We start from the raw sequence: 144,179 nt of genomic DNA, 5'->3' as shown, positions 1-144,179 counted from the left end.
CTGTAATTCAAATTTCATTGGGTATCCTATAAGTTTATTTTCTAAACCTGACAACCCTAATTATAGGCATTAATATCTTAGTCTGTTGGGCCGTAATAACAAAATACCCCAGACCGTGTGGCTTATAAATAATAGTTTTATTTCTCATAATTCTGGAGGGTAGGAGGCTCAAGATCAAGGTGCCAGTGGATTCTGTGTCTTGCTGTGTCTTCCTGGTTCTTGCTGTGGTGAAAGGGGCAAGGAAGCTCTGTGTGTCTCTTTTATATGGGCACTAATTCCATTCATTAAAGCTCTACCCTCCTGACCTAATCATCCCCCCAAAGGCCACATCTCCTAATACATGCATAGGGGTTAGGTTTTCAATAGTCAGATTTGGGGGGAGGGACATTTATTCTGGAGAAGTTATCTTCATAATGCGACAATCCCAAGAGGTTCATTTTATAAATGGCAGCACTGAGGTATGAGAGGCCGTGTAACTTGTTCAAGGTCAAACAGCTAGTAAGTGGTGCACCAAGATTTAAATTCAGTAGAGGGGCCTTTCATCACAGTGCTATCTCTCAACACTCCTGGAGGCAGGTATAATCATCCCTATTTTATACATCCAATATCACAGTTAGTGAAGTCAGGAAAGTGGTACCATGTTATGAAGCTAATAAGAGAGGCAGAGCTGTGACTCAAACTCAGGGATGCCTGTCTCCAGAGTTAATACTTTTAATCTCTATCTTAAAGGTAAAAGCATATAACTGGACTTTCTCAAGGTAAGGGACCAATGAGGTTTTTGAGTTGTAAATATTTTCTTCCAGGGTACTATGAGACATAGGATAATGAAAAAGAAATAACCAGGAGGGCCAGTTAGTGTCAATAAATTATAAACAGTTGTCACCAAGATTCCTTTTAGAGAAAGGATTTATTTCACTATTTCTAATAGCTTAAGTGTTGGCATTAGAATATTTCTGTAGCTAGAGGGTCTGAACTGTAGAGAAGCTGATTCATCTTTTAGCATCTTACCTTATGCCCGTGCTAGTTCAGAGGATTTATTAAACACCCACAGCATAGAGACCTTCAACATGATTGTAGTGGAAGTATTTCCTAAATATTGCCCTATCTACTTCATTGATCCTCAGAATTAGCAGTGACATGTTTCAATCCTAAAGAAATATGCAAGACAGTTCTTTGAATTTACTCATTCTCACTGTATCTAGCCTGATTCTATTCCAACACAGTAAGTAGCTCAGGGCAACTCTATGACACAATGCAAATATGGGCTTACCAGTGAAGATAATTTCTTAAATAAGCAAATCAGACCATTTTAACTTTTTAAAAATGTGTTCATTTGAATCAAACAAAAATAAGTCAAATGGATACATTTCCAATGACAGGCATAGAAATTATGGTCTCAGAATTAAATTTGCCCTCTCTCCCTGTTATTTGAGACAATTGACCATTTGTGTGAAAATCAAGTCATTATGTGCATCATGCTTTTTGAAAGAAAGGATGCAAAGAAAGGGGAAGACCCAAGTGTGGGCCACCTATAGATAAGAACATAACTTGACTGATCTTTGAAATGAGCTACAAATGTTACTATTACACACCTCCTGGGTGACTGGGTGATTTCTTTGGGTTCTGTATTCTAAGCTTGAGAATTATTCTCTTCTAGAGATGGAAAATGCTGGGTTAAGTGCTTGTGAAGGGTCACCACATAAGACCTTTGTTAGGAGGCTCATGATTTATTGCTAAACTTCCCTGCCAGGGCCAGATGTGCCTGCTGTGGGAACCAGTAAAATGCTAACTAAACATCCACCAGCACACTTATCACTGTACATTAGAATTACCTGTTTACTTGCCTTTTTCCTTCAGAAGACTGAAAACTCCCTAGTACCAAGCAGAGTGTATGGCACATAGAAGGCAATTAATAAATTGCTTATTGAATGGTGAATGGTGAAGCCCAAGTAGAAATATCCAGCAAACTGTCAAAAATGTGAGCAGTAAGGATAATTATTTTTCCTTTTCCTTCTGAGTGTATAGCAGATAAAAATATAGACCCTTGCATTTGAAAATTTGGTCATCAGTGTCAATTTATCTGCTTCCTTGACTTGAAACTAGGCCTATGATTTTGGCAGCCTTTCTGAAAAGATTTTGTGCTTAATCAAAGCCCATTTGAACAATTCTCTGATGGAGGGCATTTTAATTCTTATCTATTCCTTTCTACCTCCAGGAATCAATGGAGCAGCAAGACAACAGATCTTCTTGCTCCCTCATTGTTCCTTTAGGTACACACCAATTTTCTACCTTTAGCATATCCTAGCAAATAATTGTTTGCTTCTGAAATAAAACTCTGACTGCGATAGTGATAGGATACCAGGAGGGCGATAAAAATGAAGTCTCAATGCCTCTGACGTGAGTGTGCCAGGCTGGCAGGATGCCGGAGGTGGTGAATGGAGCCTGGGCAGAACTGCCTGAAGGTCCAAGTGCCATCATAAACGATTTCCACAAGTGGTGTCACAGAGTCTTTGCTGTCGTGTGTGCTGCACTGAAAAAAGGGGAAAGAGTCTGCTATTCCTGGCATGAAACGGACTTCTTTTTATGTTGCTAACAAAGAGGAGCCCACTGGCAATGCACACAGTGGCATTTGGGTTTTAAAAACACGCAGCTCTGCCTGGTTGGAAAAATTGAAATTCTATGTGGCAACTGCCTGTGACTCATGTAGGGCAAGTTATCCTAGCTCATTAATGATGTGACTAAGAGAAAAAGAAGATCATCTCGCCCCCATCTCGGCAAAACAATATGTGGGCCAAGCAGCAATGTCATAAAAGGAATAAATGGAATGGGAAGCAGGAGGCTGAGTTACAATAGATTATGGTCTCTAGAGATAGACCAGGATTGTGACATTCTGTGTGCTGGTTTCCTTCCTTTACAACGGGGACAGTACAGCTCTCTCCATGGCATCATGAGGATTAAGCCAGGAAATATGCCCAGCAAAAACAGGGCACATTTCTTAATATTTATTGGGGTTCTTGTCCCAGCACCTAGAAGGGTTCAGGAAATCTGGAGAAGGCTGTGTGTAGATTAATAAAGAGTCCGGAGACGAAGCATAAATTTGAAAGGCATTTGGGGGTCAGAGGAGCTTAGTTTAAAGGAAACTAAGTTCTAAGATCTAAGGTCTTAAGGTTTAAGGTTTAAGGTCTAAGGTCTCAGGTCTAAGGTCTAAGGTCTAAGCAGTGGTTCTCAACCTTCCTAATGCCGCGACCCTTTAATACAGTTCCTCATGTTGTGGTGACTCCCAACCATAAAATTATTTTCGTTGCTACTTCATAACTGTAATTTTGCTACTGTTATGAATCGTAATGTAAATATCTGATATGCTATATGTGTTTTCCGAGGGTCGTGACCCACAGGTTGAGAATCGCTGGAAGGTCTCTAGGTCCCCTCATCCCAGGAGCCCATGCTTTTTATTAACACAATTTGTCCTGAGGCGAGGCAGAGATATACACTTCAAAGGGTATACACAAGCATTGTCAGAATGGGGGGAATTAGCCTACGGCTGTTCGGGTATTTGACCAGTAGGAGGCAATAACATGTAGATTAAGATGCCCTTTAGCTGTCTGGCAGCCAAGAAATCAATTTAATGTATCCTATTCCGGTTTGGAGAAATGCCTTCAGCCATTCCAAGATTCAACTGAAAGGGGATGGGAGGTGATGCTTTGAAAATCTGGAGACCCCATCAACCCAAGAGTGACGAGAAGTCAGTAAATTTATCTATTATTGTGTCTAGGTCTCTTTTCTTTAGATTTCAGGGAAGCCGTGGAAAGAAGTGAAATCATACAGAATCTGACAGTCACAAGGAATACTGACCACTTGCTAGGTGGTTTTATGGGTAGCTGTACTTTGAAGTTCACTTTTAGATTTTAGGTCAAATTGATTTGACTAGTTGATTGGAATTATGGGTCAATTTAATCAGGAAAAAAAGAAAATAAAAAGGAAATAGCCATATTTGTTGAGTATATAAGTCCACACTTAGTGTTAAGGAGTGAAAGCAGTAAGGTGTCTCTGAAAATTACCTGGGACCGGGTGTCTCTGAGAATCCTTTCGGGCCTTGTACAAATGACTCAGATATGGCTGGGCGATCCAGGCAGCAGGTGGTATCTAACTACTATACAAAGCACTAGAATCTGGAAATGGCAAATGACAGCCTGGGGAGGGAAACAAGAGAAAAAGACATTGAGATATTAAGACCAAAAATTCATCTTGGAGGACCCATAGGATGCACGTGGAATCTGCCCGCAGTGCAAAGAGTGACGAAGAGAGGCCCTTGTAGGAATCAATGCGGGGAATCCTGGAGAGAAGAAATGCTGAGAAGAAGGAGAGGAGAGGCCTCTTGGCAGTGGAAGGTATCAGTATTTAAGAGACAGACCGACCTCAGTCCAAATGCAATGCCCCCCCTTTGGACTGAGAACCCATCGATCCTATTTGAGGCTTATTTTCCTCATATACAAAATGGCAAATATTAGCATTGACTTTGCAAAGCTTTGGGAAGATAAAATAAATACCAAAAAAGGCAAAACCATGTCCTAGAAATTATGGCACATCCTAGGGCTTAGATGTGAGCCATTGTTATTATAGTTTCCCAATGAAAAATAATTTTAAATCCTGGCATAAAGTTGGTGGGCCCCTTGTATTTAATTCTCACTTGAATTTGGCGGAGCACTCCCCAGAGGAGCGCCTTTGAACTGACGGGGTTAAAATTTCATAGCGTCTTCTCTGCGCAGAGGCTGCACGGAGGCAGGGAGGCAGGAAGGCAGGGCGGTGCTCCTCTGAAGCAGCCTTCTGTTCTTTGAGATGAAAGAGGCATTGAATTCAGATAACGGGGTCGGACATGTCTGGTTTTGATTGTTGATAAATATTTCATTTTACATTTTAAATTTATATGGGCCACAAAATCATTGAAGATGAAAAAGAATTCAATACTAGGCCATCCCTTTGCAGGGCTGCTTCTTAAAACACTCTTGTTCCCGTTTTGTTCAATTGAGAGTGAAGCACCTTGGCAGCCGGCCACTGACAGCTACTTCACAGCTGTAGAGAGCAGCACTCCGTGGGGATGAGTTTCCTTCTCCCCGGCCGGCGAGTCTAAAATATCCCCTTCCAGGATGAGCTAAAAGCAGTCATTACTGGCCTAGCTATAGGCTTGATTTTTGTATTATCTCAAAAATACCATCTTGGGGTTACCAATGCCCCATGTCTACGTGTCTTGCATTAGAACATAGAGATGTGTAGCTATTTTGTTATTTTTTAGATTTAATGGCAAAAGAAGGGAAGCATCTTGGAACTAATTACAGGGTGAGGTTTTAATAGATACATGAAAATGGCATTCGATGAGGACAATTCTGAGAACAACTGAAAATGGCTAAGAGCACAGATATTTACATGATTGTATTACTGTCCTGATGCAGTCAGTTTCTGGGGGTGGGACTGAGCCTTCCTCTCTCTAAATTTCAATTATATTATTAGCAGTGGGCCATCTTCACAGTAATTGGTACACTCACTTTACTTAATGGAGTATTTTTCATCTAATTGACTGCAAATTTATCATGTAAATGTCAGAGCCAAATTTCCCTATAATAACCCATTTTCTCTGCAGTTCTGGCTCAGTGCACCCACAAGAAATGGCATAATAATTGTCTTTGGCAGAGTGAAGGACAGCAACTTAATTTCCCTACCTGTGATGTGCTTGACAGCTTACTTCTCAGAAAAGAAGACTTTTAATATGTTTTCTTAACTTTGCCACATTTCTCAATCACAAGATATGACTTCATCCTGCTCTACACACAGGAATGGATATTATTGTTGAAAGAGAGCATTACCGAGGCAGGAAGGTAGATGCAAAAGAACAGGGCCAGGAAGAGGAGGTCTGAATGCCACTTTCAAATTGGATGACTTGGGGCAAATAACTTCATCTCCCTGGTTCTTGTATATCAAATGAGAAGGCCATCCTAGAGTAGTTGTTTCACAAACTTTGGTTATTTATGTACCCCCACTTCAAGACCTTTATCTGTTTGCATACCAACTATCCACTTTTGTACCTCAACGAACCATTTTTTTAAAAAATATGTGTTTATTGATTTCAGAAAGAGAAAGGGAGAGGGAGAGAGAGATGGAAACATCAATGATGAGAGAGAATCATTGATTGGCTGCCTCCTGCCTCTGTCCTGGGGATTGAGCCCACAACCAGGGCATGTGCCCTGACTGTGAACCGAACCATAGCCTACTGGTGGGTAGGTCGACCCTCAACCACGGAGCCATACTGACTGGGCACAATTGACTATTTTTAATTATCTCAACTAACTTGTAAAAAATATATTTGAAAAGGAAATTTAAAATACGTAACAAACAGAAAAGCACCACCATTTGCAATAAATGTAGCCCTAAAAATGAATTAATGAATATCTATGTAAAAGCAATGTTCTTGTGGACCACCAGCAAAAACTGCACCAGGAACTGTTTCCATGATCAGGCAGTTTCCAGAATTTATGCAGTTTGCAGTTTGTACCACTAACAGAATGTACATCTTAGTTTGAGAAACATGGGGCTACAGGATTTTTGGGGTATTTTCCTGCTCTACAAGTCCATGATGAAGTTACTTAAGAAAAGGCTTTTCTGGTGTACATTTCAGAAGAGCCGCTCTGTCTCAGAAATCCTCTGGGTTATTCCAATCAAGAAATAGGATATTTCTGGTCAAAGGATGAGATGTGACATACTCTCTCGTTCTCAGAGGAACCAGCATAAACATGGAGACTCATGGGAATGTCAGAGTGAGAGATCAAGTAGAAAAAAATCTATTTTTCCTTAGGGAACATTAAATTCATGAAACTTAATGTGACCTTAATTAAGACAAAAATGTAAGGTATTATTTAGGATATGCTTTTAAAATTGGCAATGCTTCTTTCCATCTCATGTTTTTGTGTACAAATCATGTAGCTATGCACATATACAGAACACACTTTTGTGTATAGTCTAAGAGTTTAGATGTCAACATTTTCCTAGTCTAAGAAAAGATGAGAACCTGGAATAGGGCCATGATTATTTTTGGCTTCTTTGAGCTGAGTATCTTTTTAGTCTAACCCAGTGATGGCGAACCTTTTGAGCTGGGCATGTCAGAATTTTGAAAAACCCTAACTTAACTCTGGTGCCGTGTCACATATAGAAATTTTTTGATATTTGCAACCATAGTAAAACAAAGATTTATATTTTTGATATTTATTTTATATATTTAAATGCCATTTAACAAAGAAAAATCAACCAACAAAATGAGTTCGCGTGTCACCTCTGACACGCGTGTCATAGGTTCACCATCACTGGTCTAACCCCAGAAGTGCCTCTTCTTTGAAACAGAAATTTATAAAGATGTTTATCGTTGTGATTTTTGTAATAGTGAAAGAAACATAAATAATAAACATCCAATTTATCCTTAAACACATCAGAACATAACACTTTGATGAAATATATATTCATTAAAATAATATTTATGAAGAATTTTAATGAAGTGGGGTTATGCATATGATATGATGTAATATTAGGGAAAGTCCTATGGTCAGAATCATCCAAATATCTTAGCATGCTCTACAAATTCACTCAAGCTCTAACCTCTGCCTACCTCTCTTGTCCTATGCCTCTAACACTTCAGCTGTACTGAGGTGCTGATTACTCTCTAAACATAGCAAGTTCTCTCATAGTTCCAATTATCTTTAATATGTATGCCATAAACATGCTAGATTTTCTTTAAAAAAACAAAAATTCTTTCTTAAAAAAGAGATTGAGATGAATATTGAGTTAGAAAAAGGGGTAAAGAGAGTTGGTAGAGAGAGGAAAACCAAATTTCTTGCTAGAGTTGGGAAATTAGAACCTCTTATTTCAAAATTGCTGGGTGATATAATTCCTTTATCATTATCATTTCTACCCCTTGTCAATTTAGTTGTAAGTAGAATCACAGTGCAACTAGTACTTTGATCAGGTCCCCAGCTTCTGGCTAATACTCTAACATTGTTTATGAGATAGATAGAGAGAAAGAGGGAGAGAGGGAGAGGGGAGAGAGAGAGAGAGAGAGAGAGACCCAGTAAAACCTATTTGTCTCTACCTACCACTGCAACTAAAGAAACTTGTCATGAAGAAAAGAACAGAAAGTGTCTTCAGGGCCAAATGAGGAATTTTGCCTTTCCTGTTACCCTGCCTTCAACTGCAACCCAGTGACCCCTTCCTACCCTTCCTACTCAAACCCTTTGAATATAGAAATTATTTGATATGTACTACACTTAAAGAAAGGAAACATTTTCCTACTATAATCAGTGATTTTCAAACAATATCTTGAAGATACATTCCTTTAGGCCTGATAATGTTCCTAAAGATCAAAACAGCTATTGTAAAAGGAATTCTGGTAGGAATTTGCAACTGGCCATTAAGACTTTAAATAGAATGGACCTCTTGGGTTCATTACAGAGAAGAAAAGAAATGGAAAGGATTTGACATATCTAAAAAATATGTAATATTTTGAAAGAATTGAAGAAAAATTTGAGTATGTTCACTTTAGTAATTTGTGGCACTTATTAGTGAAGTTACATTCTTTGACATATAAATACATATTGCATTACTCTCTTAGTGTTTCATGCATGTTTCTGTTTATATCACAATATTTAAAGTTCCTTGGAGGTAGATTGGACTTGTAATAAGAGTGCATTGTAAATTCCTGCTTTGAATTTTCTCTCTGCTCCAAACATAAGCAATAATAGATAAAAATTTAAAAATAACTTAAAAGACTAACATAAACTAAATCTCTCAGCATGGTTCAGGTATGACTGCAGTAGAAAACAACACCAAAACCTTAGTGGCTCAAAAAAGATAAATTTATTTCTTGTTTGTGCTGTTTCCGTTGTGATTTGACTCTAGGCTCTGCTCCATGATGTCTTCACCGTGACATTTAGGTGAATGGCAGAACCAGTGCTTGGGACATTGCTAGTTGCTACTGCACTGTGGACGAGGCATAGTGAGTCATGCACTAGCTCCTTACAGCATCCATCTAGGGCAGTGGTCGGCAAACTCATTAGTCAACAGAGCCAAATATCAACAGTACAACGATTGAAATTTCTTTTGAGAGCCAAATTTTTTAAACTTAAACTATATAGGTAGGTACATTATTATTAACTTAATTAGGGTACTCCTAAGGCTTAGGAAGAGCCACACTCAAGGGGCCAAAGAGCCGCATGTGGCTCTCGAGCCACAGTTTGCTGACCACGGACTAGGGGAGACATATGCCATGTCCACTCACCTTCACTCACCAAATCAAATCACAGGACCATGTCCAGGTAAGAAACAAAATCCTAGTAAGTGTTTGGAAGGAAAAGTGGAAATATTTGGTAAGTGAAACTATTATTACAATAACCATGTTGCAATCAATAGCATCTTGGCCCCAAATTAGAACAGAAATAAAGAGCCACAAAAAAGAAGGAAATATTATAATACCCTCAATAATAAAGATTTAAAAAAAGCATGCAACAGCATGAATGGACCTGGAGAGTATTATACTAAGTGAAGTAAACAGTCAGAGAAATACAAGTACTATATGGTTTCACTTCTATGTGGAATCTAATGAACGAAAAACCCCCTAACAAAACAGAAACAGACTCATAGATACAGAGAACAAACTGTCAGCTGTCAGAGGGGAGCAGTGTTGGGGGGCTGGATGAAAAAGGTGAAGGGATTAAACAAAGAAAGACAACTTCATAGACACAGACAATAGGAGGGTGGGTGGAGATAGAAGAAGGTAAAGGAGGGATAAATAGTGATGGATGGAGGCTTGACTTGGGGTGATGAACACACAATACAATATGCAGTTGATATATTGTAGAATTGTAAACCTGAAACCTATATAACTTTATTAACCAATGTCAACCCATAAATTCAATAAAAATGAAAAAAAAAAAGACTGATGAACAGAGAAGACTCCAGGGCCAGAGGTAGGGAGAATTAGTCAGGTGTTCAGTTCTGTTGGGATAAAAAAATCATAAATGTCTATAAAGTTGTGTGCCTAGGTAGCTAATATTCCTGACATAGACTCGTAACCAGCATTCAAGATAAGCCACCTACTAGCTCAGTGGCCCCATCTGTGATATCCCTCTCATCTTCAGAGGTCAAGAGTCCTATGGGATCTGTTTAAGGACCCCTGGAAGAACTGGTAGAAGTGATAGCAAAACATCTAGTCAGAGATATGCAAGCCTACAGAGAGTAAGAAAGAATACTTAATGTTCATGATAAATCTCCAAGTCAAAACTTTAAATCAATCAAAGAAAACTAATGTTAAGATAGCCAAGACAATTAACAATTAGAAGAATTCATTTCACTTGTAAAACAAATGATAGTATTATTGGAAAAGAATTTAGGTTTATGTAGGAGATCCAAAGGATTAAAGAAAGAATAACACTTAAAAAAAAGAGAAAAATGGGACATTTGTAATACTTTCAATAGTAAAGATAAGAAGGGAAAAAAAAGCAATTATGACACACATTTGGGCAGAAAGGTAAGAAGACCATGCAGATTCAGGAAAGAACCCCTCTGAAATTTTGAAAATAAAGAAAGTTAATTAAAATAAAAAAATCAACATTTAGTATTGAAGATTGGATACAACTGAAAAGATAATCAGCTAATTAGAAGTTGGTACTGAGGAATGCTCCCAGAACATGGAATAGTGTTATAGGAAGAATGAAAAAAATAAAAGAGTAGTTAAGGATATGGAAACATGACTAAGAAGATTCAATAAATATTTAGTAGGTTTTTTAAAATAAGAGAGTAGAGGGATTTTCAGGGAAAAAATGTGAAAAAAACTGAGAATTTTCCAGGATTATAAAAACATTCCTATATTCTCTGATAAAAGGGCATTTCAAGAACTAATAAAGAAAAATAAATAATATCTAGGTGCATCATAATAAAACTGCAGGAGATATACATAAATTAAAATCTTAAAAAGCTGCTGGTGGGAAAAGCAGATTACATCAAAATACAAAAATTGGACGAATAAGCTAAAATAATAGATGACAGAAGCTAATGGAGAAATGTTTTCACATGTCCAAGGGAAACAAATGTGTCATTCTGGGATTCAGTTGCTAACTACCTTATCATTCAAGAGAGAGGGAGAAATAAAGATACTTGCAGACCTATAAAGACTAGGAAGTGCACTCGATACCCTGAGCCATTATTGAAAGAACCAACCATATAAGAAGAAATTACCTCCCCTCGCCCAAACAGAGAGGTTGATGTTTAAAATATGGTAAGGTTGTAGTCAGGAAGATGAGACTATTTAAAAATTGAAGGGTAATAACTAAAAACCCAAACTACAACTTAGAGTTTCTGTATCAGTAGAGAGAAAAGGAAAACATATAGAAGAGCTGGACCTTGTATTATTTTGATGTCTCTTTCTCCCTTCTCCTAAAACATACAAGAACTAAAAATATTCACTAAATTAAATGGAATATGGATTCTGTTGAGATACACGGAAACATTCTTTGGAGTTGGACAATTGGGCTAACTTTTATAGTATATTAGGACCTGTACAATTATTTAAATTCCAAGATAAATGCAGGAAAGATTGAATTATGCGAAACCACTAACTAACCCAAATGACTTTCGCCCTTAACTTTAGGGGAAAGAAGAAAACCACAAGGAAATAATCAGTATATGTTAAAATTATATTTTGTTTCAGGTCAGTATAGATTTCATCTAGTCACATGCAACTTTTACAGTTCCATCTATCTCCCTCTGCTTTGACCACTCAGCTGGAAAATGGCATCTTTTAGGCAGATCTGTCATCAAAGAGAAGTTCGGTTCTTGCTAATGTACTTAATGTGCAAGGATAGACGTCAGATACGTATTTTGAGAAATGTTTTTCTAAATAAGATTTTAAAAGTCTAAAATACCAGGAAAACATTCTGGTGATTAGATTCAATAGAAACTTTATTGACTTTAAGTAACAGAGGCAGGTGTGGCATCCCAAAGAGCATGCCAGAGAGCTCAGAGTTCTGGTTTCAAGTCTTTGCTCCATGGCTAAGCAGCTGTGTGGCTACACATAACATATTTAACCTGTCTGAGCCTCATTATTTTTATGCATAATATAAGGAGTTCAATGAGATGAACTCTAAGGTCCTTTGATGCTCTTTAGGTCTGATTCTAGAATATACCATATCTATTCTGGTTAATCAAGGTTTCAGGCTAAGCAAAAAATCTTTTTAAAAAAATATATTTTTATTGATTTTAGAGAGGAAGGGAGAGGGAGATAGAATCATCAATGATGAAAGAGAATCATTTGTCAGCTGCCTCCTGCACGCTCCACACTGGGGACTGAGCCTGCAATCCAGGCATGTGCCCTTGACCAGAATCAAACCTGGGACCCTTCAGTCCTCAGGCCGTTGCTCTATCCACTGAGCAAAACAGGCTATGGCAAAAAAAATCTCTTTTTGACTAGTGGTGTGAGTCTCCCAGACCCTGCTTTGTCAGATAGCTGTGAGGCAGGGCGATGCAGCATCCTGTCCCATGCCCTCTACAGAGTGAAGGGCTATGGGACGGTGAGCGCTGTGAGGGCTGACAGGTAGAATAGGAGAATGACTCCAAATAGTGAAATACACAGGAAAGACCTATCAGCCAATTCATAATTGGCATATTTATACAAATATTGGACAGAGAGTTTCTAAGTTTGAAAAGGCAGTTTCTATGGTGCCTTTGTCTACAGAAAATGTGAACAATGAGAGGCATGGTTCAAGGAGATGGGCCAGAGCTGCGATAATGACTTTGGCACTGGACCATTTTTTCATCTGTGACATTTATCACGAAGCAATATTCAGGATCTTGATTGGAGGCCCCTGCTGTGAAATACAATGAATGTAATATCTAGAAAACAAGGGAGAACAGATGTAGCTGAGTTGAATAATCCAGCGTGACACTCATTATCCTTATGAAAGGAATAACTATCAAGCCGGAAAGACAGAAAATAGATGCAGCTAAGGTGGTCAGAATTCTGCCTGGTTTTAAAAGATCCCTGTGATTTTCGTACCTGGGAGTTAGTCATTATGAAGCAGGATGTCATTATGCCAGTTCTTACAGCACACAAGCATCCCTTATAATAGGCTGTGTAGCCTGACTATTCTTCTATGGAAATGTTTAATTTTGCTCAAATGATATTTCGTGGTGAACAAAGGAAAGAACAGAGTGAGGTGGTCAGGAAATGGTTTTTCAAAGATACAGACTCTTGTTTTCAATATCTTACTTTAGGATGATTAAAGTACAATATACAAATCCTTACGAGTAGGAGAGAATGGAAGATGTTTGCAAAAGCATGTGTCATTATTTTCAATATGTTTGCACTGTTTAGAAACTTTTTTCTCTTTCTTTGGGGGGAGTGGGATGTTGTTACACTTTGAAAATTGAAATAAGCTGCTGAAATCACATTGACATAATGTTTTGTTCCATTTCTAAGCCCTTATACCCTTTGGTATTTGAGTTTATAAAACCTTTTGCAGTATTTCATATAAAAGAGTAATTTTGTTTCTCTCTGCAGTATGCTTTTATTATGAAAAATGATGAGTGTTTGGGGCTTCCTCTCTTTGCTGTTGCTGCAGGAGTCAGATTACTGAGAGAGATTACAGAGACTGAATGTAGAGAAAGGAGTTCCCGAGTCACACATTTGGTTAAAAACCAAATAATAGAAGAATCTTTAATGCTTTATTCTCTGGAACAAACCAGCAATCTTTTGCAGATACTCAATATCAAAGTTTATTTGTTTTGTTGATAGAATGCTGTGACTCTCCTTCATTACAAATGTTTATCTAAATCTCTTTTCAGATGTATATTTTACATGGTTTATAAGAATGCCCTTATTTTCAATGTACCTATTTGACTCTTTTGTAAAAAATATATTTGACCTCATTTACTGTTACTTTCTATTTTTAAACTAGGTACTCAAATCACTTCTCAAATGAAGTTTTTAGTGTTTTAAAATTCATTTTCTTTTTAAGTATCAGAGGCCCCCTTTTCTGTGGATCCAAAAACAATGCCCAGAAATGTGTGGAATGAAGGGAATCTCAGGATGTACTTCTGCATAGAACATACACAGTGGCTGTTAAGGTTTAAAGGGACACATTCACCAGAAGTCTGGTAGTTGCTGCCCTCGGTTCTTTCTGTGTGCAGACTTAATTAAATGGAAAAGTCACACTTGCAAATATTCTGGGACTGTTTTTTTTCCAAAGAACATCCGATACCAATTCTTTAGTCCTTTTCTGGGCTTCTGTGTTAAACTTCGCTTTACTTTTCCATCTGATGCTGGGTTCAACAGGTACCTCCAAATCCATTTTACTTTTCTCCCAGGAACTCTAGAACCTACCTGGATTGAAAACTCGTGGCTCATGGACAAACTCCAGGTACTTTCACAGTTAAAGAAATAAATATCTAAATACCTTTAGATGGGCATGCGTTATCTGCTTCTCAAATCCCCTCATTTCCTACTATCTGTCAGCAGGCCTGCACTGAGATTCTTGGACCGGCACCTGTAGAGTCTGAATTCATGATGCTCTGCCAGGAACAGTTCTGGGGCCATCCCCCTGCATTCTAAGCCTGGGCTCTTTAATGCACATGGCACCACCTATTCGGAGAAGCTTTCTCTGTCTGTCTCCCTTCCCATCACTTCAATGCCCTCTCACATATACTTTATTAAGAACCTTCTGCCTACCTTGACATAGAAATTGACTTTTCCTGTGTAGTAGTGTTGGTTTGCTATGTGGCTCTCTAGAGTGAAGACAATTCAAACAGAAGGTGGCCACTCCAAATCACACCTTCACACCTTCTCAGGTAACAGGCATCCAAAGAGGTAGGACAAGTAACCTCTAATTAGACTCTTATCCATTACCAAATAATAAGTATAAAAACCTATAATTAAAATTTAAGTTTTTTTTGAGATATATCTTTAGACTTATAGAAAAAGTTGTGAAGCAAAACCTTCTTATATATCCTTCACTGAACTTTCCCTAAGGTTAATATTTTATATGATCACAGTACAATGATCATAATCAGGAACTTAGCATTGGTATTGATATATAGTATTAACTAAACTATAGTTCTTATTTGAATTTTATCAGGTTTCCCTTACTAGAGGTTCTACCCTCTGGTCTCGTTCCTTCTCCAGATAGGGAATGAATTTAGGAACAAGGCTGTGTTGGTCTTTCCATTCTGGCACCATAAGTAATCAGGTCGATACCTTTTGCATTATTTAGCCACTGCAAATAAACAAACAGATACCTCCCCATTTTCCTGGTCTCTGTGAATACTGACCATGACTTCTCATTCTGTTTTCCTACTAGTTCTTTTCTTCCCAAGTATCAACTTTGTGACTCATTTTTCTGCTCACAGCTCCAACTGACCTTTTTGTTGGCTTTTAATTCTGATGCACTTCTGACACCACTCCTCCCATTTATTATGAATTGAACTTCTAATCATCTGCTTTGTAGTGAGAAGTAGACCACCTATATCTACCTGTATAACTGAACTCTTAGGACTAATAACTAAGGGTACTTATGTCTGCAAATGTAACTATTTGTTGCAGGAAATTTTTATTTAAGAAAATAAGACTAAACCAATAAATAAGCCCACTGTTTATTTCAGGAAAGTTCTGAAAATTAATTTATTCAGGCAAATAATTTGCTCATTTGGGTAAACAGCCTTCCTTTTCAGCAATAGACTGCACACTTGAGCAAGCAGCTCGCTTCTCAAGCAACAGCTTACATACCAAGACTTTTTTTTAAGGCATTTGCTTTACTGTGTCCATCAATCAGAAGCTATTATGTCACAGATCTTGCCTAATCCTTATCTATTTTATGCCTGAGAAACCTGCCTTGAAACATTTGAGCCCAGACCCCAAGACTCTTTTCATACCTTCTCTTCCTGATACTGCTCAGACTTTGTCAAGGTGGTGTTACTAACAAACTTAGTATTCTTTGCTCAACAGGTTTCTCATGGTCTTTTGAAGAGTTAATAGGCAATAGTGGCTAAATACTTCATGTGACCAGCCTAGCTGTATTGATGTTACCATTGGGTTAGGTCTTAAGTAGTTGTATTTGACTGACAATAAGGATAGTTCTCCCTTCTGATGTGAGATGCTTAGAAGAGGATAGAATTATTTTTATTTACAATTCACATATAGGCTAGTAGTTTTCAGCTGGTGGTGACAGGATAAGGAGAGGGAGTCAGCATTTGATTCACCTAGTGGGGGTGATTCAGATTACACTCTCATGAAGATTCTAATAATCAGTCCAATATTCCTTCCCTCTCCTTCAAATCAGAAGTGAGAGCCACTAGTCTAGATATTTGCTCTTCCTAACAAAGTGAATGACAGAATGTAGGTCATTGTCTATTAATTAATGAGTAAATACTGAATACTTTTCTTAAAACATGCAAATAATTAAGGCAAAGATTTCCACTTTAGTCATTTTATGTTGCAAAATAGTGCTTTTTCTTGACCTTTTAGAGGCTTATTTTTATAGCGAGGAAACAAAAGCATATTATCTCAAGCCCCAGAGGGACACACAATTATGCCAGAGAAATTGAGTAAGAAAGGATTTGTCCAGATCAGGTCTTGGTTATTTTAGAAATGTTTTCCATTAGAGCATTGGCATGAGAATTTTTTGTTTTTAACATGGGAATTGTTTTTCCCTTATTAAATGCTCACTAAACGTTGTTTAAAATGTTTCTGTTTATTGAGAAAGTCTCATTTTTCCTACTTAATATAAAAATACCATCCTCATATATAAGTCTAGAAAACCTTTCTATAGGAGGTAAGATTTTAGTTTCAACAAGTGGATACCTGGAGAGGGAGGGCTGACAGAGAGTCTTCAGTTGGAGTGGAATGATGAAGAAAAGAAGGTGAAGAAAATCTGTTACTGTATGTCAGTTGCCATTTCACTCTAAGTGATGCTATGCATAGCAAATCTTACCCTCTCTTCTCTCACTGGAATTTTTTGGTGATGACTTATCAACTTAATACACTATCTACATTCTCTTTTATGGTTCCATTACTATAATTGCTTTTTCCTCCAGGTCTTCTTTGCTGTCAAAAGTTTCCATGGTTCCTACATATTGCACTTTTGATGTTAAGTCTTCCCAAGATTCATGCTGAAAATTGTTTCATAAAATTTACAGATATTCACTTTTTTACTTTTATCTTCAGAATATTTAAAGTTTTTAAAAATTTAATAGTTATTTTAATATTTCCCTCAGTAATAAGTCATACTGATATTGGACAGATAGCTCAAATTATATCATGCAAGAACTTTGTCCAGGATATAATGAATTGTTCAGGCAAAAGGTTGACCCTATTCTTTGTATTAAAGAAAAGTGTTGGGAGGAAACTGTGGCACTTAAGACTTTTTTTTGAAAGAGGGCTCTACTGCTATCAGATACTCAGTTCTGTCCTGGCCTCATTTACACTGTTTCCCAAGACCTACTCCTTAAATCCACAGATGAATCTGAAAGAATTACTTTTTAGAGTCAATGTAATAATAACTTAAAAGGTATGGTACTTAAACTTAGTAGATATGAAAAGTTATATGCATCTTAGGTGGTTTTTTAAACAAATTTAACTAGAAGTCATTTTGAAATTTTAGCATGTAATGCAGTCAGACAGAAATATGTTTTTTTTAAAAAAATTCTATGTGATGTAGGGGTATATCCATTCTAGACATTCTTATGTAATGATACATAGAAGGGAGTTCTTAGTGTCTATGCTTCACCATAAAACAACATTAAAATACTCTCTGACCCCTCTCTCACACTTACCAAATGCAATCCATCAGCAAACACTGTTGGCTCTCTTTGAAATGATATCCTCAATCTTTCATCACCTCCACCATTCTCATTGTACTTCACGCTATCTCATCTAGATGATTGCAATAGCTTCCTACCAGCTTGGCCTGCTTCTGCCTTGGACTATTTTCCACAGTAATCATAGTAATTTGCTTAAAATGAAAGTAAGATTATGTCACTTCTCTGATCAAAACTTGCCAATGGCTTTCCTTTGCACAAAGAATAAAATTCAAACTTTTTCTGCCATGATCCGAAAGTCACTGTCATCTCACCCCTGGCTACCTCTCTGATCCTGTTTCTTACAACTTTCTCCTTGCTCACTGTGCTCCAGCCCCACCAGCCCTCTGGCTGCTCCTTGAACACACAAATTCTGCTCCACCCTCTGGGTCTTTGCAATTGTTAATCTGCCTGGAACACACACCTGTATTTTCCCAGATACCTGTATGGCTGCTTCTCTTATGTCCTTCAGATTTCTGCTTCTCTGTCACTTCATCATAGATGTCTTATCTGACCACGGTATCTCAAGCAACATCCCCAACCCCTCTCTATCCTCTTACTCTGCATACAAGTGTGCACTAGTTTATTGTCTACCTCCTCCCGCATATTACAATGTAAGCTCCATGAGAGCAGGGAGGACATCTTTTTTGTACATTGCTCTGCCCTAAGACCTACAGTGATGTGTAGCCTATAGTTAAGTACATAATAAATATTTGATAAATGAATAAAAAACAAATGAATTAACCAAGAATGACCATATGACCACACTCAGGCTCTGTAATGACTAAAAGCTAGAATTTACTATGAACAATGGGCCATCATAGCTGTAGAGTATGTTTTCATATTACTCTCTGATTCCTTCTCACTGGGTGATATCCTTTAATCAGTAGTTTTGTCTAGACTGAGGGAACTTCTTTAGGTCATGTTACAAAATCCTAGACCTTGCTTATGTTTTTGTACTAGGCAGTCTTTACTTGGAACTCTAGGATCATTGACATAATGTCAAATCTTGTTTTGTGTTAGAATTAATATTTCTCCTCTGGTGATGTTGTTCTGTATTTGGAAGATAATTATTTCACCCCTCCATGTTGTGATAATGAATTTTTCTCTTTTTATAAATTATATATTTGATAGGAGTTTTTTTTAAAAGTATATGATATTTTAGAAAATTTGAAAAACTCAGAAATATATTTAAAAATAACTTATCCTTGTGATTTAGTATTTGTCTAGGATTTTTAGCTAGTTCTCCTGGGCTATAGTACACACTTGAAGTTAGTTTTGGCCATTTACTTGCTCTTTCAGTGAAATAGAATGTTAGTGACATGTACCACTTCCAGAGAGAAGTTTTGAGAACTGTGCACATTTCACAACAGTCTTCTTCTGGTCTTAATTATCATGGAAGAATGTGTGGTGATGAAGCCTTCATGAGTCTGAGTCTCTAACTGACTCCATGAGCAGAGCATCCCTGCCTATAGAAATAAATAGGCAAGAAATAAGCTTTTTGTGGGACCATGGGATTGTTTGTTACCACAGTATAATGTCATCTGAGCTGATGAATATAATCTATATATAAAAGCCCAGAGACCAGAACGGCGGAATGACCAGGAAGACCAGCACGACTGGTAGTTATGATGTGCACTGTGGCAGCCAACCAGCCTGATTTGGCCCCTGATCAGCCCCCAACATCCAGATCGGGGGCGGAGGTGGCTGGCCAACTGCCTGAGCTCCCCCCCAGCTGGCCCCACTCCCAATCGGCCCCCAACACCCCGATCAGGGGCAGGGCCAGCCAGGCAACCACCCACGATCCCTTACCCCCGCCGGCCTGGCCTGATGGTCCTCCTTCGGGGCGGGCCGGCCGGACCCCACCCATGCACAAATCCATGCACCAGGCCTCTAGTTAATTATGAAAAAATTAGAAAATACAGAATTATTTAAAAATGAAAAAAACTATTATTCTAGTATCTTAGCAAATATCCTCTAAAATTTTTGAAGTCTATATATGCACTTTTTATTTATAAATTTATATGTGCTTATTTATAAATTTATATATGTGCTATTTTATTTATTTTAGTTTTCTAATAATTTATTAGCTATAATATTTCCTTTTTATTTTTTTAAATATTTAAAATATTTTTATTACATTTTATTGGAGTGACATTGTGTTATTTTAAAGATAGGGCTTATGCTCAATATTTTCTTATGTGATCTTTTTTTCACTCACTAGTAGTAAAATATTTTCAATATCATTTAATATTTTTCAGCCACCTGATTTTTAAATATCTACATAATAGTATATAATTTTCTTTTCCTATGAATCCATTCACTTTGTGTGCTACACATTGAAAAACTCAGAAATATATTTTTAAAAATTAACTATTAACCTTTAGTAGGGAAAGGATTTTCTGACTGGTGACTTTACTACAAAGAAATCATGCATTTGTGCTGCATCTTGACACTTCGCAACCAACTTGATTAAACAATTTCCAGGAGACAGTAGCTCAGAGGTCATCATTTAAACATTTACTACTTAATATTAAACAGGTTACATAATACAATTGAAAATACTCTGCAGTAAATAATTTCTGAAGGCAAGAAATTTTTTTTTGGTAACAATAATCAGTCCCAAATCTTTATAAATAAGTTTTTTATATGTTAGGTTTTATTATAGTGGGTCACATCTGTTGTAACCAATACCATACATTAAAGTTTCTGTAGCTCAGTGCTGTTATTATTAATAAGAATAAAGCTTTGCCATTTAAAGTTGAAAGCAATAAATGGAAAATGCCAACTTGAATGTAAGAGTTACATCTATGTCAGTCCTGGGAAATTCATTTCATTTCAACAGAGTGAAATAATATTGGCCACACAAAATTTATTTCTTGTATTTTTATCTTTAAAAATTTATTTTTTTCTGATATATTGCCTTGGGCAAGGGAAACAAATAAAAAACCCACACAAATGGGAATACATCAAACTAAAAAGGTTTTGCATAGCAAAGGAAACCATCAACAAAATAAACAACCTACTAACTGCGAGAAGATATTTGCCAATGATACATCTGATAAGGGGTTAATTTCCAGAATATATAAAGAACTTATACAACTCAACACCAGGAAGACAAACATTCTAATTAAAAAATGGGCAAGGGACACTTAAATAGACACTTCTCCAACAAGGACATACAGATGGTCAGTAGATATATGACAAAATGGTCAATGTCACTAATTATCATAGAGATGCAAATTAAAACGACAATGTGATATCACCTCACACCTGTCAGAATGGCTTTCATCAATGACCCTGCTATTCCATGCCAGGGAATATATACAAAGGAACCTAAAACACTGATTTGAAAGAATACTAGTATATGCACCCCTATGTGCATTGCAGCATTTTTTACACTAGCCACAATTTGGAAGCAGCCTAAGTACTCAGCAGTAGATGAGTGGATAAAAAGCGGTGGTACATTTACATAGTAGAATATTACTCGGCTGTACAAAAGAAGGAAATCTTACCCTTTGCAGCCCCATGAATGACCTGGGGAGCATAATGCTAAGTGAAATAGGCCAGTCAGAGAAAGGCAAGGAATCTAATGAACAAAATAAACAAACAAAATAAAAACAGACTTATAGATAGAGAATAGACTGACAGCTGTCAGAAGGGAGGGTGGGTGGGGGGCTGAGTGAAAAAGGTGAAGGGATTAAGTAAAAAACCCACAAAAAAATCTCATAGACACAGACAATAATAAGATGATTAATGGGGGGAGCGGGGGTTGGGGGAGGTAGAAGAGGTTATAGGAGGCATAAATGGTGATAGATGGAGACTTGACTTTGGGTGGTGAACACACAATACAATATACAGATGATGCATTATAGAATTGTACACTTGAAAGCTCTGTAATTTTATTAATCAACTAGAGACTCAGTGCACAAAATTTGTGCACTCGGGGGGGGGGGGGTGTCCCTCAGACCGACCTGTACCCTCTTGCAATCCAGGACTGCTGGCTCCTAACTGCTCACCTGCCTGCCTGCCTGATTGCCCCTAACCACTCTGCCTGCCTGCTTTATCACCCCTAACCACTCACCTGCCTTCCTGATCGCCCCTAATCACTCTGGCTGCCTGCCTGATTGCCCCTAGCTGCCTCTGCCTTGGCCACTGCGGCTTCGTCCAGAAGGATGTCCGGAATGACATTCAGAGGTCATTCAGCTGTCCAGTCTACTTAGCATATTACACTTTTATTATTATAGATATCACCCCAATAAATTCAATAAAAATAAAAAAGAATCTATTGTTACTATTACAAAAGGATAATTGTTGACATGTAAGATTTTGGCTTAAATTTTGTGTGGTTCAGTTAGTTGGGCATCATCCATGCACCAAAAAATTGCTGGTTTGGTTCCTGGTCAGGACACATACCCAGGTTGCAGGTTCAATCCCCAGTAGGGGTGCATGCAGGAAATGCTTCTCTCTCTCTCTCTCTCTCTCTCCTCTCTCTTTTCCTCTCTCTAGAGTAAATTAATAAAATAAAAACAAAAAAAGAGGATAGTTTTTTTTGGGGGGGTCACCTCTTAAGCTGCTCATTCTCATTCTAAACCTCTGATCTAGACTGACATGAATGAGCTCCATGGTCTCTATCACTTTCAGTTTCTGACTCACACCAAGGAGATTCCTGTGTGCCTTCAGTTCTAGCTGGAGCCACGGCTTCTCATTGGAGAACAAGTCATCTTCTGGTGGTTTTGTTTAATCATTAATAGTAGTGGTGTTGGCAGAGAGTTTTATGGTCTACCATGTTTTTTTTTCTGGAGCTTACAATGAATGTGCTGAGAATTGGACATAAATCCAAAGCCTATCTTTTCCAGGCTGCATCTATTCTAGACTGTAAAAGTCTGAATTTACCCATGTATTGTTATGCATCTTAATGTGCATTTGTGTGAGTTCAGGTCCTCTAAGGAGTAAACTGTGAGATAGGATTAGACCTGTAAGAGTCTATTGGGTATACACCCGTGAAGCATAAAGGTGCGGGATCAGGAAGAAACTTCAGACTGCAGTGTAGGTCCACCAGTGTAGGACCCCTGCACAGTTCTGAGAAAGTTTCAGCCTCACCAATGGGGCCCCTTGTGCTAAGGGTGCTCATTAAAGGAATCCCATATTGACAGAGAATTGGCCTGGGTTATGTACCACTGTGTTCATTCACTGGCTGGGAGCAGCTGGGCGAAGTATGGTGTGAATCTGCAGTGGGTTCAAAGGTATGGCAGACAGAGGTGGTCAGTCATGTGTTCTCCTTGCTGCAGGTTCTCCTGAAGGGAGAGTAAGCACGTCCATGGCCCCACAGCACTATGACAGACACACTGCAGAGCCCAAGGTAGAGCCTAGACTTAAGGGCACTTTGGTGTGGGATCACTGTTCTAGGTTGAAAATTTGGCTCCATTATAGTTAATTGTGAACAATTAATTAACCTCTAGAGCAGCGGTTCTCAACCTGTGGGTCACGACCCCTTTGGCGGTTGAACGACCCTTTCACAGGGGTCGCCTAAGACCATCCTGCATATCAGATATTTACATTACGATTCATAACAGTAGCAAAATGACAGTTATGAAGTAGCAACGAAAATAATTTTATGGTTGGGGTCACAACATGAGGAACTGTATTTAAAGGGCCAGAAGGTTGAGAACCACTGCCTAGAGCAGGGGTGGGCAACCCCTGGCACGTGTACCAAACATGGCACGTTAGTAACTTTTACTGGCATGCGAAACCCTCTCTTATAATCTTCCATTTAAAATTTTTTTCTTAATATTGATTTTTTTTATTTTTCAGATAAATTCAGTGTAGGTGCATCTTAGATAAATAAATAATTTTACATAACAAGTTATCTTAAAGACCATAGACATGAATTGACGAGAGAGGGGAAGAGCAATTTCTATGCCTCTGCCTTAACTCTCCCTGCCTTCCTAGATCCAACCAGTGTTTTGGTTTCATCCACATACGCTTGTGAATCTTTGTTCTCAGTGATAAATTTTGTTAAGTCTCGTAATAAGAGTAGCCTGACAGATGAAAGTAGTAGCTCGTGCATATCTCTGAAGGTCATGAAATATAAACCTGATGTAAAATCTCTGTCATCAGTGATGCAGCAGCAAAAGTCCCACTGATATCAAACGGAGTCATAAAGTTTTCTGTCGGACTATCAGTGTACATGTATACATTAAAAAATAAATGTATTTTTCATCATCATATACTGTGTTTTTGTCGTTCGAATGAATTTTATTATTTCTTCAAGGTTCTTCACATACATACACCTTAAGACATATCAAGTAGGCGTAACATGTTCTCAAAAAATTAGGGTTGACACGCAGAAGAATTTTGAGTCAGAAATTTTGCTGGTTTTGAAACGCACTCACAAAAAGGTTGCCCACCCCTGGCCTAGAGCATTGCTTTTCTCATCTTGAAAATGATGTTGATAATAGTCACAAAGCAGGCTGCTGTGTTGATGAAATCAGTTTGTGATGTGTAAGTTGCTAGTAGACAATATGTGTTGTTCTGTCATTCTCCCTTTTTTAACTAGAATTTTATTTTTTCAATTATAGTTTAATTTCAATATGATTTTGTAATGGTTTCAGATATACAGCATAGTGGTTAGATAAATACAAAGTGTTCTTCCTGATGTTTCTAGTACCCATCTGGCACCATACATAGTCATCGCAATATTATTGACTATATTTCCTATGTGTACTTTACATCCCCATGACTATTTTGTAACTACCAATTTGTACTTCTTATTCCTCTCCCATTCTTTCAACATTCTTTACTTCTTTCTTGTCAGTCTGTCTCCCTCTTTCCTTTCATCTTTCTCTTCCCTCCCTTCCTCCTACCTTTCCTTCCTTCCTTCCTTCCTTCCTTCCTTCCTTCCTTCCTTCCTTCCTTCCTTTTTATTCCTCCTTTCATCACTTCTTTCCAAGTTGAAAGATGATTTAAGCCAAATAATTTCACATGGGGAAAAATTTAGTAGGTGAGCAGTTTGACAACATATTCTTTATCACTAGAACACCAATCAAAACCTTGTTTCATATTTTTGATATCTCAGTAATGTTTTTTTTCCAAACAAAAGTTTTATACAGCATTATATAAATAGAACACCCTTTTTTAAAAAACAATGTGGTCCCATTTAAAAAAAATCTTTATTATTCAGATTATTACAGATGTCCCTCTTTTTTCCCCCATAGCTCCCCTCCACCCAGTTCCCAGTTCCCACCCCACCCCAGGCCCTCGCCACCCCACTGTCACATCCATAGGTACTGTATACATGCATATAAGATCTTTGTCCAATCTCTTCCCGCACCCCCACACCCCCTTCCCCCTGAGAATTGTCAGTCCGCTCCCTTTCCATGCCCCTGATTCTATTACATTCACCAGTTTATTCTGTTCATCAGATTTTTTTCATTTTATTTTTAGATTCACTTGTTGATAGATATGTATTTGTTGTCATTTTGTTGTTCATAATTTTTATCTTTACCTTTTTCTTCTTCTTCCTCTTTTTAAAGAATACCATTCAGCATTTCATATAATATGGTTTGGTGGTGATGAACTCCTCTAACTTTTTCTTGTCTGTGAAGTTTTTTATCTGACCTTCAATTCTAAATGATAGCTTTGCTGGGTAGAGCAATCTTGGTTATAGGTTCTTGCTATTCATCACTTTGAATATTTCTTGCTTCTCCCTTCTGGCCTGTATAGTTTCTGTTGAGAAATCAGCTGACAGTCTTATGGGTACTCCCTTGTAGGTAACTGTTTTTCTCTTGCTGCTTTTAATATTCTCTCTTTGTCTTTTGCCCTTGGCATTTTAATTATGATGTGTCTTGGTGTGGTCCTTTTTGGATTCCTCTTGTTTGGGGTTCTCTGCATTTCCTGGACTTGTAAGTCTATTTCTTTCACCAGGTGGGGGAAGTTTTCTGTTATTATTTCTTCAAATAGGTTTTCAATATCTTGCTGTCTCTCTTCTTCTGGCATCCCATAATTCAAATGTTGGTATGCTTGAAGTTGTCCCAGAGGCTCCTTACACTATATTCATATTTTGGATTCTTTTTTCTTTTTGCTCTTCTGGTTGGGTGTTTTTTGCTTCCTCATATTTCAAGTCTCTGACTTGATTCTTGGGATTCTCTAGTCTACTGTTGAATCTCTGTATATTGCTATTTATTTTAGTCAGTGTATGCTTAGTTTTCCATTTTTTTTTGGCATTCTCACTAAGATCCTTGACGATCTCACTAAGTTCCTCAGAGGTTTCTAGAAGATTCTTGAGTAACCTTATAACTGTGGTTTTGAACTCTATATCCAGTGTTAGGTTAGGTGGCTCAGGAGGCGGCGCAAGAAATAGAGTCCAGTGAATCAGAAAAGAAAGGAAAGGAAAGTTTATTCTGCGTCCCCGGGAGACCCACGTACCCCCAAAGACAGGGCACGTGGATTCACGCCAACATGGAGGGGGGCGCTTTTTTTATACTGCGGTTGGGTGAGGGGCGGGGACATGAGCTGAGGTATTCAGTTGAGGAGGCTTCAGCTGCAGGGGAGTATGTGGATTCAGGGAGAAGAAGCAGGTATCTGTGTCTGGCATGTTGACCTGTGAGAAATCCCAGATCTGTGAGAAATTCCAGAGGAAGTCCATTGTCTCATCCCATGTCTGTATGTATCTGATCCTGGGCTCTCTCCGACCTAACATCCCGGCCTTTTGGTGATAAGGGACGAAGACTCTTTCTAGCTGCTTCCAGCTGAACATGGACGACGAGGGGGGGTGGTGGTTAAAGGCCAGGGTTAGGCAGAGGCAGGTCGGAGGGGAGCTGAGTGTAGGGATGGAGCAGGAGCTGATTCACAGTCACCCGTGACATCTCCGTGATCCGGGAGCAGATGAACTTGAGGAGGCACGGGGCTAGGAGAAAAAAGACACAGATGAGAATCAGGGGCCCTACCATGGATAGGACCCAGGTAGCTAAGGGACTTTGGAACCAGCCGGAAGGAGAGTTGTCCTGGAAGTGTCCTGCATGTAGTTCTTCACTCAGCTTAGTCAGGGTCTGTACGTTTTGCTCCACTACTCCGGGCTTGATGTAGCTAACAGCATTCTTCCTGAAGGAATATGCAGGTTCCTCCTCTTTCTGCAGTCAGAAGGTCTAAGGCGCGCTGGTTCTGTAGGGCTACTTGGGCTACTGATGTCACTTGCTGCTGTAGGGAGGCTAAAAGAGACAGTAGTAGACTCCAGTGCTAACTGGAGCTTGTCATTAAAGTACTGAGCAGTGACCAGACTGTTCCCGAGGGCCCCCCATGAGGTCTACTGAGGCAGCGATACTCACCCCTAACATGACAGGGAGGAAGGCAGCCCGGTGCGTCTGGGGTCGGGATGGAGGGAGCAGCCAGGCGAGCTCCAACTCTCCATACAAGGTTAGTTGGGGAACTACTGTGACCACGAAGCAAGGCCCGGGGTCAGAGGAGTTCGTGCAGTTGCTTAAGGTGCCATTGCACCAAAAGAAGGTACCTGGTCTGGCCTTGGTGAGGCTGGATGCGGTGTGGTTTCGGGTACAGTTCTAAATGACTTGTCCCGCAGTTACCGGATTACTGGTCTGGTAGCATGTCCCAGACTTGGTGGGACAAAGTCTGTCAGAAAATGGTCCAGAATGTGGCAGATGTCAGTGGAAATCCATGGGGGGACTTCTTGAGAGTAACGCAATAAGGGAGAGAAAGAATATGGCAACAGAGTTAGAGGATAACAGAGAATGAAAGTTCAAAAGGGCAAATAGGGTAGCCTGTGTCGAAGAGCTCCTGCCATCCTTCATTACTGCCTCCGACATGGCACTCATCTCACTGAGTTGGAATGAGCTGTGCACAGTTTTATGTTCTTTATAGAATCATGAGTTCCTTGAGGTCAGGTACAATGTTTTAATAACCTTTTATTCCCAGTACTTGGTAGTGTACCTGGAAATATTTTAGGGACTCAATGTTACATTAGGAAAAATAAACCAAAACATTGATTTTGCTGCTGGGCAATTCTGCCTCAGAACTCTAGTCTTTTTCAGAGGAAACTCTTCAAGATGCTAAGTTACTTGTTTCATGGTAATTAACTATTAAACATTTGATACATGGTTTGTTATTTTAGTTGTGTAAGAAATCAACTCTCACCCTGAAGATATGAGGGTGAAGAGTGGGAGATAAGATCATTGAGAGAGACTGGGGATAGATACACTGGGAGAACAGTACGCTTGCACTTGGTTTACAGGAAATGAAGGGTTACAAGAAGATTTTGACAAGAAAATGAAATACAGGGGTGTAATTTAGGAATATTAGGGTGCCAGAAATTTGGAGGCTGAAATGGAGTCATGGAAGGTGATAAAAATGGCCTAAACTGGCAGAAGAAGTGAGAAATGTAAAGGAAGCTAGAAATGTAGAATGCTATATATAAAATTAAAAATGGTTTTAAAGGAGAAACAAAACAAAGACAAATATTTCAATGTCATATTGGACTGGTGATATTAATAGCAACAGAGAAGTCAGTGATAAGGATATTTAGGGAAAAAAGTTTTCCTGGTAGAGAAAAGAAGCAGAATGGTCTTACAGAAAAATGGTGGCTGTGGATTGGACAACCTGGATTTAAATTCCTGCTTTGACCTTGGTTAAGTCACTTCTCAGAGTCTCAGCTTCTACAATTATTAGAAAAATATGAATTTTGGACCGGAAGAGCTTTAAAGTCACTTCTAGCTCATCACTGTGGAATTTAGGTCCATTTCTTCAGCTGCTTTATTATTTGGGCACTGAAAGGAAGCTGGATAAGATAGATATGCGATAATTCCTAAACTGAGTATAAAGTACTGGTAATGGATGGCTATTTCCAATCACAACAGAAGAGGGTGTAGTACCTTCGTGTTTGGGTTGCCTACTGTAAGAATCGACTTCATAGTAGCTAATCGTTCTGTACCCTGAGACTCTTGCTTTATCAGTAGACTTATTGACTTCTGTTGTTTTTTGCTTGATTCTGGCATTGATCCCCAGTGTGACACCTCATGATGGAAATAGCTGTCCAACTTGGCAATATTGAGAGGGCCCAGAGCCTCTGAAGGAGAGATGGCTGTAGGGAGCCCGTCAAGACATTGCCGTGTATAGTCTGTGCATCCAGATCTCAGAATAAGGAGAACCATGGCAGCCAATGAGAATGAGAATGAGAATGTGCTTTGAGAAGGAAATAGAGAGATAGAAAGCCAAGGGAGGACATAAATGAGTTTCAGGGCAGGTTCTTTCTAGTGGCTGTCTGGGAAGGGAAGATGGAGGGCAGAGCGAGTTGATTGGAGGGCAGGAGAAGGATTGATTTGGAGGCAGGACAGCAAGGCTGGTTTATTGACTGAGGGAGGCTACGAAGAGGCATAGAGCACTGGCAAGGCGGCAGAGATACTGCATCAGGCTGTGGACCTGGAGAGCTGGACATTATCTGGAGTGAAGATCACAGTTGAGGCAATAAATAGAACTCCATCAGTTTCAGTCTGGCACCGACATTAACCTAATTTTCTAGGAAAGTCATATTTTTCAATTTTGTGAAATTATGCTACAAGTGGAGGCTTTGCTCTTACCTTCTCAGGAGAAATGAGTTTCACTGTAATTGCTTTTTATTTTCATCACTGAGTAAAATACTTCAGTGTCCCTAACTTCCTATCAGTGCCCCAGGCTTTCATGTGCTCAACTTGTTTTAATTCTCATCAATAGGAGAATAAGCCCTGAAGAGAATGTTTAAGGGTTTGAACTGATTGCATCCCCAAATCAAGCAAAGCGTTTCCAGATGCTGCAGTGTGCTGCATAAATGCAATGAAAATTGCCATGCACATCAGCATCACTGCTATTCTTATGGACATGAACAAATTCTATCTTTCATTGCCCATTTTGCTATAGTTCTCTGACTTAATGATTCCCCATTTCAGAGAGAGACTCCATTAGCATTTGCAGATGTCAATGTAAATGCAGGAGGAAAATGCTTTAGAACATGACCTAATCAGGCAAGACCCTAGATATCTTGCTGCTTGGAAAAAAAAATCAGAAGGAAAAAACTAGTTTCCATTGAATGAGTATAAAAAATCCCAGAAAAGTAACAATGGCCCAGTCAGCATGGCTCAGTGATTGAGCATCGACCTATGAACCAGGAGGTCACAGTTTAATTCCCAGTCAGGGCACACATGCCTGGGTTGCAGGCTCAATCCCCAGTGTGGGGTGTGCAGGAGGCAGCTGATCAATGATTCTCTTTCATCACTGATGTTTCTATCTCTCCCTCCCACTTCCTTCCTCTCTGAAATCAATAAAAAATACTAAAAAAATAGAAAAAAGAAAAGTAACAATGAAAGCTTTAGTTACTCCTTATGTTTTATTCATTCATTCATTCGCTGCCTCATTCTGCAAAGAATTTGAGGAGGCATATCACAAATGCACATGCAAAGAAATAAAAAGTAGAAGGAGATTAGAAAATTAGGACAGGGAAAATGGAATAATATAATTATGGCAACTATAAGTAGACTTCTTATTTGTTTCTGTGCTTTCTGATAGCAGGAAAAAATGAGGTATATAATCAGTGATAAAGCTCTTGTTATTGAAAAGTTCTAAGCATTTTAGTTTCCTAAGAGGAAATTTTTTTTCTAGCACTGAATTAATTAAAAAAAGAGAAAACCTCATATGGAACTTTGTAAAGGGTCATTGAGTAATGTAATGTGTGATGGCCTTAACATTTTTATACTGATTTCAGTTACAAATATCAGATGTTTGCTTCTGGCAATGACCTTTGATAGAAGCTAAGGGAATATTAATAACTGTAATGTGGCATAAAAGCAGTTCTCAAGGAGCTTAATTTTCTGGAAATGAATGCCAGACTATTGGAAGTCCAGCTTTATTCAGGCAGATAGAACAAGTCTGTTTCTCAAGTTTGAGGAATGTATAAACCTTTGATTTAGGAGTAATTGTTCAGGGTATTCTGGTTCCACGCAAAATGAAGGCAGCACAGCCCATTCTGTATCTCCCAATGAATGCAGCTATAAAACAGGGGCAGGATTCACCGAACAGCTATTTAAAGGCTGAACAAAGTAAATAGCCTTGAGAAAAATGAGGATCAGGAAGAATAGAAAAATTCAAAACACCACTAAACTGGCAGTGAGTTTCCCATTTAGTTTACTTCAGCTTCCCCTGAGTGGAACTCGTTGCAGCTGAAAACCTAGGAGTGGCCATTAGCATGGGCAGAGAGAGTTCTAGGAGAAGCCCTCCAATTCTGGCTTATGAAGCAGTAAAGTGATTTTCTAAAGCTAATAAAGAGTGCAGAAACCTCTGCCACCTTAAAAAATTATTAATTAAGATTCTCTCTCTCTCTCTCTCTCTCTCTCTCTCTCTCTCTCTCTCTCTCTCTCTCTCTTTTTGTTTTGCTTCCTAATCCTCAAGCAATCCTATAGAAGTGGCAATAGCAAAGCCAATAGGAACATGCAGGAGCCAAATTACTAAAGGTACTGTCTTAGTTTGAGCTACTATAACAAATTACCATAGACTGGGTGGCTTAAACAACAAACATTCATTTCGCATAGCGCTGGAGGGTGAGAAGTCTAAGATCCAGATGTCTGCAGATTTGGTGTGTGGTGAGGGCACCTAGTTTGCAGATGGCTGCCTTCTCGTATCCTCTCGTGTCTGAGAAAGAGAGTCCTAGTTTCTATATCTTCTTATAAGGACATAATCCCATCATGGGAGATTTCACCCTCATGATCTCCCCTAAATCTGATTACCTCCCAAAGGCCCCACCTCCTAATAGCATCACATTGGGGGTTAGAATTTCAACATATGAAGTTGGGGGTAGGGAATACAGACATTCAGTCCTTAATAGGTAGGCAAGCACCCTCTCTAATCAGAGGAGCTATGATCATAAAAAAGAGGGATGCACTAACTCCCAGTGGTTCCCCCCTCCCTTTCTGCTGTTCTATAGTTTGATCTGAGATGTAGGCACAGTGTGGGGTAACTAAAACCTCAGTGTTCTGCCAGATGACCAAAAGGGAACAACAGGGAGCCAAAAAGTACCGAGGAGAGCATGGTAGGAGAGGACTTGAGAATGCAACCCATTAAAGTTATAAATGAACTTCTAAGCTCATCTATGAGCTGCACAGTGTGGATCTAATCCTGAAAAACATACGTAGACTTTAAGAACTGAACTATGGGATATATCAGTGCTCAAGATCCAAACTGACTTATGGGATTTCTTAACTAAAGAATGACTAAAGGGATTTCTTGACACAATAGGGAAATGATACAAAAAGAAAACTTGTAATTTCTGGAGTGAAAGAAGAGTACTAGAAATGGTAAATATCTGGGTAAATATAATGAACTATTCACTTAGTGAGTACTTTAAAATGTTTGATAATTTAAAGCAAAAATATTTCTGATAGTGTTTCAATGTACGTACATGTAATATATAACTGCAACATAAATAGGAAAGGGTAAGAGACATATATGGTGGTAAGATTTCTACAGATCACTCAAAGTCATAGAATATTGATTCTATATAATCTGTAAAAATTATGTATATATAACAAATTAGATAACCCAGAAAAAATAAGCTCTTAGAAACCTACAACCTACCAAAACTGAATGATGAAGAATTAGAAAATCTGAACAGACCAATGACAACTAAGAAGATGGAAGCAGTAATAAAAAACTTTCAATAAAGGAAAGCAAATTAAAACCTCAATGAGATTTCATTCCCCACTTATTAGAATGGCTGTCATAAAAAAGACAAGAAATAACTTGTTGAGGATGTAAAAAAAGGGGAACCTTGTACACTGTTGCTAAGAATGTAAATTGGTTCAGTTCCTCTGGAAATCAGAGTGTATAAAGATTCTTCAAAAAACTTAAAAATAGAACTTCATACTATAGACTGGAAGAATATATACAAACCACATGTCTCACAAGGGGTTTATATTCTAACTATATAAAAACTCTCAAAAGTCAATGGTAAGAAAACAAACAACCCAATCAATAAGTGGGAAAAGATTTGAACAAATGTTTAACCAAAGAGAATATCTATCAGGTGTACAACATAATGATTTGATATTTATGTATATTATAAAATGATCACCACAATAAGTCTAGTTAACATGTTGTCATACATAGTGCCCGATATTTTTCTTGTGATGAGAACTTCTAAGATCTACTCTCTTAGCAACTTTCAAATATACAATACGGTATTATTGACTATAGTCACCAAGTATTTTATTACTTTTTATTGCTGAGTAATATTTCACTTAATGATTATAATTTGTTTACCTTTTTAACATTAGTTATTTCCAGTTTTTTTTTTTACTACAGCCATGCACCACTTCATGATGGGGATACCTTCTGAGAAATTCACCTTGTTAGGTGATTTCATTATTGTGGAACTATCATAGAGTGCACTTATACAAACCTAGATGGTATAGCCTACTACACACCTAGGATATATGGTAGCATCTGAGTGATGTGTCATGCTATGACATTATGATGGCTATAACATTACTAGAAGATAGAAAATTTTCAGATCCATTATAATCTTACTAGAGGCCTGGTGCATGGATTCATGCACTGGTGGGGTCTTTTGGCCTGACCTATGGGGATCGGGCTGAAACCCACTCTCTGACATCCCCCGAGGGGTCCCGGATTGCAAGAGGGTGGTTCTTGGGTGATACACCCTGGAATCGGCTCCCTCCTCTCTGGTTCCGGGTGCGTCACCTGAGAACCACTGCTGCCAAGTCACCACAGCTCAGCAGCTCCTGCATTGAGCGTCTGCCCCCTGGTGGTCATTGCATATCATAGCTACCGGTTGGACGGTTGAATGGTTGGATGTCGTTTAGGCTTTCTATATATATAAATGGGACTACTGTTGTATATGAGGACCATCATAGACCAAATGTTATTATGTGGCATATGAGTACTACTATATTATGAATAAAGCTGCTTTGAACATTCCATATATTTATTTGTGTAGATAAATGCCTTTTTTTGAGTAAATAGGAGTGCATTTTCTGTTTTGTATGGAAAATTTATGATTAACTGTATAAGATGTAGCCAGACTGATTTTCAAAATGGAATAGTGTATTTTATGTTTCCATTAGTGATGTTTGAGAGTTCCAGTTGCTCCATATCCCTGCCAAAACTAGATATTATTAGCCTTATTAATTTAGCCAGTGCATATGAAATACCATTAGTATTTCATTTTGGCCTTGATTGTCATTTTTTTTATGAGCAATGATTTATAGAGTGTGTTTGATTCTGACATTTCTTTAAATGGGCAGTTTGTCTTGTGATTATTGAATTGTAAGATATCTTTGTATATTCTGGCTACAAGTCTTTTGTTAGATATATGCATTGTGTATGATTTCTCCAAAACGATGGCTTCCTTTTTTATTTTAAACAGCATCTTTTGAAGAAGTATACTTTTGCATTTTCCTGGAGTTCAGCTTGTGAATGTTTTCTTTTATTATTTGTGCTTTTCATGTGCCAGCTAAAAATGTTTTGCCTACCACAAACTCATGAAGTCTTTTCTTCTATTTTTTTTAAAAAAATGTTGAAGAGTTTTAATTTTTGAATAATACTGATTAGGTATATTGTAGGATGCCCCTCTATTTATTGGAATTTGCCTGATGTGTTCTTCATGATTAGGGGGGTTATGGGTTTCTGGGAAGGAACTCTCTGAGGTGAAGTGCAATTTTATCACATTGTATCAAGGGTACATACACACTACCAACTAGATTTATCACTATTGATGCTGACCTCTTTTTTTGCCTCTTTCCATACTGGACTCTTCAGAAAAAAGTCACTATGCACAGCTTGCACTTAAGGACAGATGACTTATGATCTCCCTCCTTTAAGGTGGAGTATCTACATTATTTATTTAGAATGTTTCTGCATGGGAAATTTGTCTCTCCACTGTCATTTCTTTATAATCAATCTGGACTCATGAATATTTATTTTATATGTTGGGTTATAATTCAATACTACTTTATTTTGATGTTCAAATTGTTCAAGGCTTTGACCATTCTGAGGTCATTCAGTTGGCTTCTGTACCCCTTTGATATATCCCATCAGTGTGTGTGTGTGTGTGTGTGTGTGTGAACACTTCCTTACTTGATTTATGGTACTATGAGAGGCAATGGCTCATCTACTATAACTCCCACTCTCATCATAAAATCAGCCATTGCTCCTGTTTAATGGAGAATGGCATAGGAAACCAGGATCTGGGTGTTATATGTACTTATTACTACTAGAATTTTATTTCTTCTAGGACCTCTCAGATAACAAAGCCAAAAAAATAGTTGTATGTAGACTAACCAGTGAATGTATCTAAATGTATCTAAAAATATTTCTATACGAGAGGCCCAGTGCATGAAATTCGTGCATGGAAAGGGTCCCTAGTGGCTGCCAGCTGCTGGCCAGGGTCTTCCTTCATTCTGCGCTGTGCCCTGGTGGTCAGCACATGTCATTGTGAGCGATCAAACTCCTGGTCAGTCAAACTCCTGAGGGGACACTTTGCATATTAGGCTTTTATATATATAGATCGAATCATCTGTATCCTTTTAAGTTGACCATTCAGTTGGTTTAATACCACATAGATTATTCTAGTCTGTTCCCTTGGTTTGCCTGAAACACCCCTTCAACAGTGAGAACAGTGATGGTTTTAATATTTATTTTTATTAATATGGATCCTGAATGCTCATGTGACATTTCTGGAGCAGAGAAGATTGATTACTATTTACTTTACAACAAATAACAACTATGTGGTTACCCTGTACTCCAATGCTTAGCCCAAGAACAACATGATCAGAGATGGATGGACAAACCTACACACAGAATCCATATTGTAGGCGAGGAATCTTGAAAACATGAATCTGGGTGCTTACCTACATGCTGTTTCTCTCTCCTGAAATGAAGCAGAAAAACCTTTGTTCTTCCAGAAGATTCTGGATTCTTACTCTAATCCCTTGAAATGTAACTACATCGCTTATCTCTAAGCAAAAGATAACTATTGTTTCCATCTTTACAGCCAGGATGTCTTCCTTGTCCCCACTTTCAGCCTTTCTTGAAATGTAAACATGTATCTCTGAGAGAGAAATCTCTCTGGAGTTCTCTCTAGCTAATCCTATATAATAAAAGGCTAATATGCAAATCAACTAAACAGCGGAATGACCAGTCACTATGACTTGCACTGACCACCAGGGGGCAGACTCTCAATGCAGGAGCACCACTGAGCCAGAAGCCGGGCTCACAGCTGGTGAGCACAGCAGCAGTGGCGGGAGCCTCTCCCACCACCCAGCAGCGCTAAGGATGTACGACTGTCGGCTTAGACCTGGGGGGAGCAGGCCTAAGCAATGAGTCAGATATCCCCTGAGGGCTCCCAGACTGTGAAAGGGCACAGGCTGGGCTGAGGGATGCCCCACTCCCGCCGAGTGCACGAATTTTGTGCACCTGACCTCTAGTCAACTATAAATTACCTTCTAATGATTGCTTTGACATCCTGGTTCCAAGTTCAGTAAAATTTGCTCAAACATTCCTAACTCTGCCGAAAAATAAAAACATTTTCTCAACTACCCGACATACAGATGAGGAGAATGAGGCTCAGACAGGTTAAAAACATGCTGAAGTTAGGAGTGTTGAAACTGGGATGAAAAAATATCTGTCATAGCCCATGTTTCTTCAATTAGTAGCTTAGTTCTCATCACCTCGCTAGTACCAGCTGTTCCAAGAACCTACTTAGCTTAGTCCTTTGAGCTTGTTTTGTTCATATTCCTTTCTTGGCCCGACCATCTCATATTTCTTCATTAGTTAGCTCTGCAGAGTTTTATTTTCTATTTAATTCCAATATTTATTTAGTAGCAACTTTGCATTTTTGGTATTTGGATGCATTTCTTATTTTTAAAAATACACTCTGCTTTCTAGAACTCGACAAGGATGAAATGTCTTCTTCAGATCCTAGCGTTCTTAGGAAAGATTAGGTAATACTGGAATGATGCTCTGATAAGCAAAACCATTATGGCTGTCTTTGGAACAGATTTTCTGGTTTAATGTGAATAAATAGCTCATCTTCCATTTTAAACATACCAGCAGTTTTCCACATATCTTTCTTCCTTGATGCTCCAATACATTTCATGCTTAGTCTAACTTCATATTTTGTTATTCATGTTTCCTTGAATGGTTTGTTATTAATGCAACAGCAATGCTCAAGGTCAGGGTGCGAGTCTGTGAACAGTTATTCAGAAGAGTGTAAAAACCCCAATGGTATTTCCAGGTAATGAGGTACAAGACAGACTCTACAGCTGACATTTTTACTAGTGCAGTCTCTTCAATACTGTTGCCACATAGGGAACCCAGGGAAACTCTGCAATGTCTTGAAGTTTGTAACATTGCTTCAGAGGGTTTTGTGCATTTCAATTATGACTTGGATTCTGCACCACCATTTAATCTTGACAATTGCTTGGATTTGACAATTCCTGATTTAGCTGTTATCTATTTTCCTGTGCTTTCAAGAATGGGATGATGATGCAGACTCCTTTCATAAACTACAAAAAGGCTCTGGACAGTTCTTGTAAATGTTCACCTGCATGCTTAATTTCCTGCACTTGCAGCATTAGAATAAAAGCCCAGGAGAAAAGAGATCACTAGTTTAGCACATTCCTGGAGTGTTCTTTGTCAGAGGACGTCAATATGGACCTGTCATGGGCAGAGTTTTCCTTCCTGCAAGTGAGAATGGCTAACGGGCTCCGGTGGAACAGGAAGTCTTTTCAAACAGTATCCCCAGGCTCCCCGAGGTGACAGCCCTCTGTTAGCTGCAGTGGCTTTGGTGCCTGTAGTTAACACAGTTTTGCCCTTTTGGAGCTCAGCCATTTAGAACGCTGCGTGAAGCCTTTACTCCAAGCAATCTTCAGTCACTGAACACTGTGTGGTTGTGTGGCCGCCTTTGCTGCTGTTTCCAGCAGCTGCCATGCTGATGGGCATCTCCCTGGCTTACATTCAGTAGAGTACCACCAGCAGTATTTTGATAGTAAGTGACTTCTTGGTATTCTTTGAGTTTTCTGACTTCTTCTGACTAAGATTCGACTACACTCCATTGTCAACTGAATGCTGACTGCCAAAGATAACTCCTAATTTCAGATACATTTTACCTATTTACCTATAGGCATTTTATTTGAATATCTCACAATTGTTGTTTTTTTAATCTCACAGTTGTTGAAGGCACATGAAGCATGAGTGGTTTTCCCAATTTAAGTCATATAGGGAGGTAGAGTAAATGGTTCTTTTAAAATAAACTAAAAATCATTATAACATTAAATGTATCCTTTGTGTAGAAGAGGGCTTCCTTGGCTGACAAAAATCTACCCTTCTTCCTATGAGTTAAACACATGATAGGAATGAAGATGATTTAGGAATTTAAAAAAATGGCTTACATTGTTCACAAATCAGTAATAACTCAATTTTATTGTAACAGCTTGAAGGAACTCTGCTAGTATAACCTTTTGGCTAGGGAAAAGATAAAACCTTTGTCCTTATTGCTCATTCATTTATTCACCAATCAATAAGTTCTAAAGGGAAATGCACGAGGCAGGAACTGGGCTGGTCTCAGCCTACAAAGAAGATGAAGACATGGTCTTTGCATTTAAGCATACTTCAGTGTTCATGGGACAAATGGCTGGATGAATGCATGAACAAATAGCTCTTTTCTCTCGTTCTTTCTGGTAATTAATATTTTGAATATTGGGAGAAAGGAAATGTTTCATATCCCTTTAGGATAAGCATATCAGAGCTTATACATTGTACAGTAGCAACTTCTACATTATTTCTCTATGAGTTTATATATCTACAGAACCAGAAATAATTTTATTAATAATTGTAATGACAACGGCAGCAAATGTAAGAGGTAGAAACAGTCTAATAAGACCTGTACAAGTAAAAACTTTTTCAGAGCTGCAAACTGATACATTTACAAAGTTTAAGCTGTCACTTTCCCATCTGCTGCATAACTTTGAAATCTTAGGATATATCCAAAGAGTAAAAGCATTGTTCTTGATGTCTTTATGATTTTTATACTATGGTGTTTTTTTCTCTACTGGAACTAGGCATAGGAAATGGAGTTTTTCAGTTGTGCAAGGAGTTTACATTTTTATTAGGCAAGTTGACTATGTATAATCCAATTATTCTCAAATATTTTTGAGGATGTCTTATGTGTGCTCTGCTCTGTGCTCTGGGGGATACAAAAATGGACAACACAACAAGCACAGTTAAGTAGGGAAAATATGAATGTGCACAGGTGCGTGTAATACAAAACAATTCATGCTTTGAATAAGCAAGGCCTGTTGTGATACAGAGGAAAGGATATATATTCCTGGCTTATTAGAGAAGGGTTTATGAAAGAAGAAACACTGATGAAATTGAGACTTTTTAGGGTTTATTTAGTTAGAAATGAAAGTGAAGGCAATTTGAGGTAGGGTAAACTTATCCTTATAGATAATTTATTAATCAAACATTCATTGAGCACCTACAGTGCATAGTTGCAGTCTACAAGTAACTTGCAATCTACTTAAGAAGATAGATACTTACCCTAATAAATAAAATGAAATGTGACAAATTTAATAAAAGTGGTATGTACCGAATATACTGGTAGCACAGAGGAAGAAGCAATTTACTCTGACTAGAGAGGGAAGGAGATTACATTTGACTGGGGCCTTGGGGAATACATAGGAATTTTACGGTCAAATAGAGAGAGAATAGCATTTCAGAGAGAGCAAAGATCATATATATGCAAATGGTCCAAACTAGTGTTTCTCATAATGTGATTCTCAAGCCTCCTTCATCAGAACCAACTGGTGTGCATATACATACAGATTTCTGGTCCCACCCCAGCTCTACTGAATTGCAATATTTTTGAATAACTCCTAAATATATTTCCAGTTTTTGACTCCTAAATATATTTCCAAGCTTGATAAAGGTTGAAAATTGCTGTTCCGAGAATAAAATGATGTGACTACTTTGGAGAATTGAAAGTAGTTTAGCATAGCTCAAGAGGTGTGTGTGTGTGTGTGTGTGTGTGTGTTATGTATTTTCAGTGTAGCAAGAGTTGTAAGAGATAAAACTGGAATAGTGGTTGTGCCAAAACTTGGAGGGACTTAATGCATCAGCTGTGTTCCTCAGATTAATGAGGAGCCACTGACGTTTTCTGAATAGGTGAGTGAGCATATACAATACACATGTGACAATCCAAGAAGTTTCCAAAGTTACCACCATGTTTTTCAAACAATAGACACTTAATGCACAGTTGTTAAGTTGATTGCCTTTTCCGCCCACACAGACACATACATTTTTAGAAAGCATTTTAAAGAAAATCTAAATCCAGTGTCTTTGGGTTTGTCAGTTGTGATTTTGGGTGTTGCCAATAAATAGATATATCATAGATCCTCTTTGCAACATGTATTTAATGATTGAAATTTTGACTATTTGGAGCATGAGCTGTATCAGTCTGTAAATTTGATGAGGTGATTTTCAGTTTCATGTGCCAGGTAGAGCTAGCCGATGGAGCAACTTTGTCTTTAAGTTGATGGAAGGACCCACCTGGCATGACAGTGTGGCTCTGTGAGCTTATGACTCTCCACTCTTTTTGTAGGGGATACATCTCAACCCCATGAGGCTTAATCTATGCACAACCAAACAGTGACAGTCACTCTGCAGAACTCTTAGGTCTGTGAAGGGGGCTGAGAAAGCAACATAAGACTTTCCTAAAGTCTTCAAACTATGCCTTGGTTCACCTTTATAGTTCTTTAAAAATTTCACTTTCCTTAAAAAAAAGAAGTAAAGGGAATAAGTGTCCATTACTTTTTATATAGCAGTCCTGATGGCCAGTGTATGGGCTTTCCTTTGACAAGTTTACATATGTATGTTGGCCTGGCCGCACAATGCCTGTTTACCAAAGCGAAGTGGGTGTCTTTGAGGGTCTGTTGTGACATGAGTCTCTGCTCATCCATTACAGAAATGCTTGCCTGCTGATGAGGGTTGGCTCTAGGAGACACAAAGAGTGTGTTTCCCCTAAGCACACCTAAAGGAGAGAAGGAAAGAGGGAAGAGGATGCCAGGAGACAGGGTGGGTGGATTAAAATTTGCCAGGATAATCCACATGAGTAATTGAGCTTTATCCTTAAGTGCAAAGATTCTGTTCTTCATTATGGTCTTTGATATGGCCATAAGAGGGGCAAGGCCCAACAACAGGCCTCTGTGAAGATGGGGAAGTTGGGCTCTGAATGTGGCCTAGAAACATTTCTGCCAAATCATCTTGAGAAAAAAAACACATGCTCATTTTACAATGCCTGGAATGTGAAGATATCAACTTAAAAGCAAAATACTAGGCATTTGGGCTATATAAGTCTCTAATGACATGGCCCAAACTTTAAGTAAATTTTCTTGCATTTGTAAAACTATTGATGTTAAGAGTGGTTTCTTATAATTTAAACTTTCCAAATGTTGTATATATACAACAAATGTAAACAAATAAGAAAATAGGCAGAGGGATCATTTATTCTTATACCATACTATATCATACTAGAGGTCTGGTGCACAAAATTTGTGCACTTGGCAGGAGGGGGGCATCCCTCAGCCTGGCCTGCGCCCTTTCACAGTCTGGAAGCCCTCAGGGGATATCTGACTCACAGCTTAGGCCCACTCCCCCCAGGTCTAAGCTGGCAGTCGTACATCCTTAGCACTGCTGGGTGGTGGGAAAGGCTCCCACCACCGCCGCTGTGCTCACCAGCCGTGAGCCCGGCTTCTGGCTCAGTGGTGCTCCTGCATTGAGAGTCTGCCCCCTGGTGGTCAGTGCGCATCATAGTGACTGGTCATTCCACTGTTTAGTTGATTTGCATATTAGCCTTTTATTATATAGGATATTATGTACCATATGTAATCATATTTATGTATATAATAAATTTCTAGTTCTTGTGTTAGAGATATGTCTTTTCTCCTTTGTATTTTGAGAAGACATCCCATGCCAATTGTTTTCCTTGGCACCAGGAGCCCTTGTGTGGAGTGACAGAATTTTCTGTTCTCTCAGGGCTATTGTTGATGCAACCCAGGCTCGTTAAGGGGACAGTATGGCTGGGTAATCTTAAGGGGTAAGGAACTGAAGTAAGAATGAAGCAAGAGCCCTAACCGGTTTGGCTTAGTGGATAGAACATCGGCCTGCGGATTGAAGGGTCCCATGTTCGATTCCAGTCAAGGGCATGTACCTTAGTTGTGGGCACATCCTCAGTGGGGGGTGTGCAGGAGGCAGCTGATCGATGTTTCTCTCTCATCGATGTTTCTAACTCTCTAACCCTCTCCCTTCCTCTCTGTAAAAAACCAATAAAATATATTTAAAAAAAAAAAGAATGAAGCAAGAACGAGGAGATCATGTTGAGGGAAGGTATATTCCCAGGGGGTTCTTAGTTGAACTTCTGTGAACAATGGCCACTCTGTGATGGGGTCTTGTTTGTATCTGAATGAAGATGGTGGGAGGGGCCGGCCAGGAGCTGCCTCATGAGCATCTCCTTCCTAAAGTGGAGGCCATGCAGGCCTTGGGGATGGGTCATTGCAGAAGTAACTGGTGTGCAGATAGCACTTATATGAACATTCCAATCTATTTGTGACCCTTGATATCTTTTCAGGGTTCTGGAAGGAGAATGGAAATAAGGGATGGAGCTCCAGTGATGACTGGGAACATCACATTTCCTCTCCATCCCACAGGCTGAAAATGAGAGATTAAATTTGCTTTAGAAACCTGAAGGAAGTGGGGCACTTATTATACTTGGATGTGTGGAATTCACACACACTACAAATGTATATAGGACACAGCAATTTACAAAGAACATTCACAAGTCTGATGCAACAATGACTCACAAAAAGCCCGGAGAGCATTATCCCCATCTTGAGGTTGAGCAAAGAGAAACTCAGAGGAGTCAACTAACTTTGCCAGGGTCCTACAGGTAAATACCGGTCCTACCCAGATTGTCTGACTCTAAATCCAGGGTTTTTCCTACCACATGGGGCTGATGTTAATATAACACATTACGATAAAATACAGCACTTTTCAATGTGAGAAGAAAATAGCCTTTGCATGTTAGTAACTCCCTTGTTTTATCAGAGTCTTTACCCTTCAGGGTACATTTCATATGGTCTCTGAAAGGCAGCTGTGAATCTAAGAATGTTAGATTTGAAAATTGCTACAGGTAGGAATCATCTGCAAGTTTCTCTTATTAGAGATGAGGGAGGTGGAGCCCAGGTAGATGAAGTGACTTGACGAAGGCCAGCAGGCTGGTTAGAGACAGAACCAGCGCTGAAACCTGAACATCTTGTCTCCTAGCTCAGGAGTCTTTCAAGTCACTATGCAGTCTCCCATCACAGAGGAGGCAGCGCAAGACACACTCCACAATCAAGAGGGTCATTGAGCAATATCAACAACAGTAATGACAAGTAACAAAACTGCTGACTGGGTCTGCCAGAAAGTCTGTGGTTCTCTTCATTAAACAAAAAAAATTACAGTAAACATTTTATGCTAGAGGTTCATAATTATTTATAAAATGAGACAATGGCATAGCTACTTGCTTTGCTAATAATGCCTATGCCATTAAGACAGTCTAAGGAGGATGTGTGGTCTCTTCAGATTGGCTGGCCAAGTTGGCCAATTCTTGATTTATTTTACAGTAAGATGCAGTATTGATTTGGGCTCTCTCCTCATACTTGTCACATTAAGACACTTCAAAGAAAAGAGCACTAAATTAGGACACCTGGGGTCAAATCCTGGCTTGTCACTAACTTGTCTGAGTTTAGGCAAGTTGTTTACCTTTTGGAGCCTAGCACCCTCTTATCTGACAAATGGGCATGTTGCCCTCGATGCCCTGCCCACCTTACAGAGGGCATATACTATATTGCCTACTGTAATACAGAGGAACAGGCCTTTTAATTCTAGTTTTAAGAGGAATTATTCAGAAATTCAATAATATTCTTTATTAGGGAAAATGAAAAAGATATTAGGGGAAATGAAAATGACAAAGCTCAAGCCGGCCATCAAGGATCTACTACCGAGCTGTCCTTTAAGTTCAAGGCTCTGTGCTATGTTTTTTTTATGCACATTACATAGAATTCTTTCAATAACCCTGCGAAGTAGGTGTCATTACTTCAGTTTTACAGACAGAATTTGAGAGGAAGGTATGCAGCTGGCCACTAGGCCACCTGGTAAGAAAAAGAGTTGAGATTTGAACCCAATTTATTTTGACTCCTGCTGTTGAGCAGCCTACTGTTCCACCTCTCAGAAGAACCCAGGCGTCGCCTTTGCCATTGGCAGGCCTGTGGCATTAATCTCCTACAGGCAGAAGAGCACATTTGTGAATGGCTGACATGCTAACACAGGCAGAGGTGCTGTTTGCTCCGGCAGTCCCGAGCTCAGTCAGGTCCACGCTGGGGACATTTCCACTTGCCTCTGCAGATTGCACCTATGTTTCTCCGTTGTTTTCTCACAGAGCCTGGTGATAAAAGCCTCTCCTTTATAGCCCCTGTGAAATAAATCGAAGCACAGTGTTTACAAAGACACTCCACTTGATCAGGCTGCTGTGGCAGACAGCACTCTTCCTAATGACCCGAAGGAAAGAACCTCTTAGGAAGATCAAATGAGACATCTGAAATGAAATCTGGATTCTGAGTCCCTTGGGTAAGAAAAGTAGCTTTTACATTTGGGTTTAAATTTTGAGAATTGTTTGCCTCTTCAGGCTCCAGGGAGAAGATAAGATTTATGTTGGAATCCTGCCTGGAGATGAAACTGCATACTGCTAAGGTAACTTCCTGCACTGAGGAGGGTAGGGCTGCCTGGTGAGGTAAACTTTGGAAAGACTTGGATTCCCATCCTGGTCGTGCCACTTGCAAGCTGTGTGATCTGGGAAAAGCGAACTAACCTCCCTGAACCTGTTTTGAACCTGTTTTTTTCACCTACAAAATAGAGATTATAAATCTGTTACAAAGCTCAGGGTTTAGGGAGATTAATCCATTTTCCCAAGGTCACATAACACACACACACACACACACACACACACACACACACATCTTTGCAGGGTATGTTGAGAATTCAAAGCAAACAAACTCTTTAGCTTATAAACTGATTCATAGTAGATTATCCATTCCCCTGGACCTGTATATAGGTGACCATAATTTTGTTCAACAAATTGGTGTGTGACATTGGGAAAATCACCTTATTTCCCAAGGTCTTTGTTTCTTAATTGGAAAGCATGAAGAACTTGGGCCAGAATTTTTCTTAAGTTCCTTCTAGCTCAAGCATCCTATGAATCTAAAACTGATCATTTGTAGCCTGATAACCACAAGAGTTTCAGTGCTTTTGGACTCAACTTCCCAAGCATTACAATGGTTAATGACAGTGAACGGGCTACACTGAACTCACACTCTTCCCATTCAGAATTTCTCAGCAACAACCAAGCCTGAGTCTATATTTTGGGAAGTATTACATAGGTATAATGCTTGTATGACTACCTACCCTTCCTCCTATCCTCCTCTTTTTTGGCTCAAATTCCTTCAATAGCTTCCTCTTTACTACTGTATGAAATTTAACCACCACCTGGATTTCCCAACTCTTTATTTTGTATCATATTGGCTTCAAATGGTATTGCCTGTATCTCTCCAACATACTACATTTTTTTCCCTGTACATATAGTAAGGAAAAACTGTCAAAGATTTGAAAACTATTTGGTTATTTTGAGGTTATCATTCAGTAATTCAGAACTACCTGATATTCTAGGGAGAGCTGGAGAAATCATAGGCATGCAATGTTGTGTTTTGTTTTTGAGAAGAGAGCCACATTCAGGAAGCTTCCAATGAACCACCAGAGACACCAGTTTGAGTGATGCAGATTTAGTATTTTATTGAAACAGACCCTGGTTATTTCTGTGCACTCCCCAAAAGGAGCATAGATGTTATTTAAATGCAGACAGACTTTGTCATTACAAAGGATGGTAAAGTACTTGACAAACTCTTTGTGGTCACCATGCTACAAAGCAACCAATGGGGAGATAAAAGAGTTGCACGGACTATTAGCACTTGAGAAACTGAACAAATGTGTAGAGGAGAAAAATGTTGACTAGTGACACTAAGAGCAACTCTACTTTCGTTAAAAGAAACCCAAGAGATCTAAGATAAAAGAACAGACTAGATTTTGATGTTAAATAATTCCTGTTCTCATTCATGGAACAATTTTTTGAGCATTCACGATGTGCTTGACAGCATTTTAGCACTGTGGGGAACACTGAGATGGATAAGACAGAGTATCTGTTTTTGCAGTTAGAAGAACAAAAAATAATACCCATTCCTTCTCTCTTTATCTTTGTAACCAATGGAAAATAAGAGAAGTCATCTGGCAATCAAAATCGTAGCTTTATTGATGCCCTGCCTGGGTGGCTTGATTGGTTGGCATGTCAAGTGTCATTCTGTGCACCAAAAGGTTTGCAGGTTCAATTCCCAGTCAGGGCACATGCCTAGATTGTGGTTCAATCCCTAGGGATGGCAACTGATGTTTCTCTATCTCTCTCCCTTCCTCTCTGAAATCAATAAAAACGTATTCTTGGGTGAGGAATAAAAAAATAGTAGCTTTATTGCTGATAATGCTGATTGGAGAACATGGACAAATGGACTTGCTGATTCTAGAGCTTTGGATACCCACTCTAAGAAGAGTTTAGGTTGGCAGAGCTGACACATACAGAATTAGTATTGTCTAATTGTTCTTACCTTTGGAGCTCAAATTGTAACTTTTTAATTGATTAGCTCCACATTGTAAGATTCATAGCACCTACTATTCAGATAAAGTAATTCTCTGATCATTGGGAAAAATGAGTAAGGAGCAATATGGAGTGAGACCCAAGTGTTATATCAGTGGAAGTAACCTCCTGGAATTTTTGAGGTAAAGGGAATAAAGGTCAGTTAATATACTCCAGCCTTTATTCCTAACCCATGGTCTTAATCTCTATTATATGGTAAAATGAAAGTGTATTTGTTCCTCTAAGCAGAAGAGATAGTCAGTATAACAGAGAAGCCTAGCACTAGTTACTATTTTATTTTTGGTACCTTCTTGGAACCACTAATGGGAAGTTCAGTTTTGGTCCTTAGATGGCCTTTGAAAAAGGTTAGTACTTTAGACTAACATGTGCTTCTTATTTTATATCTTTTACTAGAGGCCTGGTGCACAAAATTTGTGCAGGGGGGGTCCCTCAACCTGTCCTGCACCCTCTCCAATCCAGGACCCCTCAGGAGATGTCCAACTGCCTCTCGCAATCCAAGACCACTGGCTCCTAAACGCTCACCTGCCTGCCTGCCTGATTGCCCCTAACCCCTCTGCCTGCCTGCCTGATCGCCCCTAACCACCTCTGCCTGCCTGATCACCTTTAACCACCTCTGCCTGCCTGACTGATTGCCCCTAACTGCTCCCCTACCTGCCTGATCAACCCTAACTGCTCCCCTGCTGGCCTGATTGCCCCTAACTGCCTCTGCCTCACCCCACACCCGGGACCCAGGATTCCCTCTGGCTGGTCGGAGGCACCCAGGACCTGGGCTTCCCTCCCTCTGGCCGGCTGCAGGCACCCAGGACCCAGGCCATTTTCACCTGGGCCGGCCACAGCCGCAGGGGACAGTGGGCGGGCGGCTTCACCTGGGCCGCAAGTGCTGATGCCTGGGACCATGGGACGGGTGGCTTGTCCCTCTCCCAGGCCGCAGGTGCTGGTGCCTGGGACCGGCGGGTGGGCAGCTTGTCCCTCTCCTGGGCCACAGGAGCAGCCGCTGGCACCCAGGACCATGGGGCATGCAGCTTGTCCCTCTCCCGGGCTGCAGCCCCAGCTGTTGGCATCCAGGACTGTGGGGTGGGCAGCTTGTCCCTCTCCCAGGCCGCAGCCTGGCTGGTCCCCATTCCTCTCTCCCCAATGTTGAGTGTCTGAGCCATTACAGTGTGAGGGCATGATGACCATTTGCATATTTGCTCTTTAATATATAGGATTAAATTGCCTTCTCTCCTATTGTCCAATATCAAAAGTTATGCAATAAACCCAAATAGCCAAAATCAACATCATGGAAATGTCCTCTATTTGGATATAACTCTGCTCTCACAGCTAAATTCCTAGGGATAACTAAAAGTACAAAAATCGCATTATCTTTCCTCTTAATATAGTTTAAATTCACTGAAGACCACAAATATGCTTAAGGACTTCAGTAGGTAAGATTTGAAAGTTGTGATCATGATGTGAAAAGAGATGACTTCTAGACTTGTACTTGCCTGTAAAGATGTCTTTATATATCACCACTTCATTTCTACCAGATGGTCAATTTGTGACTTTTTTTTTCTAATGAGTGGAGTGGAAGTCAACCTAGCTAACATTTACCGAGTACTTTCTATGTACAAGTTAAAATGGATAATGCAGAGATGACTAAAGACATATCTCTTGTAAACTGGGTAAAATGGAATAGTAGGTTGGCATACAAAGACTTCTCTATCTGGTTCAACCTCAAACACAAATATAATTTCTCTCTCTCTCTCTCTTTTTTTTTAGTTCCAGACACAGTCTTCAAATGTTCTCAACATATTATGCTTAATAACATCCTTGTGTCATTACATCTGTGTTCTCTTTCAGAAATAACCCCCTTTCTGCCTTTTCAGACACACAGCTTTTAAATACCAATTTAATTGTTACTTCTTTGATGAAAACTTTGTTGATTTTCTGAAAGGAGGTATTTAGAACTTCTAGTGAGCTCCCATGCACTTTTTTCTACCTCCATTATAGCACTTACCGCTTGTTATAAAATAAGAGGATCTCTTCTTGTTTGTCCATTCTTCTATGGTGGATTGTTAGCATGGCTTTGATTCTTTACCTTTCTCTATATTGGCATCCTTTACCATGTGACTTGAAGGATCCTTCCACCAGGAGGCAGAGTTCATTTCCTTGTAGTTTGATTCTGAGTTTGACTGTGTGACTTACATTGGCCAAAGGGATGTTAGCAGTCACGGCACAGTCTGAAAAAAGTACTTGGAGTATTTTTGGTTGTGCTCTTATGCTTCCATTCCTTGAGAATATACCCATGCTAGCCCCTTAGAGAATGAAAGACATGTGAAGCCAAATTCTACCAGCAAAAGCCAGCCTGGATCAGCCAATAGGCAGCTGACACTTAAATGTGTGAACAAGCTCAGCCAAATACAGAATAACTGCCTTACATACAGCCCAGACTATATCACTGACCTTCATACTTTTTACTTTATGTCATTGGGTTTTGGGGATTAGATGTCAGATAGCTAGTTTGTGGAAATAATTAACTCATCCCTCTTCTATTTCTTCTATTAGATTGCAAATTTCCTGAGAGTGAAAATTGTTAGATTATCTTTTTTTTTCTTTTCCAATACCTAGCATAAAAAAGATATATTTGTTTGTGGAATGAAAGATGTTATAGAAAAATAAATGAGTATTATACACCCAAATTAGAGCTTCCTCCAAAGTTGATTAGATTTAGCTTTAAAATATAAAACAATCTTTTATCATTGTAGCCCATTTATTTTTCTAATGTTTTCCTTAGGCTAACATTTATGATATCTTTATACCTTATATCAAAATTTGAAGAAGAGTAGGCCTCTAAGAAATAAAGAAACAAGAGAAAACAAGTTGGGAATGAAATAAAATTTCATTATCAACCAGCTGGCTGACCATGTGAAATAAATAATACACTGATCCCAGTTGTCCCCCTTTAATGTAGCTATCAACCATTTTTTATCCTGTCTAAATGTCTCTGGTCTGACACTGAAGTAGTTCAAGTTATTAGTAAGGTAAGTCCACATATTTAATTTCTGCTTGCTTGTATGCATTTTAATGTGCATAGAGTTGCCATTAAGGAAGCAGAATCAAGTAGTTTAGTATTTGTCTGCTGGTCTCCTAGTGATGAGGTAAGTTGCTGAAAGTTGGGTTTTAGGGACAATTTACCAGTTTTTCATAGAAGCTGAGACATAAATAGGTTGTTCATTGGAAAACTGGGAGATCACTAGGAAGAGGAATGAGTTTTGAAGAATGGGTGTAGCCAGTAAACCAGGAGTCCGATATTCCCTGCAATGTGAGCTTCCCTTGGGTCACAGCCCTCCTTCAGCTGTCTGTCACATACTGCACTGGAAGAGTGATATATTCATTCTGAACATGCAGTGCAAACATAGATCCTACAGGTTTTGGGAAGATAATCAACAATGATCAGTTCCTTCAGGCAAACAAACTCCTTTCCATTTGGCAAACACTAAATAAACATGCTAAGTTAAGATACTTCTAATCTAGAGTGTCTTACAAGATAGGGAAAAAGAGAGAAAAGGCATTTTTTAAATAAGGTGTTAAGAAATATGAATTAGGAAATTTAACTAATACGTTTCTTACCTATCTAATGTTGTCATGCTGCCATGAAATGTTCTGGTCTGACAAGTATGAACTTTTCAATATAGATATTGTTCTGAATGTTAACAGAAAAAAGCACTGGGCCCTTAAGGTACACATCTGGTCTTTGTGACTCTCTAGTGGGCAGAACATCATAGTGTGCATTGGCATTTTTTCCGAGTTTGTTTTTTCTTACTCCAGGTCATTTTATAGTGAGATGATGCCCTGTACCTTAACCCACCTGTCAGAATCATAAAGTGAATCCTGTGATTCTCATGGAACAGCTAAATTTACTTCAAGGTTTTGGTGGAGTGCATTGAAAATGCTCATCATTTATTTGTGCTCAGAGTCAGTCAAGACCGTTATTTCTATGTCTTGAGCTGGACAGAGTCAAATATGAAGGCAGCCTTCTGGGAAGAGACCTGGCTTCATCAAAGGAGCATGGGTTTCAGGATAACAGAGCTGCATTCTATCTTCGCTCTGCCACTTACTAGTACGAATGATGTGATCTCGACTGGTTACATAGCTTAGCTGAAGTTCGTTTTTCTTATTTATAAAGTTGGGTTAATATGAATGTTATGGTATAGCACAAATGAGTCATATGTGGCAGGCATTCAAAAACAGTTAGAATTCTTCCATTATCCTATAGTTCTTTTGGTTTCCTCATGTTCAGGTCCTATAAACTGGAGTAATTCAAATAAATCGCTGGTTGTGAATAAAGGAAGGAAAGCCCAGAGCCCAGAATTGGTACAGACTCATTAACTTTGCACTGAGTGGGACCATCTATACACCTTAGTTACAGTTCTGGCTCTGACTACTGAGGTGCTGGGGTCCAGTTGCTGAGAATGAAGCTCAGAGGTGCTAACTCATTAGTAATCTCCTCAGACAGTCAAGCCTTGCACATTGCTGTTTTTGCCTCTTTAGGCTCAAGAGGTTAATGACATTTTTAAAAAAAATGAGTTTTCAAGTGCTTGATGATTTCACGTGAGCTGGGTATATAATCTGCCCAATGAAATATGAAATGCAGAAATGTAGCATAGTGCTTTAACCCCAACTTTCTAAGAGCAACTTTCTAAAACTCTCTCTCTCTCTCTCTCACACACACACACTTACATTTTAGTTACTAGTATTTACATTTGAGGAAACAATTTTATTTTCAATCTGAGATAAGTGCTTTTAAATATAAACTTTATTACCCATTCCATTTCTACTGAACATTGAGCTCCAGAAACAGTGTTCAGGGAAATGGTAAAATCAGTGTGATTTGAAGGAGAAAGTGTGCCCATTGTGGAAAATATGAAAAGGAGTCCTCACAGATAGGAGACAAAGGATTCTTTGACTATCAAATTTTGTAGGATAAGATGCAGATCTAATTTCTACCTATTACAGGTCACGAGACTAAAAACAATAAGAATAAGGGGTGATTTACTTTTTCCTCTCCCAAAGTGTTGGCATGGGGTCTGGGGAGCTATCTCTATGTTGACTGCCATCACCTGCAATCTATGAAGTTCCACAGAGTTCCATGCAGGTAGCTGATCATCTCGCTCTTCCCATCTGTTTGTGGAGTACTATGAGACTTACCAGAGGTATTATGGCCACAGGACCTGAATGAAGACAGAAAAGGTCTCTTTGCAGAGGACTTTGGTCATGGGTGAAATGCATTTAATTCTTGATTTAAATCGTAAGAAAACCAGTAAGGGGTGAGTAAGGAGAGCATGCAGGGAGAATGGTGAAACGTACTGGTAAAGTATGGTTTTCTTCTGCAATAGCACAGGCATGTCAAAGGGAATGAACTTTTCACTCCAGTATAAGCTAATTCTTCCAGCACAAATTTTCCTGATACAAAGCAAGAGAGCCTCAGGAAAAGGATTTAGGACTAAAAAAGAAACCCTCACATGCCATTTTATTCACTCTGTTTTTATAGTAATGTCACATTAACTTTAATGAGGCAAATGTCTATCAAGCTTTAGACATATCTGAGAAATTTTAAGAAGAATCATTATAGATTCAATTCAGAAAAGATACTCTGGATAGTTAAATCTTTTTCTTTTTATGAAAGCTGACTTTTTAAAAAATAGGAGCTTTTTATATTTTAGGTTATGTGACATAACCTAAAGAATACTTAGAAAATCCTGTGATCAAATTTTAAAGTGAAGTGTTTTGAGAGGTAAAAAAGAATATGATGTGAGAAATCTTTTGACAGAAAGATGACAGGCAGGTAGACAGAACTTCTGCATGCTAGTTGAAGAAAAAAAAAAACTACCCCCAAAATGATCCATCACATAACAATGGACTGAAATGAGTCATTTTCTTTTTATTTCTTAGGTAAAATATACTTAATGATTTTAACATTTATCCATTATTTTTTTCTGTTTAAAGTGTATTTCAAAACGTTATATCAATTCCCACCAGGTTAAGACAGGTATTTATTTTAAAATGAAAGAGGCTTACAGATTTGCAGCCATATAAGTCATAATACAGACGAGATGTATAGTTGGAGACTTTCTGGGAAATGTTTTGTGTGCCATTACTCCTCTTGATGAAGGCTTGGAATGATGATAAACCTCTGTTCCTACCAGGGAAGGAGAGCATTTCAGAACAAAGGTACACATTTTCTTTCAGGTAAAAGCAACCAGTTCTGTAATTTAATTCTATTCTAAGCCAATGTCTGGAATTTCAGGGGCGAGGTGAAAAAAAATCCACGGTGTTCAGAAAATTGGTTTCAGAATTTTTCCTAGGGAGGAGGGGTGAAAGGCACTTTCCCTTAAGGGGAAAGAGTTAAATCTAAACCTTTCTTACCACCAACTTGCTTGAGTTTGTGACAGTAGAGAATGACATAGGAAAAATGGTGAGGTGGCGTCAACTGTTCATTGACTGTTATAGTGTCAAGATTGCATATTAGGAAAAATTCTCCATAAAGGAAAAGTGTATTTATCTGTCATGATGTTGTTTATCAAATTATATTACATTATTCAAACATTTATTTTTGCAAAAATACCTAGGCTCTTTCCATGATCGCAGAGGATGTGCAAGTTCAATGGCCATTCAAAATGTTATGCGCTGACAAGGAAATTAGGACTCAGGGACTTTGATTTCACAATATGCACCGGACTATATCACGTTTTTTCTGATTGTAGGATTAGAGCCTTACAATGGATATGAATAACGGAGTTTGTAATTAAAATATGCACAGAGATCTCAATATTAGGCGGATTAAATGTCCCGTTTATTATGTGGTAATAGTTTGGTATCTTGAGAGCTAAAAGTTATTCCAAAACTGCCCGTCCTGCACGCCTCAGTCAGTGGTTGAATATTGACCTATGAACCAGGAGGTCACAGTTGGATTCCCAGTCAGGGCACAAGCACGGGTTTCCGGCTTGATCTCCAGTGTGGGAAATGCAGGAAGCAGCCGATCAATGATTCTCTGTCATCATTGATGTTTCTCTCTCTCTCCCCCTCTTCCTACCTCTCTGAAATCAATAAAGAAAATATAAAAATAAGTAAAAGTTATTCCAAAACTATAAAACTGATCGGCCTCAGTTTCTTTCAGAATGATCACCCTGTTATACCAGTCAGTTACCAATTCTGATAGGCTCCATTTCCTTGTGGTATCTAGAAATGAGAAAACAAAGATTTTTAAGAATTTGCCCAAAATCATGCAGTTGAGTCAGGATTAAACCCAGGTCTAGAGTTTTTCAAAATCTCATGATGTTTCACTACATCACACTGCCTTCTAAAGTCAGAAAGAAACTAATAGTTGTTTAGCTCTTCCCATATAGTACAAATATTAGTAATTAAAGATAATTTTACTGTTTTTGTCATAGTCCAGATTTACATGCCAAGATCTGTATGGCAGCTCCATGGTTTTGGGTACTCATGCTCTTTCTATCAAGTTGCTCTGCCATCCCTAGGGTATGTCCTTGTCCCTGTGATCCAAGAGGACTTATGACCTTGTCTATCTTCAGCTCATGAAAAGGAGGCAGGGGGATGTAGGATGGAAGAGAGGACATGGTGTTTCCCTTTAAGAGCATAATCACTATTACTCATATGTCACTGACTTGAACTTACTCATATGGTCATGCCTAGTTGCAAAGGAAGATGGAATAACCATGAGACTAGATAAAGCTAGGAGGTTCTATTATTATGGAAGAAGGGAAGAACAGTTATTGGAAACAAATTAGGGAGCATCATAGGGACTTTTCATATGTTGGAGTTGACCTGTTTTATCTTAGTGACGATTCTAAGTTCTGGAGAGACTATGTAAATTAACTGAGATTATACACAAATTGGTGACATAACAAGTCTAGAAACCAGTTTTCTTGACCTTCAGACCTGTGCATTTTCTACCACATCAGATTAGCTCTACATCTTTACTGCTGCTGGTTAAAAAAAACAACAACCCTGACCAAATTGGACCATTGGTGTATGAGTTATGTTCATTGATACGTAAAACATTTCCAAAGAATTGAAAGATACTTTTCCTCTTCCATGAGTTAATTTGAAAATACACAAATATTTGTGTATGTTTATATTTCTTTGAAGATTTTTTAAAAAGTTTTTTTTTTGTTGTTGTTGTTGTTGTTGTTAATCCTCACCTGAAGATATTTTTCCATTGATTTTTAGGGAGAGTTGAAAGGAGGGGTGAGATAGAGAGAAACATGGATGTGAGAGAGACACATCAATTGGTTGCCTCCTGCATGTGCACCATCCAGGGATTGAGCCTGCAACCGAGGTACAAACCCTTGACCTAATTGAACCCAAGACCTTCAGTCTGCGGGTGGCTAACGCTCTAACCACTGAGCAATCAGCTAATGCTAAAAAGGTTTTTTATTTTTTGAAAATTCTTTATTCTTTAAAGTATTACATGAGTCTCCTTTCCTCCCCCGCCATTGACCACTCCCCAGCCATTCCCACCCCTCAGCACATGCCCTCACCCCCATACTATCTGTGTCCATGGGTTATGCTTATATGCATGCATGTAAGTTCTTTGGTTGATCTCTTACCCACCTCCCCTCCCCTAATTTTAAAAAGCATTTCTGCATAGCTATAGAAATGTAGTATGAAGAAATTTAGTGCCCTTTCCTAATGGGTAGAGAAAGTGATTAAGTTCTGAAATTTATTATACTGAGCATTCCACTTAGATTGCCTGACAGATCATTGGAATTTAATTTTAATTAAAAAATACGGTACATCATAGTCTAATAATCTATAGCAGCTATTTTCAACCGTTTTCATATCATAAACTAATTACTAAAATTCTGTGGCACACCAAAAAGTATATTTTTTGCTGAACTGACAAAAAAATAGGTATAATTCTGAGTCATTCACAACAGACAGCTTTGTTGTGTTGGCTTTTGTCATTTTCTAATTTGACAATCTAAGGGAAAAGAGGTCAGTGCCCCTGACTAAGTAATCAGGTGTTGCATGTTTTAAAAATTCTTGTGGCATGCTGGTTGAAAATCACTGATCTATAGTCTCACACTGCTGTGCATTTTTTAAAAAAAAGCATTTTGGAAAGCAAAGTTGGAATTATTTTTTAGTATTAAAATAATTATGTGTTCATCCCATAGACCAATTTACAATTTAATTCTGATGCTTTGTGAGCACATTGGTTAAGAAAAAAATTGAATTTATTGTGACATAACAGCAGCTAAGTGCAAAGCTGCCTCCCAACCCTAAAGGAGCGGTTGAATAGAGAACAGATTGTGCAGACATAGTGAGCAAAAACAACAACCGAAGTGGGACAGAGGACTAAGCGTTCCAGCCACTGCAATCAGCTCTCCACTCTCAGATGCTTTTATGCTCTGAAGCATCCCTTGTTTGATCTTGTCTGAATGTCTTGTGTAAAGGTTCATCAATACCAATAGCAATATTTCCTGTGTATACTGTGTTTTATGCTTAAAGTGCTTTCCTTTCTGAGATGGCATTTCATCTAAAAAACAATCCAGTGATATAGATGAAGGCAAAGTAATGTCTCCCATTTATACAGATAAAGAGAAGTCATTATGAGATATGTTGATTGTCGCAAAAGCAACAAAAGGGAGAGTTATGCTTGATTTTGAGTTTAATGTTTGTCTTTGAGACAGGGTGGTTTGTGTATATAAATGTGTTTCTGGGATGGAGGGCAGGTAGCAAAGTTGGAGCCATCCTGTGACTATGTCTTTGGAAATGAAAACAGAATCCATTCTCGTAGTTGAATGTTTCATGTAGCTAGACTTTTGGTTCTGATTGTGAGTTCTATTTTTTAACATATGAGAATTTTTGACAATTTTCATCCTAGGAGGCTGGAGTATCCATGTTACGTTTTACTTTTCTACACTTTCTTTCTGTCAGCATCTTTTACCATGCCCAGAGCTCTTGCTGTCCTGCTGTTTCTTGTTGTAGTACTTTATCTCTGCACTCTTCACCACTGCTCCATTTTCTGTTCAGCTTAAGAACCCTACATTGTCATCCTGTCTGCTCTTTGAAAGATTGCCCGTGATCAGGATATATAGATGTAACTATAGATATAGACAGATGTAGACACAGACAAATATTTGGAGACTTTTCATTGGAAGGTCACAGTCTGTGTGGTAGTGTGTCCAATACAAGATTTTCCCTTTATGATATGGTAAAGAAAGAGGAAATTTTCCATTTTCTTTATACCCATCTTTTTTTGACCTCTCAAGAGGTCAAACTTAACCATATCAATGGCACTGACTAAATTCTATTTCAAACACTCTGAGAATGAATTTGCTAGTACTTTGGCTACTCAGTGACCAGTACTGACCCTATTCTAACTTTTTTGTCCCCAACATTTTTGTAAGCTGAATGCTTACATGGATTATGCCTTCACATTGGATCATCTAAGTCCTCTTTGGCATGATATCTCAAGACTCTCTAAGTTTGGTTTGACACCAGACTCTAAGGCTAAAGAAGTAAGAACTGTTTATTAAATTTTAGTTGTAGCCTTGGACAAAATTACTAGCTTTCTATCCACCATTTTCCCCATGCTCATTGCAGTTCAAAGATTAGAGCACAAAAATCATTGTTTCATCTCTGTGTGCCCAAATCTTCCATGGTACAGTATACACTAGGTCCTACCCTCACTTTGGAGTTGTTTGCTGGCTGGAATTCAGCCTTCATAAGGGTCTTCAGTGTCCTCAGACTCTCAGGATCTAACTGGTCATGCCCCTACTTCCCCAGTCAAGATCTTAGTGCCCTGAAACTACCATTGATTTGCTGGTGATTTTACTCATTAATCTTTGGAGAGAGTGGTCTGTGTTCCGCTCTGCTTTTTGAGAGGAGGTACTTGAGGACCTGAGCTTGGCTCATAAAGGAAGCTTTCCAGGTCACAGCTGAGCTTTGAAATTGGCATTCTGGTAAGACTTTCATGCTGGAAGGATTAAAAGGATTAAAATCCATTGTATAAACACAGAAGAAAGTCTCAGGGTGGTTGAAAACTTTTGCTGTCTTCTTCAAGCTACCCAGTGAGACTGGCATGGACTTAAGTCATAGACTAGGAAAGAGAGTAGTATTTTAGAGTTATACTGTTTATTTTTTGTATGTGTAATAAACTACATCTGGATATTTTTAGACATTTTTTGGGGGGTGAGTATTCAATTTGCTGGTTTTGTTCTGAATCTTCCAGAGAAGGAGCATCTCTGTTACTCCAGTAAAAGTAATTTGTTGATAATCTATAATAATAAAAGCGTAATATGCAAATCGACCCAACAACCAAACAGCAGGAGGACCATCAGGAAGACCTTTCGGAGAACCACACTATCACACGTACTGGCACCGGGCCAGCCAAAGCGGGTGCGATGGGATTGGTTGGGGGCCCGCCATCGCCCCATGATCGCCCTGCAGAGGGAGGCCCAGGCCACCCTGTGCTGCAATCAATCATGGATCCCCGGCCAGGGGGGTGGGGGGTGGGGCCTCCCTCTGCTGGATGATCAATCACGAAGCCTTGCGATCAAAGAGGGAGGCCCAGGCTACCTGGCTGGTGGCACTGCAGTGGGTGGGGGAGCCTCCCTCTGCGTGGCAATCGATGGTGGAGCCCCACGATTGATCGTCTCGCTGAGGGAGGCCCAGGCTAGCCAAGCGATTGCACCCCACGCCTGTCACCCACAGCGGGAGGCGACCGATGGCAGGGGAGGGGGGCAGTGCTGCACAGATGGCAAGCAGTGGCAGCGGCAGGGGCCAGGCCGGCTGCCAGCAGCGGGGGGAAGGAAAGCCCCAATAGGCCCTGATCGCCAGCCAGGCCTAAGGACCCTACCTGAGGGGTCCCAGATTGTGAGAGGGTGCAGGGTTGGCTGCGGCCCCGTCCCCCCCCCCCCCCCCCCAATATTCGTGTACTGGGCCTTTAGTTTGTAAAATAAGAAGAGATTATTATGTGGAAGTTTCTTTTTTCCCATATATTGCATTTCATATATTTATATGAAATATTCAGAGTAAATCCATAAAGACTGACTGAAGATTGGGGGCTGGGGAAAGGGAGAATGGAAGTTTCTTTCTTAATAGTCAATTATTTTAAAGATTTCTTTCTATATTGTGAAAGATTTTAATAAATGTAGAAAGGTAAAAGCTAATGTTTCATCATTAATGGTGAGGCTGAGTAAAAAGTATAACCTGAACAATGGCACACTTTAAGTGGGCTCTTCCTTAAGAATAAAAATAAAAAACCGTAACAAATATGAGCAAGAATTTGTATGCACTGTTATTAGAACAAAAGAAACCCTGAAATAACTTGTGTTGTCTCCATATTGCACCATAAAAATCATAAATCTAGGGCTTTGTAATAAAAGGTGACATATTTCTATCTTTCATTGTCTTAGTAAATTTATGTGTAGAGAGTGAAAACTCTTATAGAATTATTGCACATCTTTTGAAATTTAGTTCAATGATTTTTCCCCTCTTTATTTCTGAGGACGTGTCCTATATGATCAGCTGCTCTATTGCACATCTCTCCAGACACTTTGTAAAGTGCAATCTAACAGTGGCGTGCTATTTACATCTAATGATTCTAATTAAGCTTGACAAAAAGCCAAGATTGAGAACTAGGAAACTTGCCTTCAAATCTGATGATGAGAAATCAATTTATCTCGGCTTTTGTTTCCTCACTTATAAAATCAGGGGCTTGAATATCAATGCAGTAAGCCAATTCTTTCCCTCAAAGTGTGGACAGGGAAAGCGGCATTGGAAATGTGATGCATGCCTTACCACCTGCACGAAAAGGCACAGGGTGTGTAGAGAAACCGTGGCTTTGAGGCCCTGGAACAATAGTTCTGACACTTTAGTGTGCCCATGAATCTATTCTTGGGGAACTTATTAAAAATGACATACTCCTGGCACCCACTACAGAGATTTTGATTTGTGAGGTCTGGAGAGGTTTAGGAATCTACATATTCGGCAAGTATCCAGGTGGGTCTGATACAGAATATCTGGCACTGTCCTTTGGGAGTCACTGACTTAAAGACTATATGGCTATGGCGGGAACAGGTAAGCACTCACAAGCTATCAGTTGATAAGATGCTTTCCCACAAGTTCCGGAGCTCAGCAGATTTTGAGCTTAGTAATTGGTTACATTTCTGCTGGGTGTGCTTTTGGATGAAGTTTAGCTCCTGGTGGAGAATACAGCTCCAGGGGCTATGTTGTATTATCTAGTTCTCCTTAAGGGCAAGTGCTCTTGTGATTTCCTTCGAGGGGAAGGTTGGCTGTCACTTCTTAGGATGTGATTCTTCCCATGAAAATCTTTTTCTTATCTCTAAAATGGGGGTAGTATAATACATTTTCCATAGTGGCATTACGTAAGAACACATAAGAAATGCATAGAAAGCAATGAGCAGCGTGCCTGGAATGTAGTAATGCTGAATAAATATTACTATTGTTGTTAAAGGCAACAGATCACTTTGGCTTAGTAATCAATGTTTAGTACAATTTACCCTTAAATTTGTAATTCATTGTTCAAGTATCTATTACTTATTGATTTGCCATGAACATAGCACTCTGATGCAGTGGGGTTGTGTTATATGTAAAGAGGAGGCAAATAGGAAGGTGACCTCAAAGGGATGTGCAGACTAGCCTTGGTATGCTGACCTCAACTAGGCTAAGGGCCTGGGAATTCTGGGAAGAGGAGGGAGGAATTCAGCTTGGCTTGAATCTCGAAGTGTCTGGCCTCAGTTCCAAACTTACGCTGACGATGAATCTCAGGTCTTAATCAGCCCTAGTCCAGGTTATAAGGAGGGGGTCTCGGGGAGCTTTCAGGAGTTCACTCATAAATTTCCAAGTAGTAATACGTATCATAATGCTATGATTTTCCCTGTCAAACACCGGTGGTTAATCAACAAAATGTTTTTAAAATAAAATAAAATTGAAGAATGATCTTTCTCTTTTCATTTATTCAAGACATTTATTAACCCAATTTTGAATAATCAGTGGGAATAAAGAAGCAAAACACCCCTTCTTCTTCTCCTTCTTCTTCTTCTTCTTCTTCTTCTTCTTCTTCTTCTTCTTCTTCTTCTTCTTCTTCTTCTTCTTCTTCTTCTTCACATTCTTAGCAAGGGTAGGCAGTATTATCTATTTTCCTAACTGGGATTAAGGATTTCTTTGAATTTACTAGTACGATGCTTTCTGAGCTCTTGCTGGCAGGTCTTCCTAATGAGAGAACGCTTCCTCTGACAGACTGCTCGATACCTTTGCAAAACATACAGGAATTACTACCTGGGTTAATGACATAGACTACATAGAAAATTCTTCCTGAAAAAATAATCTTTTCTCTATGTCTTTCAGAAGTCGCTGGTGGAAAGGGAAAGACATTAAAATAAGGTTAACTATATCTGAGTTTTATGATGCCTGCAAAAATCTGCAACCCAGAGATAAGGCATTCACATTTTGTTGTAAAAAGACACAACATTGGCTAAAGAGTAGACACAATTACTTCAGTTAGAAACAGGTGTCCTCAGAGAGAAAGAAAGGGAATCAGAACCGTCACTATTTCCTGGCCACAGCTTAGGCCTGCTTCATTAGCAATGGGCAGCATACCACTTCTAATTAAGAAGTCATTTAAAATAATTTGCAAAGAGCAGGGACATGTCAAGTGTGAAAAGTTCCTCATAGAGGAGCACTTCAGGGCTGCTGCTGCTGAGACTGACAGCAGTTTGGGACTGCGGAATCTTACTCTGGCAGCTTGGAAGGGCACCTAATGAGCACCTGTGGTTCTCTTAAAAGTCAAATAAAGGAACCAATAGATGGTCTTAGACCAGGTAATTATGTGTGGCAAAAAGCCTTCACATGTTCCAGGAATCCTGCCATTCTAAATAAACTAATCAATAACAAGGGCAAGTTCTGTTTACAGAGAAATGAATAACTCAATTGAAATTGCAAAGAGAAATAGCTCCAAAAGCAAAGGAAGTGGCCAGATTTTCGTATAGTCATGTAAGCCAATAGCAGGAATACTCCAAGATCAATGTGGATTTCTCTATTTTGGCTTGCTAAAGAATTTACACTGGTGCATATAACGTACTGTTTATTATGGCTAAGCAAGGTCACAGTGGCCAAGCACTTCAGTGTAGTCTCATTGGAAGGACTTGTGAGTCAGAGTGAACATTTTTAATTTGTCACTCACTAAGTGAATAATATTGACTCTTTTTGAAAACTTATCTAAGCCTCATATCCCTCATCTGTTTGATGAAAATATTAATGCTAATTTCACATAGCTATTGGGAAGATTGGTTATGATATATGGTAGGTACTAAAAATTGTAGCCATTATTATTCATGTTTTCTAACCTTGGGGACTCATTCACTCAACAAATATTTCTTGAGTGCTCATTATGTGCTAGTCTCTGGGTAGGTTCTGGATGGCTTTGTCATAAATATCTGTATTATAGTGCTTTATCCTCTAGGTGAGCGGTTCTCAACCTGAGGGTCGTGACCCCTTTGGGGGTCGAACGACCCTTTCACAGGGGTCGCCTAAGATCATCAGAAAACACATATATAATTACATATAGTTTTTGTGATTAATCACTATGCTTTAATTATGTTCAATTTGTAACAATGAAAATACATCCTGCATATCAGATATTTACATTACGATTCATAACAGTAGCAAAATTACAGTTATGAAGTAGTAACGAAAATAATATTATGGTTGGGGGTCACCACAACATGAGGAACTGTATTAAAGGGTCGTGGCATTAGGAAGGTTGAGAACCACTGCTCTAGGTGATAATCAATGAACAAATGTGTAAATGAGGATGGCTGTTAAGTTTAATAGTCCAAGAAGATATTGTTTTATGGAACCTGTGGAATTGATGAAATGTTTCAAAATATGGCAAATATCACCATATTTGGATGTACCTAGCACTCATGATCCCAAATGAGTCTTGGAAGAGTAGAAAATGATTTTCATCATCAAAGAATAAACCTTTATTAACCCCAAGGATATTGACTTGCATGTGCCATGGAATATGAAGGAGTTCTCCAAAATGAGTTCTCAAATTAGGCCAGCCATGATCCTCTCATTGAAATAAATATAGTCTTCTGCTTGTTATTTTGAGCAAACAGTTTTTATAACCTGTGTTAGGTTTCTATATTCTGCATTTGTTTACTTAAAACTCAGACTCAAAACACACCTCACACTATCAGTGTAATTATGGGCAGAGACTCTACTCTGATTTTTATCTAAGTAGAAGGACTTGAGAAGCAGATGACTGCGTACTAAATACAAACATGATGATTAATAGCTCATTAGGACTTTTGCTAATTTTCCTGGCAAGCAAGACTTGGTTATATTCTGCTTTAATTTCTTCATTGACAATTGGGAAATGATTATCTTGTACATACTAGGATTCCTGTTACCTTTGTTTTAATCGTACAAAAATAATACTCAGCTGTGGTTCTCAAACTTTAGTTGAATGAGAATCCCCCAGAGGACTTATTCACACAGCGATTTGGGGGCCCCACCCTCAAGAGTTTTTGACTCACTAAGTCTGGGTGGGGCCCGAGAATGTGCATTTTAACCAGGCGCTGCTGCTGGTTTGAGACCACACTGTGGGGACCACTGGATAAGAGTAATCTAGTCTAGTTTTGTCGGGTGCTACAATTACACTGGGCCAGCTGGTACTTGGATAATACCTGACAGCAACATGCTTTCCCTCTCATTTTATCCTCCGAGTAACCCTGGGATGAAGGCATTATTAGATCTGATTTATAGATGAGAACTGTACTGTAACCATTTCCTAATAGGCTGTGAGTTCTTTGAGGCCAGATTTCATATCATATTCAGTTTTGTATCCTCAACAGATAGCAGGGGTCTGGCAATAAGTGTTTGTAGAATGAATAGAGTGATTGGCTTTGAGTCCACAGGGAGTTTGTGGTAGAGCCCAGTTTTGAACTTGGACTCCTTAAATTTCAGTCTAGTGCTTTTATACTCTTAGGTATAACAATCAAAAAGCAAATTTGCTCTGATACTTGAGAAAAGGTAGTAGTTTTTCTGTTTTATCCTAAAACCCTGGGCTTAAAAACTAGCTAGCCTAGGTTATTACATCTGTTTTGAACTCAACTGTTAACCACTGAAATACAATAGACTAGTCATGTCTTACACATTTATTCCATTTTCTTTTATCATGACTTCTTTACCAAATACAGGCAGTCCTTACTCTGTACAGTAGTTCAGAACAGCACAAGTATTTATGCAAGCTAAAACCATAAAAGGTGATCTTAATAATCAATGGGGAAAGTTACATGATTTTTTTTGGTTATAATATTAAAGATTCTTTTACTGTTGGTTATAAATGTATAGGAAAATGAAAAAAAAGACTAGTATTCATTGAATACATTGCAACTTAGAACATTAGAAGTATTGATAATTAGTTAATTGAGAATTGTTTTATTTATTTGTAATTGTTTATCAAGCAAAGTTTGAACAATACTTACTTTCTTATCATATAACTTATATGAAATGAGCATCTTTTCTAATGCCTTGGAAAACCATCAGATCATAATTATTTCTCAGTTTGGGTCAGTTTCCAACATTTTATCCTTTGCACTTTCAGCACTGTAAAATATCTCTTAGATTTCTTTTAATGTGAAGTCTTTTGCTAATGTCACTTCCTCTGGGACATTGTCATCCTTTTCATCTCAACTTTCCTCATTTATATTGACACACTAGAGGTCCGGTGCACAAAATTGTGCAAGGGGGCAGGGGGTCCCTCAGCCTGGCCTGCGCCCTCTTGCAATCCAGGACCCCTCGGGGGATGCCTGACTGCCTGTTTAGGCCTGAACCCTGAAGTTGGACATCCCTTTCATAATCCCAGACCCCTTGGGGGATGTCTGACTTCTGGTTTAGGCCCGATCCCTACAGTTGGACATCCCTCTTGCAATCTGGGACCCCTCAGGGGATGTCTGACTCCTGGGCCTAAACCAGCAATTGGACACCCCTCTCACAATCTGGGACGGCTCGCCCCTAACCACTCACTGCCTGCCTGCTTGCCCCTAACCACTCACTTGCCTGCCTGCTCATCCCTAACTGCTCACCTGCCTGCCTGCTTGCTCACCCCTAACTGCTCTGCTCATCCCTAACTGCTCACCTGCCTGCCTGCTCAGTGCATGTCATCGCGACCGGTCATTCTGGTCATTCTGCCATAACAGTCACTTAGGCTTTTATATATATAGATAGATTCTCCTTCATTGAGTTTCTCTGGCTGCATAGCCAGAGTCTCTTGAATGGTGACAGTGTCAACATTTGGAGTCAGCTCTTTATACTATCCCACCTTTGAACCTGGGTGTAAATTTCACAAAGGCATCTTTATTTGAGCTACAGCTTCACCAGATATCTTAACACTAATCAATTCATGCCAACTTATGAAGCAATGAAACCAGTCTTTATTGACAGTTAAAGATTCTTCAGTCTCCTAGTAATTATAGTTTTCATTCAATGTGGCAACTAATTTCATTGCTTTGGTAGTCAAACTGACTGAGATTTGTTTTTTATTACAGTCTTCAAGGAAAAGTAGAAGTAAGCACATCACATCATTTCAAGTATAAGTAGCGTTCTATTCCTAATGCAATTGAACTCTAAGATGTAGGAGTGACTTTACCTTCGTTTTTTATATGTATTGAATTTTTTCAATATGGGTTATACTGAACTTTCTTATAGGCCTAGATCTTGCTCTATCTTTATCAATATTTTCTAATAACATACAATTTTACTTTTCTTTTTTGCTGCACTTTTATCTTTGTCAGCCAATCCCTTCTTTTGATGATCCATTTTTATATCATGTGGGTTTATTACTTGTCAACAAGGAGGCAACAAAACCACATGCTTTACTGACTATTTGTGAGCTGAATAGTGAATGTGATGACAAATAACTGACAGACTCTGAAAGAAGTGATGTAGTCAGTTATTGATTGTGTTGCTCATTGGATTCCATGTAGTGGTCTGTGGATTAAAGAGCCAGCAGAGAAGTTTGTACTTTCTGCTATAACTATACTCAGAGTTAATATTCTGTGTTTAAGATGTAAACGGGAGATTAATATTATTTAACTAAACCATGGTAAACAAATTTTGTGCATTTTGGAACTATGCAATGTGAGAACTGCCTAAGATAAAATATTTTTTCTGTATATTAGATAAAAATATTTGTATAATTTCAGAGCCATTACTGTAAAATAGTTCTACCCCCCAATATTTCTAACTTGTTTAAAGAAACAACTTTCTTTTGTCTCCAGATGGACTGATTAAGAAATGCATGCATATTCTAATATAGTTTAAGTATATCATGTATTTAAGAGGGAGTAAAAAAAAGAGAGATCTATGAACTGTTTTTTGACAATTCAACATAACAATAGAAATTCAATACATCTGTAGAGGAAATTTAACATGTGGATGGAATATAGGAAGACTATGTTAAGATTTGATATTTATGTTTTGTGCTACTCTAACCTTCTTCCCATGATGGTTCTTCCCCATGATTATTTCAGTGGTATGAATAAAATGGACAGAGTTCTCAGCCAGACTAGGTGGGCTAGGCTCTTTGAAGGAGGGGGAATTTGGACTCTAAAAGATCATTTGTCTAAATCACTGAGTTTCCTTTTTTTTTTTCTGTGCAAGGATTTTATTCACTGGGCTGTGCTCTTTTGTGATGGAAGAGCTGGAAAGGATTTTAGGCATTTATTCATTCATTCACTGCCTAGAACAGCAGTTGGCACATAGTTGTCATTCTATAAACACATATTTTAGTGAGCCCATACTGGGCCCTGGGAATGCAAAGGTAATTCAGACATTATCCTTGTGGGCACAGAATAGAGCTCTCTGTACCACGATTTTCTGCTGAATCACCAGTATTGTGTGATGATAATACTAATGGAATTTCTAATTTATGCAATGTCTGCAGTGTACTGGCAACTCTATTAGACCTTTGCTGACATCCTTGCTGTAGTTATCTGAAGCCAAAATTGAAGATGGAGGGTCTACTTTCAAGGTGATTCACTACATGTCTGGCAAGTTTTGCTAACTATTAGATAAGGGCCTCTGTTTCAATCTGTGGGGCGCCTCTCCATGGGGTTACTTGAGTGGCCTTACAATATGGTCACTCAATCATCCCCAGAAAGGGTGATCCAAGAGGTCAAGACAGAAGCTGCAATATTTGTTATGCCTAGCACTAAAAATCATACATTGTCACTCCCTCAGTATCCCATTGGTCACACAGGGCACTACACAAGGGTATCCATACCAGGAGGGATTTATATCTATAATATATAAATTATTATCATCCTACTTTACAGATGGATAAACTGTGACACAACTAGTAAATGGCAGAATGAAGATTTGAATGCAGTTTTTTTTTGTTCCAAAGTTCATATTCTTAACCATCAAGCTGTCTTATAAATTATACTTTTATATTGGCTATCGTTATTAGAGATTGTTCCCATATTTGCTGGGTATTTGAGCTCTTTATTCTCTTTTCTTATTCTATGTTTCATCCCCAATGCAGCAGTACCACATTGTTTTTTTACTATAGCTTTATAACTTTATATCTGGGCTGATTCCTTCACTTTACCCTTCTTTATGAGATCTTTAGCTATTCTGGATCACTGTACTTCTATATACATTTTAGAATAGTCTGGAATATTCCATGAAGAACCGTGTTGGTTCTTTGATTGGAATTGCAGTGAATCTATAGATCAATTTAGGAAGAAATGATGTCTTTAAGATACTTTGTCTTCCTATCCTCAAACACTGGATTCTTTTTTTTTTTCAAATATATTTTATTGATTTTTTTTTTTGACAGAGAGGAAGGGAGAGGGATAGAGAGCCAGAAACATTGATGAGAAACATTGATCAGCTTCTTCCTGCACACGTCCCACTGGGGATGTGCCCGCAACCAAGGTACATGCCCTTGACCGGAATTGAACCCGGGACCTTCCAGTCCTCAGGCCGACGCTCCATCCACTGAGCCAAACTGGTCAGGGCTCAAACACTGGATTCTTGAATATGGTATACTAGTATATGTCCATTGCCTACCCTATCTTTCCACAGATCTGGTGTCTTATTTTCTGTGAATTCCCCCAGGACAGTATGTGGCTAGTTTAGCTTAGTTATTGCAGCAGTCACTTCATCTTGGAAGAAATTGTTGCCACTTTATTCTTTTGCTTGTCCTAGTTTCCCAAGTTAGAAAGAAGTGTTGCTCCATTTGTATTTTGCTTCGTGGTAGCCTGTAGTTCTTGAAAAATTCCCGTCATCCTTACTTTTCTATTTTTTACAGCCCTTTGCATACTGAAAATACTCTGAGATCACTTCAATTTTTTGCTTATTATATCTCCCAAGCCTAAGGCTCCTTCTTACCTTTCCAGATTATTGGGTGTTTTAAATATGTTTTGTCAGATCTGCCTAGAGGTAGAGTGAGTAGAGAGTAGGGGAAGGAAGAGGGATGTTGAGAAGGTTCAGATATGATGAGTGAAGAGGTAACAAAAGCTGTTTGGTTGAAGGGCTTTAATGAGTGACTGTTGCCAGGAAGGTTCATTTGGGTGTACAGCCTGAGTGTCTTTTATCCTTGGAATTCATACTTATCAAGACTCCCCACTCATCTCACATCTTTCCTAGTGTGCATGGAAAAACAAGGACAATGACCACATATGCATTTTGCAATATGTGTTTCGGTTTCACTTTATATAAACGACCTAACATTTTTCCTTAATTTGTTGACAAAATATGATAGGTACAATTTTTGGGGGGGTACAGTTTCTTATGTATTATAAGATTTAATCAATAAGAAACCCAGCTTTGGAGGAGGGGGGCTAAATCCTTAAGTGACATTAATGCTGTAAACTCTTAGGGATCATATTGGTCTCATTAGGGGGTTATTTAGTATACTAGAGGCCCAGTGCACGGAATTTGTACATGGGGTGTATGTCCCTCAGCCCAGCCTGCACCCTCTCCAATCTGGGACCCCTTGAGGGATGTCCGACTGCCCGTTTAGGACATCCCTCTCACAATCCAGGACTGCTGGCTCCTAACTGCTTTCCTGCCAGCCTGATCACCCCCTAACCACTCCCCTGCTAGCCTGATCGATGCCTAACTGCTCCCATGCTGGCCCAATTGCCCCTAACTGCCCTCCCCTGCCTGCCTGGGTCCCCCCCAACTGTCCTCCTCTGCCGGCCCAGTCACCCCCAACTGCCCTCCCTAGCAGGCCTGATCTCCCCCAACTGCCCTCCCTTGCAGGCCTGGTCCCTCCCAACTGCCCTCTCCTGCTGGCTTGATCACCTAAAACTGCCTTCCCCTGTCGGCCATCTTGTGTCCACATATGGGCTGCCACCTTGTGTGTTGGAGTGATGGTTAATTTGCATAGTACCTCTTTATTAGATAGGATAACACCTCAGTGGACTGAAAGAAGCTATTTAGATTCAGCAAAAACTTTCTGAACTCTTAAATCTATCTCATTATTTATCATATATAAGAAGTCCCCAATGAAAGGAGTCTCTATACACACAAGGCTAGGGTATTTTAATCTTAATTTTTCAAGGGCTCTGATATTAACAAGGGTATTTAAAACTACATATTAGTAATGAAATCCAAATAACCTAGGGAGAGGCCTATGGAGTTCTAGCAGCGTAGTCATTGTGGGCAAAACTTCTGGTGAAACTTATACTGGGAAAGGCACTGAACACTGTGTCCACTGAAGTGGAAAGTTCTCACTATGTGAATTTACTCATCGCTGTTCAATATTTAGAAGCACTTGGGAACAAATATTCCCTTGTATGTGTAGAGCCTCATTTAGAGCCAAACCATTCTTCAAATACTCCATTCATAATCAAATTGTAAGTGGACATGTAGCAATTCCCTTAAAGGGCAAATTCTGTGTAAATTTGGGAGTATTTGCTGAGTTTCAATGTTTTTTTTTTCCAAGAGCATTTTTTTTTACTTCCTCAGTCTTTCCCCCCCTGTTTAGTTTATATCTTTAAGTGTATCTCTGTGAGACAGAAAAGATAGAGCTAAGAAACAGATCCCAATTTCATACTTTTGGTTGAATAATTAGCATAAAAAAGAACTGAAATGTTCATGTAGTGTTTTAAACATGGCTTTCATAAATTTGTGTGATTGGGATCAGAGCTGAAAGTTCATTCAATGCAAATTGTATCTCTTCTGCTTTTCACTTTTGGGACATGGCCATTGGGTAGATAGTGTGCTGGGGATTACCTTCAGTTTCAATATGTTTACTTGAAACTCTTTCCCCTCCTGGTATCTAGAGACTTTTCTTTTGAGAATCCTGATGAGATGAGTGAGGTACCCCATGCTTCAAAACTATACCCCCTAAATGTTTTGCAGACAGAAATGGGGCCTAGCTCTGCCTACTGGTTCATGCATATGCACCAGGGACCACCCTGGGAAACAAATAACTGATCACTTTAAGTGAATACCTTTGTGGGACATTAAGAACGGGCAGGTGGTTAGCTTCTGTTCACTCCAGAAACTCATCCTCATTTCTTCTTGTGTCCTTTAGGTAAGAGATTCCATGATTCAGACCTAGGATGTATTTCATGGGCCACAGTCAGCTTCTTCCCTCCCTTCCTTACTTCCAAAGGAAGCAGAAAGAGAGACAGAAAAAGAAACCCAAGGGTAAAAGGGCCAAGTGTGTGATCGCCAGACTGGTGGAAAGAATGTGGGGGAAGGCAGGCAGACAGATTTTGTGGGCAGTGAAAGATATGCCTTTAGGTAATGCTGTACAAGTTAGCTAACCCTTGGCCTCACTGTCCTCATAAACAGATTTAGGGTTTTAAATTCTGGTCCTTCCTAGTCTAAAAGTGAATGACATCTTCCTAGGCCTCTCTCAATTGTCTTTTACAACCTTACCATGTCCAATGTCATGTGTGACCTGCAGAATGGGCAGCACCCTGGAGCTGGTCAGAAAGCGAGAGAGAACTGCTCCGCGTGTGCAGAATCCGAATCTCCATCTCACAAGTTTGTGGCTGATCCCTGTGCTTCCTGCAGTTTCAGAAGCTCCTCTGGAGAAAGTCTGCGGTTCCCTTGTTTTAGGTTAAAAACAAAGCAACAAACACCAACTAATCAATCAAACAAAAGACCTTAGACATTCACCTTTCTGAGATTTCCTTTGTATCATGGGATCTTCAGACAGTGGGAAAATATGTTTGAGTGCTTATAAATATTCAGTATGCCCCAGTACTGTTTGTGTTGGGTTTAATATTTATCTGCCACCTTAGTGAAAGCATGTGAAGACTGGTCTCTGGTTACTTGGTTCCTTTGACCTCCTCAAAACAGCACCAAGTACATAGTGTCTCATCCTGTCTCCCTTTTATGGCACGTCACATTAATGAAGCTTTCATGGCTTCTGTTTTTCACTGGAGCCCAGAGCAGGAGACAGGCAGGTACTGCTACTCCTAGGCCTAGAGCTAAGAGCAAGGTCTCTGAAGGCCAGGGCAGCTGAATCGATGACTAGAGGTCCTGTTCTCCACCTCCAAGTCCTGGGCTCCTCCCACCTCGAGGTTGCTGTAGCATTTACTGAGAGCTCAGACTCCATGAGGGCTGCATTTTCCTTTCAAGGGCTTGTAAAACCCTTTTCCTTAAGAGACAAGCAGGCTTCATGCCTACTGTATAAGATCTGAGACACAGAGACTATGAAGACAAGCATTAAAACATAGGCTCCTGAAAACCCCAGGTTCCTGGGTAGCTGGGCTGGACCACAAGATTGTTCTGTCTTGTTAATAAGCACCAGATTGGGGTTGGGGGGGGGGAACCACTCAGCTTATGCTCCTTGGGGCTCCCCACCCAGCTCAGCTAACCTGCCAGCCTTAGAACTGGTGGTGAGGAAGTTGCTGTTTTCTCCCCCTCTCAACTTGTTTTTCTTTTATCCTCTTTCATATTATGAGATATAATTCCCTCTCACATATGGTTCTTTCCCAACTCCACATATTTTACTTGTTTTAAGAAGCTAGAATCAGTATTTTGCTTCCCACTTGTCAGGCTGTGAACACATTTTTATTTCCAGTTCTTCCTTTTAGGATTCTTTAGGGGGAGGGCTCTAAATATATATACTTTTTCTTTTTGCACCAAGAGGAGGAGCAATCAGCGGTGCCCTATGTCTGCAGGACTGTGGCTGCGATTCCGTCCTGCTCCTCAGGATGGAGGGGTTTGCTGGGCAGAGCAGCTGGAAACTGGCCAATTAAAGTGCATGTTGGCAAGATGGTGAACCGTGAATCATCAGCAGGTTTGCTGATCTTTTGACCCACGTCCCCTCTAAATGCTGATTAGAGAGCTATTTTTGGTCTGCTTTGCCTTTGTTAAGGCATACATTTCATGCCTCCTAAATTATGACAATTTGGCATGTGCAGCTAATGTATCTGTCAACATGTTGAAGCAGAGTTGAAGTAGGAAGGTTATGTCAAATTTTTGTGCCTGTAAAAAGCAATAGCAAGCTTCCCTTTGAGCCAGTGCGAGAGCCAGTAGAGGCTATGAGGGGTCTTCTCAAAGGAGAGCTCATGAAATTCCTGCCACATCTGAAGAAGGTCTATTGCAATCAGACCCACCAAACGGTCCCAGCGACTTGATTTTGTGGTGAGATATTTGCTGTGACACAGAGGGTCCTTCTGTGGATGAGGAATAGACACTCTATGGCAATTCAGTCTGATTTCCCCTTAAGACAGGTACAGGCAAAGGCAGGAAAATTCTGTTGGTACTCCCTTTGCATGTGTGGCCTTGAGTTTTAGCAATCTGTGGGTAATATTGCTTACGTATTTGCCTCAAAAAGATAAATTCAGTGCTCTGTACACAGTGGGAATTCTGGAAATGCTGCCTAATGATGTAGTTTGTTTCTGGGGCCAACTTTGGAAAGGAGTTTTGTTAGCAGGGATATGCTATCTAAAAATTATTGCAGGTGTTAATAAAAATGCCAGGAAGCTAAGCCACTTTGGGACATTATATGAAGAAGTTGGTAGAAAAAAGTTTTCTTTCAGAGAATCCATAGATGGACTAGTTTTAAATAGGTACTAGCAGGATGTTGGTATAGAATGAACCAGTAAAACAGTGGGGTCTCCCTATCTGTTTCTAAGGTCAAGAACTGGTATATAGAGTGAGAAGGGAAGCATATTCTTTGGCAGTATTTTATTTCAGAGTTTTTAATCCCCCTGCCCTCCCCCCCGCCCACTGCTATCTTTGCAATTCAGGTAAATCCAAATTCTGTAATATAGCTCAGTATGATCTGGTGTCTTCTTACTTTGCAACCCCCTTTTATACATCCTTGTCTGCTCACTTACTCCTTTCAGTATTGGCCTTATTTTCACTCCTTGAATGGCCTCAGAGCATTGAACCTGCTATATTTGTCTTACTTTGGGATGAGTTACAAAGACATGTGTGCTTGTGGTGATATTCCTCACAGGGAAATCACGCTTGGGAAGTGTGGGAATGCATATCAGGGCACTGGGGCACAAGAGGGCAGTAGGCAGAGAGGGGTGTGGTGCTGCTTGCTACATTGACTTGCTTTCCTAATTCAACTCATAGCCAGCCTGGTGTAAAACAGGGCCAGTGTTAACTATCTCACAGGTTATTGTAGGAATGTAATTAGATTAGACGTATCAAGCGTGGTACTTAGTTGGTATTCAACCAAGTCACAATTTCCTTCAGAGGGTTGGTCTGGCAAATTCCTTCAAAAAGCCATTTCTTGAAAGAGTAAGGCAATAAAATACTTCCACTTTGGTGTAAATGTGAACCTTGTGGGTTAAAATGTTACATCGCACTGCCTTTGTGGATAGCAATTTGGTAATATACCCTAGGATGCTCAAAAAGTTTCATACCATTAGTTCCTGTGATTGTAACTCTGAGGATCCATTTTAAGATGTAGGAAATTTTTATATTTGATTATATTATCACATTTTACAGTTATAAATTGAAAAAAATTAAATGTCCATCAGTAAAGAAATTATAAAATGTGAAGTATGTTTGCGGAGAGGAATATTATTCAGCCTTCACACATAATACTTTCAAGGAATATTTATTTTTATTAATTAGTAACATAGGGAAATGATAATGTTAAAAAGAGCAAATTATAAAATTATGAATGACCCCTATTTTATACTAAAAATGAAAGGTATCATGCTAAATATGAATAAGAAACTCTAGGCATTTGTGAAAGACTTACTATTTGCTGTACTGTGCTAAGAGATTTTACACACACTAGCCCCCAAACAGGTACTATTACCATTCACCTATACATGTGAGGAACTCATAGTTTAGCTTTATTAGTGATTTTCCCATAGATTCTTAATAACTAGAATTGGAGCTGGAATATGGACTACTAATTGATCTTTCTACATTCAAGCATAACACCTCCTTGCCCACCCATTCACTCTCTGTCCATACCACAGCAGACAAATCACGTTGAAATATAAATCTGGTTAATTTGATTTCCCTGTGCTTTTAGGATAAAGACCAAAATTATTGTCTAACTATAAAGCCTAAGCTCTTAACTACAACTGCTCATTGTTTCTCCAGATAATATGTTGTTTTCTTTGTTTCCCTAGTGGGGAATTTACAGATGGTTTTTATTTTCTTCTTTGTATTTATCAAGTCAATGAATGTATATTGTGTTTGTAATGGGAGACAGGATGTGTATAAAGATAATGGTGGTGATGGTTTCTAATAAATCATTTTTATTTTTTGAAGACAGAAAACTCTGAGTAACATCACTGTGCTTTAGAGGGCCTGGGAAGGTGGTGTTGAATCATCTACCGAGGGGCGGGTGTACAAGGGGTCCTCTGGGTACTGCAGCTAATGGAAGCTACAAATATTTCACTACAGCTATAGCTTCACCTGTAAGTAAAAACAAACAAACAAACAAACAAACAAACAAAAAACATCCAAGAACTGGGCCATCCCCATTGCTGACAAGACCAGCAGCTTCAGGGAGGCCTCTGCAAGAGTACCCTAGAAACTATGGATGGAAAGCATCCTGGGGAGAGCAAAAATGGTCTCTCTCTCTCTCTTCCTCTCTGCCTCTCTCTTTGAAAGGGTATCCAGATCCATCAAAGCTTAACTTCCTGATAGTGTTGCATGGCCCTGATATGCGGAAATTTTAGAAATCATCCCAAAGTGCTCTGTCTTTTGTAACCCTTTACTCATTCAACAAATATTTATTGAGTGAGTTCAAACCTGTCACCAATGTCTAGATATTTACCTCTTAAATGTCTCTTGCATTAGTCTATTACTCTCTATTTCATGGTAGCCATTCCAGCCCAAATCACCATCTACTGGATACTTCAGTAGTCTCCTAATTGACCTCCCCATATCCAAGTATGCCACCTCATCGCCCATCTATTCCTTCTCTGTCCCTGCTGTAGCAAAGAGATCATCTTGAAACATAAATTTGATTATTTGATTATAGTTTTCCAATGCTCCTGGGATAAAGAATAACATTCTTGGTTCTACAAGACCTCTTTTAGGATCTGGTCTCTGCCATCTCCCTGTCCTCTGCTCATCATGTGCTCCTGCTTGCTCTCTCTGCTCTGTTTGCGCTAGCCTCATTCTCAGAACATGTGTGTTATCCTCTTGCCCACCCCATGGACATTTGCCTGCAGTTTTCTGCCTGGAACATACCACTTCCTCATTCTTCAGAACTTAGCTCAATGGCTATTTCATTAGGAAACACTGCTTGCTCTCCCCCACCTTTCTCCTAAAATGTTTTATCTTTATTCTATTTCATTGTCCTCTATTGTATACCCTGAACACTCCTCATCATAGTAGTCACCACTGTTGATTTTTTTAAGTTTTTTAAAAATTTCTATTGATTAAGTTATTACATATGTGTCCTTATCCCCCCATTATTCCCCATCCCCCCACTCATGCCCTCACCCCCCTGTTGTCTGTGTCCATTGGTTAGGCCTATATGCTTGCATATAAGTCCTTTGGTTGATCTCTCCCCCTTACCCCCACCCTCCTCTACCTTCCCTCTGAGGTTTGTCGGTCTGATGGATGCTTCTCTGTCTCTGGATCTGTTTTTGTTCATCAGTTTATGTTCTTCATTATATTCAATAAATGAGTGAGATCATGTGATATTTATCTTTCTCTGATTGGCTTATTTCACTTAGCATAATGCTCTCCAGTTCCATCCATGCTGTTGCAAATGGTAAGAACTCCTTTTTTACTGCAGCATAGTATTCCACTGTGTAGATGTACCACAGTTTTTTAATCCATTCATTAACTGATGGGCACTTAGGCTGTTTCCAAATCTTAGCTATGGTGAATTGTGCTGCTATGAACATAGGGGTGCATATATCCTTTCTAACCACTGTTGAATTTTGACATTGGCTCATTTTGCTGTGATTATTTGTTTGAGTATGAAACATGGAAAGGTATTCCCACAAGGGTGACAAGCCCAGCACAGGCTGTGAGGACTCTCTATCTCGTGGTGAGGAAATATTTCAGGCCCACTCAAGGCCCATTGTCTTGTGGTGCATGGAGATTATAGGACCGCACAGAAAAGACTGCTTTCCCCAACAGAATGATGTCCCCATCCCACACTGATCTATTAAATCATTATTTTAAGCATGTTGTTATTGATTTTAGAGAGAGAGGAAGGGAGAGGGATAGAGAGACAGACACATTGATAAAAGAGATATCGATTGACTGCCTCCTGCAGGCCCCCTACTGGGGATAGAGCCCCAAACCCCGGCATGTGCCCTAACCAGGAACTGAATCCTGTGACCTCTTGGTTCATGGATGGCTGCTCAACCACTGAGCTACACTGGCCAGGCTATTGAGTCATTCTTGAGAAGAATTCACTATCTTTCTAGGAAAACCATTTTTCAAAGACCAAAAATATCTGAGAAGAACTTGAACTTTAATTTAGCTGATTTCTGATGACTAGAAAAGGGTCTTTAGGTATTTAATCTGTATAAATGAAGTTTCATTTTTATTCAAAAGTACATGTTTGTATCCAAATAAACAAACATATCACTCTCATAATTAATTACCCTCTCAAAATTGCAAGTAATTGGAAAATGAATCAATCTCTATACATTAAGTTTGGTCTGGGTGTAACTGCATCAAGCTGTATCTACCATCTGCAGTCTTTAATGATATCAGCTTTGATGTCATGTACAATTTCAAATAAACTAGTTTTTCCTGTATTGGTATCAGAATATCAGAGAACTTGACTCCTCCAACTGTGCAGTGATTAAAAGCATAGATTCTAAAGCCCTATCTCCAAGATTCAAAGCCTGGCTCCACGATTTAAAGGCAGCAAGAGCTTAGGCAAGTTATTTAAACTCTTTGTACCTCAGTTTGCATTACAGCGGGAATAGTAATATCACCATTTAAGGCTGTTATGAAGTAAGTTAATATATGTAGGTCTCTTACCACAAACAGTGATCCAAATAAGCTTTATAAATATTTAAGTAAACAAAAACTTTTGTCAAATTTTAAAGGTTGTGGACATTCCCACAATCACAAGTTAAAGGCTAGAATAAGTGTCAGTTATATTTGTAATATTTGCATGGATTTCAGGTTAGCCAGTCCTCTAAAAAGAATGATTGAGAAAACTCATAAGATTGAGTTCCAGTGTCTCAAGGTTAGCTGAAGGGGTGGAGACTGGGTGAACGCTGGCAGAATAGCAACTCTTCTTGGAAAAGGCTGAAGAAGCATGGAGATATATGAACTGGTATCAAGTATGGATTGGTCAGAATTGCAGCTCCAAAGCATGTGCTGTCTGCCTTTGCATCCCAGCATAATCTGTGCATGCTGTGTACCAACAGTGTGCCAATCGCTGGACACTTGAGATGATTAAGGTGTGGTACCTTAATTTTGTGGGGGGAACTTTAACATTTCCACAAATAAAAATTCTAAACCACATGCATACATTGAAAATATGTTTTTATTGATTTTGGAGAGGAGGGGAGAGGAAGAGAGAGAGAGAGAGAGAGAGAGAGAGAGAGAGAGAGAGAGAGAAACAAACATCCATTAGCTGCCTCCCACACACACTGAGGCAGGGAATTGAACCCACAACCTGGGTACAGTTATGTGTCCTGACTGGGAATCAAACCTGCCACCTCTTGATGTACTATATGACACTCCAACCAACTGAGCCACACCAGCCTGGGCATAGATTGTGTTACATTGTGCTAAGCTATAGTTAAAAGCAATTTGCTGGTGAGATTAACTCTAAGGTCCAGGATGTGAGAATGCTCTTTGAAAACCCATCACTTGGGCTCACCTTGACTTGGGTGAAGGAAGAAGAAGATTTCAGTAGGTACTGTCATGACAGGGGGACATTATTAATAGAGGGAACAGCTGAGACGAAGGCCTGGTGGCAGGGACTTGAACAAATTCAGGGAACACAGGGTAGATCAAGCAACAAGACTGTAGGGTGAATAAAGTTACAATCGTTTGTAGATGAGGAGAGTCAGGGATCTTGGTGTATGGTTATTTATTCCTGGCACAGGAGTGCAAATCTCACTTGCATAATGAAATCTTGACTCATGTATCTCTTTCTTCTGATCATCCGCCCCATTCTGTTTGTCCTTTCTCTCCTTTCAAGTTTATGCTTCCCTGGCATACAAATGGATTGTAATTCTTTCCTAATAGGAGACAACTGGGAACTGGCAAGGAGGGGCTAAATGATGGTGAAATCAAAGGCAATAAAAAGGTTCATTTGAATGGGTGTGTAGCTCAGAATTCCCACAGTGTGCTCTTCCCAAATACAGAATGATGCCTGGCTCCTCTGACATGCGGGGTGACATGCATTATCCTGTCTGTCTTCTATCACTCAAGTTTACTCCATGGGTAACCAGTATTTTTAATCCATCTTTCTTTACTAGGACCCTTTTCTTTCTAACAGGGACAAAGGAATCTAAGCTTTCTTTACTAGGGACAAAGGCATCTAGGCTTTTAGCTTCCTGAGAACAGCATGAAAAGCTTTTAAGTTACACAGCGTTGATGGATTTTCACCCCCTCCTCTAAATACAATACATATGCTATCCCTGGGGTTCACTTAAGGCTTCCTGACTGATCATAAAACTGCTGCTTGGCACAGACGAGGGCCCAGCTCCCTGCATCACTGCTCTCTTGTTCACGCTGCAGTCTAACCAGTGAAGCCGAAATGGACATTTTAAGCCCTCGATTCTGGTGGCACACAGCTTATTAAGTGCTGTTCTCGTTAATATTTCTCCTCTTGAATGGCAAATACATGGCTGCTGCCTCCAGATCGCAGTGTCCTAAGTGCTTGGGTGACTCTGAATTGTGTACCACAGACAAGCTGCAGAGGGCTCAGGGGAGAGGCTTTGAAAGAAAGAAAGAAAAAGATGCGAATGCTGAAGTGTTCCACCTATGGGAGAGTCCTTAACAAGAGAGCCCGGCCTCCTTGAGCTAGAAGAAGGCATTCTTTGGCCTGCCCATTTATGAAAATAATCCTAGCAGCCAGTCTGCGGTTCATGTGCTGGTTTCCTGTAAAACTGTATGTATGAGAAATTGGACAGGAAATGCTATTAAATGAACACAAGGACCTTGAGCTGGATTGCTGAGAGCTGAGAAAAGAAAACAAAACAGATGGAGAAAAGTAAAATGTATTGTGTCACAGGCTATTCTGGTACCTGCCTGGACCCCTTCCAGTGGTGTTTTTCACATCCCACAGTACAGTGATTTACAATTTGGAAAATGCTTTCACCCACTTTACCTTGTGGAAATCTTGCAAACAGGTCAAGGAGAGAAGCCAGGCAGAAATATCATTTTCATGGGACCAGTGGGGAAACTGAGGCACAGAAACACATGCGTGGTCTAAAATTACATGGATAAGAAGAGGCAACATTATACCTAAAACTTAGACTTTCTTCTTTAAGTCCTAGATCCATTGATCACACTCCCTCCCAGTTAAAACAATATGCCCCATAGGAACATTGTGGAGATAAAAAACCCTTACCAAGTCTTCTTAGAAATCCTCCCTGCCCACAGTAAGCTCCATGCCTGGTCCCCATATTCATATGTGAACCACCAAACTTGGCAGATACTGTAAATTCTTGTATTTCCTATTTTAATATAATTTTTGGTGTTTACTTATTAGAAAACTAGAGGCCCAATGCATGAAATTTGTGCAAGGGGCTCAGCCCTCACAGCCCTGGCTTCATCTGGAAGGTCATCTGGAAGGACATCTGAAAGGTCATTCGGCTGTCCAGTCTAATTAGCATATTATGCTTTTATTATTATAGACTAGAGGCCCGGTGCACTAATTTGTGCACAGGTGGGGTTCCTCTGGGTGGCCTGCAGGGATCAGGCCGAAACCCACAGTCCAATGCCGCCTGCAGCTCCTACCTGCCACTCCTGCTCATCCCAGCCCCACTGTACCTGCTGCGGGCTTGCGCCCAATCAGTCCTGATCAGGAGAGGCTCATGCTACTTCAGCAGCGCTTGCCAGCCATGAGCCCTGCATTTGGCACCCTCCCAAGGGGAGCGGCCTGCAGAATTGGGCTGAAACCAGCTCTCTGACATCCCCCTGAGGGATTCTGGATTGCGAGAGGGCACAGGCCAGGCTGAGGGATGCCACCGGTGCACGATCAGAGCTGGGAGGGACCACAGGAGGGCTCCAGGGCAGGTTTGGCCCATCTCACTCAGTCAGCCAGAACCCAGCAGCAAGCTAACCTACCAGTCAGAGTATCTGACCCCTGGAGGTCAGTGCACGTCATAGCGACTGGTCGGCCTGTCGACTGTCTGCCCCCTGGTGGTCAGTGCACATCATAGCGAGTGGTTGAGCATCCTTAGCATATCATTAGCATATTATGCTTTGATTGGTTGTTCGATTGTTCTGCTGTTCGGTCTATTTGCATATTACCCTTTTATTATATAGGACTAGAGGCCCAGTGCATGAAATTCGTACATGGGGGGTGGGTCCCCTCAGCCCAGCCTGCACCCTCTCTAATCCAGGACCCCTTGGGGGATGTCCAACTGCTGGTTTAGGCCCGATCCCGGGGATAGGGCCTAAACCGGCAGTTGGACATCCCTCTCACAATCCTGGACTGCTGGCTCCTAATTGCTCACCTGCCTGCCTGCCTGGTTGCCCCTAACTGCCCCCAGCTGCCAACCAGGTCACCCCCAGCTGTCCCTTCCCTGCCAGCCTGGTTTCTCCCAACTGAACCCCCGCCCCGCCAGCCTAGTCACCCCTCACTGCCCCCCTGCCAGCCTGGTTGCCCCCAACTGCATCCCCCCCTGCTGGCCTGGTCACCCCTAACTACCCTCCCTGCTGGCCTGGTCGCCCCTCACAGCTCCCCCTCCCCCTGCCAGCCTGGTCGCCCCATGCAGCCTATTGTTCAGTCATTTGGTCATCCCTCACTAACCCCTCTGCCAATCTGGTCACCCCACGCAGCCTGCTTATTCAGTCGTTTGGTTGTCCCTCACTAACCCCCCTGCTGGCCTGGTCATAGGCAGTCATCTTGTGAGGGTGTGAGGTTTAATTTGCATATTACCTCTTTATTATATAGGATAAGCTTCCCAAGAGCAGGTATGACGTTGTTGGATACATAGCACGCATCTAATGGACACTTACGAACTTCTTATATGTTTTTGTTATAGTGAAAACTGTGTTTGAGTACATAAAGAATGTAAATTTACATTGAGTAAAGTCATGTATTAAAGTGATTTTTTTTGCACGTTCCCCCATTTCTTTGATTCTCTTTACTATCTTCAATATAATGGAATGCATTTCCTCATATGTCCAAAGTGAAAAGAGAAATACAATTTGGATAGTTTCTTGTATGCTTTTTTGGGCTTTGAACAACTCTGAACATCTGTTTTTGGTAAGAGATAATAACATTCACCTAAAAATTCTTCATTGGACAGTGCTTTATTATGTATCTTCCTCATGCCAAACACTGTGGTGGCCACAAAAAGAGACACAAGTCTCCTGAGACAGGTGCCTTGTCTTCAAGAGGTCTAGTCTAGAATTGCATAAAGAAACTGTAAATTCTGCTTGGGGGAAAAGGATGAGACTTCCTGGTAATCTTAGACTTGGGGGATAAAGTAAGTGGCATCCTCCAGGTGGAGAAGGGAACCATGTTTGGCATTCCAGCAAAGCACTCACCAGCTCATGCACAAGTTCAAAGACACTGCAGAACACAGTTCACTCAGGGCACAGGGACGTGTTCAATGTGTGCTTGGAGTTGAGTGCTGGGTGAGGAGGTGGGATGGTGGAAAGGGGTCAGGCCTCACATGATAAAAGGTCTTTGAGACCTAAGATGTATGCTCTTTGATCTACCATTGCAAATACCCTGATGGGGGAAGTTAAAATCTGTTTAGAGATCTTCTGTATGTGGCATAATTAGAGTTGCCACCACTTGCTGCCGCAGGGAAGGTGAGGTGTTTCTATTTTTTGTTGTTGCAGTTGGGTTATGCTTGGAAGTGACCACTGTCAGGCAACATAGCAATATGATTCTTTTCTCATAGAGGAGTCCCTAGTTATGGCCCAAAAAGGGCTTCCGCCGATCTCTTTTTGCCTCCATCCTGGATTGGCACACAAACACAATTTTCACTAGATGTTCAGAGCTGTTCAAAAGAAATTATTGGCTCTAGTCATAACCCAGAGGCTGCAAACACAGCCACCTGAACAAAAAGACCTGCCTGTCCATTGCTGGATAGATGAGCTATAAAAGCTCTTCAGTGCAATAAGAACATTTTCTTAGATTCTGAGGATGTTAGCACAGCTGTTTATAAACACTGTCACTCCGCAAGTAGCAGAGAGGGGAAGCCACCGAGTAATTTATCTGGCTGCCTGAGCATTTTGAGAAACAAAAACTGGTGACATGGTAGATTGACACTCCTGCTGATAATTTACATGGCATCCAGAATGTCCTTGCAGCTGAATGGGCATATAGTCTCTGATTACTTATGATTGTATGGCTGTGCTGAAACCTTGCCATTGCCTGTTTAATTCAGTGAATGTGGTGGAACTATATTCTTTCCATTCACTTATTTATTCTCCAACATTGGTGGCAGGTCCATAAGCCAATGCCTGCATATCAAAGTATGGTGGGTAAATGGGCCTCACTTCCCCTGAATCACGTCATCGGTGCTTCTCTCTATAACTAGCTCCAGCATCAAGTTGCTACACATATTCAGGGAATGAGTTTTGTTCCCTCACCATTTAACTGCCTTAGAATTTGGGGCATGTGAGCTACCACTGTAGCTTCTTAGATTTGAGGACACAAGATTATTAAGTTGATTTACCATATCTTTCTGGAGACTATCAAACATGTCCTGGGAACCTCGCCTCTCTACCAGCTGATTCTGGGGTTAATAGAGTTCTTTCCGGTGAGAAAAATGGTGATATACGATTAGTGATTTGGCTTCTTTAGGAAAGATTAAGAGGAAATCTCAAGTGCTCTGTGTGGTGGATCCCAAACTAAGAGGTCATAATAAGTAGAGAGGCTGCTCTGCATTATGTCTGGGATGTCTCTGCAGCCAAGATGTCACAGATGGCAGAGTAGGCAGTGGCCATAACCCAGGCCAAAATGCCAGATGCTTGTTCTATTTAAATTAGCCCTACATTTAGTCTACAGGTGTCAGGACTGGATTCAGCTCTCTGGGTGCAGTATCAGGAGGCATTTTGTCCCAGATATCATTCTTTTTTTAAAAATTTGAGTTTTTTATTATTTAAAGTATCCCAGATATCCCTTCTTGAGCTGTTTGTCAAACTTGTACAATATCCTAAGACTTAGAGAAACCTCAAAAATATTGTCTATTTTTTATCCCATCACCTCTTTTTAAAAATCATATTGAAGCCATATTAAATAAATTGGATGCTATTCTCTTCTGTAACTCAACAGAAAAGGGTCTACCTTGGCAACTCATTCTAAACCTCCCCAGCCCATGAAATTTATGTTTCCTCAGATAGTTTGTGAAAGCCCCACTTGATGTACCCCCTCACCAATATGTTGTTAAAGGTGTCCAAAGCCAAATTACTTTTAATTTTCCTCTCTGGTTTTGTTTTCATTTTTGGATATATTAGAATTTAGCATTTACTAAGTATTTATTAAATGCTCTGCCTTGTGGTAAATACTTTAATATACATGATCTTTTCTACTCTATCAATAAGTAGATACTCCTTCCCCCTCCCCCATTTTCAGTATGAAGACACTGAGGCTTAAAGAAGTTGAATAACTTGTTCAGAGTAACAGCCAATGAGTGGTGGAACCTAAACTTAAATTCAGATCTGTTGCATTGCAGACCCTGAATTCTAATCCTTATTCTCTATTACCCTTCAGCCATGTGGTTATTCACCAAGTATTATTGTACATGTTTTGCTAATACTTTGCAAATTTTTTAAAAGTAGTTTTTTTTCAAATCATGGTTTCTAGCTCATTAGTGGTTATTACCAACATTTTTAAGGGAAATGGACCAGAACAGAATATTAAAAAAATAGAAAATACCAGAAAACATTGAGGGTAGTGATGATAGATATATTTTTGTGAACCATTTGCTTTAGGCATGCATAAAAGTATATAGGTTTATATGTGTAACTGAATCACAATGTAAAATGTACATATTTTTGTGAGTCGTGATAAATTTAGAGACATAATGCTATGCCAGATATAAAAGCAGTCTGAGTTCTTTGATGTCAAAATACCTAGATCTCACAGGAAAGGAAAAATGTGTATGTATTAATGTCAGCAAAATTCACAGAAGTAGATTATTAAAAGCTAAAGCATACATCTATAGATAATATTAAAGTCATAACCCTCTTCTGATACTCACCATCTGCTGAGTTACTATTTTTAAGAATGTGTGTAAGAAGGACCTGCCTTATTGTTTTCATTGCTCAGTGCCTTGAGCAGAGAGGGTATTTCATGAGTGATTATCAAGTGGATGAAAGGAGAAATAAGAACAACTAGCCTCCTGTGTAAAGAGCATGATTTAAAAATAGCACATCTTCACCTTGGCTTGGTAGCTCAGTTGGTTATAGTGTCATCCCAATATGGCAAGGTTAGGGGTTTGATTCCCCAGTCAGGGTACATATAAGAATCAATGGATGCATGAATAAGTGGAACAACAAATTGATATCTCTCTCTCTCTCTCTCTCTCTCTCTCTCTCTCTCTCTCTCTCTCTCTCTCATCAATTTTAAAAGTCTATATAAAAATACCACATCTTGAGTTTGTGAAACTTATAACCAGCTCTCTTGCTTTATGCCTGTTTCTTTCTTTTACAAATGAATCACTTTCTATTATATGTGAAAGAAGCTGAATAAGCCACAAAAATTTCCTGAGGAAGCACATAAGATAGGAATTGTCATAGTGGCTCTTTGTCTGTCTTGACTCAGTTGGAGGCCTCTTTCATTACCTTCTCCAAGAATATGATACAAAATGTGATTATAAATAAATTGGGTCAAATTTACCAAAAAGAAAACATGCTGGACAGATGCCCTGTAGTACCTAAATTATTTAATCCTACAGCTTTGTGTCAACCAAATCACTGGTATTAAATAAAAGCAAAGCTAACACTTTTTGAGTCACAAGACTTTGCAAAAAATGTCTGCTTCTGTCCTCTTTAACAGAGTGAAATTCAGTTCCTTTAAAGTTCTCATGATCTTCCCAGAAATGATCTCATACAGTTTTTGCCTTAATATTTGCTATTTATATTTATGTCAAGGGAATGATTCAATCAAAGCTGCATAAATAAATCTTAAATTTTAGTTTTCTTTTTGGGCCAAAGGTTGCCTTTTAAAAACTAGTATAAAAATAAGCAAGAAGGAGAAGTGAGGTATGACTCAGGGGCTACAGTATCTGGAAATATTGAAGAATAACATTTTGAAATTTGATTTTAGATTATTTAATTTATATCTTGCTATCTAAAAAATTATCTTAACTGACTTTATTTTTTCAAATTGAACATATTTTCTGAACAAATTCTTCTTATTTGCCTGATGTATACCATACATCGGGCTACGGCAGATGCTGATGGGTCAATGCTAAACAAGATGTACACTCGCCCTCGTGGTGCTGGGAGGAAGCGGACAGGTGAAGGGCAGGTCAGGTCTAGTACAGTGGGTGTCATATCAGCAGTGAGACAGCTTCAGGAGTGGAGTGCTCATGGGGACAGCAGTGTGTGTGGCTGCCTCTCAGAGGACGTGAGATTTAGGTTGAGAAGTACAGAAGGAGTAGGGGAGTTCACTGAGGCCAGAAAGGGGCAACTTAAGCTGCAAGGATGAGAGAGGGAGGGATTAAGAAGAGAGAGAAAGAGAATGTGAGGTGAGAAAGTGGAAAGATGTGGCTAGAAGAGAAGGGTAGGGATAATGCATTTTCTAAACCATGTTCTGGGGTTTTTACTAAATCCTGAGGTGAACGAGGAAGCTTTGAAGGGTTTTCATTAGAGGAGTGAGGTGGCAGTTAATTCAGGTAGAAAGTGACAGTGCTTTGCCCCAGACCTGGAACCACCTCCCCTCTTTCACTCTGTGGGAGAGGACAGAGCAGTGGAGCCTTTCCCTCGACCTCCTTCTGCAGCTGCTTCCCCCTGAAAGGCTGCAGGAAAGGATCAGGCATCACACCTGCTAGACCTGGAGACTCTGCTGCTGTAGGCAGAACAACCACACTTCCAGTTAAATCTCTTAGCATCCTGTCGAACTCTCTGACTTCCTAGAGAAAACTGTTTTTCTTTCTCACTCTTACAGAACATGAGAAATGATAAGCGAGCAAGAATATGTACAGTCCTGCATGACAGATGGGGAGCAGTAAGCCCATTGGCCTTTCCTTAAAAACTCGTTCTGTGATTATCAAATATTATCTCCACCTTCATTGAAGGTAGTATAAAAAACAATGAGCTTATATGGCAAGCTCGTTCTTTGTTCTACACACCTGCCTAGTGTTTCTTCTGCCTTTAGGTTCTGGGTTAGTCACCATAGACTTTTGCCCCAAGGAGAAACATAAAATTAGACTCAGGTACAAACTTTTTCAACTCCCGGCATCTCTGATGTGGCCTCCTGTTTTCTTTATTCTGCTTCACCTGCTGCTTTATTTTCATAGGCCTTCGCATTCCTGCCTTTATCCATCATTCTTTAAGCATCTTAGAACCTTTCAAAAATTATGTTCAGGTGGTTATGTTCAGGTGTATCTTCAGGATGCTTAAAAATCATTAGAAGCTAACAGTCTTTAAAATGCTTTTTGCTACCCAGCCCGTGTGGCTCAGTGGTTGAGCATTGACCTATGAACCAGAGGTCATGGGTCAATTCCCAGTCAGGCATGTGCTGGGTGGTAGGCTTAAACCCCCGTAGGAGGTGTGCAGGAGGCAGCCGATCAATGATTCTCTCTTATCATTGATGTTTCTATTTTCTCTCCCTTTCCCTTCCTCTCTGAAATAATAATAAAAAAGCCCTTTCCCTTCTCCTATCTCCGTGCACATGTTTTTGTGAATCTGCTTGAAATCTCAGACACATACAGATCACTATGTGTAGGTCAATGAATGTTACTTGAATAACAAGACAAAGACACAGTTCTCAACACTTGTTAAGGCAAAAATACAGCAATACATTATCACTCTGGGGAACAAGAAAAGGTCTAGGTACATCGTTCCGGCAGAGATTCTCACATACACACAAATATAGTATCTTACTTAAGGAAAAAAGCTTATGTTGTGACTAATTTCTAAAAATTTCTGGCTTATATGACCACTCAATATCTGACCAGCTACTTGTCATATATCCTGCTACTTCTGCTTGTCCTAACATCAGCTGTCCACTCGCTTTAGACCTTTTGACTTATAGAGAAGAAGCTACATATTACCCATAGAAGACCCTGAGATGATCAGATTCTGGTCCTTGTCTTAGGTCTGATCTGTGCTTGGGCTACCTGTATGATCTTCACCTTCGACTCTCCATGATTTTACTCCTAGCCCTCTGCCAAAGGTTTACCAGTACCCGTGGTTCTGGTGTTAATGTAGTAGCTGAGTCTTCCTAAGGGCCTGAATAGGGATTTTCTAGCCTCTTTCTGGCATGCTATTAATGCTCTTTCTTTTTCATTCCCACATATTCATAAGGCTAACTCCTTCCCCTCATTCAGACCTCATGTCCTAAATGTCCTAAATGCCATCTCCTGTGATCTCCTTGTTATTTCTGTCTCGAGCCTTCATCACTTAGTTTGGGGAAGCTATCTGCTATTTAAAAAAGGACCCATGATGATGTTTACTTAAATTTCATGTAATAAAACTGATATATTTGCTCCAGGTTATGGGAAACTCCATGAGGTTGTTCATGTGTCCAGGATCCTCCCATCATATTGTTCTGTCATGCCCATAGTATTGCCATCACCTGAATAATAAAAGCTAGGCTGTTGCTATATTCAGTGTCTAGCCAATAGGAAAGGGAGAGAGAGAACATGGAGGAGTCATGCTCGGTATCTTAAAGCCCAGAACCAAAAGTGGCACACACCATTTTCTTTCTTATTTCACTGATGAGGTCATGGTCGCATGGCCATGCTTGCTGCAAGGGAGGCTGAGAAATAAAGTTAGCTACTTGGGATTTAACAGTTGTTAATATTTTGCCATATTTTGTTCATCTATGTACCTATCTCTATCCTGTACCTACATCTATGTTGATATCTATGTCTATCTACATATACATCTGCAAACGACTTCAAAATAGGCTGTAGATATTATGACACTTGCCTCTAAATATTTTAGCAGGCAGCTCTGAAAATAGACAGTATATTCTGCATCACCATAATGCCATTGTTGTATATGAGAAAATGGCAATGATTCACTAATGTAATAAATGTATTCAAATTTACTCAATGTTCCCCAAAATATCATTTATGCATTTAAGATTGCCAACATGTAATGGCCAGGTAGACTAGCAGGATTTATGAGAAGGGATAGAGAAGTAAGGGTCTCAATAAAAGGTAAGGCAGGAAAGCCTGGTTGCAGGGAGGCCCAAAGAGAATTGATTTCAAGAATGCAAAATCTGTAAATACTAATGTCCCTCTGCAGTTAGCTCTTCGCCTTAGAAAAGCAGGGTCTAGGGCTCTTTGAAAGAAGTTCAACAGCAGGATTTATTGATATCCCTTCAGGCTAATGATTTATGATAAAGAATGGGTGCTCATATTCCAATTGGTTTGGTAAAGAATTAAAGATGAGAGGAGATAAAATTCAATGTTATCTGGAGGAGGATTGTAAGTTGAATCTTGCCTATTGACTTATATTTTATCATTCCATTTGGTATTTTTATAATGCTTTTCTTCTGGGAACTGACTCAATTTCAGTGATTTCTCTCCTCTTTAAACTTTTTACTCCCTGCATGTCCAAGTAAAGATGCCATTAATTTAATGTTATTTATAATCCCAGTTTTTTACTCCTCTCACCAATTAGAAAACCATATAATTTATCTTTCATGCTTTATCTATGCTTTTTAAAGTAAAAGGGGCATCATTAACAGTGACACAGAGCTACAGGATAAAGTGGACTATTTCAGGCAAACCAGTTTGCATGATCACCCTACCTGTGGGTAAATCACTTTTTCCCATTATTTCCTTTCTCTCTCACTCCTTCCTTTATAATGGGGGCCTCTTAGCATATCAAGAATGGAAACCCTCCAGGATACCATTTATGAGAAAGCAGACTAGTGTTCAAGAAGTCATAGAATAAAATGCACATAACCACAACCTTTCAAAATTTTAAGCACTTTTAAGTGGTTTCTAGTAACCCCATACTTTTTCTAATATTCTGATTTCCAAGGGTTTTCTCCCTTATGCATTTTTATTTAGCACCTCATTTATCGAATTGCTTTATAATTGTTTTACTTTACAAGAGTCTCTACTAAGCCCTTCACTAAAGAGTATAAAATTAATGCATATTTTAAATATCTATCACCTGATTTCATATAACTGAAGAGATTATACCCTTTTAGTAAAAGAGGAAGTTGATGTAATGGACGCACAATTGTCAAATGTATTTGAAAATACCTTGCACCTGGTAAGCTACCACTAGCAATTTATTGAATGAACAAATAAATGAGTGAGTCAAATTATAGTGTTTTAAGTTTGTTCTTAAATTGTTAGAATAGTAGACTCAAATCTTTCCTTTTATTATAAGTATGAAAAGGTAAAGTTGAACACAAAGGAAATTTAATTTTTCCTTAATCCTTTCTGCCATGATCACTCTTTAATTTGAATCAAAATAAGTATATGGTAAGTATGTACTATGAATGTCTAAAGCAGTGGATTTTATTTTGGTTTTCCCTAAAATAGGATTTAAATGAATTATAATATTACATTCTATTTTGAAACATGATTTTGGTAGGTCAATGTAACTTGATTTTTTTATTTCGTAGTTTTTAGTTTCTTTTTTTCCTTTCTCTCTCTTTCAAAGACTTTATTTTTTTAAGTTTTAGTTTTACAAGAAAATCGAGAGGAAGGTACAGAGATTTCCCATATACCCCCTGCCTGTATACATGCATAGCCTCCCCCATTACCAACCTCAATTAACAGAATGGTCTTTCTTTCTTACGGAAGTCTCAGAGACTAACATGCTTCTGAGTTTCTCCAAAAGGGAAACAAGCTTCACAGATTCTCTCAGGTATTTGAAGAACTCCCTTTTTTCACAATTTTGTGAAATTACATTCTGCAAGACTTGTTTTAGAATTGGTATAGACCAAAAGATTGAGATGGACAAAGTGACTTTTGGATTGACTTTTTTTGGTTAATCCTCACCCAAGGATATCTTTTCCATTCCTTTGCTGAGAAAGAGTAGAAGGGAGAGAGGGAGGGAAGAGAGAGAGAGAGAGAGAGAGAGAGAGAGAGAGAGAGAGAGACAGACAAACATTGATGTGAGAGGGAGAAAGACACATTGATTGGTTGCCTCCTGCATGTGACTGAGGTCAGGGAGCGAACCTACAACTGGGAAATGAACCTGTGACCCTTCAGTGCAGTGCACAGGCCCACACTCTAACCATTGAACTCACTGGCCAGGACTGGATTGATTTTTAAAAACATTGCAAAATAATAGAGATAAACTGATATGCTTCTCATCTCCTTTTTACCATTTGAACAATAAGATGTGATAACTCATACATATTCCTCACAAGTAGCTATGCAAACAGCTCACCTCTCTGAGCCTCACTAGGTTCTAAATCAAATTCCCAGTGACTTCTTGCTCCTTTATTTCTTAGTAGAGTCAGTGTGGGGAAGAAACCAATCTGTCACAACATTGGACTTGGTTAACATCAGGAGAGCCTTTTTTTCTGGTCTACCAATCAGGAGGTGGAATATAGAATGCAGGGATCTTTAGGGAATGAAGACTTCCCTAAACAAACCTTACACTAATTAAGCATCTATAAGTGTAGGGTGCAATGTAAGGGTTGTGTGAAGTGGGTAAAAGTGTGGATGGCAAGCTCTCTTTTTTAAAATCACCTTCTTTAGATGAGCCCTCGTGTTCTCTAAGGACATTCTGATTACATTTTCAATTACTAGGGTAATTTCCCTAACCATAAATCTCAATTCCTCACTAGTATTCTCTTTGTGTTAGTTAGTTAATTAATTAATTATAAACTAATTCAATAAATATGTATTACATGCCTGAGAGGTGTTGTTTACTGTGATGGGAAATGCTGAGAAAGAAGCAGGCATAGGGATGCAGAAGAACAAAAACTTCTGTTCTAAACAGATCAAGCATGAGATTCTTTATTAGATATTTAAGTGGCGATGTTAAGTAGGCATTGGGCATAAAAGTCTAGAGTTGAGGTACAATTTGGGTCTGGTTATATACATTTGAGAACCATCAGCATAAAGATAATGTTTAAAGCATGGGGTGGAGGACATAATCTAGATATGTAGTATGGATAGAAAAGAGAAGAGGCTCAAGGACCAACCTCAGAGAGCAAACCTGCATTCAGAGATCAGAATGAGAAAGAGGTTGCAGCAAAAGAGGCAAAGAGAAGTGGCCAGGATCTTGGAAGGAAGAATTAAGAGTATGCTGTGTTCTGGAAGGTAAGTTGAGATGGTATTTCAGGAAGGAGAGGAAAGTCATGTCAAATGCTCTGGAGTTGAGTAAGATGAGGTCTAAGAATTTTCCATTGGATTTGGCAATGTTGGGGTTTATTGGGGATTCTGAGGAAAGTAGTTTCTATCTATAAAGGAGACGTTCTCTGTATATTGCAGCAGTGGATGATATTATATAAATTGCTTTTCAAAGGGTGGTAGCCATACTGGCTTCAGCCAAAGTTTGGCCCCTTGTTCATATAATTGCCTTTGGATCAAAGCTACTCATGTAGTTCATATAAACAATCTGTTCTTTCCTTGGTGACTGCATGTAGATGGACTAGAGATGAAATGAGTTTGTTTTTGTGGCTAGGATTATTTTTCTTTAATCTTTTGATTTAAATTTGGTCCATGGACCCAGAGGCTATGGTACATATGTCATGAAAATCTGTAAACATTTGAAATGAAACATGATACCGAGCTTTTTAAAGCTGTTTTTTTTTCTCTTCATTTTAATGTGGCTTTTCTTTGGCACAACAGTACCAGTATTTCTTGGTGGCTATTTTCTAGTTAACATTGTGCTCACACAGTAGACTTAATTTTATATAATTTTATATGATTGTTTTGTATCAAGATGGCTTTATATTTTTCCCATTTTTTATTCTGGAATTTGATTTAAAAAGTCATAAGAAGACTAGGGTAATATGGATACTATCATGCCCATTCCTTAGTCTCTAGACAGACCATAATTAAGGAATTAGAGTGAGTTAATTATACATCCTAATATTAAATATCTCCAGGAAAGCAGATTAGAAATGTTCTAGAGAATTGTAATAGCTTTTCCTGAAACATTCAAGCTTTTTCTAATAAATATTGTAATTTCAATTTGAAATGAACTGAGGTCACACTGAGCAGTCAAAAATAGTTATTACCATTTGTGTATTTTACATTTTTCTAGTTCATATTTTAGTCTGTGTGTCAAAATGGAGAAAACGAGTAAGGTTGTTTCTCCCTTTCTCCTTTCTCTCTCTCATTTTTCTTTGAAAATAAACAGCCTGACAATGAAGTAAGCTTTTCAACATCAGCATGCTAGGTGCCTGTTTCTTTATTTGCAAAACACACTAAGAGTTTCCTCTTTGCTATGTCACTTGGATGTTAGGCAGTCTGATTAGATTACTAGACACGTTAAGTAAATTCCATATCAGTTGTCTTCTTGTACTAGGAGAAATACTTTTTTCCTCTTTGCTATTTGAAACCTATTAAAAACTATTTGCTGTATTTGTTGTTTGAATTCTGTGAGGAAATTTCCGTAAATACCTTGGCTAACTTCAAGAGAATTTGGTATTAGGTGCAAAGCTTGATCCTTAATGTAACCAGCTAAAAACCTCACACTGATATTTGCTTTTTTTTTCCAGCTCCTCAACACTGATCATGGTACAGCTTTTGAGTAAACCCCTAATGCAGTTACCAAAGATAAAAGAAGCTGTGACAAAGTTGACCTAATGCATTCTTTTAATTATTTATTTATTTTGTTGTGAACTGTGAGATTATGAGGTAAATTTGCAAAATAGCAGCGCCTGGTAGTATAATCAAACAGGACTGATTTTAGACACACACATTTTCAACCCCCTTGATTTCTAGTGTTGATTGCAGACATATTTTTAAAGGAGTAGTGGAACTTTTTCACTTCACATCCTGTAGATGGCAATGTTGCACTTGAAAAATAAACAGATACGTGTCTAAAGAAAGTCTCTGCTTCCCAGATGCAGCTTCCCTTAAAAACCAGTGAATAGCAGCAGCTTTAATGCCAATTCAAGGTATACTCAGAACATATATTTCAAATGTAGAGTACGGATGGAGTAGATAGATATCTATAAGTGTCAGCATTTACATTTAAAATCATGGGTGGTTTTAAAGAATGTTTTGTTTAACTGTCCTCTTTCCTCTGAGTGGTCTCATTTTTCCTTTAAAGAATGTCTTATTTTAGGTCTCATACTTAGAGTTGCTTTCACCTTGCTTAAGATAAAGAGAAATTGTCCTTGCTGAAACCTACAGATTTTAAAAATTTACACCACTCAGTGATTACCCTAGAATCAGGAAGACAACTGAGGGATGGACACATTGGCCTTCTCCTTGTTGTCCAAGGGCATTATTGCTCTCTCCAACAATCAGGGATTGAGGCAGGAGGGCAGTGCTTCTGCAAGCAACAACCTCTGTTGTTCTGATTCAGTGAATTTGATTTAAAAAGCAGCCAAGAGAGCCACATGAGGAAGTTTGAAAATATAAACCCTCAAGAAGGCAGATATCCGAAATCACTTGCTTTTAAATTGAGATGAAAAATTCAAATGTATGTAAAGGTATACTGCAAACTTTCTGCATAAAAATGTAAACTGAGAATCAACTTTATCATGCCATTTTGGGCCTAAAGGCATCATTTTTCATGAACTGAAACTGAAGGCACATGAAGAAATGGAATCGTGGTCTTGTTCTGGCCCATTTTCCTCCTTAACCATAAAATCCCTGACAATATTATTATTGCTCGGAAGAAAAAAAAAGCTCTTGCTCTTCGGAAAGCATGGGGGAACAAAAATGGATGGAAATTGTGGGAAGAATTTTAAAAAGCAATGTAAAAATATTGGTACAGTTTCAGATAAAAAAGAAAGAACTCTTACCATTTGCAACAGCATAGATGGACCTGGAGAGCATTATGCTGAGTGAAATAAGCCACTCAGAGAAAGATAAGTAACTCATATGTGAAATCTAATGAGCCAAATAAACGGATGCTCAAAAACAGACCCAGAGTCATAGAAGCACGAACAGACTGTTGAACCTCAGAGGGAAGGTTGGGGAGGGTGGGTGGGAAGAGAGCAACCAATGAACTTGTATGCATATATGCATAACCTGTGGACACAGACAATGGGGTGGTGTGGTCCTGGGGGGTGTGGATGGGAGCGGGCTGGAAGAGGTTAATGAGGGAAAAAGGAGGACCTATGTAACACTTTCAACAATAAAGATTTTAAAAAGAGAATAGTCCTACTTAGGGATAGGACATAATCTAGTTTCATTTTTCTCCCTAAAACATGCCTTAGTTACTGAATATTATTTTGAGCTGTTAGAAACTTCCAGTCATATTCCACTTTATTGTGATTTATGTTCTGGGTTCCCTTGTTTTATAAGTTCATTGATAGCCCCAGAGGAGGCGCCCTGTTGAGCACAGTGTCAAGGGTGGACAGCCCTGCAGTAACATGTGGCTGTGCCCACCTCAGCCTGGTAACTTGGTGAAAGTCACTTGATTGTAATGGACTCCAGTTTTACTTGCTAAAACGGTAGGAATATCTGTACCCATCTTTTATGTATTTTGGCTCATAGTAAGTATTCAATAAAGGATGGCTTTTATAGCTTTTTTTTCCTCTGAGAAATGAGCTTTTCTCTCATCATTTTTCTCCTCTTGGCAAAAGAAAAATTACATAGTAACTATTCAATAAATATTTGTTAAAGTGAATAGCTGAAAGTGAATTAATATATTATTGAAGAAAGTTTGTTCAGTGACACTCATATCAGAAAATTTTCTTCCACATCTCTCTCTAGACTTAAGCCTAAGAAAGAGAGTAACCATGTCTCCAAGGTCTGTGATTAAAAAGAGAGAAAGGAAAGCAAAAAGAAAGTCAATATATTTAAAATTTTATTATGGCATGTCAGGCAGAATCATAGAATTTTTTCCATTGAAGAGAATTTCTAGTGAAGTTCACATTGGACTTTGCACTCTTTGTTTCATGAGTGGGAGCCAATTCTAGCTTTTGCATTATGACCAGGAAAATAAACAAGACCTCAAGGTCAATGTCAAAAGAAAGGTTAATAATCTGCTTGTTTGCTCATTGTATGTATGTGTATGTTTTCACTTTAAAGCAAATAAACTGCTGGGGTTCTGTTTTCTGTTTTATATAGTAACTTTGCAAAGCTTTACAGGACACAGAGAAAACACTACTGAAGTATCCCAAAGCTAAATGTGTAATAAGATTTCAGAGGATGCAAATCTTTGTAAATTAGTTTTTTACTATGAAGTGAATGTTTCAGCTAATGATCACAAGTAAATCTAATTCTATAAAACTTGTGGCCCAGCTGAGAAGTGTGTGATTAAAAATTGGATTCCAGATATAAACTCCTCTTCTTTTCCTTGGTTGAATGTATTTTATGAAACCATCTGCCAATAAAATATAATGCATTTGGATCACTTGCTTCTAAGGCAAAAACTGAAGGCAGACCTGCTAACTTCTTTTTAGGCCTGTTAACTTAAAAAAAAATCTTTATTGTTGAAAGCATTACATATGTGCCTTTTTTTCTCCCACTGACCTCTTCTTACCCCCCGCCCCCACACCCCAGTCCTTCACCACCCTATTGCCTGTGTCCATGGGTTATGCATACTAGTATATGCATACAAGTTCTTTTGGTTGTTCTCTTCCCACCCTCCCACCCCCATCTTCCCTCATGCTTCTATGTTTCTGGATCTATTTTGTTCATTAGATTCCACATATGAGTGAGATCCTGTGATACTTGTCTTTCTCTGACTGGTTTATTCTGCTTAGCATAATACTCTCCAGGTACCTCCATTCTATCTCAAAGGTTAAGAGATCCTTCTTTTATACTGTTGCGTAGCTTGTTAACTTTTGATACAAAACACTTTCTCATGTACGTGCCTAATGTTTATAATTCATTAATTCCTATCAACAAAGAGCATCGAAGGTTTCTAGCATACTTACCAGATATCTGATATTATGTTAAACAACTTACATCATTGATCTTTCAATGGTTATCTTACTATTATTAACCTTGTTTTAAAGAGGAATATAATGCTGGAGAGATTAAATAACAAGCCTACTCTTCCCCGCCAGGAAGTGATAAGCGTGGGCGGTAAACTGAGGCTGACCACAGTCATAGTAGAGACTGGACTCTTAAACACTAGTCGTCTGTAGCTACCTTTCTAGAAAACACCTTTCTGTGGAATTTGTGTCAAAACTCTAGCTGAGAGAGACTCTTCAACAGAAGTAGCATGAATCTATGTTTCTTAGTCTGGGGTATGTTTGTTTCTCTGATTATGTTTCTTGTATCTCTCTGGTTCCATGTTCTCTAGTCTGAGACATATCATGCGTCTCCAGAGGTTATGTTATGACATAAAAATAAATATGACATGCCTCCTGAATGAGTCATTTTACTTTTACTAGTAATATGAAACATTATTATTATTGCATGTTTGTAATGTGAAATTATTACAATGAAAGCAGTTGAAAAACACTTGTAATTAGAAAGGTTCTCATCCTCTATTTTAATATAGTTTGAAGACCAAAAAGTAACAGAGCTTTACTATATCCCTCTGGTACTCTTTTGAATTTTATTATTGAACTCTATTTAAATATGGTATTCTCACACCTCATAGATGGTCTGATATACTAGGAAACATTTCTGTGCCATTAAAGAAAAAACAACTTCTATTGAGGTTTTCATTATCTTGTTCAAAGCTTCTTGTAAAAAAATCCTTGTGAGAGAGTCCTTCAAGAACTTAGAACTTTACTATTGGTTCATATCCTACTTGATAATGAGAGATAGGCAATTCCTTGTGTTGTGCTTTGATATGCATTGCTAGGACCTAGAGCGAAGGGTTGAAATCACTTGTAATGGTTTTCCCCAGTCAAGATTTCATATAATTTTTCTCTTTAGTTTTACTCCTACTATTTTAAAAAAGTATTTTATTATGAGTTAATAGTCTTGAGTTTACTTATGTGCTTTTATTCTAAGTTGGCCCAAATCCTTTATAGAAATGAAAGGGTACAAAAGGGATAGCAAGAAATATACATAGGAAGAAACATTGTAAGGTATATATTTATTTTCTCAATACACATAGGTAGAATTTTCTTCAATAGAGTGAAGGATGTACTAAAATTTCAATGTGTGCTTGACACCTTGTTTGCTATATTTTATTTTTGGTGCATAACTATTATGGCTATTAAATGACCTTCCACAAACCAGATTTTAAAATAAAAACATTTTTAAGGTATATTAAGATTTTGATAGCTGTTTATAGGTGATATTGAATAGTGGGACAGAATCAGCATGAACTAGACATATTAATTCTAAAAATATTCTAAAATTATGAAAAAAAGAGAGATTATTTTGTATTCTTTATTGATCGTGAAGACCGTATCTCATTCTAGTAAGTGCTTTCTTTTAAGAAAGTATCCTTAACTTAAGGGTGTGACCTAGTTTCCACACCATTTCCTTAAGTAAAATCTGAATTTTTTCACTCAAGTTATGGAAAATATGACATTTTTATAATGTTGAGCAGATTCTTGTTTTCACAGCTATCAATGAGATAAAGGCCAAAACTTTTGCCTTTTAAACCGACTTGCATTCTGACCTCCTCATGATTCAGTTATTTCCCAATTATTATTTATATGTATATTTATTTAATTATAATTAAATTCTACTTTTTTCCAAAGTCTTAAAGATAGTGATTTTCCACTTGTTACTCAAATTGTATAAGTGTACATTGTTTAGAAAAAGTTGTAAAAATGCAAAATAAGGTAATTTCAAAATGTGCAACAGATAACAGTTCTAAAAGTATCATGACATTGGGGATGTTTGAGATAAGTTGGTATTTATCTGTGTCATCAATGCTTGCTGAAACTAGTAGAAATATCTATCCAGAAAGTCAATAAAGAGTGCTGAGAGCATTTGTGAAATGCCATTGACTTTTGCAATTGCAAAAAATCCATCTCCCTAAGCATGAATTGTACTATGCCTGCGTGTCTTCCAATAAACATCTCCCCATCAAATAATTTCAATGTCAGTAAATAGAATGAAGTATAAAAATCCCTTCTATCTCTTCTTTCTTTCAGAACAAGAACTCTGACCTTGCTACAACTATAAAAAGTGAATATACATGAAAAAAATCAATACAGCTCTTTTGGTGAGAACTGTAGCTTTAGTTTACACTTTGGAAACTATTGCAAAGGTAATTTGACATCTGATTTAAAAAATCACATTATATTAATAATTGCAGAGACACGTAAATGAAGTAATCCTTTCCAATCAAATCCTTGTGCTTTCATGGAATGCTTATTTTTTATTTTTTCTTATTTTGTCTTTAATGAATTGGAACCACTTATCTCTTCCTAGAGAGGATATTATGCTTTTGTTAGATTGTGATTTTGCCCCCTTGGTTGTTTCTTCCTTTTCTAAGGGACAGAAATGTCCTAAAAAGAGAAAACAGAACACATTGATTCCTTTTTCTCAGACTATATTGTCTAGAGCAGTGGTTCTCAACCTTCCTAATGCCGTGACCCTTTAATACAGTTCCTCATGTTGTGGTGACCCCCAACCATAAAATTATTTTCATTGCTACTTCATAACTGTAATTTTTCTACTGTTATAAATCATAATGTAAATATCTGATATGCAGGATGTATTTAGGTGACCCCTGTGAAAGGGTCGTTCGACCCCCAAAGGGGTCACGGCCCACTGGTTGAGAACCGCTGGTCTAGAGCATCTTTGTCATATGATTTTTGTTATTATCTTTACTTAGGATAATATTCTTTTATCTTTATTATGTGTTTATTCCTCTCAGTACCTTTGGAAATTGGGAATGTTCGTTTCTTTATTTTGTGGGGAGAGGACATGAAGTTACAGAAAAAAGTATTTAGAATTGTCTCCTATTACCTTAAAGTATAATTGCAGAACATATGGGTGAAAGGTTCATTATAAAAGAGATTTTGGACTTGGCTATCTTGGAATTTTCAGCTCCTGGGAAAATGTAGTAAAGAGAATTCAAGTATCAGATTGGAGGTATTGAATATTCTACTCCTATGTCTAGAAGACCCCTTCACTAATTCATGATCCTTCACAGATCAGCTTGAATTTCACCCACATTAGTTTACATGGACGTTTCCTTGGACTGTCTCCCCCCCCCATCTCTGTGCTCCAATGGAACCACGTATTCCTCTGTATCACAACACATGCTACTTTCTATTGATGGTTAAACTCATATTTGTGACTAGTCTTTAGTGACTTGAATGTAGGGATCATGATTTATTTGATTTTCTATCTCTAATATCCAGCACACTTTCTAACAATAGCAAAGTTGAATGAATTAATGAAAAAATTTGGAATCAAATATGTGATTTGAAAGGATATTTGAAGAAAATCTATCTGTAGTGTTTTAGAATCTCTGGTTTCATTTTTTTATATTTTTAATTTTGTTTTATTGCTTAAAGTATTAAAAAGAGTAGTACATATGTCTCTTTTTTTCCCCCTTGACCTTCCCCTGGCCTCCCCTACCCCCCAGGGTCTTGTGTCATTGGTTATGCTTATATGCATGCATACAAGTCCTTCAGTTGATCTCTTACCCACCCCCCAACTCTCCCCGGACTTCCCACTGTAGTTTGACAGTCTGTTCAATGCTTCTCTGCCTCTGTATCTATTTTTGTTCATCAGTTTATAATGGTCTTTATTCTCCATAAATGAGTGAGATCATGAGGTATTTTTCTTTCATTGACTGGCTTATTTCACTTAGCATAATGCTCTCCAGTTCCATCCATGCTGTTGCAAATGGTAAGAGTTCCTTCTTTTTTACAGCAGCATAGTATTCCATTGTGTAGATGTACCACAGTTTTCTAATCCATTCATCTGCTGATGGGCACTTAGGCTGTTTCCAGATCTTAGCTATGGTAAATTGTGCTGCTATGAACATAGGGGTGCATATATCCTTTCTGATTGGTGTTTCTGGTTTCTTAGGATATATTCCTAGAAGTGGGATCACTGGGTCAAATGGGGGTTCCATTTTTAACTTTTTGAGGAAACTCCATACTGTTTTCCATAATGACTGCACCAATCTGCATTCCCACCAGCAGTGCATGAGGGTTCCTTTTTCTCCGCATCCTCTTCAGCACTTGTCATTTGTTGATTTGTTGATGATAGCCATTATGACAGGTGTGAGATGGTACCTCATTGTTGTTCTGGTTTCATTTTTATGCCTCTACAAATCATACACAGCATCCTGTGACACAGAGTAACATATGTGTACAGTTAATCTAAAAGCCAATTTATTTGATAATCCCTTAATTGATTATGGATGCATCTCTAAGGATCGCAGGAAAGGTACTTTGCAAGTTTATTGTTGTTATTATTGAAATTTATTTGGTGTCCATTTTTATGTCCATTTTATTTCTTATAGTGCCAAATATTTGAGTGGTAGTAATATATTTTTTTGCTTCACTGTTTCCATTGAGGTTTTAGATAAGAGCTTAACAATTCATTGAGGTAAAATGAAAAAAGACAGAAAATGCCAAGTGTTATTGAGGATGTGGAATAAATGAAACACTCAGGCACTGTTGGTAGAAGTATAAATTGCTATAAGATATTTTGGAAACCTGTTTACTAGTATCTCTAAAGCTGAATATATGCATGGCCTATGTCCTAGCAATGCTACTGTTAGGTGTATGACACATTGGAAAAATTCATCAAAATATATAGATAAGAATGTTTATAGCAGTCCTATTTGTCATAGCTCTAAATTGGAAATAAGTGAAACATCCTCAACAGTGGGAGAGATGATTGTTGTGTATAAATTAGTGCAATGCCTATACAACAATTAAAATAAATGAAGTGCAGCTACATGCAATGTCATGGATGAATTCCCCCAACAACAATAATATTGAATGAAAGTATTCAGAACAGAGAGAGTAAATATTGTATTTTCCATTTATATAAATTTCAAACACTGAAAAAGCAAATCTATGGTGGTAGAAGCCAGGAAAACTTAGGGATTGGAAAAGGATAATATAGGAAGGGGGACATGAAAGAGAATGTTGCCAATGTTCAATTTCATAACCTGGGTGGTGGCTATCTAGTTGTGTTAAAATACATTTTGAATTATGTAATTATGATCTGTGCAATTTTTCTGTATGTTTATTAAAACTCACTAAAAGTTTAAAAATAAAGTTAGAATAAAAAAATCAAAATTATGATTTAGCAATTGGTAGGTACTTCCCAATGGATATTTTCTGTTTTGAATACAACTTTCATGATTATACCATTCTTTTATTAAAAGTGTAGAATTTGGCTATGTTAATGTAGTCAAGCTTTCCTGAACCTTTAGACTTTGGGTGTTGCCATTCCACGTACTGACAAACATGAACGTGTGAACCCCTTGGATAGTAGTGTTAAATACAAGACAACAGGCCCAAACTGTAGTCGCTTATGCTAAGCTTCATGTCACCAAACTGAGACTTTACTTACTTAAAGTTTTGGCTGTCCCAGAAAGAAAATTTTAAACCTGTCAATCAGGAATCGCCTAATCAGCACCAGTGAGGTAATCTGCCTGTAGACCCCTTACATTCTGTAAAGGAAAGTGCCTTGGCAATAATCACCTGCTTTTTTGCCGGGTATAACTTCCCATTGCCCCTCCCTTCTCCCTATAAAAGTCTTTCAGTTTATACAGCTCCTTGGAGTTCCTTTCTTCTAAATTGGATACTGCTTGATTCATGAATCATTGAAAGAAGCCAATAAGATCTTTAAAATATACTCAGTTGAATTTAGTTTTTTAACAGTAGTGCTAAAGTTCCCCCTCCTTGCCACCAAACAATAATACATAAAAAAGGGTAGACAAGTATCTTACAGAGTATCCAGTAATTTCTGATCTTTTGGACTTATCACTTCTTCAAAAAGTCTTCAAGCTGTTACATAAGTGACCTACTATTCACGTTATGTTATTAATATGGTCTAATTAGTGATGGCACTTTAACATAAAAAAACCATTGAACTTTGTGTACATTGTAAATTGATTTGTGGGTTTTTTTTTTGAGAATGTGCATATTACTTATAGGTTTCCCTTTTTTTGTTGTTAATCCTCACCTGAGGATATTTTTTCCATTGATTTTTTTTTTATTTTTAGAGAGAGTGGAAGGGAGGGGGAGAGACACCAAGAGAGAAGCATTGAGGTGAGAGAGACACATGATTGGTTGTCTCCCACATGTGCCCCCACCCACTGGAGATCGAGCCTGCAACTGAGGTACCTGACCTCGATCAGAATGGAACCCATGACCCTTCAGTCCACAGGCTGACACTCTAACCTCTGAGAAAAACCAGCTAGGGATATAGGATTCCTTTTTCAAAAAAATAAGAACTTATTCCTAGTTAAATAGAGCACATACATGCTATTTTCCCCCAAAGTCAAATTTCTGTGTTTATATTTTATAGACAGGTAGCAACTAAGAAAACAAAGTTGTAAAGACTGATCACCAATAAAGAAATTTATAACATTTGTCCTTTTAACTACAAGAAGAGGAAAGGGTAATAAATCTGTTACTTCCTTGTTTATCAGGGTCCAAGGAAGGAAGTGTTTTCATTAGCTTATTTGTCAGGCAGATGTTAAATGAGGTGGAAAATACATAGAAAAACTAGGAGCAATTGGGACTATCAAGTTTAGACAGAGCTTAGTTGGCTTCAATGTGAAGGTTAGAACTGCAACTTCTGACAAAGAAAAAGTTAGGGGAAATTATGAAAGTGGTAATGTGAAAAATAACGATACAATCTTTGCAATTTAGCTTGGCCTTTGAGATGTGCCATATTGCATGATTTAGTTTTGAAAGGTCATTTAAGCAGAGTTAATTGCTTCTATTTAATTAGATAGTCAACAAGGTTTGTGCAAATGCTTGGTGCACTTTGGGCCTCAGAAGTAAAACAAAGAATTTAGTCCTTCTTAGAACTGTCCTGATAGGCAGGAGTCATAAATGCTTTCAAGTGTTACAACACCAGACTGTTAAGAATAAACATTTAACAACATAACCTGGTAAAATTATCAAGGGATGTGAGTTAAAAAATAACTAGCATTATAGTAGTTTTGTAAAGAGAGAAAGAGAAAAAAATACAATTATGGATTCAAACTTCTACACAAAATACTATGTTAGATGCACATTGTATGATGTTTGTATTTCCTAAAGAAATTCTCTGTTCAATTTAAGTTAAAATGTTGGAACAATTATGTTGAGGACCATTGTTTCAACTACATGACCCTTGACTGCAAGGCATATGTTCAATTCTGTTATTGGTTAGCAACACAACAATTTATATGTTTGCCTATATTAGGAACAATTAGTATGCCTAATATATATTAAATACATGAAATGTATTTATAAAAGTCCTGAGTGATGGCAATTTAAAAAATTAGTTTTAGGAAAATGTGTGTCGAATAGAGACTACTTTCTATTATCTGTGATAATGAGGATTTGGTATCCTATAAAAATAAAATCCATGTTTTAGCCTATGGTTTCAGCCTCTTTACTAATAAATTTTTACTATAGGCACAAACAAGTGACAGATTGTGTTTGACTCATCTCCTTCCTCTTTTCACTCTAATGAGCAATTAAATAACCTGAAGCAGAACAATCAAAAGGTTTAAAAAATCCACACACCAGGTAATCTGTTTTTGAATAATTGAAAGTTAGTGGTACTTGGTTCCATTGTTTGTGAAGAATTTCCCAAGTGTCTTTCTCACTTGGAACACCCCATAATAGTATAGTTTTCAATAGAGGTACCATAAACCCAGTCTATAATTTACCAGTATCTTTTGAAAAATGTTTTAAATAAAAGTATGTTAAGGCATGCAGTCATAAATGCTGTGCTATTTGAGAAGACCTGGTGAAATTCTGGTATTCTAAACTAGCTTTCCTATTCAAGCATCATGACCCTTCAGTATTAGTGGATTCTTTCTTTGGGTAATAATTCTCTTTAGCATTTTCTTCCTTCCTCTCTCTTCTCCTTCCCTCCTTTCCCTCTTCCCATTTCTCTTTTACTCCCCCCTTTCTTCTTCACACATTTATTGAGTGCTTGTTATGTGTCATACACTGCTGGCTATAGAGATATGATACATTAAGACAAACATTTGATATAATACTCAGTTGGAAATTAAAATATGAGAGGATAAAAAAGCTGTGGTACATTTACACAATGGAATACTCCTTGGCTGTAAATAGGAAGGAAATCTTACCCTTTACAACAGCATAGATGGACCTGGAGAGCATTATGATAAGCAAAATAAGCCAGTCAGTGAAAGACAAGTACCCTATGATTTCATCATATGTGGAATCTAATGAGAAAACTGACATAACAAGCAAAATAGAGACAGATTCATAGATAGAGAACAGACTGACAGCTGCCAGAGGGGACGGGGTTGCAAGGTTGGGTGGAAAAAGTAAAGGGACTAAGAAAAGCAAAAAAAAAATAACAAAAATAAAACAACCTCAGACACAGACAACAGCATGCTAATTACCACAGGGAAAGGAGGGTGGGCGGAGGCAGAAGAGTATTGAGGGGGGATAAATGGTGATGGAAGGGGACTTGACTTGGGGTGATGAACACACAATACAATATACAGATGATGCATTATAGAGTTGTACACCTAAAATCTATGTAATTTTATTAACCCCTAGTAGCCCTGCGCACGAATCTGTTCCTGAGTAGCTCGCTGTCCCGCCCTCCTGTAGCTCTCTGCCGCTTGTAGATTGGTCGTGACATTATGGCATCCTGGCTAATTTGCATATTCCTCTATTATTATATTAGATTGTCACCCCAATAAATTCAATTTAAAAAAAAGAAAAAATATTGAATAAGAAAAAATAGTATAGTTACAAAGTTTCATGGCTAATTGAGAGATAGATGCCTGGTACTTGGAGGGGCGTACAGGAATGGCAGGTGATGGAAGATCCTTCCAGGCAAAGAAGATGGCAAGAGCAAGAACAGTCACCTGAGAAATAGCAGAGTCTACGAGTGAACAACAGAGGGCCCAATATTTTTGTAGTGTTGAGTGCAGGTAAGGGTGTGACAAGGAATAAGTTGGGAAAGAAGGCAAGAGACTTATAATTCATACCAGAGGCCCAGTGCATGAGATTCGTGCACTCTGGGGAGGGTCCCTCAGCCCTGGCCTGTGCTCTCTCTCAGTACAGGAGCCCTTGAGGAGTGGGCCTAAGCTGTCAGTCAGATATCCTTAGTGCTGCTGAGGAGGTGGGAGAGGCTCCTGCCATTGCTGCTGCTCTCACCAGCCATAGCCCAGCTTCTGGCTGAGTGGTGCTATCCATGTGGGAGCACACTGACCACCAGGAGGCAGCTCTTGCATTGAGCGTCTGCCCCCTGGTGGTCAGTGTGCATCATAGCGACAGGTCGTTCTGCTGTTTGGTTGATTTGCATATTAGCCTTTTATTATATAGGATTAGTGAAATTAGAATTTTTCTTATAGATTTCAGGAACTCACAGAAGGATTTTAAGTAAGGGGCTGGAGAGTGGGAATAGAATCACCTGTGCATTTCAGATTGGCATTGTGGCCATATTGGTAGAGACCACGACCAAGACAAGAATGATGACTGAATTGTGATTAAGAAGCTGATACTGTAGTGCAGGTTCTGACATAAGACTGACCAAAGAACTTGAGCATCTGTGGATTTTGGTATCTTCAGTGATTCCTGGAACCAATCCCTGAATACCAAGGGACGACTGTATACATTATTTGGAATTCTTCTGCACAGTAATTCACTAATTAGTTTATTTATTAATTATAATTGACTTGCATCAGTATGAATTCATAGATATAGTTTTGTATTTTGGGTTATAATTCAATACCACTTTATTGCTCTAATTGTTTCAGGTTTGGCCATTAGAGCTCCCTCAGTTGGTGCCTGTGTCCCTTTGACATACTCTATCATTGTGCTTTTGTTTCTTTGAGCTTTTTCTTACTTTCTGGTAATGCTTATTTGCTATCTGTATATGTTATTTGGTGAAGTTTTTATTTAGATCTTATGCCCATTTTTAATTGAGTCATTTGCTTTCTTATTAAGAGTTCTTTGTATGTTTTGAATACAAGTCATATCACATATGAATTTTGCAAATTATTTCTCCAAGTCAGTGGCTTCTATTTTCATTCTCTTGACAGTGTCTTTCACAGAGAAATTTTTGATTTTAATAAACTCCACAATTTACCAATTTTTCCTTTCATAGATTATGCTGGTTGAGTTTTTATTTAACATCTCATCACCAACTCCAAGGTCATATAGAGTTTTCTGCTATTTTTTTTCCCCAAGAAATTTTATATTTTATAGCTTTGACTTTCACATTTAAGTTTATGGTCCATTTTGAGTTAATTTTTGTGAGAGGTTTGAGGTCTGTGCATGTATTCATTTTCTGGCATGTGAATGTTCAGTTGTTTCAGCCCCATTTTTTTAAAAAAGGAAATCCTTTCTATGTTAAATTGCCTTTACTCCTTTGTAAAAAAATCAGTTGAAGTATATTTGTGTGAGTCTATTTCTAGGCTCCCTATTCTGCTTCATTGAACTATCTGTCTATTCCTTTGCCAATACCACACTGTCTTTATTACTGTAGCCTCACGGAAGTCTTGAAACTTGATAATGTGAGTACTCTAGGTTTATTCTTTTTCTTCAGTATTATATTGGTTATTCTAGGTCTTTTGCTTTTCCATATAAACTTTAGGATCTGTTTGTTGGTTTCTATAACAAAATTTTGATTGGGATTGTATTGTACCTACAGATCAAGTTGAAATGGATTGACATCTTTCTAATATTGGATCTTCTAATCCATAAACAGGGAATATCTTTTCAAAGGGTAAAAGGGGGTTAAATATATGTGACAGAAGAAGATTTGACTTTGGCAGGTGGGCACACAATGTAATAGACAGATGATGTATCATAGAATTATACACTTGAAACCTATATAATTTTATTAACCAATCTCACCCCAATAAATTTAATTAGAAAAAAAGGAAACTGGATTGTCTGGATGGGTCCAATGTAATCATTAAGATCCTTTGACTCATTTGTTATTTAAAAATATGCTATTTAATTTCCATGTATTTTGAAATTTCCATCTATCTATTTGTTACTGATTTATAGTTTAATTCTACTGTGGTCCAAGAGTAGACATCGTATGATTTATTTTCTTTTAAATTTGTTAAGGTGTACTTTATGGCCCAGAAGGTAGTTTGTCTTGGTCAACGTTTTATGTGAGCTTGAGAAAAATGTGTATTCTGCTGTTGGGTAAGTAGTCTATAGATGTCCATTCTATCCAGTTGATTGATGGTATTGTTGAGTTTAACTATGTCCTTACTGATTTACTGTCTGCTGGATTTACTTCTGATAGAGGGGTGTTGAACTCTCCAACTATAATAGTAGGTTCATTTATTTCTCCTTTCAGTTCTATCAGCAGTTCTCTGTTGTTAAGTGTATACCAGCTAAGGACTGTAATGTCTTCTTGTAGAATTAACCATTTTACCATTATGTAATGCCCTTCTTTATACCTAATAACTTTCCTTGTTTGAAGTTTGCTCTGTCTGAAATTAATATAGTTATATCTGCTTTTCTTTAATTAATGTTAGCATGGTATATTTTCTCCATCTATTTATTTTTAATCTATATGTGTCTTAATGTTTAAGTGAGTTTCTTATAGACAATATGTGGTTGAGCTTTGTTTTTTGATCCACTCTGACAATTTCTGTCTTTTTATTGGTCCATCTAGAAATCTCTGCCCTTGAAGTTTGAACTGAAGTATACTGGAGAGGAAAAAAATGGTCAAAATTTTAGTATACATGTACTAGAAATTCAAGTGTTAAGATCCAGGGGTTATGTGAATTTGGATATATATATATATATATATATATATATATATATATATATAATATTTACAGTTTTGCCAGTAATTACAATATTGTTTATGCTCAAAACTTTGAACACTACACTCATTAGTAGACTTACCACTTGATCTTATTATTTCTCATATTAATGAAAAAACACATATGTAATCATATCACACACTTGTTTGAATTTTTTTGCTAACTATATTTAGATATAATTGGTTTCTTTTTTAACTCAATTTTTATCTTATAAAACAAAAATTATTCTGAGGTGGTATGGTAAGCAGAATAATGGCACCAAAAAACCTAACTCCTTATACTTGTGAATTTGTTACCTTGAATGGCAAAAGGGTCTTTGGAGATATGATTAAGGTAAGGACCTTGAGATGGGGAGACTATTCCAGGTTATCCAGATAGACCCAATCTAATCATAAAACTCCTTAAAAGTGGAAGAAAAAGGAAGAATACTGGGTAAGAGAGATGTTGACATGAGAAGGACTACTAGACCTATTGCTGCTGGCATTGAAAATGGAGGAAGGCAACCATGAATCAAAGAAGGTAGTAGAGAAACTATAGACAGCAAGAAAATGGGGATCTGATTTTACAACTTCAATGAACTAAAATCTTCCAATAAGCCCAAATGAGTAGAAAACAGATGATCTCCAGAAATGGATGCAGCCTTCCCACATCTTGATTTGAGTTTGATGAGACCTTTACTGGACTTCTGAGCTACAAAACTATAATTAAATATATGTTGTTGTTTTTAAACCACTCAGTTTGTGATAATTTGTTACAGAAGCACTAGGGGATCTCCATGTTTCATTAAAATTCCAGTGGTATCCATGACTCAAAAAAAAAAGGTTAAGAAATGTGCTGGTGTTTAACTCATTATTACAGTCCCCAAATCTTTTGAAGGTTAAAATCATGGAATAAAATAACTGATGGTCATGAAGATACTCCAAATTTGGGCACTGAAAATAATAATTCTCTCTCTGCTAATAAAGGCAAAACAATTATACTAATCTTCTCCCTTCCAATTTAGTTCCTTTGTTTCCTAACTCCAGGTCTATGGCTGATTACAACTATTCAACTCCCCCTCCGCCCCTGATATTATGTTGTGTATGTAAACTTAGGCATCTAACCAAAAGATAGCTTTTAAGAAATTGATTGTCACAAGCAATCAATTGAATATAAACTTATATCATTGAAAAATGCATGTGGGTGGGAAGATTGTGCCAGCAAAATCTAATGAAGAAATTGATGTATTAGAAAAGTAGAAGAGTAATGACTTGTTCTGAGTATGCTTCTCAGGTTGGAATAAATTATGTCTTGTTATAATCTCAGTATCTGTTGGTAAGAGTAACTGTGTAGGGCTAAAGCAGCATCACTGTGTGTTCTTTATGAGAATGGATTTTTTAAAAGCAATAATCAGAGGACCACAAAATGCTTTATATACCCATTAAAATTAAAGTAGTAGAAACTTAATTTATAAGGCTTCTGGAATATTGCAATATTTTTACCAGGTAATAGAGAGTCTATAGGCAGTTATGTGAGGAGACAGTACTTAAAAAAACAGATCTTGGACTTTTTATTGGAATATACTTTTAATTAGTTTTACTATAGCACCTTTTTTTCTTATAAAGTTTGATAAAATGTACTGTATCTTTTATTCATAGCTTTTAGTCCCTAGGACTGTTCAAGTCAGCTTCTTAAAGACCCCAACAATATTGCCTTTCTAAGCATTTGCTTCTAGAATTGGCAAGTTTAGGTGAGAAAAGATGCCATGCCATTAAAAGTGACATCTTTTCACCTTTCAGTTTTCATCTCAAGGTAAATTTCCACTCACTCTACACTATCCAAATAAAGGCTTACTTCTTTAAGATGTTTTGCAGCTTCATCCCTCTGTGGTTTGCTTTATTCTCAAATGTGAAAATCTCAAAATGTTTGGCATCTTATAAATGTTAACTTGAGTCTCATTCATTCAATTCTATCTGCCCTCCATTCATTCAACCCTATGTGCATACCTGCTATGTGCTAGACTCAGAGCTAAATTCTGCAGATACAATGGTAAATGGGATTCTGACCACATCCTCAATCCTATGTAAAAACAGATAATTAAAGTAAGCTATGATAGCATTGTAATATAACCTGTAAGATTCTATAAAACAGGTGTGCCCTCTCTAGCTATTACTTAAGTCCCTAAAGCAACATTGTCACTCAGTATTTACCACACTAATCTGCATCCTGTTTTTTTTAAAATATATTTTATTGATTTTTTACAGAGAGGAAGGGAGAAGGATAGAGAGTTAGAAACCAATGAGAGAGAAACATCGATCAGCTGCCTCCTGCACACTCCCTACAGGGGATGTGCCCGCAACCAAGGTACATGCCTTTGACTGGAATCAAACCTGGGATCCTTGAGTCTGCAGGCTGACGCTCTATCCCCTGAGCCAAACCGGTTAGGGCTGCATCCTGTTTTTAATTAAGTTTTCTTAAAAAAAATGTTGTTTCTCTTTTTTTTCTTTTCTCTTCTCTTCTCTTCTCTTCTCTTCTCTTCTCTTCTCTTCTCTTCTCTTCTCTTCTCTTCTTTTCTCTTCTTTTCTTTTTTTTCTTTTTCAGCTCCTTACTGTGCCGAGGGAAAAGGCATTTATCCTTCATCAGTCTAGTACTATTATTTTGAGTTGGTAGAAGTGGTGGTAGAAAATACAGGCTTTGGAGTCATATAACTTGTATTTGAATTCTGACCAGGACATTGGATAGCCTTTTAAAACTAGATAAGTTATGTAAATTCTCAGTGCCCACATTTTCTCATCCACAAAATGGGGATAATATAGAACCCACCCCAAGAGACAATATATGTATTAGAGGTCTGGTGCACAGATTCGTGCACTGGTGGGGTCCCTTGGCCTGGCCTGTGGAGATCGGGCTGAAACTGGCTCTCCAACATCCCCCGAGGGGTCCCAGATTGCAAGAGGGTGCAGACCAGGCCAAGGGACCCCATCAGTGCATGATCAGGGCTGGGGAGGGACCACCGAAGAGCTCCAGGGTATGTCCGGCCTGTCTCACCCAGTCCCGATCTGCTGGACCCCAGCAGCAAGCTAACCTACCAGTTGGAGTGTCTGCCCCCTGGTAGTCAGTGTGCATCATAACGACTGGTCAAACAGTTGAATGAACAGTCAGACACTTAGCATATTAGGCTTTTATTATATAGGACATATATATATGTATATATCCTATATGATATATATATATATCTTACCTAATAATAGACAAACATGGTAATTGACCATACCTTTGCTACGCCTCCCATTGGCTAATCAGCGAGATATGCAAATTAACTGCCAACAAAGATGGCGGCCAGCAGCCACGGAGCTGGAACGAGCAGGAGGCTTGCTTGCTCCAGTGATGGAGGAAGCCAAGGTTCCCCGCCTGCCGCGACCCGGCTCTAAGCTACACTCAAAGCAACAAAGTTTCAATTATAGAAGATAAATAAACCCCAGATACCTGCTTTCAGCCGGCCGTGGCCACAGAGCTGAAGCGCAGGAGGCTTTCCCTCCCACCCGCCCTGGCTGGCTCTGAGCTCCAGTCAGGCAACAGAGTTTCAATTATAGAAGGTAAATAAACCCCAGATACCTGCTTTCCACCAGCTGTGGCCACGAAGCTGGAGCCTTGGGTTGCCCCTGGCGATGGAGGAAGCCAAGCCCTGTCCGGCTCTGAGCTCCACTCCAGGCTACAAAGTTTCAATTATACAAGGTAAATAAATCCCAGAAAAAAAAAAGCAAAGAAAAAAAGGAGAGGCTGGGAGCTTCTGTCACTGGGGTGGCTTGGCCAGCCTGAAAACGGCCCTCAGCCCTTCACCCAGACTGGCCAGGCACCCCAGTGGGGACCCCCCCACCCTAAAGGTGGTGTGACCGGCCTGAAAACAGCCATCAGCCCCTCACCCAGGCTGGCCAGGCACCCCAGTGGCACCCCAGTGGGGACCCCCACCCTTCAGGGCAAACCAGCCGGCCCCCACCCATGCACCTGGCCTCTATCCTATATAATAAAAGGGTAATATGCAAACTGACCCTAACAGCAGAACGACTGGGAATGACTGGTCACTATGACACACACTGACCACCAGGGGGCAGACGCTCAATGTAGGAGCTGCCCCCTGGTGGTCAGTGCGCTCCCACAGGGGGAGCTCTGCTCAGCCACAAGCCAGGCTGACAGCTGCCAGTATAGCGGTGGTGGTGGGAGCCTCTCCCACCTCCTCAGCAGCACTAAGTATGTCAGACTGCAGCTTAGGCCTGCTCTCCACTGGCAAATGGACATCCCCCGAGGGCTCCCAGGCTGCCAGAGGGATGTCTGATTGCCAGCTTAGGCCCAATCCCCCAGGGAGCAGGCCCAAACCAGCAGGTGGTCATCCCCCAAGGGGTCCCAGACCGCGAGAGGGCACAGGCTGGGCTGAGGGACACCTACCCCGTGCACAAATTTTTGTGCACCGGGCCTCTAGTATATATATATATTAGCTGATGTACAGTAAGTACTGCATGAATAGTATGTCAGCCACTAATATCCTGCATTACAACAAACAAACAGATAGACACAGACAATAGTATGGTAGTTACCAGAGGAGAAGAGATCAAAGAGGGTAAAGGGAATCAAATATATGGTGATGGAAGGAGACTAGACTTTGGGTGGTGAGCACACAATAGAATATAGAGATGATGAAATATAAAATTGTACACCTGAAACTTATACAATGTTATTAACCAACTAAAGGCCCGGTGCACGGATTCATGCATTAGTGGTGTCCCTTGGCCTGGCCTGTGGGATTGGGCTGAAACTGGCTCTCCTACATCTCCCGAGGGGTCCCAGATTGTGAGAGGATGCAGGCCAGGCCCAGGGACCCCACCGGTGCACGATTGGGGCCGGAGAGGGATGTGAGAGGTTGGCTAGCCTGGGAGGGACCTTGGGAGGGCTCCAGGGTGTGTCCAGCCTGTCTCACTCAATCCTGATCAGCCGGACCCCAACAGCAAGCTAACCTACCAATCAGAGTGTCTTTCCCCTGGTAGTCAGTGCACATCATAGCAACTGGTCGACCGGTCGACTGCCTGCCCCCCAGTGGTCAGTGCACATCATAGTGAGTGGTTGAGTGGCCTTAGCATATCATTAGCATATTACACTTTGATTGGTTGAATGGACGACCAGATGACTGGACAATTAGCATATTAGGCTTTTATTGTATAGGATGTTACCCTAATAAACTTAAGTTAAAAAAAGAAAAAAATTGTCAAAAAATTATATTATGCTGATATTCCACATTTATTCTAAAGAAGTATCAAATGGGTTTGATTTTTTCTCTCAGTGTTATTGTACCACATTGTCTGAAATTCAAATATGATATTACAGTTTTAAAAATGCATGCCATTTAGTACTTATACTAAAGGAATCCTGTTGATGTTAAGAATCATGCATAGGGATGTAAAGATAAGGCAGAATTCTGCACAGTGGCCTTCTTACACTGGTCTTCACCAAAGGGCTTTGGTTGTTGGCAGGGACTCTTCCCAACAGTCTCACCTTCCTGCATGCCCACAGCCTTGACTTTGAAGGCTGCAGGAGAGTCAGGCTCCCAGGTAGCCCAAATTTAGGGGAAATCAGACAACCAGCGATATGGGATATAGTTCTGTATTTAAAGATGTGATCAGGCTTTCTTTTCATTATTTTAATCGCTCAGAGGGATTTGAAAATGAATTGAATGCTGGCTTATTATTTTTCCCTTATGGTTCTTTGTATGTCTTTTTAATGAGCACAATGGCTTTAGAAATCCTGTTTCCAGTGATGTTTATTCCTTTTCTATTTGGGAAGCATTCTAAGTCTCACAGTGGTACCTGTGGCACCCCATCACAGCTCCCTACACCACATCCTCCCCTCCACCCCGATGTTAAAAGAAAGAAAAGAAAAAGCACCTGTGTGCTCAGAAGCTTTGTCAAGACACTTTAGCACAATTTAGTGTCTGCAAATGGTGTTCAGAAGGACACAAAAGGGCATTTGTCAAATCCGGAGAACGCTATTCAACCGAGACTCTCATTTCCAGCTCTCCACTGTGGAGGTTCCTAGAGAATGATTATGAGTGAGCACTGTTTGGATTATATGGGGGCCTGGCCAGAGGGAGAAGATTCTGCGAATAAACAGCAGCTAAGTAGCACAAGAGCCAGCTGTCTGTTTAAATAATGCTTTGTAAATGTCTACAAGTAGCCTGACTAAACTCTGGGATTTTAATTTCTTCATGGCTGCTAACCACCTCTCTGTACCACTGAACTGTGGAGAACAGCAGCCTTGGTTGTTTTGTTTTTTCTTTAAACAGCTTCTCCTTCCTCCCCAGCAACAATTACCACCACAGTGTTTTTAAAAAATATCATTTTATCTTTCAACATTTGTTGTGTGATTAGTTTTCTTTCATTATTTGCTAGTACAAATGAATCTGGAACATATTTAATTATTCAAAGTGTGCATACATTTTATAATTATTCAGAGTGTGCATACATTTTTTGGGACAACCTGTATTATAAATCTACTAGAGGCCCCATGCATGAAAATTCATGCACAGATGGGGGGTCTCTCAGCCCGGCCTGCCACTCTCACAGTTTGGGAGCCCTCAGAGGCAGGAGGTGACCTGGCGATCAGGGGAAGGCGACACCCTCATCACACCTCTGCTGCTGCCATTGCTGGCAGCACAAGCCTCAGCAGCCCTGGGTGGCTGGGTGGCCGCCATTCGAGGCTTGCCTGCACCTCGGGCTGGCCCTGGGCAGCTGGGCAGCTGACATCCGAGGCTTGCCTGCATCTCAGGCCGGTCCTGGGTGGCTAGGGGGCTGAGGGGACTAGGGGCCTGCATCTCAGGCCGGTCCTGGGTGGCGAGGGGGCTGAGGGGACTAGGGGACTCTGGAGGCAGATGCACAGCCTTGCTGCGCATCTGCCGCCCTGGCAGGGCTGAGGGGACTGGGTGCCACCATCTTTGAGAGCGTGGCTGTCAATTAGCATATTCCCTCCTTGTTGGCTGTGGGCGCCGCCATATTTGCAATGGTGTGAGGGTCAATTAGCATATTCTCGATTTATTAGATAGGATATCAATACATTAGGTTTGTTTTGTTTTGTTTTAATCATCACCTGAGGATATTTTTTCCACTGCTTTTTTTTTTTTAAGAGATTGGAAGGAATAGACACACACACACACACACACACACAGAGGGAGAGAAACTTTGATGTGAGAGACACATTGATTAGTTACTGGGGATCACCCAGTACCTGCCCTTGATGGGGAATTGAACCCAAGATCCTTTGGTGCTTGGGCCAATGCTCTAAACTCTGAGTACACTGGCCAGGGCTAGGTTTGTGTTATAGACAAATCTCTTACTTTTAAATCCAAATGACTCTAGCTAGAGTCTCAGTCTTCACTTATCTGGAGACGAAGGAGTTGTAAAGACCACAGTAAAGATGTTTCACTTGGGTTGTGTGCTGTTAAAGGCTAAATGTTGAAAGATGATATAATCATGACTCGCATACAGATATAAAATGAATTCATGTCAAACATTTTATTCAACTCAATAAAGGAACTGGAAAAGATGTTAAAACTAATCAGTACAAAGTAGAATCTAAAGGGCCGCCTAACATATAGACTCATCAGAAAGGCTAATTTAAATTTGCTTAGTAGACGCAAAATTGGCTTCTTCAACAGTGACAGCAGGAAAGTTAGTTGAAGCTCCACTGGACAGAATTTATTTACACACCTATAACCAAGGATTATTTGGATTATTATCAGTTTTCTGCAAGTCAATGCCTATTTGTACAGGATTACAAAATAGCTAAAGAAAATGAAGGGCACAAAGTCCACATGACTGAACCCTGAGTGTGTTCTAAACAATGTGTTGTCTTTCATTAAAGGTGCCCTTTAATCTTTTGGTCCACTTAACTAGCTGTCATAATTTCCCTGCAGAGTGCCTTCTTTTGACTTTAATTCTTTTAATGGTTTTGGGGGAGATAACACTCCTATTTATATTTCATTATGATTTTTATTATCTCTGTCTAAGTCCACCATGATCCTTTTCCCAAAGGAATTTATCTTTGATGAGAGAATTTCAGGCAAGAAGGCTGATGGACAGGAGAACAGTTTAGGTTAGTCCCAAATCATGCCATATAGGCAAATCTCTCCTTTTGTCAACATGTGGCTAATATTATCTCTAGTGAGATCTCCACACACAGCATTCTTGATGTTATCAAGATAAGGACATTTGAGGTTGCTGAGATATAAAATACTGGCTTCAGTCACTGCTCTTCAGGATTTCCCAGTGACCTACCATGTTTCTGAGTCTGATCTAAGGCACTTTCTGTATAACAACAGCCTGAGAAGAACCACAAAAACATGTGTGCCAGGATCTAGGCTACGTACTTTGTAATTGTCATCTCATTTAATCTTTAAATTAATCAGCAAAATAAATTGAATCGGTTGTTATCTTTAGTCCTATGGAGTAGGTGAGACAATTATGACTGTAATTATACAGGTAATGGTTAAAGAGTTAAGACAGGCATTGAAGTCTGTCTGAATGCACAGGTTGTATTCTTTGCCACTAAACTGTGTGGCCTTCAAATTTAGAACTAACATGATGAGAATAAGTCGGAGTCAATGAGTGTCTGTGTGTGTGTGTGTGTGTGTGTGTGCATCAAGGTGAGATTTTCCCTATATCATTGCACAATCAAGACAAAATGCACATTATCTATTTTTGCTGAGCTTTAGACTTCTACCATCCAGGCTTCTGTTCAATGAAAAATTGCATAGTAACTCTAACAATTGAATCAATACTTCTATTAACTGCAACAAGCAATTTGAAGGTTCAGGAGGTGATTGGATTATGTTTGGTAGATTTATTATCCTCCACTGGTGGATTCTATGTTGCTGTAGAGGGACCAAGGAGTTTTTGAAATGTGTCCTGACTGCAGGGAGGTCATGAAATCATCCACACATTGGCACCTTGGCCCTTTCACCCACCCCAGCCCCAGGAGTGCAGAAACAGGTGCTGTCTGAATGATCAAGCCTTCAAGCCTTTCTATTAGCAGGACAGCCTGGTATTTTTCTTTTCCTTGACTTTCAAAATTTTTAATACCTTAACATTTGATTTGTTCCCCTCAGAATTTTTCCTCCTAAAATGTCTACAGTTCTACTTTCTTTAGTTTTGCTTTGAATTTTGAACTCAGTATGCTCTTTTAAAATCATTTCCCTCCTTCTAATTAACCTCACTCTATTATACACACAATCCCTATTCTTAGCTTCATTGTATCATCTACATAAATTACACAAGTTCTTTCAGCTTTATCTCAGACCCCCTTTAACATCCACTCCTCAGAGTTCTTGGTTTCTTACCATTATCCCTGATTAGTCTAACATCTCTCCTTTTTTTCTAGTAATGTCCTGGCAAGAAAATAATTTAGGTGTTTCTTTCACTTAATTTAATTCTTTTTTACAGATGGGCCAGTACCCTTAGATCAGTGTCACTGTGAATTCTTTTGATTATATCTTTTAATATCCCACTAATTGTGAACTGAAAGTTTTAAAAAATTGAATATCTAGGAAACTAGAATAAATGCTAAAAACTTATATATCCTATATAATAAAAGCTAATATGCAAATGGTTGTCACATCCTCGTGCCCTTGCACCCTCATGCCTGGGCTGGGGGGACCTGAGGCTGCGCCCCCTGCCTTGCAGGGCTTTATGGGGGTGGGGCCAGCTGGGTCTGGGTCTCATGTGATTTCGAGGCATGTGCTGGTGGGTGAGGACTTGACTCTGGGTCCCGCGGTGTGCCCCAGACTCTGACAGGAGGGAGATTTTCATATACATTTTACTAATTTTCTTTTGTCTCTGACACTTCTATTATAGAGAAAGGGCAAATAGCAATATTAAAATATTTCCTCTAATTAATTCCCTTTTAATGTGCATGAATTTCATGCACCGGGCCACTAGGATTATATACAATTCTATGTAACCTGTAAGATATATATTATTCTAATTATTTACACTTTTTATAGATAAGAAAACGAGATCGATAAGGTTGAGAGAGTTGCAATGTTACTCATCTAGTAAGTGGCAGAATAGGAAAATAAACCCAGTTCTACCTTTTCACTATGCTATGCTACTTCACAAGATTAGGAATTGGCTTCTAACTCAAAGCTTTGTAAATAAGTTCATTTTGGCTATGATCATTTAATAATTAGTTACATTTTTTCCCCTGATATATTTTTCTAGATCTAGTACACCTCATTTGTTTCCAGTTACCCAATCACACTGCCTGGGGTTTCTTTTCTCCCTGCCAGCTGGACTCAGTCCTGACCTGAGCCACTGGGCTCCCCACCACCTTCATGATCCCTGTACATCTGGCAGGAGCTGTGCTCTATCTTCCTCAGTTGCCTGACTTGGCTTCAGCATCCCACCTTAAACTTCATTCTGTTAACCCTTTGGCTGACCTAATTACCTCTGTAAATTTGACAAAAGTTTCTTCTTGGCTTTATCCAGAACTATGCCCTCTTGGGGTGGATATTTATTTTTATAGGTAGAATGAAAATACTCTGAGCAGGGAAATTTATGTAGAGGGAATTTTTATTTCCTCAGTTTGGCAATTTTTAGTTGGTTTCCATTTCAGTGAGAAGGTAGGGAATTGGCAGATGGAAGGAAGAAAATAGAAAACAGAATAGACTTCAGTGGGGAAACAATATTTTTATCATTTATCTGTGTTTCCTTACCTATGTAATTTATAGCTTTATTTTTTATTTATTTACATATTTTATGGAGGAATTGTTTGTAATGAATAACACTGAATGTAAACTGTAATTGAAAAAATAATAATAGCTAACATATAGGAATTGCTATGTCAGGCACTATTATTACAGCTTTAAATATATTAACTCATTTAATTTCAATAAATGCTACAAAGACAATTGATTAATTTTTTAAAAAAGAGCATGAATAAAATAATGTTAGTGAAGAAACAAAAAAAATCCAGAGAAAACCTAAGACAAAAGTATAAAGTTAAGTCAAGAGAAAAAAAAACACATGCATATGCAAGTAATAAGGATTTATCAGGTTGTAAATTCCCTTTAAATTGAACTCTCAGTTTGTTAGAAGTAAATTTGGGAAGATATCGTCAGTGACACAATTCTTGTTATCAGAAAAAGGATACTTATCCCTCTCTTAGGGAAAGTCAGGCTTCTCTCAACAATAAGTCAGAAAATATGTTTCTCAATTGACCGATTGGAGGACAGTGTCCAAAACAATAAAATATTCAACATATTTTAATAAAAATAAGGTAGATGAAATAAAATATTAATCACTTACAAAGATAAATGTTAGCCTCACGAGATTACAAAGTAACCAAATAAAGATGACTTAGTGAATGATTAAAGCAATAAATATGTTAAAATCTGTGGTCATCTCATGTCTATGATGTAAACATAGCAATCAACATATGCCAGAATGACAATACATTTTACCTTTTTTAAAAAATATAACTTTAACCAAATTTTCAAGGACATGGATAATTTTGGATTGTTATATTATCCAATGAGGCCTTGGAATGATTATATTTGGAGTTATTTGTTGAGGGTGCACAGATTTTAAGAAGCTGTTGAGTAGCTGCCATCTCTAGATCAAACTGAAGAACTTAACTAGAGTACAATTTTTTTTTTTCTGGGAAAAGGATGATATGGACACAAGCCCAGTAAACTGCTAACAATGCCTCCATTGATAAGAGACATCGGGAAAGGGGAGGAAAGATTGTAATTTCATTTTATAGTTTTGTCTACTACTTGAATTTTCTTTATGGCTGTCTACATGGTGGGATCATGTTCACTTCTATTTTCTTCTTTGATTTTATATAGTTAAAAACCTAGCAAATGTTAAAATGAATGAATTAATCTAAATGAAATAGGTTAAATCAAATAATGAGGATACTGAAGACACTTATCTGGCTGGAGACACTTCCCATTCGCACAGTAGTCATGTTATCCTAGGCATTACCTGGGTGGTGAAAACAATACTAGAATATAGCATTCATAAAACTGTTTCACCCTAAAAAAGGCATCATCAATGTGACATATAAACAATTGTACTTTAAAAGCATTGTCTCTAAAGAAAGCTCATTTCAGTTTACCACAGTGATTGCATGTTTATTAGGCACTGGGACACAAGAGAAAAGATCAGATTCCATATTAAAATTTTTCAGAGGAATTGCATCATCAGTCTTACAGAGTAGGAGAAGGCCCGCCGTTCATGCCCCAGAGTACACCACCTACAGGATCTCAATGTCCCAAGACCTCGCATGGCTTCCTGGGTCTCGTCAATCAGCTGCCTTGTGCCCTAACCTAAGCTGAAGGCATCTGCTCCATGGTGCTCTCTCCTATTACAATTTCCCCTCACTGCTGCCTGTGCTCTGCACTGTCCACACGGTCTCTGGAACCTCTGAACATTGCTTTTTACCTTTGCCTTAATAAACCAATTCCCTCAAAGATAAGGCGCTCTTGCATTTGGCCCCTTAATGATTTTCCTTCTCTCTTGGAAAAAAATTATAATGTTTCTGTTAATTATTGTTTTTAATAAGCTACAGCAATATTTGTGTGCAGCTTACCCTGAAAGATACGTTTTACATGATTGCAAACGGAATGGAATGTTTTCAATGGTGTGTCATGTTTATTTATTTCAATTCAAATTGAATGTAATGTTTATTGAATGGAATATGTTTTCAAAGTTCCTGCAAGTACTTTCTTTCCCCAAATTGTTCCAGCTGGCTGTTTAATGTGGTACCTGACCAGTAAACCCACGTCAAATGACGTAGGGAATTGTGACTCTACTCACCACCCTCAGCAACTTATGCCCTGGGAGAGGTAAGGGCATGAGCAGCCCTTAACGCTGGAGGCACCTGTCCTCAGTGCCAATTTCCAAAGGGTGTTTGGTGGGGAAAGGTCTGGATCTGCTTAGATAGTTGAAAAAAAATATAACAAGTAGAATGCTAAAATCAACATGAGAAAATAATAAAAGGTGTGCAACTTGTGAATGCATTTAGCTCCAAATATAAATCCAAGATTTTCTAAAATCTACCTAAAAGACCTACATTAGTAGGCATTTATTCTCATAAAAATATCCAGTGTTGGTGAATTTTTCTAATATCGGTTCAGTGGCTCAATTATCCTCAGAGACCAGGATGCTCTTCCTCTTCTGCTCTGCCATCTGACTGTGTTGATTTTCCTTCTCTATTTGCTATCTCTTGACCACAAAATGGCTGCTCTGTGCCAAATTTAATGTTCACCTTGACAGAAGCAGAGGAAGAGCAGCCAATCACATTTATCTCTTCTCACCAGGAAAACAGAGAGTCACCAATTTCCTCAAGGCAACTTTTATTTCTGCCTCTTTGGCTTGAGCTGTATTCTGTGGGCACCTCTAAATGTAAGAGAAGCTGGGAGATTAGGGAGTTGCGACTGGGCACATGGCCACATGAAACAGGGGCCTAGTAGATGGGGCCAAGCAAGAGGTGCGGGTGCAGACGGAGTTAGAGGTAGGCAATCAGGATTGATGGCAGAATAACTGTCTGGCTGATCTCTAAGCCTCTTGGAATCCTAGAATGTCCCTGCTTGTTTTAAAACCCCCTAAATTAGGCTCAGACTAGAATACGGAGTCACCATTGTGCCTAAGATTACTTGACCATGAGGGTTTTAGAGATGTGTAGAAAGCAAATTCTTTATTCAAACAAATGCTCCTCTGTTAAGCTGTGGGTCTCCTTTTGCTAAGAGCTGTGGAGAAAGTTGATTTGAGGTGTTACAGCTTATTTCTTTCTGATTCTGGCCTGCTCAATCCAAATGCCTTTCTCCTATTGCCATGGGAGGGTGGTGGAAAAAGTAACTCACTCATGTTATCAGTGATAACTATAAACTTTGTTTTAATGTATGTGAGTTAAATTTTCTGTTTTTACCTGACATTCTGAAGAAAAATCTGTGACCTTGAAGTTCTCTACCTCCTGCAAACATAAAAGAAGCTAATTTAGTTAAAAATTGTGTTGATAGAGATCAAACTTAAAAAGAGTTATGTGGAAAAGGCTACTCCTTCACAGATAATTTAAAACACTTAATTAATAATATTTAAGATCTAAGGTTGAAACATAAAATTCTCTTTTAAAGATTTTGATGGAAAGATGAATGGGTGCTAGCCCCGGAGAAGATGAATACATCTTTGCGAAAGGTTAGAAAGCTGAGATCTTTATCATTTCCAAGATGCATCCCCACTCAGTGGATTAAAAGGCTATCATGAATCCCATCTTCAGCATCAGAATATGTTTAAGGAAACCTGCCAAGACCAGAGACACTATCCTTTTTTTGCCATTATCTAATTAATGAATTGGGTGTTTTGGAAAGCAGTAAGACATACATTCAGGTCTCTAAGAGAAATCAGTTAGAAGAGATAGAGACTTGTTTTTATAATTACTTCCATAAATTAGAACCATTTTGGAAGCACTAACTCATGGAAGTAATTATATTCTCTCTTAAAATCTAGATGATTGACAGTGAGTACATCCATTGATAACTGTTCTTATTTGGAGCAATGAGATTGTGGGAGCTTTTTATGAAATACTTTAAGCAGCAAGCACATATATATTTTTTTCCTGATATAAAAAAATATATAAAACTTTTTCAGAACATTATACAACTTCTGAAGTTGAATAATTATGTCTTATGATAAAAGAGGGCCCTGTGTAGTTCTACATGTCAGAAACATCTATTCAAGGCCAACTGAGAGTTTCTAAGTTGGGGAGCTGGTTTGCTAATCTTTATTGAACATTACTGTGCACACCATTACTCCTCCACCCAAGTAAAATACTCCTGCCCTAAAAGGCTCATGCCTCTGGTCATACTCTCTAGTTTCTGTGTTATTGTCATCCATGAATACCCAGATGCCATTCAGTAAAGTCTTAAGCACTAGAATCACAGTTAACATCTCCATTCTATGTCCTCTCATCACCCTGGCTCCTTCTCACTGGCCAGGCAGTCCTAGAATGTCAATGACTTTTTGTCTCTGCCTTATTTCTGTCAGAATTGGGTCCACACTCAGTCCACATATATTTTACACCTCATTCAGGTTTGTTAGACTTTCTTTATTCTAGAATCTACTCTCTCTCACCATTCATCTCTCTCTTTCTCTTGGGCATCTATGGCACTTTCTGGTTTTCTCCTGTTCTCTGCATGGCTCCCTTAGTTTCTTTTTAAAGCTCCTAATTTCCCCCACTTCCTTTGAATATTGTTCTTTAGCCCATCACATTCTACATCCTTCCTTGGACCATCACCTGTATGTCTTCAGTAGCATCTAGATACTGTTGAGGACAAAATCTACAGCACTAGTTCATGACTCTATGAAACTGCATACTACCTCTCTCAATTTGGAAGTCTAAGACAGGTCTCAAACTCAATGTGTTCCTCCTGCACTCATTTCCTCCCATAATTCTGTTTCCAGATTGCCATTCCATGGCCCTGGTGGTACTTAATGTTCTTGCTGATTTTCCTATCTCAGTATTGATATCTGGTTGCTCAAGCCATAAACCTGGAATCTATCTGTACTCTTTCCTTTCCTTTTCATTCCTTCTATATAAAAATCAATCAAGCCCTAGCTGGTTTGGCTCAGTGGATAGAGCATTGGCCTGTGGACTGAAGGGTCCCAAGTTCGATTCCGGTCAAGGGCATGTACCTTGGTTGTGGGCACATCCCCAGTAGGGGGTGTGCGGGAGGCAGCTGATCGATGTTTCTCTCTCATCGATGTTTCTAACTCTCTCTATCCCTCTCCCTTCCTCTCTGTAAAAAAATCAATAAAATATATTTTAAAAAATCAATCAAGTCCTATTGTTTCTCGCTCCTAAATATCCCTACTACCTTTCTTCAGTGTGCATATTTTCTCCTGTCTCTTCTACTATTACCCATTTCTAGTCCACTACTATTACTAAACAAGGCTAGTGAAATAGGTTTCGCTGTTCCAACCTCCATGTTACCTAAGCCACTCCTCCCTCAAAGCCATTACAATATAATTATGTCACTCTCTTTCAACAGTGTCCCATTTTTCTTAGCCTAAATTCCCAATTACCTAATTCATTTACAGCACCCTTTGTGACCTGACCCTTGCTTACTGGCTTTATTTTCTGCTGTTCCTTTCCTTGGCAATGCTAAGTCTCAGCCCAGGTCATTCTGTCTGCTTAGAAAATTCTTCCATTATTTTCTCCTCCATGCCACTACTAGCTGTGTCTTTAAGTGGTTGACTTCTACTTAGCTTTCACTTATTTATTAGACATTATTTCTTCTAGGAAACATCTCTCACCCACTTTCCGTTTTCATATTTGGACCCATGCACCTCATATAATCCCCTGATTGTAGCACTTAGTACTCAGTAACTGCCTGCTCATTTGATTTTTCTTATACCCATTACACTATAAGGTGCAAGTTCTTTTTCCACTGTGCTCACCATTACTTCCTCACTGCTTATAAAAGTGATTGGAATGTGGAAGGAACTCATTAAAAACAAAGAATGAACTATGTGTTGGAATTCCTTCTCCACTCTAATTAATTCTGCGACATTTGAAACACTTATTAATTCATTACATGTATATATAGTGCATTTCCTCTTGCATCAACCACCCTCATGGAATGGCCATGCTAATGGGGAGATAGATCATAAATGAATAAATAAATATACCCAATGATAACATGTTAAGAAAGTGCTATGAAGAAAATGGGATGGAGTGTAACCATGTGGGGCAAGGGCTATGAGTGAAAGTTTTGTGAGGAGGTGACATTTAAACTGAGACTAGAAGAGGAGAAGGAGCCAGCCATGTGAGGACTAGGGAAAGAGTTTCCAGGAGGAAGGCATAGCAAGTGAGAGTTCCTCAGAACTTTGTGTTTATCCCCCCTCATCTGTGAATTAGGACAGAAATAGTAACTATCATATGAGATGACTTTAAAGTTGGAATCAGATTGATCATATAAAACATCTATCCTATTGTTTGGCTGATAGTAAGCACTAAAGAAAGGTTTGTTTGCAGTATTATTGAGTATAAAGTTGTCCTTTCCTAAAGGGAGACATAAGTTATGGGTATTTTTACTGTATACACTGACCCAAATGTACTTATATTATCAAATTAATTCAAACAAATTACTACTGAGCACCTACTATGTGAAAAACAGTTGCTATATGCTATGGGAAGCTAAAGGAATGCTAAGAAACTGAGATTCCACTTTTATATTCTATACTAGAGCCCAGTGCATGAAATTTGTGCACTGGGGGTGGGGTGTCCCTTAGCCCGGCCTGTGCCCTCTCGCAGTCTGGAACCCCTCACTCCTTACTATCTGCCTACTCTCTGCTCCTTACCACTTGGCTCGCTGCTCCTTAGGACTTTCGCAGAGGCAGGAGAGGCTCCGCCACCACCACTGCACTCGCCAGCCATGAGCCCAGCTTCTGGCTGGGCAGTACTCTCCCTGTGGGAGTGCACTGACCACCAGGGGGCAGCTCCTGTGCTGAGCATTTGTACCCTCATGGTCAGTGCGCATCATAGTGACCAGTCGTTCTGGTTGTTCTGCCATAACGGTAGCTTAGGCTTTTATTATATAGATTTCTCTTCTGTTATTTATTACTGCTTTGTCTCACTATCTATTCTAGAAGCTACTTTTCCAAGTGTCTGTGTGGGAGTGTGTGCATACTTGCTCTCTCTTTCTCTCTCTCTCTCTCTCTTTCTCTCTCTCTCTCTCTCTCTCTCTCTCTCTCACACACACACACACACACACACACACACACACAACCACCCCTCGCCTTATATATTTTTTTCTGTTTGGCTACTTGGAAATTCAGTATATGTAGCTTTTCTTGAGTGATGACCTTATAAATCATTTGAATCACAGTTGGTATTTTGAGCATTTGAAATGCTCATGGCAAGGAAGCCTTCATATTTCTGAAAGAAAGGCTGCCACAAATACTGAACTTTATTGAAAAAGGAGCCAGATGCTAATGGAAAATAAAAATGTTATCCAAAAAGTTTTGCATGTGTATATTAAGAATATTTTTATACCTAATAGCTACATGTGGCTACATTTCTTTTCTTCATGTAGGTGTCCACTTTAAAGAAAATGATGACTGAAATGTTAGAAATGCAAAATTAATTAACACCTTGTATAGTTCATTTGGCTCCTGCAGATTCAGTAATAGCTTTATTTGTATATAACTGTGTCAGTTGCTTATTTTTGACAAGTTTGGACAAAATATCTTCTCTACACAATTTCTGGGTTTCTGATGCTGCTGAGAGTAAGTGCAAGAATAAGAAGTACTGAGAGGAGAATGAAAGGTTGTCAAATGTTACTGTGAGGGATTATACTTTTATTTTCATTCATTATGTGCCAATCCTGGTTTTTTATTAAAAGTGAGAGGATATTTTAAGACTAATGGCTTCTTTTACAGCAATAAAGTTAAAGAAAATGACTTACTTTAATTACAGTTTTCCAAAAACATAAAGATTACACTTTTAAAATTGTTTATTCAACTTTATTGTTAAAGATACTGTCCTTCAAACATGAAAAACTGATCTAAATATGACATCTGAACAAAGGGCCATAAAAGCTTCCAGTTACTGTATCTATTATTAAATTATTCTTTTTATCTCAATTATTTCTTTCTCTTTAGACAAATATCCCAATAGGGAGGAACCTGTTCTTTAAACTTAAGTTTTGCCTGACAAAATGCCTGTATGATATAAAATATAAGAACATTTTTGCTAAGTAGTTGTAGGGCAGATGCAAAACAAATTCATCAAGTTTATAGCTTGGTGATGCTACATTAAGACTTATTTCTCTGATATGAGAATGACTTCCTTTTATATGTACATATATATGCGTGTGCATAAATATAAGTGTTTGTATATTTGTGTACATAAATATATATGTTAATGTGTGGTATTTATGTGCATTTAAACCTTGAGAAGCCTATTGCTTGTTTGTAGGATTTCTAAATTATTTTTAAGTGGCATTACTATTAGATTTCAAAAGTTGTAAGTTGGAAATATTTGAGAAACAAGTTGGTTGATGAAGTATTATAATTTAATGTTCAATTTGAGTGAATTACTGTGGGTAATTGTTTTTAGAAATGCAATGTGTTAATAAATCTGTTGATTGATCCTGAGAGCATTATAAGAACTTGGGAGAACAACTAGTGTTTATCAATTCAATATTTATTTAGCACCTACAAGTGCCAAATACTGTGCTAAATTGTAGTTGCTCTGGTTTTCAGCTGCCTGTCTCAGGATCATACTCCCTCTTTCTCTCAGTATCAGCATGCTCTCTCTTTGCACAATTTCCCTCTCTTATCTTTTGTTCCTGGTGGACCGATGGTCATAAAGCCAATATTCTCTGTGCCCACAGTGATAGGTATTCAACTTAGATTGAGCTAATCATAGTGCTTGGCATAGTGATATATTAATAGATGAGGCTATGACGCATACAAGGATTAATCTGTGGATGTTTGAGAAGAAAGCTTTGATTTGCTTTGAAGTCCCTAATCTGAGATCACATAACCTAGGATCCACAGTTTCCCAGTAGTTGCTCTATTAGAACTGGATTTCTATCTCTCGTAGTCAAAAGTCTGGATTAATAAAATTGTGGATATAGAGACATATCTATTCCAGCTTTCAGTAATTCCATTCTGATTAGACAAATTTATGAAGCAATAGTTCCAAATAATATGAAGAGAATTGTCTGTGGTATGCACACAGTATAATGAAACCAGAGAGGAGAAAGAAACTTGGCTTAAGAAGGCTGGTGAAGATTTCAGAGAATGATGTCTGGGCCAGATGTAAAATTATTACTGGATAGTCACAAAGACCAAATGAAGGAGAAGTGCTTACTAAAATCAAAGAACTATCATGTCAAAGCATAGAAGTCAGAAAATACATGGTATGTTCAGGTGTTGTAAGAAGTTCTATATTTCTGCTATTCATAAACTATTAAAAGTGGAAGACAGATGAAGTTAGAGTCTAGGTGGGCTTTAATAGAATTTGAAAGGTAGAAAAATCTGCCCACTCCCAGACATAACAACAATAATATTGGGAATTAAAAAAATGTTGATGTAATAAAGATTTTTATAATAGCTAATATTTGATTTTTAAAAATTTCCCACCACTTCTTTACCTTCTGTATATGTCAGCCAGGCTCTCAGACTTTGCTTATACTGATCAGAGTATTGAGTGAAGCAGAAAACTAGTAAAGGCAAAATAGGATGAATTATAAATGATAAAGAGATAACTAAGGAGCAAAGACTATATCTTAGTCAATTCAAACTGCTGTAACAAAAATACCAGAGATTGTGTGGTTTATAAACAATAGAATATATTTCTCACAGTTCTGAAGGCTACCATGTCCAAGATTAAAGCACCAACGAATTTGGTGTCTGGTGAGAGACTGCTTTTTGGGTCAGGTCATGAATGGCTGTCTTCTGGTGTGACACCACATGGTGCAAGAGGAGAACTCTGGTCTCTCTGCCCTTTACAACAGCATTAATCCCAATTCATGGCTCTCATGGCCTAATTACCTCCCAAAGGCTTCACCTCCTACCACCATCACATTGGAACTGAGGATTTCAACATATGAATTTTGAGTAGACAAAATATGCAGTCCCCTCTGGAAAGTAAAAGAATGGGTAGAAAAAGAAGGGGAGAGAGAGAGAGAGAGAGAGAGAGAGAGAGAGAGAGAGAGAGAGAGAGAGAAAGAAAAAAAAGTGAACACTGAGTTCTGAGAGCTTTTAAGGGTTATAAACACATGTGCCTAGAAGCTGGAGACCAGAGACTGAGGTTAGCTATGATATTGTTAGTTAGTGAAAAAACATTGGGAGATTGTATTTAAGCCCAGTAGGTGTTGCTCAGTGGTTGAATGTCCACCCATGAACCAAAAGGTCACTGATTCTATTCCTGGTAAGGGCTCATGCCCAGGCTGTGGACTTGATCCCTGGTAGGGGACGTGCAGGAGGCAGCCAACTGATATTTATCTCTCATTGGTGTTTCTATCTTTTTATTCCTCTCCTTTCAATAAAAACAAAACCAAAAACAAACAAAAAACATTGCTGTGTATTTCAAATGTAGTTTCCATTTGCTGCCTCTTCTAGAGATACCTGTATTAATCTTTTTAAACTAGAGGCTCAGTGCATGAAAATTCATGCACTAGAGCGTGGGTCCCTTTAGCCTGGCCGGCCCCCTCTCCCCTCTCACAGTCTGGGAGCCCTCAGAGGTGGGAGGCAACCCCATCATACGTCTGCTGCTGCCACTGCTGGCAGTGCAAGCCTTAGCCGGCTCTGGTTACCTGAGCCTCAGGTGGCCCTGGGAAGCCAACATCCGAGGCTTGCCTGAACCTCAGGCCGGCCCTGGGCAGCTAGGGGGCTGAGGGTGGATCTGGCCACACCGTGCGCCTGCTGCCTACTCAGCTGGGCTTAAAGGACTGGGGGACTCTGGCGGGGCTGAGGGGACTGGGTGCCGTCATCTTGTGGCAATGGGCGCTGCCATCTTTGTGAGAGCGTGGTGGTCAATTTGCATATTCCCTTTTTATTAGATAGGATTATTCCTTTCATTGTTATTGCATCTATGTTTCTTTTGGATGGGATACCTAATAAGGCTGTCCAATTTTTACTAGCTTATATAAATATAAGGAACTTTTCTATATATCTTCAGTTTTGAAAAAGTTCAGTATATATTTATTCTTTAGTTTAGTGGGGCTAATTATATAGAAGTATGTGATGGTTCATTGTATGTGTCAACCTGGATAGGAAATGGTACCTAGATGTGCTGTGAAGGTATGTTTTTAGATGAGATTAACATTAGAAGCAGTGGACTTTGAATAAAGCAGATAGCCACAATGTGGTTGGGCTTCCTCTAATAAATTTAAGAGAAAAAAAAAAAGACTGAGATCCCCAGAGGACTTGTGAATTTTCTCTAATGCTTATACCCTAAGCTCAGTCCCTTTGATTTTATCACTCTGATGGGGAGAACAATCAAGATGAATATTCCAAGGGAAATCTCTGTAAGGGAACCTGGGAATGTTTTCCCCCAAGGGCCTTAGTAGCTGGTCTAAGCACTTTCTGAAGGGGTAAGACTCTCCTGAGAATAAAGTAGACCCAGGCCCACTTAAACAAACTGAGAAGAGAGAATCAATAAGATGAGCCCCAAATGAGGGTAAACCCCAGGGAATGGGCTATCTAAATTTAAATGATTCAAATACCTTCTCCCCTAACAAGAAAAATGAACAATGGGAAATATAGTAATAATATTACAATAACTATGTATGGTACCAGCTGGGAACTGGAACTATCTGAAGGAACATTTTGTGAAGTATATGATTGTCTAACCACTGTGCTGTACAACGGAAACTAATGCAAAATAATATAGAATCTAAACTGTAATTAAACAAAAGGTAAGGGTAAATCCTTAGTCCAATAATGTCATTATTTTTAATCTGCTCACTATTAATGTTTCTCTCAGGTTCAGTTTACTGGTGGGTTCAGGAGTGTGTGAGAAGGAAGGTTTTGTATCCCTTCCAGATTTCAAGGTAAAGTTTAGATACTTGGAAACTCTGTGTATCATCTGCTTTTCTAAAAATTCCATGCTTTTGTAATGCTCTAACAATTTCTTTTGATCCATAACAAATTTTTCTTTATTGCCTATTACTATAATTCTCCTTAACAACTTGGCAAATAGAATGGGTCAGAAAGAACAAAATTTTGGCACAGAAAGAAGTATTGAGCATACTTCCTGAATTCACAGAAGAGTTTAAAGTATTTTTAGGCTATGTCTCAGGTCTTCTAAGAAACTCGAATCAATAAGCTAACATCACCAAATGTCTTTGAGATAGTTGCAGAGGTGCACCTAAGGCTATTTGTAGATATACTAGAGGCCCGATGCAAGAGTAGGCCTTCCTTCCCCCGGCTGCCGGCACCAGCTTACCTCTGGCACCCAGGACCCGCTTCCCTTGCAGCCTTGGCTTCATCTGGTCTAATTAGCATATCATGCTTTTATTATTATAGACTTAAAGCACAAATATAAAGCGAAATGTAAGCTGTGTGTAATTTGTGACAATCAGGCTGGATCCAGTATTGAACAAGGAGTAGAAACAGACAGGAAAAGAGAGCCAGCCTTCCTGATTTGCATTATTCTTCCTTATATCTACCAGTGCACTTAATACAAGCTTATGCCCATGTAGATACTCAGGTACTTTGAATGAAACTTCAAAATAAAATAGTTCATAATTTCAAGATGATGCTGATGGTCATTATACTGATAAGGAGAGCTATCTTCTGATAGCACTGTGTACACGCTCAGAATTTTACAGTATGCTTTTAATTGAAGTAAAAGAACATTTTCTGTACTCTTTAATGATGTCGGGAATTGGTGCAGAGACCACCACTCTCTGACAAGCTGGAATGAGTGGCTTTATTTAGGAAAGTTCCTGAAGCAATGCTGACCCTTTATGACTTCTTTGAAAGTGAGGAACAGCAAATCTCTCTGGTTTTATTATTAGGGAGGAATACTGGTGAGGCAACGCAGCAGACTTTCTTTTCAATGAAAAAATAGACTCATAATTGGAAAAATGTTTTGGGTGTTGCTGCCCCTTCAAAAGATTGAAATTAAATTCTGAGGTAAAAAGGACTCAAATGAGACAATACTTTACAACATTTTGTTTTTCCCATTTGCAATCAATGTTTTCATAAACCTACTATAAATGCTACAATATAATTATGTGACAATAACTTCACTTAAATATATAACAACCAAAGTAGAGATAATAATCTCTGTCATTTATGAGTATAGACTGTGTGTGTAGGAAAGTGTTAGGCCCTTTAAATATGTCATCTAATTTATTGCCCTGAACAGTTATATAAAGTAAATTTTATTATCTACATTAAAATATTAGAAAACTAAGGAGTAGTGAGGTTAAGTAACATACATAGAGCTGTACAGCTAGTAAGTTTATAGGACTGGGAATTTGAACCAGGTCTGTGACTCCAAAGGCTGTTCCCTTTAGTCAGTAGCCATTTATCATCCCCACCATGCTTGACATGCAAAACAAACATGAACAAATTAATAGGTAAAGCAAAACAAAACCTATATGTAACATGATATCCATTTCTGTTTATCTAACAAGAAAGACTATGCATTTTTTTTAAAAAAATAAGTTTACTGGAAGTTCCAATGTATAAAAACCAAAAAACAAAGCTACATAGGTAAACTTAAGTCTTTTACTTTGGGTACACTGCTGGGGACTTCCATTCTGTAAACTGGCACAAAATAAAAGACAGATCTGCAAACCTTACTTTTTGAAATCAGAAAACATTGGATACTAGTATTCAGATAACTTTTTGCAACTTCCCTCCCCCCCATTTTTAGTTGATTCTTTTATCTTCTGAGCCAAAAAAGGGAGTGTTTCTCCAGAAATATGGGAGTCTACCTTATTAATCCATGCTTGTCTTCTAAGTGGGATCCGATTTTATATGCTGCTACTGTATTTAAAATTCCTGCTAAAATTCACTTCAAGCTAAGCAGTTGGAACTATGTATAGTTGGGCAAGCTATATGACAACACTAATGGGTATTATATATAGACTTCTCTTCATCAAAGTATATTTTAAATTCCACAGCAAATAGAAGACATACCATGGCAAGAGGGTAATGTTGAATATCTCAGGCTTGCAGAGGTTATGGCTCATTCATTTATTCTCATGCACTCATTCATTTAATAAATATTTATTTAGTATCTACTAGGTACTAGGCATTGTCATAGGCACTAGGTTACAATAATGAACAAAATATGCTAAAGTCTCTACTTTGTGAAATGTTTCTTCTGCTAATAAAATGTCTTAAACATGCCAAACTCCTGTTTAACATGTGCCTAGACCAGGGGTCAGCAACAGTTTTTCTGTAAAGGACCAGTAATAAATATTTTAAGCTTTATGTGGCATATAGTTTCTGTTACAACCACTCATTGCAATGTGAAAGGGGCCATAGGCAATACGTAAACAAATGTGGCTATGTTCTAATAAAACTTTATTTACAAAAACAGGCAGTGGACCTAGACTATATATGATCTTGTCTAGGCCTCTGACTATGAAAACTAGGAAAAAGCAGACACACAAAAATATATAATGGGAGTAATCACATTAGGCGTTAATTCTGTAAATGCCTTTATTTGATAGATGAGTAAAATGAAATCCTGAGAGGTTGAGTGATTAGCTTAAAGTATCAAAATAAACTAGTGGCAAAACCCATACTCAAACCAGTACTTTCTAATGTACGTTCTTTTTACTTTACTATAGTGCCTGTACTGTGCTGGAAGTAATAGGACTTGTTATAATACTAGAGGCCCAGTGCACAAATTCATGCACAGGTGAGGTCCCTTGGCCTGGCTGGTGATTGGGGCCAATCAGGGGCAATCAGGGGCAGGAGTAGTTGGCTGGCGGGGGGGGGGGGGGGACGGAGCCATGAGAGGTTGGCTGGCTGGGGGGAGGGGCCGTGGGAGGTTGGCTGTGGGAGCGCACTGACCACCAGGGGGCAGCTTCTGCATTGAGCGTCTGCCCCTGGTGGTCAGTGTGAGTCATAGCGACCAGTTGACTGGTCATTTGGTTGTTCAGTCGCTTAGGCTTTTATATATACAGACTATTGTAACATGTGTAAAAGAACATTTCTCTTTGGTTTCATGGGGTGCAGATACTATTGGAGTTATAACACCCAGCTACACACTCCTACCTGTGTCATTGCTACATACACCACAATCTCCACCTCCACCTCCGCCATGACCACCAACAAGACCACCACAACCACTACCACTACCACCACCACCACCACCACATCCACCTCTACCTCCACCATCAACATCGTCACCATTACCATCATTATACCCCCAGAAACAAGTAGAGATCCTCAGCTACACATCCACAGTTACGAAGTTGGGTTTCTTTAGGGTAACGTAACTGTCTGAGGATCCCTTCAAGTGTAGTCGTGAAAGTACCTCAGTGAGTGTCGGGAGGAGTTTCTTACAGAGCTTGGGTTTGTGCTGGTGGCTCAGGATGGATTTTATAAAGCAGAAACACATTCTGGATTGGGTGCCATGAGGAGAAGACAGCTGGATGACTTGATTCCTTAATCTGTTTTATCTAACAGGTGAGAGGATGAAAACTTCTAGTTGCACTGGTAAAGACATTTCAATCACTCAGGTTAGTCAGACTGTGGGCAACTAGTCATTCTGGTGGTTGTGAGTGGCCTTGTCATTATCTCATTCCAAGCATTTATTTTTTCAGTTTTTTACTTGCATTTTCTTATTTCAATAGCAATACAGGTTCACTGTGGAAAAATTATAAAATTCAGATAGAAAAAAGAATAATATGAAATCCAACATTCAGAGGTAACCATAAAAAACAACAGAGTGTGTATCACTTTTCTTTTTAGAAATGCACAGGCATACATTTGCACAGGAGATGGGATTGCATTGTATATTCCAGTTTAAGCAAAAATTTTCACTTAATATATAATGAGCAAGTTTTTCTTAAAAAAATCATCATTTTTATGATCTGCAAGATATTTCAATGTGTGATTATGTCACAATTTATTGAACCAATTACTTTTATTATATATTTGGAAAATGATTTCCAGTATTTTGCTCTTTAATCACAAATGCAAATCTTTTTGTATATCCTAAATGCTTTTCTTGAGATTAATTTCTAGAAATAATGTGGGATCAAAGTATATGAACATTTTTAAGGCTTTAAAAATTGTATTAAATTGACATCAGGAAATTTGTATAAATTTTTACTCATACATCATAATAAAGAACTAATATGCAAATGGTCATCACACCCTCGTACCCTAGTGCCCTTGTGCCAGGGAACCTGAGGCCAGGCTGGGGGACCAGAGGCTGCGCTGGGGAACCTGAGGCCACGCCCCCTGCCCTATGGGGCTTGATGGGAGTGGGGCTGGCCGGATCTAGGTTTTGTGTGATTTCGAGGCACACGCCGGTAGGCAGGGACTTATCTCTGGGTCCCGTGGCATGTCCCAGACTCTGACAGGAGGGAGATTTTCATATACATTTTACTAATTTTCTTTCATCTCTGACACTTCTATTATAGAGAAAGGGCAAATAGCAATATTAAAATATTTCATCTAATTTATTCCCTTTTAATGTGCATGAATTTTGTGCACTGGGCCACTAGTATTTATATAAAAAGATTCCTACCCCCATCCCACCCCATTGTATTTAAAACTGGCTCCAGCATAATGTCCTAAGAGCAAAATTTTGCTTAGTTCTTATTATGTACAATTCATTCACATTTTCAGCCAGTTCAGTAAACTTTTATTGAGTAAATATGTGGGTCAGTCACTGTGCTAGCCACTGAATATACAAAGAAGAAAAATCTGTGATTTTCCATAAAGTAGGCATCTTGTCATTCTGGATATATGGCCATCAGCTGCTTTTATAGAAAAAAAAAGAGAAGGTTGGTAGATCCAATAAAATATGAGCTTTTTGGAGGAGACAATTGAAGGATAATTTTATGGCACCTATTGCAATTAACCTATTGCAAGTAATTTATCATCATCTTGAGTAGGTAAAAAAAAAAGAATTAAGTTTTCCTCCAATTATTTAAAGACTTTTTTGAGATAAATGTATGTAACTTTTGTCTGTTGTATTTTTACCACAAATATTTTTGGACTCCTAGGAGAGTATTAGTGATCCCCATAAATGCTTTACTGGCTCAGGGGCAAACACTGAACTGATTATTCTGGACAAAAAATAAAGTGTTTGTTTTAAGTTATAAATAGGCTCATATGTCAAATTGCTACTAATGTTAATATGTGAGATTGCAAAGGATATTTTCGAACATACCGTCAAACCTCAGAGGGCCCTAGCTGGTTTGGCTCAGTGGATAGAGTGTTGACCTGCAGACTGGGGGGTCCTGGATTCCATTCTGGTCAAGGGCATGTACCTTGGTTGAGGGCACATCCCCAGTGGGGGGTGTGCAGGAGGCAGCTGGTTGATGTTTCTCTCTCATTGATGTTTCTAACTCTCTATCCCTTTCCCATCCTCTCTGTAAAAAATCAATAAAATATATTAAAAACACACACAAATAAAAACCTCAGAGGGAAGGCAGAGGAGGGTGTGTGTGTGGGGGCAGGGATAAGAGATCAACCAAAGGACTTGTGTGCATGCATATAAGCATAGCCAATAGACTCAAACAGTAACACGATGAGGGCCTGTGCTGGGGGCAGAAGTAGGTGGGGAGAGGTCAATGGGGGAAAAGGAGACATATGTAATACTTTCAACAATAAAGAATTTAAATACAAAAATAACACTTCACTTTTAAGTGTTAAGGCAAAATTAAAATCAGGGTAAATAATTGCAAACTAAGATGATTTTTATAAAAACAATTGTATTTTCTGCTTTACTTTCTGAAATTGGGGAGTGGCTCCATTATTAATCTGATTCTTGCTTCCCACTAAGGGTAAGCTTGGGCAATATGCAACTCTCTTGAAATTGAGTCAAATGTATATGCTCTTAATTTCACTATATCTTATTTTTTTAATTCAGTGCATGTTGATAAATACTAACAGACTTTTGTGCTATTTTAAATTGAAATAGGTTCATAAATGTTTATACTTTATAAGAGAATTTTATTTGATATTTTTCTATATTTAGAAATGAAATATGTTCACTGATATCACACTTAGATTGTTTTCTTAATAGTTTCTTGGTTTTTGAATGTAGTTGATATTTTTCACATACAATTTACTTAAGCTATAATAAAATAGCCTGTTTTTAAAACAAATCATTATAATGACTATAATTTATAATCTTTATAGGTAGTTTATTTATTTTTCAAAGTAGAATTGAATCATTCTACAAATATTTTTCAAAGTAGAATTGAATCATTCTGCAAATAAAATGTAAAATGCACTCAACACATGAAATATTATTTATTTGACATACTTTCATTTTATCACTTTGTTCTAAAGCAGCGGTTCTCAACCTGTGGGTCGCAACCCCTTTGGCGGTCAAACGACCCTTTCACAGGGGTCGCCTAAGACCATTGGAAAACACATATATAATTACATATTGTTTTTGTGATTAATCACTATGCTTTAATTATGTTAAATTTGTAGCAATGAAAATACATCCTGTATATCATATATTTACATTATGATTCATAACAGTAGCAAAATTACAGTATGAAGTAGCAACGAAAATAATTTTATGATTGGGGGTCACCACAACATGAGGAACTGTATTAAAGGGTTGCAGCGTTAGGAAGGTTGAGAACCATTGTTCTGTAATGCTCCATATTGTGTGTTCATCAATTATAATAAATATGAATTTTATTATACCCAGAAAACAATAATCATACCTAATATGTATAATTCTTACTCTTCTTTTTATTGTTATATTTAAATTGCTACTTTATAACTTTAAGTGACAATAGGAATTATCATTGACCATCCTGAATTTTAAATATGTTAATAAATCAATTGAGTTAATTTTGTTACTTTTGTGTAACTTTCCAAGTTTGCTGTTTATAGAGTGGTAAAAGTTCAAAGATCTTGATCTGAATCATTACTGCGACAATTTATGAATGGCATTAAATTATTTAATTTTGGTGTTTATATTTGCAAATGAAGTTAGTTTGAGGTAATTTGTAGACTCTGCTGTTGTTTTAGTTGCTCATTTCAACTTAACAAATGCTTATTGAATGCTTGCTCTGCACAAGGCAGTCTATGGGGAAAGGCCCATGCTTTCTATACTTTTACGTAAGATCTGTCTTTTGGCAAAATCAACCTCTCTCTCTCCCTCTCCTTCTTCCTTCCCCTGCCTTTATACACACACAGGTAAACACACAGAATTCATTGTGTAAAGTAAATATACCTGATCACGTAACATTTTTTTCATTTAAAAAATTTATCTAATTCATAGTAAACTATTTTTGGGGGTTGGTATATTACTATAAGATTTACTAATACATAAAATCTTGTGTCTACCACCACATCAAGATACAGAGTTTCATCACCAAAAGCAAAAACAACAAAAATATTTTTTCTTGGGCTGCCTCTAACCCCTGGCAATTGCTATCTGTTCTCTGACAGATGGTTGTTGCCTTTCCCAGAATGTCACATAAATGAAATCATCCAGTGTGTTCTTTGGGTGTGTCTTCTTTTGCTTAGCATAATGCATTTGGAATTTATTCCTGTCGTTATACATATTGGTAGTTTATCCCTTTTTATTGCTGAATGGCATTACATTGAATGTTGTACAACATTTTTTACCAACTGAGGGACAGTTTGTTTCCATTTTTTAGCAATTATGAATAAAATGCTTTCACATTAGCTTTAACTGTTTTTTTGTGTGAACTTGTTTTCATTTCTTGTATAAATATCTACGAGTGAAACTGCCGGGTCTTGTGGCAAGTGTATGTTTAACTTTATAAGAAATAAATCAAACTGTCTTCCTTACTGGCTAAAAGAATTTGGGAAGGCTGTGTAATTCAAATACCAATTTCCTTACCTGTAAATTGAAGCTAGTATTTTATGAATGAGAAGATTATCATAATGTATTACATATAAGGCCTGGCTCTCTGTCATCTTTCAGCAAATCTCTGTTGGTGGTAGTGGTTGGTAATGGTGGTTGGTAGTGGTTACTATTTTTATTGAAACCATGACCTGCTTCTTCCACTTCCCTTCAGTCGCTGAAATCACATCACTATACAACAGTCTAGAAGCTGACATCCTCTCCAGTGCCTGCTGTGACCACTGACTCAGATACATCACAGTGCTCTCTGCCTGCAGGGATTTCACCCTCCCAATGACCTCTCTGGTGACGCTCTTCACCAGTCCTGTCACCAGATACCATATGCTCTAGACACTAAATTCCACCTGCCCAGTCTCCCACTCCAACCACCCACTTTGCCCTGATGTTCCCTCCAAGATAATGCTCATACCTAATACCCAGGTCCTCACTTCTCTCAAGTCACCTGAACTCCATACTCCAGTTATGAAACTGTCTCCATACATCTGTTTTTCCTCTTTCAAAGATTGTATTTAAGTTGTCAATTCTTTTTTTAAAAACTTCTTAATTAAAAAAAAATAAACCCAACGTATCATAAACTCATCATCAATTTCTACCTGCTCAGAGTAGCAAATCTCCCACTTAGTCTAGGAAGTTCTTAACAGACCATATAGGTAAGCCCATCCCCTCTTTATTTAAATGGTTTCTCTGAAGGAAACTTAGATTGCTTAATGTAAGGTACTTTCACCTTTGATTTTCAGTTAAACTAGAGGCCCAGTGCTTGAAATTCATGCACTGGGGCAGGGGGTGTCCCTCAGCATAGCCTGCACCCTCTTCAATCCAGGACCCCTGTGGGATGGGGCCTAAACCAGCAGATAGACATCCCTCTCGCAATCCGGGACCGCTGGCTCCTAACCACTCGCCTGCCTGCCTGCCTGCCTGCCTGATCACCCCTAACTGCCTCTACCTCAGCCCCCGCCACTGTGGCTTTGTCCAGAAGGAAGTTGGACGTTCAGAAGATGTCCGGTCAACCCAGTCTAATTAGCATATTACCCTTTTATTAGTATAGATGGGATCAATGAAATTATGGGTTGGCAATAATTTGACCACAATGTGTACTGAAAAGCTTCAAGTACCAGAAACATGTGTGTTTGAAGGCAAAACTTAAACTATCTACTTATATAAAAACCCTGGGTGTAACATCACGGCCAGAAGCGTGACCAACCAGAAGGAAGTCAGTTCTGCAGGGGTCGTCTTGGAAATGGCTGCGCCCTCCCCCAGCTGTTTCCTGGAGGGCTAGGTTTCAGGCAGGAATCCACCCTCGGAGCAGAGTGTGGAAGTGAAATGATTTGAAGTGGATCTATTATTGAAGCTACCTTTGGAAATACTATATCTATAGATCAGTGGTTCTCAACCTTGGCTGTACATTAGAATCACCTAGGAATCTTTTTAAAACCCTGATTTCTGGGCCTCATCCTCCAGAAATTCTGTTTCTTTGTTACTAATGTTGTGGCCCTACCCCATAACAAAGAAACAATTTCCGGAGGATAAGGCCCAGAAACCAGGATTTTAAAAAGATTCCCAGGTGATTCTGATGTGCAGCCAAGGTTGAGAACCATTGCTATAGATAATATTAAAAATATATCTAAACGTGCAATTCTTTGTTCAAAAAATGAGCATGCTCAAAAATTAAATCAAGAAAATTTGGATATACTTGATGGAGATTTTCACACATATTTGAGTGATGATTCCATTGATTCCACAGATGATGCTGAAAGGAAAATCTTCCCATTGAATTTCTTAAGAGTATTACTCCTTCGGGAATGCCGTGTCATAAATTAAAATTGAAAGTGGGTGCAATCATCATGCTATTAAGAAATCTCAATAGTAAAAGGGGTCTTTGTAATGGTACCAGATTTATTATCAAAAGATTATAACCTAACATTATCAAAGCTGAAGTATTAACAGGATCTGCAGAGGGAGAGGTTGTTCTGATTTCAAGAATTAATTTGTCCCCATCTGACACTGGCCTCCCATTTAAATTGATTCGACGACGGTTTCCCGTGATGCCAGCATTTGTGATGACTATTAGTAAATCCCAAGGACAAACTCTAGACAAAGTAGGCATATTCCTACCTGAACCCATTTTCGCACATGGTCAGTTATATGTTGCTTTCTCTCTAGTTTGAAGAGCATGTGACATTGCAGTTAAAGTTCTAAATACTTCATCACAAGGGAAATTAGTCAAGCACTCTGAAAGTGTTTTCACTCTTAATGTGGTGTACAGGGAGATATTAGAATAAATTTAATCACTTTATCAGTCATTGTTTGCATCACTGTTGTTTTCATATCATGTTTTTGTCGTTTTTATATCATGCCTCTATTGGTATATCCTTTTGTTACTGTTTATTAATAAATGTATATATTATTTTCATATACATTTTACTAATTTCCTTTCATCTCTCATACTTCTATTATAGAGAAAGGGCAAATAACAATATTAAAATATCTCCGCTAATTAATTCCCTTTTTAAAAAAATATATTTTATTGATATTTTACAGAGAGGAAGGGAGATGGATAGAGAGTTAGAAACATCAGTGAGAGAGAAACATCAATCAGCTGCCTCCTGCACACTCCCCACTGGGGGTGTGCCCACAACCAAGGTACATGCCCTTGACTGGAATTGAACCTGGGACCCTTGAGTCTGCAGGCCGATGCTGTATCCAGTGAGCCAAACCGGTTGGAGCAATTATTTCCCTTTTAATGTGCATGGATTTCGTGCACTGGGCTACTAGTTTTAGATATAAAACCAACTGTTGAACTGTTTAGAGGTTTATTGTCTCAGGTCACAGAAGATTTTGTGAAAGGCCTTTTGTTTGTTTGGAGATTTTGCTTACATTGCTCTGTAGTGTTTTGAATGACACTGTTTTTGCCCTTTGTAAAGATAGGAGTTTTCTGCATGTTTTGAAGTCTGTTTTCATCTTTCATCTCTTCTCGCTCTCAAAACTAAGTTAAGGATGTGAGAAATATGCCATCTCCTTTTGCCTCCCCACCTAAGAGCTGCAACTCTTCAGAGGAAGAGATAGAAGTGTTCTTTGATTATTGTGAAAGGTCACTCGTGTCATCTTCCTGGAAAGTTAAAAATAGGGAGAGATCAAATGCTCTTGTTTGAAGTCCATTGTGTGTGTTCACAGCACATGTAAGAAAAATGTAAAATCAAAGAGAACCACCTGTATAGATCTAAACTAAAGTCCAAATGATAATAGAGCTAGAGCAAAATACAATAGACATTTGAGGGAAAAATTACATGCCCTCAACTTTTGGAAGATGGATGCCAGTCATTTATCATCAAGTTTGTTGATATGAACAAAAACAAAAACAAAAACAAAAATACAGCCCTAGCCAATTTGGCTCAGTGGATAGAGGGTCGGCCTGTGGACTGAAGGGTCCCAGGTTCGTTTCCGGTCAAAGGCACATGCCTGGGTTGCAGGCTCAATCCCCAGTGGGGGCAGGCAGTAGGCAGCCAATTAGTGGTTCTCTCTCATCATTGATGTATCTATCTCCCTCTCCCTTCCTCTCTGAAATCAATAAAAATATTTAAAAACAAAACAAAACAAAAACCAGCTAGAATCTACTTCTTAAGCTCTTGGACTACCATTTAGTTAGCTCCTGCCTTCAGTTACCTAAAAAGTCTCTTTTTGAACCATCTGCTAAACTGGTGGGTAAAGGCGAAGTCAAAGTGAACACTAGCTTCCTTATTGTGTTAGTGCTAATGGAGCGGCAAGACATCATATTACCAGTCCCACTGCTTACTAAATTCATTCATTCATCTCCTATGCTAGGGAGGGTTATAAAGTGAGATTTAAAACAAAATTGTGCCCAATCCATTCAAGTCTTTGGTTAGCCCAGCATGGCTTGTGCTGCCTTTCCATTTGTTCTCCTGGGCAAGGCTCTGATCACCCCTCAACATCTTGTGTTCTCTTCCACTTTGCGCTGTTTTTGCAATTATGAGACCATTTGAGCTGTGATTTTTATGATTTATGTTACATTGTTATTCATCAAAGCCACATGCTGGGGAGGTAATATCCTGGTGTCTGGATGAGAAGAGCACCTAGCTCTATTTTGGGAATTTCTTCATTGCTAATGACCCAGGAACTACAAAGAGCCCTGAGGGAAGTAGGAACAGAATGAGAACCACGATTCCATTGGATAAGCATCTTAAAATTGAAGTAAAGTCACAGGTTCTAGTTCCTGCCTCTTGTGATAATGCCTCAACCCCTTTGGATGGGTTGTCAGTTGTGAAGGATTTGCAGATATTTAACTTCTCCTGAGTACTGTGTGCCAAATACTATCTAAGTTCCTTATATGCATAAATTCATGTAATCTTCCTATGAACTCTGTGAGGTTAATACTATGCCCATGAAATACTGTATTATTTAGTTCAAAAGACACACACACACACACACACAAAAAGACCAGTATAATCTCCTAAGATTTTGCTGGTAACACTGGCTCTATTCTCCATACTTTTTAGTTTAATGCTCCAGGGAGATCATGTTTAATGAGATGGGTCGCAGTCCTAATAACACCCTACCCTGGGTTGGCCCTTTCCTGAATCTGTCAAGGTGGCAGAGCTTTCAACTATGGTGCTTCATAAACATGTGCTCATAGGAACAGGCTGAGGCAGAGGCATCACAGGGGGTATCGAGGCAACCTTGTATCCCTGGAGAAAGGCATCTCATTTGTTCTATCACAATGATTAAAGAAGGAACTATGTGCTGGAATGCATTAGAATGGTCTATGGCTTATTTGTCTGTTTCCTCTACCCATGACCCACACAATCCACTTTCAAATACCATTATTTTGTTTCACCGTCTGACTCCCACCCTTTATTTGTTTCTATTCTTGTCTCTGACCTAAGAGTGATCGCTGACTCCTCTGACTTTGACACATGACTTTAGATTTCTGCCTCAACTGAGTAATGACTTTAGCCTCTTTTCATCTGATTGCTCTTAGCTAATGCTGCTGCCCTCACATGTAGATGCTCCTGGAATCGAAGCCAAGCCTGATATACAGCCCTGTGCTTCTAACACTAGTCTGTCATGGATGTTATGTTTTGTATTTTGGCTAAAAACA

This window comes from Myotis lucifugus, unplaced genomic scaffold (assembly GCF_000147115.1).
Source record: "Myotis lucifugus unplaced genomic scaffold, Myoluc2.0 scaffold_170, whole genome shotgun sequence".
Taxonomy (NCBI): Eukaryota; Metazoa; Chordata; class Mammalia; order Chiroptera; family Vespertilionidae; genus Myotis; species Myotis lucifugus.
The sequence above is the reverse complement of the archived record's forward strand: the minus strand, read 5'-3'. Positions refer to the sequence as shown.